Raw genomic sequence first — 104,961 nt, 5'->3', positions numbered from 1 at the left:
GCATCGCTTGCTATGACAATATAGCCAAAGCAATCCTCAGCAGATTTAAAGCAAACTGGACATCTCTGCAAATTAAAGTCTCTTTCCAGGGGTTTAAGTATTGAGAGTGGCCTATATATTGTATAGGCACCAGATCCCCTCTGATATTGAATGTTAAGCAGGGTCAGTCCTGGTTAATACTTGTATGGGAGACTGCCAACAGGTACTAAGTGTTGTAAGCTATATTTTGGAGGAAGGAACTGGCAAAACCACCTCTTGAGCATTCCTTGCTTAAGAAAACCCTCTGAAATTAAAGGAGTTGCCATAAGTTGACAGGTGGCCTGAAGGGCCATACATACAGACAACTGCTGCAGAGAGCAAAATGATGGCATTGCCCCCCAATAAAGACTGCTACTACCCCTGTTAAATTTTCCTTCCATCTGAAAATTTCTTGCATGAGAGAATGAGCCATTGAAAATCGTTCACACCTAGAACTTTTATACAGTTGGCCTTCTGTATCCATGGATTCTGCATCCACAGATTCAACCATCCACAGCATGAAAATAAATAAACAAACTTTTACTACCCCATTGTATCTAATGGGATTTGAGCATCCACCAATTTTGGCATCCACAAGAGGCCCTGGAACAAACCCCAGTTAATAAGAAGCAAGGACCCACTGTATTTTGCCGTGTTCACTTTTCTTTGGTTGCTTTGCCTGCTCCTTTCCTTTAATGCCTAAGCTGCATTTTTAAATACTTGACTGAAGTATCAGTATGCAAAGGGATCTTGTAGCGCCTTTGAGATTAACTGTGTGAAAGAAGTTGTAGCGTCAGCTTTCATGGACTTGGTCCGCTTCTTCAGATGCATCTGCTGAACCAGACCAAGTCTACAAAAGCTGATGCTACAATTTTAGTTAGTCTCAAAAGTGCTATAAAATCTATTTTGCTTACTGACATTCCAGATTAACACAGGTTTGTCTCTGATCTTTATTCAGTTACTCCAATGTTATAAATCTGCGGACTGAAGAAAAATTTAATGGGGGGGGGGGCAGAATCCTTATGGCCTTTGTTTTTGTCCCTCTCCTAATGGTTACAGTCCTGCATCTGTTGCACTACACACGGATTGCTCTAATACCCCTTTAACTGCTACTTCTCTGTGCTATGGATGCCTTGCATTGCACTTTGAGGGGGCATTAGTGGCAGAAAAGTCTCAGTACCTGATGAAAGCGTACATCCCAGGATCCCATGAGATGGAGTTGTGGAAGCTAAAATGGTACCAAAACGTGGGGGAGTTTCTCCTTCCTCTTATCTGCAATGAGCTGTCCATGCGCAGGTGGACATGGTGCAGAATGAAAGAGTCTTACCCTCTCAACATTTCACAGACGGAAGATGGCACATGTATGGCCAAGCAACATCAGAGTGCGGACAAGTTCACAAACATGAAGGAAGAAGGGCACACAAGCTAGGAAGGAACACAACAGTAGGCTCAGGTAGCTTTTACCTGAGCCTACTGGGAAGGGCAAGATTCCTCTCCTCTGAACTGAGTTTACTTTGAACCTAGCTTCAGCAATTGCCATTATCTGAAGACCACAGATGTAAATGGGAGAAGAAGAGAGAAATGAGGACATTTTAAAAGAAGCTGAAAAGGTGGGACATGGGAGGATTAATTGGAACTGTCCCCACTGAATTGGGTTAGTTGGAGGCAATGGGTTGGTGTCACCTGGTAAGTGTTGTGATGTAGCAAAATTCAAAGTATGCCTTCAAATCACACTGTTGTACGCACAACCTAAGTGTATTGACATATAGGTAGAATTCAAAGATACAGCCATGTTAGTCTATAGAATCAGTATGTAGAGAGATCTTGTAGCACCTTTGAGACTAACAGAAAGAGAGAAGTTAGCAGCATGAGCTTTCCTAGACTTCAGTCTACTAATGCATCTAAGCAAGTAGACTGAAGTCTATGAAAGCTCATGCTGCCAATTTCTTTCAGTTAGTCTCAAAGGTGCTACAAGATCTCTCTGCATATTGAAATATACATAGTGAGGATTTGGTTAAAATGTGATGGGTTTTTTAAAAAGAAAATTTAAAAAGAATTTTTTTTAAAAAATCAAATTTGTTTTTAATTTTTTTACATTTTTAAAAAACTCTGGGGCCTCTCCTGCCACTGAATTCCCCCCACTCCCCCCATTCCTTAAAGCATTTCAAGGGGAAGCAGGTGAATGCTACAGCTCCCTTCTGCCCAAAGGAAGAGTGGTGTCAGTGGCCCTTTTCTGGATTAGCTTTTTGCCAAAGAGGGAAAGAACTTGGAACCCATGAAGCTCCTGGGCATTTCATTCTGACAAGGAGGATGCTGCTTCTTGAAAGCCATCCAGTTGCTGAAATTATTTCTGGGTGGCCAAGCTCAGAGAACAACAAGCGTTACTGTTAACAAAGCTGGGCTTCTTTTTTTAAAAATGTAATGTACGGAAACTTACTGGCGCCTTCTGACAATTCACAGAATGCAGCCTTCAGGTCTCTGCAGATTGATGGCATGCAGCAAACAGTAGGTGGCCAGTGGAAGACAGTGTGAAGGAGAGTTCATTCCTGCTCTGTGCCAAAAAGAGGAGGGGAAGACAACTCCCCTTTCTTAAATCCAATGTGTGCGTTTCTAAGCACTTAATGTGCATTTTTGCTGAAAGTAAGAGGATAGTTTCACTGTGGCAGAGTGTATCAAGGAACATTATTTTCCATGTTCTTTTCTAGGCTGATGCCAAATCCCTCTCCAAGCCAAATTCTGTTTAAATTGATTCTGCACTCAGACTATATTATGCAAATTTATCATTTTGTCTCATTTACATTGTTGGTTCCAGCTGCCAGATAGGTTGCTTTCCTGTAAGGTAAGTCGGAAAAGACTTGAAGGCATACAATACACACACACCATTGCTTGGCGTTTATTGCTTGGTGTTTTAAATCAGCTCCAGCCTCCCGGACTGCAGCTGAGACACAGGATGGAGGCAGGGATTATTGCACACTAAATTGCTGCTGAATCGCCAGCCGCCATTACCCTGGGTCCAAGCCAGGTCCAAGCCATACTCCGCCAGTACTCTGCAGAAATCAGAAAGCTTTCTGACTTCTAAAAAGTGTTGGTGGAGCACAGCTGGGACCTGGGCTGATTGTGGCTGGTGATTTGGCAGTGATTTAGTATGCGATAATTCCAGCTGCAGCCCAGGAGGCTGGAGCTGATTTAAAACACCAAGCAATAAGCTCAATACACTTGTCCCTCCACATTTGCTGGTGTTAGGGGCACAGGACCCTCATGAATGTGGAACAACTGCAAATAACAAAAACACTAGGTTTTTACCTGAAAGAAAACCTCTCCAGGAATCTCTAGGTCCTCCAGTGCAACTCTGTGGTCAACAACTGCCAGACATTGACCATAGAATTGCGCTGGAGGAGCTACAAATGCCTAGTGGAGTGTTCTTTCTAGGAGTCTCTAGGGTCTGCAATGCAATGTTTGGTTAAATTTGACCAGAGAATTGCACTGGAGGACCTAGATATTCCTAGAGAGAATATATTAATAAAATCCATGGATAATCAAATGTGCAAATGTCAAGGGATGAGTGTGTGTGTGTGTGTGTATGAGTCTGTCTGTCTGTCTGTCTGTCTGTCTGTCTGTCTGTCTGTCAGTCTGTCTGTCAGTCTGTCTATCTATCTATCTATCTTGCAGGATCTCTGGACAAAACTGCTAGCAGCAATATGCTTTTTTTAAAAAAAAATCTGCCTTGCTAGTTTCAAAGTCATTTGTAGGATACATGTTTCCCAAGGAAGTCAATTTGAGAGTTCTAGGGTTTTTTTTAATAAATAAATAAAATTCTCCCTATCCCCTTAGGTGTGCTCATGGTACTTCAGAGGCAAATAAAAGTGACAAGCCCCCTGTCCCCCCCCCCCCCCCCCGCATGCACAAACTTGAGAGGTTGCTATAAGGCAAGGGCTGGCTTAGTAGGAACAGGCCTGCAGTCTGGCTCAAAGAATTGAGACGCTAAGATTTAATCTACCTCTCCATGCCCATCTCTTGATTTCTCTGTTTTAGATCGGCGTGAGCTGAACATTTCCGCTTCCTTTAGTGACATCACCATGTGTGGGACTGTGAAGAGAGAAGAGAGTATTAGCATGGTGATAGCCATCCCTGAAAACCAATGGCAAAAATATTACCCTTGCTCTGAATTGGCTTTGTGGTATTGTGACATATTCCGCACTGCAGCTAGCAGGCATGCAAGCACACACAAAGAGTGGCATGTGATATGTGGATTCCTGTGAGATTGTGTTCAGGGAATATATTTTGCTTCTAAATACACATGCCCTCCTTCCAAAACGCTTGCTTTTAAACATCAAACACAGTCCCATTACTTCTCTGCAATGGATTACCATTTTTCCTCATGATTGGCACCTGTCTAAACGTGATTCCATTGAATTTTTGTCTATGTCTGTGATGGCCCATTCCCACAATGCAGGGTGCTGCAAAAACCATGTGCTAAAATGTCATAAAAGTGAAGGATCTCTGGAGGTCAAGTCAGGAGCATAAGGTGGTCCTGTCAGTGGTATTAATACTATTTATGTAAGGGTAGCTTGGGGCCTACCAAGTCCTTACTACACATGCCAGCCAGCTGGCTCTAAGAAGCCCAGATGTTGTCTAAAGGCGAGGCAAGCGAATCCTGCTCTTTCCCCTCTGTAACAATTGGGACTCAGTGGCATCTTTGTCTGAAAAAGATAGCCACAAATTTGGGATCATGACTATCTACTACAAAAAAAACCTGCCCTTCATGAATTCATCTGATCCCCTTGTAAAGCCACATTGTTGATGTGTGCCTTCAAGTCATTTCCAACTTGTGATGACCCTAAGGCGAAGCTATCATAGGGTTTTCTTGGCACGTGGTTTGCCATTGCCTTCCCCTGAGGCTGAGAGAGTGTGACTTGCCCAAGATCACACAATGGATTTACATGGTCGAGCTGGGATTTGAACCCTGGTCCCCACAACTACGCCACACTGGCTCAACACCACATAGAATGCCGTAATCGCACAATGGCTGAGATCCTATATGAGATCCTACATTGCTAAACCGGTTCAGTGCTGGTGAATACTTGGATGGAAGACTGCCAGTGAATGCCAGGTGCTGTAGGCTATATTTCAGAGGAAGTAACTGGCAAAACCACATCTGAGCCTTCCTTGCCTAAGAAAACCCTTGAAGGCACACAGACACACAGACACACACAGAGAGACAGACACACACACACACACACCCTAATCCTATTCAGTTTTACACATACAGTGAATCTCATTTAGGGAACATCCAGATGGATTGAAAAGTCCTACCATTTGACCCTGTTCTTTCCAAGTTTAAAATAAACCAATCTGGGGAGCTTAAGTCTCTGACTCTATTGAGAGATGACAGAAAATATTCTGGAGTAAACAAATTATCTATAGATCTCCAAAATAAAATAAAATCGCAAAGAACAGGAACATAATCTGGGACTTTCTGGCCTTTTTAGTCAGTCCGGATGCACCCTTAGCGACTTTTCCTCTCTGGTACAAGGTGACTATAGCACTGATCGTTTCTATTTTTCCGAGATGATGGTGAACTTTCCATCATAAAATACAATATTCCCATGTGCAAGTAACCATGGCAGAAATTCGACAGAATTCAAAGATATAGCTGTGTTAGTCTGCGGAATCAGTATGTAGAGAGATCTTGTAGCCCCTTGGAGACTCACTGAAATAAAGAAGTAGGCAGCATGAGTTTTCATAGACTTGAGTCTACTTCCTCAGATGCATTTAGTCTACAACTGAGGATGCATCTGAGGAAGTAGACTGAAGTCTACAAAAGCTCATGCTACAAATTTCTTTCTTTCAGTTGGAAATTTGACAGGTGTACCCTTCCTTGATAGAGTTGCAGCAACTCGGAGGAAGTTGTCAAATGGTTGAACCTCCGCCTGTCAGACAGCTATTAAGAAGACCCTAGCTGTCCTACACTTACCCTAATCCCTGCAGTGGCCGATCCTACTAAGCTGCAGAATGGTAGGCATTGCATTTTCCAAAGGGGAGGCCTTCTTTCTTGCTTGCATCAGTTTTGAGTTTCTTTGCTTGACGTAACCATAGGAACATGTTATATTTGCTGTAATGTTACCCTGGTAATCTGCTGGACAACTTCCAGCTGATCTGCAGCCGCACCCAACCTTCTGTAGCATGGATTGTTAAACCTTGAAGAGATCCATTAACCAAGAACAGATGTCTGTCTCTCCATCCTCGCCCCTTTTGCTCAAAAAACACAAAAGTAAGGAACAACTTCTGGGGTCCAGTAGCCACTTGAAACTGCAAGGCAGTGGCCCTGATTTGAAATGGTTTAGTGGCATCTAGTGGCTGGAAGCACACCAGGCTCCTAGATACATAACACAGTGGGCTCTCCACATTTGCGGCTTTGATTTTTGCGGACTTGATTATATGTGGTTTGGATTAATATGTTCCCCATGTTTTGCAATTTTGTATTTTGCAAGGTGCTGGCCTGCAAACAGCCCTCTGAACTAAGACCAGAAACGGCAAAATGCAGGCCTATGACTAACAATCTTCAATTTTTTGTTCTTGTTTGGCTTTTAACGCCTTGCCTGATGAAGACGCCAGTGTGGCTTCAAATGCTTGCAACACGTGATTGTGCATCGTTTGGATGTTATTGGGTTCCTCTTCCATATATATATATATATATTGGAGTAAAACGGAAGCCAATGTGGTCATCCCCACCCACACATCCTTCAGTGAAGGGGATTCTATTTATGTTCATATCTGAGTCAGATTTAAAGGTATTATATTCCACTTTCATGAAGTGACATCACCATCTAGTGGACATGAAATAAATTCCATGAAATGACTTACATGGATGTTTAGTTTTAATTGATTTTAAAGCAGTAAAGAAGCCTTCTACACTGGATTGAATCCCATTCACTGAGATGCAGGGTTGGTGCAAATTTGTGAGAACTCCTTGCCACTCTGGGAGTCTATCCCCGTCTGGTTTTAGGCAGCAAACTCCCAAGGTAAAACCAAAAAAAGTAAATCAACATGTTGCGGTGTTCTTTCAAGTCATTCTACTTATCACAAGAGTTTTCTTGGCAAGATTACTTCATAGCAAGTTTGCCATTGCCTTCCTCTGAGGCTGAGAGAGTGTGCCTTGCCCAAGGTCACCCAGTGGGTTTCAATGGCTGAATGGGGATTTGAACCCTGATCTCCAGAGCTCAGACCGTTATACCACACTAGCTCTTTCTCAACAAACTCATCCAATACTTTAAATCGTAGAATCATAGAATCATAGTTGGAAGAGACCACAGGGGCCATCCAGTCCAACCCCCTGCCATGCAGGAAATCCAGATCAAAGCATCCCCGACAGATGGTCATCCAGCCTCCGTTTGAAGACCTCCAAGGAGGGAGACTCCACTACACTCTGAGGAAGGAGTGTGTTCCACTGTCGAACAGCCCTTACTCTCAGGAAGTTCCTCCTAATGTCGAGGTGGAATCTCTTTTCCTGCAGCTTGCATCCACTGCGCCGGGTCCTAGTCTCCGGAGCAGCAGAAAACAAGCTTGCTCCCTCCTCAATATGACATCCCTTCAAATATTTAAACAGGGCTATCATATCACCTCTTAGCCTTCTCTTCTCCAGGCTAAACATCCCCAGCTCCCTAAGGCGTTCCTCATAGGGCATGGTTTCCAGACCCTTCACCATTTTAGTCGCCCTCCTTTGGAAACGCTCATTTCTCAATGTCCTTTTTGAATTGTGGCGCCCAGAACTGGACACAATATTCCAGGTGGGGCCTGACCAGAGCAGAATATAGTGGCACTATTACTTCCCTGGATCTAGACACTATACTTCTATTGATGCAGCCTAAAATTGCATTGGCCTTCTTAGCTGCCGCATCACACTGTTCACTCATGTTCAACTTGTGGTCTACTTGGACTCCTAGATCCCTTTCACACGTAGTTTCATTCAGCCAGGTGTCACCCATCCTATATCTGTGCATTTTATTTTTCCGCCCTAAGTGCAATACCTTACATTTCTCTGTGTTGAATTTCATTTTGTTAGCTTTGGCCCAGCTTTCTAGTCTATTCAGGTCATTTTGAATCTTGATCCTGTCCTCTGGAGTATTAGCTATTCCTCCTAATTTGGTGTCATCTGCAAATTTGATAAGTATTCCCCCAATTTTTTCCTCCAAGTCATTGATAAAGATGTTGAATAGCACTGGGCCCAGGACAGAGCCCTGTGTGGCCCCACAGGTCACTTCTCTCCAGGATGAAAAGGTGCCATTGTTGAGCACCCTTTGGGTTCGTCCGGTCAACCAGTTACAAATCCACTTAACAGTTGCCTTGTCTAGCCCACATTTTACAAGCTTGTTTGCAAGAACAAACATGGTTCGATTTCTAGCTCAGCCATGAAGCCCATTTGGTACCTTGGGCAAGTCACACTCTCTCAGCCTCGGGGGAAGGCAATGGCAAGCCTCTTTTGGACAAATCCTGCCAAGAAAACCATATGATAGATTCACCTTAGGGTCACCGTAAGCTGAAAATGACTTGAAGGGACACAACAACAACAACAACAACAACAACAACAACAGGGAAAGAGGATGACTGCATAACCGCTGAAAATTAAACTTGAAAATTAGTGAATCCCCTAAAGAGGAATGAAACCAAACCCCTTTCTCCTTTAAAGCAAAAACGCTTTAAATTGAACAAACAGCATTATTTTCTTTATTTATTTTAGAGATGCTTTGGTAACATGTATCAACTTTCCTTATCTTATCTTTTTCTACTCTGGTTATTAATCTCTGATAACGCAGCAGAGAGAGCTATAAATTGTAAAAGGGACAATTACATTTAACCTTGTTTTATATATCTTATTTTTTTATTTCATTCATTTATATCACGCCTTTCTGTCCAGAGGGACCCAAGGCGGTTCACAGATAAAACCTTTAAAACTATGATAAAATTCAGACAATTAAAACGTCTGCATATAAAATGACATAAAATATACACAATATAAAAAATATAACACAAAATCACATAAAATATACTCAAGTTAAAAACAGACTAAAAACCCGCCTGCTCCATAAAATCACCCTGCAATGCAATATAGCTATATTATTTATATCATTTTAACGGTTTCACTTTTAAATTGTGCAAACCGTTTTATGACTATAGGTAGGACGTTTAATGTTTGGGATTAGACCATTGAGGTTTCTATATTTTGTTGTTACTTGGATATAGTTTGAGGCAAAGGCCTTTAGCCAAAAGCAGCCAACAAATGTTTGATTTGCATTAATCTCTGATTATTGATCCACTTTAATTGCTAATTTCTGATATCTAAGCTCCCAATAGGATTCTGACATTGACAGAAAGATGGGGTATGAAATATGTTTTCCCTGGACGACAAAATGCCCCCAAGCCCTTGCAAACAAACCTTTCTTCTTATCACAGTGGCCGCAAGCTAACATTCAAGTTTAAAAAAGAAGCACTGGACTGTTACGGATGCTTATGAAAACAGCCCATGATTTCTCCTGAGCTTCTCTAAAAAACTCTGAACCTATAAGATGATGAATCTGGTGTGAACTAAACCGGGCAATGTGCAAAAACAGAATTAGGTTTGCTTTGCTTTGACAAGGAGATGTACATTTTTGTTTTATAATGTTGAATTTGTTGTACCTGACATCAGTGAAGATATGGAACAAAAGGATGGCCAAGTAACGGACAAGAACTGGCCTGTATGCTAACTCTTTTTACAGCAAGGGCAAAAAAGGATGAATATAAAAGCTCCGAAGCTAATTTGGGGCCTGAGGGCCTCTTAGCTGAAAAATTCCTATGGCTCTTGGGAGCTTTAATCCTCTTGGTACACAGACAACAATCTCTGCTTTCTCTCAGTAGCTTTGGGCTTCTAAAGCTACTGTCTGCTTTTAGCAGAACATGCGGGGATTGTGCAGACTGAAACCGAGGTTAAATGGTCACACACGCAAAATAAATCATGACGGAATTTGAAAAGATTTTGTCCCCGTTGGCAATGAACTGGAAGACAACACAGTCAAGTATCAACTCATAACGTCCAGTTCTTCTATACCTTGGTGATTATTCATCCAAAGTTAAGCACTTTTATATCACATTGTGTTGAAGTGAAACACTCGCCGCATGGTGCACTCTCTCTGTTAACTAAAACTGCTGAGAACTAGAAATGTGTCTACCCTGGTTGGATTGCATTCTGTCTTTTTTGTAATACTCTGAAATCTGACAACAGTCACACCATAAATGGTAGCGGTACTCTGTGTGTGTGTTGAATTTATAGATGATGATGGTAATAATAATAATAATAATAATAATAATAATAATAATAATAATAATGTAACCCTAGATAGACAGATCTTTGCAAGCAAATCCAGACCTACTTGAGAATTTCCTCATAATTGTAGTCCTAATGTACAGCAGAGTAAGCAAATTGTGGCTCTTCTCCCCATGTGCTGCTCCTGAGACAACTTTGTTTTCCTCCCTCCTCCCCAGAGTAAATTGCCTTTCTGAGGCTCCATTTACACTATAAAAATAATCCAGGATGAATCTGGGTTATTTCCTTGGTGTTCACACTTGAATGCACTCAGTGCACTTTTGGGGGAGCTATAAAAAACCACTGGGACATTCGATACCGGGTCCCCCCCACCCCCTGAGTTTTCCTGAAAGATATGCATCTTTGGCAGTGTAAATACGCTTATGAGTCAATTCAGATTGCTCTGTGTCATTCAAGGGAATGGAGGCGGCTCTATTTTACCCCGAAATGATGGCATGTGTGAATAACAGAAGGGTTGAAATGACTTGGAGAGATTCGCAAACCCAAAGTGTAATGGGAACAATGATCCAGATATGCATCAGCACAGCGATCTGCATCTCCTGGGGACAAAACACTGAGTGTGAGTGCTCCCCAGAAACCTTCATGAAAGAGGCAATCCACCTTTCAAACAGACAGCTGTGCCTCTCTGCACTATTTAACATTAAAAAAACACAAGCAAAACGCAAAGAAAAAACCAAAAGTAGACTTCTAGGAGCTTCGAGGTTTGTTTGTTTTTTCTTTTTGGCATTTCTGGAAGTCTGTACAGAAAATTGGCCCCATCCTGCATGTACAGGATGTACAGCTGCAGTTGCCCATCCTGGATGAACAGGAAAGATTGGTCAGGCAATTACAAAGCTCTTTGGGGTTTACTGTTTTCCCCAGCCTCCCTCGTCTACTCATTAAGCAGGAACACCTTGTGCTTTCATACATAAAAGCCAATGTCTTAATACCTAGTGCAGATACTTCAGGAAAATGGGGGGTGACAGTACAGTATCTACAAAACCTAAGGCTTGGAGCCAGTGATATCCTGAACCCATGTAGTTGGGGGATGCAATAATATGACCATGTACCTATCAAACACCTGAAGTGTTCTTATACTGAGCTCTAATTTAGTTGTGGGACTTTCAGAACTTGGAAAGGTTATTTTTGACAAGAGAGGTTATGGGCGCTGTAGAATTCCAAGAACTGCAGTTACAGAAAGTAACTTTCCCAATCATTCCTGTTCTAAGGATTCTACATCTAGAATACATCAAGTGGCTCTGCAATGCAATCAATAATTATGCGTTAAGAATGTCCTTCTAACACCCATTTATCTGAGCATTTTTAACTAAGTCAATTTTATTATGGAGTCTCTTATGACTTCTTGACAATAGCCCCTCGGTCCTCCAAGAATGATTAAAACAGAACTTAAGCACCGCCACAGATAAGGCTCTACTTACCACTGACCTACGTCACTGTGGTCCACTGAAGGGATCAGAATAACATGCTGAGGGTGTATATGTGCTAACCAATTTGATGTGCCCTAGGACTGTGGGTGTGATTTTTTTTTTCTTAAATGGCAAAAAGCCATTTGTGTCCTTGCAAACTCATTTCTCACAAGGCTGGCTATTGTTTCAGGGTGCAATATTCATTCTAAGTCCACACACTGGATGCTCCAGATGTGACCACCTGCAGTGAGTAAGAGGGGAGAAAGACCCCTGCCGCTCCTAACTTTGCCCATGCAAAAAGGCTGCTATGTGTGCGATCTTGACTAGGCTCTCTTGTCCTCTCTGACAGACCTTTAAAGGGGAAACCCCCAGCTACAATACATTGCCTTACTGCATTCCCTGTACAAGCCCTTGACCATCTTGTAGGGGGCAACAACTAGGGCTAATTTCTTTCCCACGAACCCACTCAAGCACAGTTCTATAGCTGCTTTTCATGCTCCCAGTTATGGAATTTAAAATGGTTTTAAAACAACTTTATTGAAAATTATGCCCTTATGTTCCAACTCCATCAACAGATTTTTTCAGACGCCAGAGGCACATGATATAGTCTATGGTTTAATTGCTGCTTGGGCCTTTTCCAAAATTTCTTCTCTAATCTTTGGATAATCTGGGCATGTCTTCAGAACCTTTCATAAAGAAGAAGAAATGATTAGCTATTTTTGAAGACATATAGCAAGAAACCACTACCATCTATATCTGTAGCTACCATAATGTAGTTTGGCTGGGATTCTGTAGAAATTTATCAGGATACACTCAAACAGGAGTTCAGCGAAGACCAAGAAGCTCCCTCAAGAGTCCTGATATTCGCCAGCAAAGTCCTGCTTCAGGGCTGTGCCAGATGTCATAACCACAAACGAGAACCGCAAAATGTAGGACAGGCAAGAAAAGTGTAGTAGGATATTACCAAATAAAAGCTAAAAACACTCATATAAATCAAATTTCATTTCATATGGTTTATTCACAGCTATGTTACATATGCTGTATTTTATTATGTACTCAACCATATTTTTCTGATCAACTTATCTTCGTTAAAATTCCTCGTTGGCATGCAATACGCTTACAGAACTCTGAACAAGACAAGTGCTTTAAATTGTACTTTATGAGCAACAAATCCTTGACTGAATCAACATTTAAATTATTCCTTTCATTTGTCTGTTGTATTGAAATTAAGGGAAAAGGCCTTTCAACATTTGCATTGTGTCCTCAAGCAACCCATTGCCTAACATGTTTGCTGTCCTTTCCTCCTCCGAGAAACACGTGGGCCCTGAGCTCTGTGGGCAGATCTTTGTTGCTGCTGCTTCTAGGAAAAAGAACTTTAGAATAGGAAAGGAGGATGTCTGGTCACCCTGGGTATGTTGGGCATATTCTGGGGCATACTAGCAGTTTGCCTGGGTCCATGCAGGCCTAACCTGAGAATTAAAAAGAATCACTTATATCATACAAAAACTCCTTGGTGAACTCACAGGGGTTGTGTAACTGTAAGACCAGTGAGAAATAGGTACCTTAAGAGCAAAAGCACTGACAACTCTGATCTATAGCACAGAACACTGAATTACACTTTAGATGACTTACATCATGGCATACATCTATTGCTTCCATGTATCTTTTATCTTTTAGATAGTTGAAAGCAAGCTTAAATCCTAGAGGAAGAAAAGAAAAGGTCAGTGTTCCGTGTAATATCAAGTGTTCAATAAAAATGAAACTGCAACAACCATTTCGGAGCATAGGCGCTTGCTATTGTTAAACTAGAGTTCTATTGATTTGCCAGGGATTGTGGTCCTTTTAAAAATCTTTTTCAAAAATCTTTTAAAAGAAAGAGCTGAAAATGATCTCTATGTATGAACAAAATGAATACTTAGGTATTGACTATATTAAAGCAGCAATCCTCTACATATTTATCTGGGAGTAAGCTGCACTGGACACAAAGAGTTTTACTTCTCAGAACTTATGTATAAGTTATATAAGAATCTGAGGCCATACAAGTTAAACTTGAAAATAAACTACATCACAAAAGCACATTTAGTGAGCTGGAGAGTTTTAAGGTACATGCAATACCAGTGACTACCATGACAAATAGTATTATTGATATTTTGCAAAATTGATATTTTGTACCTCAGCTTTTATTTTTACAGTACAGGTTTCCACAAGTAGTGCAGAGCACACAATAAAACAGAAGAATTGTGATTTCAGCAGTTTTTCACAGTATATAGGGCAAAACGAACAAAGGGACTAACTTGTTAAATACAGGAGAAGTGACCTCAAGAGGTCAGAAGGAAGCAAAAGGCATAAACACACTGATCCGAGGAAAAACTGGGGGGGGGGGGGGGAGGCTGTATGAACTTGCTAGCTCCCCACTGTTCTCTCTCCCACCCATCATTTTATACAAGTGTATAAGCCTGCATTGCTTCCAACATTCCTCCCATCACAGACAACATTAGAAACCTGCGAGGAGGCAGAAGAAAAAGCAAACTGCCACCAGCATCACCTGTGTTTTTATAGTCTACTGTTTTTATAACATAATTTCATTCTTATTGGCCTATGAGAGCCACCCTGAGAATCTTGTTGGCTGAAGAGTGTGATTAAAATGTTTAAAGAAAGAAAAAAAGAGAGAAGAGTTCGATGCAGTTTAGTTCTCATTACACACATTTAGGATTGCACTGCACAACCCCAAACATGACTCTCTGTTCCTCCCTCCATCCAAGGAAGTGGGGCCACCAAACAGTAATGCCTTTACTTACCAACAGCAGGATTTGCTTGATTACTATATTTCCAAGCTAATTCATAGTTAGTTGCAGCATCTTTGTAAGCATGTTCCTTTTCTGAGATATATCCCAAGCACTCATAAGCTTTAGCACACGACTGAAGAGAAAAATTATAATGTAAATATATATATATATATATATATATATATATATATATATAGTAGTTTACCAGGGCTTTTTAGTTCTTAATGAGGAGCCAGAAGCATTAAGAAGCTACAATGCTCAGCAAATTTCTTTTCAATTAAACGCTGGCGCCTAAAGATAGTCAGGGGGACAGTTCTGTTCTTTGTGACTCCAAAGATTAGTTTGGAGGAAACAAGTGAAATCTGAAAGGGTGTTGTAAAGGGGCTAAGAACCTCAGAAATTAGACCTGAAAATTAGGCCTGAACAAGCATAAAAATAAAGCATGCTAAAAGTAACTGAGGAAAAGTAAAAGATGTTGGCCCATATTCTGAGGTGGGTTACAGACCGCCTATTTGGGGCAGGCTGTACCTGCCCCTTTCCCCGGTGTATCGGGGCCTCAGCGGCCAGAACGGCAGCCGCTGAGTCCCTGATCCGCCGCTTTTCAGGCTGCGAGGAAGTGGCAAAATGCCGCTTCCCTGCAGCCTGAAAAGGGGTGTCCTTGGGGCTTGAAGCCCCAAGGACACCCCGCAGCGGCGGGGAGGGGGAGAAAGGGGCCGCTTGGCCCTTTCTCCCTTGCTTCGCTGGGTGCAGCCGTCTGAAGGCTGCGCCCAGTGAAGCAAAGCGGCGCCTCAAACCCGGAAGGAGCTCCAAAACGGAGCTCCTTCCTGGTTCGCGCAAAGGGCGCCCTAGGCGCCCTGGTGCGGAGCGAGGACGTCACGTCCACGCCACCCTGTGTAGAGGCGGCGCGGCCATGACGTCCTCATTTTTTACACGCAGAGCGCGTATTAGGATTAGGGAGGGGCGGAAGCACTGCACCTCCCTAACCCCAGTACGCGCTCCACGTGTACTTTAATGGCGGTCTATAACCCGCCTACATTACCTATTTAGTTATACAATATTTCCTGGTCCAGCTCCTCCAAACCTACTTTAACAGGCAGTAGTCACACTGACAGATGGATGTCTGTTTACCTGATGACCCAGGTGCAAGTGGATGACATTTCCACCTGTTCCTACAGTCTAGGACTGCAACAAAAAATTGTGATGGGATCTTGCTTCTGATCATCTCAGCTTTGCTTGCCAGTAAGGGAGGGAGCAGAAATATTATCCTCCTGTACCCCAGTCACCAGCTGAACAGACCTTCATTTCTCAGTCCAGCTGCTGCCATGATCCCCAACGGTTTTCCCAAACCCACTTTACCAGGCAGCAGCTGCATTGAGAAATGGAGGTCAGTTCATCTGGTTGTTGTTACTATGCAGTGTTAGTGAATAGGGAGTATTTACAGATATGTAACTCAAGGTTTCCTGTCCCATAACTGCAATACAGAATACTGGCTATTGTATTCAGAAGAAGTGATTCTTCTAAATATGAGCTAAGTATTATATAGTTTGAACACCAGAGAACATTCAAGAGCAAGCCTTTCTGAAAATATTTAAAAAACAAACAAACAATAATCAGGATCTCAATCTAGATTTTGACCATGAATCACTCTAGTGTCTAAATCAAGAGTTGGCTGTTTCTCTTTAAGAGTGGGAACTTCTTGTTCTACAATAAAATCACATCTCCTCACCTTATTGTACCGTAGACACCGTCTCACTTGCTCTATTGCAAGGTCATGCTTCCCAGTAGAACAGTAGATATCTGCTAACAAAATCCAAGCCTTTTCTAACTCATCAGCATCTCTCAAAGACCAGTTCACCTTAGTCAAGCGCTTCAACTGGGTCCTGGCTTTAGGTATATGTTTAAGAATCATGCATGCCTGAGCCATTGCCAAAATGGCTGGAACACTGTCCCTCTGTTTAAAAAACAAACAAACCAAAACCAAAAACAGATTGTTCACAAGATTTTTTTTGAAGCCCTGATTTTAATTATGATTTTCTATTTGGGATAATGTTTTTCATCTCTGTCTCAATGAAAACAGAGTCCAGTAGCAGAATTTCACAAAACATGTCGTTCAACCCTCGGTAGTAGATCTTTTTGTAGTTTCTACAGCCCCTTCCCCTCCTGATTTTATGCCCCTTGGTTAAATGAAAATGTTTAAAATATTTTTGATTAAACAAATATACTCTGAGCTTGTCCATATAAAATTAAAAAGCAGAATTCGCTTTCAGTCAGAATGGGCATAGCTTCCAGATAGATGGAAGCAGCGGCAATTTCTGTTTTTAGTAATTTAGCACAACTTCCATTTATTTGATAGCATTCAGAGAACATTGTCAAAGCTCTAAGAGAACTCATTCTTTGATGTTACCTTACAGTGGTATTCCTGTACTGTTACAAAACGTTTTGCTGCTATTTTGCACCAGTTGTGTTTGACCACCAATTTTCTTACTTTACCTCATTTTGGCCCATTTCTGTGAATACTTTCAGGGCCTTCTCTACATTATGTCTTTCTTTTGTGGCCATTAAACAGTAGCTCTGCAACATCTCCACTTGATTCTGACCCTCCTGGGAGTGAGGGTAAAACTCCTTGAGAAGCTTCTCAGCTGTGCGTATCCCATGCTGTTCAGATTCTTTCTTTTCCTTTAGACTACTGTGAAAAGAAAGTGTGTGAAGTTTCCAAGACTACGATGTGCTGGATAGCATTAAGGAAAACAGCATTGACCTCCACTTTATTTGATAAAGGTAGTATTAGAACATGACTTGGATAACTCCTGATCAATATACAAAGTATAATTTTCAGAGGTATTAATCCTAGGATTGGGAACTGCTATATGTCCTGTGGAAGGTAGTATGCAAACTGCTCTCCTTTTGGGCAGCTACTCAGAACAAGTCACTATAGTCAGCTCTGAATGAAAGAAAATAACAGGTTGCTGATCTGTAACTAATTCTTTCAAGGGTCATATATGCACTTACATATAAGGATTTTATACCTGTGCAGCACTACAACTGGCACATTTAGAGTTGTGCAGAGGTTTGACTGGAACTCCACCCCGATTCTCCATATTGCACTTCTAAATACAGGGTAGTTTCGTCCCATCCTCTTTCTTTCAGTCAGTTAGTTAGTTATATAACTTAGTTATGAAGAGTGAGTAGGATATAAGAGGAGGTTGTTCCATAGCCCGGAGCAAAGGAGCCATAGAAAGGGCCTAGGATGGTTGTTGAGGAAGAGGAATAATGTGAAATTTGAAAAGTGGCTACATGAAGGGGTGGAGCACTGGTGTCACATATACAGTACCAAGGAGAGAGGAGGCACTGAAACATGGGCAGAAGGCAGAGCTGACATATTGTAGCTATCAATCCTGAGCTTGATGTCTTATTAGTTGGTAAATGTAAGAATTTGCATGTACATTTTGAAGTCCCTGCTTGGTGAAACTCCAAAAGATAAAGCAGTTTTGTTATGGTGGCACCCGCCCAGAAAAATAAGGTACTGTGAATGTTTGTGTGAAGGTGCTTATCTGCCCCATGCAGAAGGTGTACAGCTTAAACAGGGCCTTAGAAGACATCACCATTCAGGCTCAAGCTTTCTCAGGGTTAATGAAAATCACAGAAGTAGAAAATTACAGAAGACAGATGAAAATAGCTTAAAAAGAAAGGAAAAAAAGAAGTAATCAATGGCAAAAAGGTACAAAGAAACTACTCAGCATCCAATGCTGTTCATGTGGCAGATAAACGGGGAATGAGGGGAAGAGGCTGGGGGGCACCTAGATGTGTGCTGTGGAGTTTAGGAGCTGGGTTCTCACCACAACTCTACTCAGATCTAGAATGTTCTGATTATTGCTCTGCACAGGTGCAAGTCCCATATAGTACCTGTCTCTCAGAGAAATGACATAAAAGAACTTAGTGTTTCATACATGCTGCATTCATTCACAGATATTAATGCTTGCCTTATCTATAATAGTTTGGATGGAACATAACCCTAGAACAATAATAAAAGTCTGAATGAAAGAGATAGTATTACAGAACTCCTTCCCCCTCTACTTTCACTGATACTTGTTCTCCAAGTATATCTGGAGAAGAAAAGGAAGATCATTTCCAGACTGTTAGTGTTAAATATATTTAGGAATAGGAACATGTTATTCCACTTTAGGACTTTTCCTTTACCTGGCATCCATGGTATTCTGATTCTCAAATGTTTCTCCACCTATTATCTCATTATCAGGATTTAGACATATCTGAATCATATAGCTAAGGGCTTTCTGGCCCCAGTCACTATCCTTGCGAGCTTTGTTGAAGAACTTCAAGGCCTGATTAGGTTGCGTCATATGCCTGTTCATGAGGAGAAAGTATTTAAGACAGAAGTGCCATTTGAGAGTTTTGGATTCATCAATTTTGCTATCAAGAATGTATCCACATGTTCTGTTTCACAAGGGAATGGCCATAAGTCAGTACAGAATCAAGTAGGCTTAATTTCATGCCAGTCATTGAGTTTAGCTGCACTTAATTTTGTATTGAAGCATGGGTGATAAATCTGGAAGAAGCACTCTATTTCCTTCTATGAGTGTAGAAAAGAACACAGAAGTCTATTCAGATTAAAGACACTTACTGAAATATGTGCACTTGCCAAGATTTATAAACTGTAAACATTACAGGATATCCTAGAATTTATTTGGACATGAGTTGGAATAAAAATCTGATTCATTTTGAAACCAAGAGATGACACTGCAATAAGCTTCTTGGGTCTACTTGCCTCCAGTTATTTTTGAGCTGGAATCCGGAAAGTGAGGCCCATGAACTGCATATGTCCCCAAGGACATTTTTTAAAGGACTTATCCCTCCCGGCACTAGAAGAAAATAAAAATTCAGCCAAGAAGCTCCAAAAGTTGAAAGAAAAGAAACCAGAAGTGGATCTCTGGCCTCTTGTTGATTTTTAATTTCTTCCCAAATTTCCATCCCTGATGTGAGGCCTGGGGGGGTAAAAATCTCTTGGACGATTCCCTTCCTGTTGTACAAGGGCCAAATAGACAGTTGCAAGGGAGAAAGGGAATCAGATTAGGATCATGAGATTGGAATTTCTGCCCATGCTGTTGTGCAGTTGCTAATGGCCCTCCCAACACTATTTACCTCATGGGGAACCTTACAGATATATGAACGAAATATATGCATGATATGTGTAAGTTGTATGTATCAAAACAGCAGCTTGGACAAGGAGAGCCTTTCTACTGGGGAAAAATACAGTAGGGAAGGTCTATTCCTGCCTCTTTGCACTTCCATAGTCTAAATCCTCATTTGTGTCTCCCCTGCCACTCCGTCTCACAACAGCTTCTCTTTTTTTAAGCCACAATTAAAATATATATATATTTAGCACCCACACAAAGTGCAATTGACCTTGAAGTCTATAATATATTTAAATATTGTTCTGTACAACTTGCCAGCAATAAAGTCCCATGCAATAGTTATAACCAGGTTCCAAAGGTATTCGAGTTGATTTTTTCTTGGCCAGCTCAAAAAAATGTGTAGCATCTGCAAGTTTACCACTTCTTCTCAGCAAATCAATCAGACTCTCCATGACTGAGAAGTTATCTAAAAGTGTACAGAGAATGTTTTAGTATTTCCAACCAAAACACATTTGAGTATTTCCAGGTCTTTCACAGATAAATTCTTGCTGACATACAAGATTGAAACAAGCAGCACTCCTTAGATGGAATGCAAAGAAAATACCCAGATACACATATGTCCTTTCATCAACAGTTCTGGTTTTTACTGTATGAACCTGATGTTATTGTACTTTAACTTGTTTTATTGTGAGCTGCTCAGGAGGGCCTTTTAAGGACCTAAAGTCAGCATACAAATGTTCTCATTTATTAATTTTAAAAAATACCTGGTGTTTTCTCCAAAACGTTTCGGTACAGGCTTATAGCTTGTTCATACTTCTCTTTTCTAAACATAAGGTTTGCCATCATCTAGCAAAAGAGAAGATATTTATTACTTAGAGCAACTAAATTATAATGCTCTCTTAGCTTTCATAAAACTTTGCACAAGGCAGAGAAATGGTTAAATATTCACCAAGAACAATTCAGTGTTAAGTGTTCTTGAAGCAGTAGATATGTTAAAGATATCCCTGGAATTATATCTGCTATCCCAATCTTGTTTTGATGTTAGCCTTACGGAGTTAGAAGAGTCATGTATGTCTCCTTCAATCTACTGAGAAGTGTGGTGAACAAACCAACAAGCCAGCCAGTCACCAGCCAGAGGCCAGAAGCAGTTGGTTGAGTCAATTGGGTTTTAGAATCCTGAGAGGAAGGAACCTGGGGAGTCTAGTGAATGACTGTTGGAAGAGAGGTTCCAGAGAGATAGTCAGGGATGGTTAGGGGTAGAGTCTTATAAGAAAGGGCTCCCTACCGTTATATACATCCAGGACTCTAGGCAAGAGAGTAGCTGGAGTGCAATATCCTGAAGGATATTTTAAGTGGTGGTTGTGAAACCCAAGTTTAAGTGGAGCAAACTGATAGTGGGACTGTGGGAGTCCTAGGTAAAGACAGACAGTGTTCTTCGTTGAGAAGATTCTAAAATAACTAGTAACTGTAACAAGCTGAAGCTAAGTAAGAAAGTAACAAGTGCATAAACCATCTGAGCAAGTATCATATTTTCAAACCGTTGTTTTAAATAAAGTTTTATTGTTTGATTCAAAAAGGACACATCTGGAACTTAAATCATTACCATGCTGCTAACACTACCAAACCAAGTTTAAAAATACAAGCAGTCTTCACAAAACACTGGTGGGGGTGGGGGGATAAGAGATCCCATGGGCCCACTATCATAGAAAAGGACTGTGGTTGCGCATCACAAGAAGTCTTCTAAAATGAGTACTGAATGCCACCCAAAACCAATTATCTGTCAGACAATGATTTTCTTAAGACATAGTGCCCTGGAGTGTTAACATCCTTTTCCAAAGAAAATAGTGAAACAAGGCAAAAATAACTTCTTCTGATCTATGATGTTATTGTACTGGATGCATATGATGTATGCAAAGGCATTGCAGGCAGACCTTAGTTCATAGATGATCTGTGTCACTGAGCCTTCTGTCAGTCAAGACTGCTATTTAGACCAATATGAACCTCGGCTTCAACCCTTTCCCATATGCATTCTCTACAGCTGTTTCAGAGTTCAGAATGAACAGAGTTCAGGGGCTCTTCAGTTCATAGAATCATAGAATCGTAGAGTTGGAAGAGACCACAAGGGCCATCCAGTCCAATCCCCTGTCATGCAGGAAATCTCAACCAAAGCATCTTCCTCCCATCAGGTGGCCATCAAGTGTGGTTATCCATATAGATAAATCAAGTCAAAAAGAGTGGTTCTCTATAGAGCAAAGGTTAAGTTTAGTAAGAGTTAAAAGATGTACCATTGTTCCAACTTCATTGGTGTCATCATCTTGAAGCAGGAGAGTAGAATAATGCTCACACTGGTCCAGATCCCCTTGCAACAAATACAGGTGAGCTAATTCTAATATAATCTGAAAATAAAATGAAAGCACAATTTAATCAGCACAATAACTTTAGGGATGGTGCTGATTATTTTGTCAGATATCCAGTTATTTCTCCATACAATTGCATTTAGCATCCAGAGTTGTTGTTTTTTAATAGCATCATTTGATACCAGACTGCAGCTGTTAGTAGGGTTCTTAACATAAAGTAACTTCAGTTTTATGCAGTCTATGGCGCATTACAGACGGCCCAGAAAGGGCAGTCTCCCACCGCTGACAGTTGCTCCTCGAGGGAGCCGCAGCAGCCAAACCGCACGGCTCCCTCACGGAGCAAGAAGAAGCGCCAAAATAGCGCTTCTTCCTGGGGCCTGGAAGAGGCGCCGCAAGGCGCGAGGCGTGCACTTGCGGCGCCACTTCTGGTGTGCAATGTCTGGATGCTGAGCATCCGCGATGTCAAAATGGCAGCGCCCATCTGTATAGGGCGCTGCCATTTTGACGCACTCATTACGCGCAAAGGGCAAGGCGGATCAGGAAGTGCTGTCCCTCGCGCATAATGACGGCGCCTCAAGGGGCCCGTCTGTAACGCGCCTATATCTCCCTTCCTTGCTTGTTACCCATCAATGTGTTCAGAATTATCATCATAAGAAAGCTGATAGCAAGAAAATAAACTCACTTGAAAGGTGGTGCTTGAGAAAAGTTCTATGGATAGTGTGCACTGCTAAAAAGACAAAACAATGGCGGGATACAGACTGCCCCTTTTCGGCGGCCTGCACCCGCCCCTTTCCCTGATGGATCGGGGCCTGGGCAGCCACAGCGGCAGTCCCAGAGGCCCCAATCAGCCGTTTCTCCAAGCCTTGGGGAAGTGGCAAAACGCCGCTTCCCTGTGGCCTGGAAAGGGGTGTCCTTGGGGCTTGGCCCTTTTCTCTTCCGTATCACTGGCACAGCCGTGCAAAGGCTGCGCCAGCAATACACGCAGTGAAAAGAGCTCCATTTTGGAGCTCCTTCCAGCACTGCTGGAAGGGCGCCACAAGTGCCCTGCAGCAGCGTGAGCACGTCATACCTGTGTTGTTTAGCTGCGGCGCAGGCATGACGTCGTAATGGCGGCACCCATGTAGACAGGGCACCACCATTTTGATGCCGCAGTTACGTGCAAAGGTTGCGGGGCATCTGTAAAGGACGCCCCGAGACAACCTTAGCACATATCCAGGCCAGTGCAAAGTGGCGGTCTGGATACCACCATTGAATCTTAAAGCAAACCAAGCCTGAACTCTCCCTAGAAGCTAGGATGATTAAATTGAGACTGTCGTACTTTGGACATACCTTGAGAAGGCATTACTTATTAGGAAAGGCAATAACGCTTGGTAAGGTAGAAGGCAGTAGGAGAAAAGGAAGACCACATTACGAAGAGATGGACTGAATCAAGGAAGTCATAGCCCTGAGTCTCCAAGACCTGGACAGAGCTGTTGCTGATAGGGTGACTTGGTGGTCTTTCAATCATAGGGTCAACATAAGTCAAAATCTATTTGACTGCAGTTAACAAAATTTTGTTGAGATCTCTTAAAACTTGAGCTATAGATGATCCAAACAATCTGGAGCATGCACTATTGATTAAAAATGTAGTGTTTCACAGAATCAGACTTATCCATTCAAGCATTCTTTTTCTAAAAAAATTTTTTTAGGAACCAGCATAGTTAATTAGTAAGGACAAATTTTCTGTATCAGCTGTTTCAGTAACAATGCTTAACTCAAGTGTGGTACAGACCGCCAACAAGCAGTGTACCAGTGACGGTATTAGGGTTAGGGAACACACACCATGTACACGCTCCCTAACCCTAATACATGCTGGTGGCGCGATAATGGCGGCGCCCTGTGTACATGGGCACCACCATTATGACGTCACAGATGCGTCGTGTCCAAATGGCATGGCGCGTGTGTGATGTCTTCATGCTGCCCCAGGCTGCTTATGGCGGCCTGGCTGCGGCGCGAGAAGGAGCTCCAAAACAGAGCTCCTTCTGAGCATGCGCCTCGTTCCTGCAGCCACAAAATGGCTGTGGGAATGACGCCAGGTAGAAAGGGGCAAAGTGGCCCCTTTCTCCCATGGCTCTGACTCCCGGGGTGTCCAGGGGCATGAAGCTCCAAGGACACCCCTTTTCCAGGGCACGGAGAAGCGGCGCTTTGCTGCTTCTCTGTGGCCTGGAAAAGTGCCAGATTGGGGCCTGTGGGCTGTCGGTATGGCTGCCCTGGCCCCAATCCTCCACAGAAAGGGGCAGCTGCGGACCACCTCTTTTCCGTGGTCTGTACTGGGCCTTGGGTCCAAAACACACTACAGAAACAATCCAGTTTGGGACCACTTTAACTGTCCTGGCTCAGTTCTATGGAATTCTAGGAACTGTAGTTTTGTGAGTCATTTAGTCTTCTCTGTCAGACAGCTCTGGTACCACAATAAACTACAATTCCCAGGATTCTGTAGCACTGAGCCAGGGCAGTTAACTCAGTCTCAAACTGGATTGTTTCTGGAATGTGTTTTGGACCTAGGAAATCTGTCCTGGCCATGTGCACCTGCAGAATAGGTCTATGTGTGTATATATGGGTATGTGTGTTGTGTCCCTTCCAGTTGTTTCTGACGTATGGCAATCCTAAAATGAACCTATTACAGGGTTTTCTTTGCACGATTTGTTCAGAGGAGGTTTGCCTTCCCCTGAGTCTGAAAGTATGTGAGTTGCCCAGTGGGTTTCATGCCTGAGCTGGGAATCAATCTCTGGTCTCCAGAGTCGTAGTCCAACACTCAAATCACTATACCATGCTGTCTCCTACACAATGGACCTCCTTCCCCCCATGCAGCTGATGACCAGCAAAATAGATTTGCAGTCTGGAGTTATTATGTGGCAATAGTGTCACAACTGTGACTAAGCAATTATGAATATGCTGTACCTGTTTTGTATCCACAATTGCTACTTAGTCATGATTATGACACTATTGTCACAATCATAATTCCCTCTCCAACCTAATTCACTGGACATCAGCTTCATGGGGAGAAGAAGGTCCATTCTGCTGGTGACTGAAGCATAGGTGAATGATGTTTCCATCATTGGAGGGTCAGGCCAGGAGAGGTTAATAACTACACAGTTGATGCAGAACACTGGCTTATATCTTTAAACTGGAGATTAAGATCATGCTTACCTTACTGTTTGTTGGAACACAAGACAGGGCTTCTGTGTAGTACTTAACAGATTTTTCATACTCCTTCTCTGCTCGGTAAAACTCAGCAAACTGTACACAGATCATCAATGCCACTTGTTTCTGAGGAGGTATTAATTCAGGCTGTTCCACACGGACTCGCTTCAGTATCCTTTGTTGGATATCATATGCCTGAAAAATAAACAAATAAAAGGGCATCCTTGTTAGTACCATTTAGACATCAGGCTAAGAGCTTCTGGCAGTCATCTGCTCCTTGATTTGTACTCCTGGCTTTATTGCTCAGGTTTTACTACTAGCTTTTAGTATCATTGTAATGTCCTGGCAGTCCAATATTTTAATATTTTAATTCTATTCTGGCCAATTTATTCTTATAGTAAATGCTATTGGTTGTTTTTGCTTTTATATTGATAAATGGCCCCAAGGCAATGTCAACTGGGCAGTATATGGACATTTTAAATAGACAGATATATACATGCCAAGTCAGGTTAGCACAGAAATCTTCTTCCCCAGTGTTCCTCAGGCAATTACCATATTTTTCTCCATGGGCTAAACTGTTTCTTTATTCCCTGGAAATTTACCAGAAACTGGTAGCCAATGGCCTGTGGACCAATACCAGTCCTTGGACCACTACATTGAGTAGCACTGCTGTAATCTATCCATCCTGACACCTGAAAGTGAAGCAGATCTAACAACCCTGAGCTGGGTTTGTCCTTGACTGACTTCAATCCCAAGAATCTTTAAGGGGATCTTCAAAGCAAGGCGATGTGGTCCACTGAGAAAACCCCTTCCGAAGTTGTGATGTGAGGATCAAAATAAAATACCAGAGAACCTGGGCAGAGCTCATGCAAATTACCCTAAACAATGTGACAAAAATTAACCTGAGGTGGCAGGTGAAAGTCACAGCCAATTAAATATGGTAGATTGGAAAGGGAATGTTTATATGCTGTCTAGACAAAGCTTGATGAAGACTGCAGCAGATCTTGGAAAGAATATGCCCCCCCCCCCATGCCACATGTCTTCTTGGCCTCTGATTGGCCAGACATCCCAGCAAAAAGCTAGATGGGCTTACACATGTGCACACCTTGTGTGATTCCTACTAAGCCTCTGTGAAAAGATAGTAACCATCTACACCTCCCCTGCATACCTCACAGATCTGCAAACAGGGGCCTAGGTAAGTCTGAGATCAGTGCCTGTTGCATTAAAATTAGCAGGGAAAGTTGTTACCTGGTTCAAATTTCAGCAACAGCTAAATAAAATACTAAAGGTATATTTATATGTATGTTGGTCACCACCTTTGAAACATCTTGGAGAGTACATTGGGCTTCTACAAAGTTGGCTTTTTACCTTGTTCAGAGTTTCCAAAACAACTTCTCCCCTTTTAGTTGTCTCGTAAACCTTTGCTAGTAACATCAGGTTCTTAACATCCTTCATCATTGAAGGAAGATCATCAGCTAGAAGATTGAAAAGATACAATCATTATTTGGTATCACCTGCACAAGGGTATAATGACCACCACCACTACTAGATAGTAGCTGCAGAGAAATGGTGTTGAATAGTAGGACTGGTATGTAAAATGAGTTGTGATGGATGACTGTCAGTCTTAATCTCATCGTTTGTCACACAGCCTGAAAAGTCAAAAACAAACTGACCAGAATTACCCAGAGGGCCTTCTCCACCGCTGCTCCGAAGCTATGGAATGACCTGCCAAAGGAGATCTGCGACATTTCTACTCTTAAGGCTCTTAAGACGGATCTCTTCCGGCAGGCCTTCCCTACCTAGTTCCTCTCCCTGTTTACTGTGACTTACGTTGCTCTGTCCACCAATTCTTCTCTTAAATTTAATGGGAAGAATTAAATTAAAATTAATTAAAATTCTTGCCTCAAGAAGAAGAACCCTCTCTCTGCACCTACTGTCATCATCAGATCTAGGAGAGAGTGAAAAAGTCAGGCCCAGTTCTATCAGGTCTAGCTGTGAATTCTGCAACTTATGTCACTCTCTTTTAGCTTATTGTATTGTATTGTATTCTCTGTATTTTTATTGCTGTAACCCATCCGGATTCCTTGTGATTGGGCAGGCTATAAATAAATTATTATTATTATTATTATTATTATTATTATTATTATTATTGTGAAATAAGTTAAACTAACAGCCTGTACAGACTGGCATTATACTCCAGCTTCAGGGCAGATTGGGGATGTGGCATCCAGATGGCACAGTGCCAAAAGGAGTGCCAGAAGGTGTTGCTATGGTGGCAAAGTCGCCCTTTCCATGGTGCAGAAAAGAGCCGCTTTTTGCAGCTCCTTTTTGAGCTGCGGAAATGCCAAATGTAATTGCTGTGGCCCCGATCCAGCGCTGAAAGGGGTGGCCCCTAAGTGATAAGCAGCTGCTCAGGATTACACAGTTGAGATTCATTACTGAGTTGAGGTTTGCATTCACAGGCCCTTTGAACTACACATTTACAGCACGGTGATTCTACTTTAACTGGCATAGACTCCTGGGATTTGTAGTTTGCTGAAGTACTAGAGTCCTTTGGTAGAGAATTCTAAGTACCCTCTCCCGTTGTAAATCCCAAGATTCCACAGGAAGCAGCATAGCAGTTAAAGTGAAATCGTGCCACTATAATTGTGCAGTGTGAAAGGTCCCAGGTCTTTCCAGTCTTAGTTTAATATTTTAATCACTATTACATGCTAACTCAACACAAGCCTAGGTGGTGATCTGCAACACATAGGAAGACTAACATAACCCAGATAACATTGTGAAGAATCCAGTTCTGTAGCCCTGTCTTTGTAGACACCATGGTTCATTTATTAAGGGCATTTGCACTATAACATTCCACTGGTGCCTGGCATTTCCAAAGAGGAGGTGAGTGGTGTCATGCAGGGTGACATGAATGACTACCCCAACCTCTTTTCAACAAATGAACTGTCAATACACTGTTCTGAAAGAAGCAAAATGACTGAATATCAGGTTACAAAATAAAGATTCCTCAATGTAGCAGTGTGTTAGGGCCATGCCTAGTGTGAATTTGCTCCCACATAACTATTTGGTAATAATTATTAAACATAACAGATTTAACCCATAAGACAACACTAACATTCCAGTAAAACACAGTAAATAAAGAGAATTATTACCTGGGTCATGATCAAGTGCCTGATTTAGTACTTTCTCTGCTTTGCCAAACTTTTTGAGCTTTAAGAGGAGATCAGCAAGATCATGACACAAGAAGTCCTGCTCGCTCATCTTGAGAGCAACTTCATAATAATTAATAGCCTAAAATGGATCAATAGATTTCAACAGACTGAGTACAACTGTAGATTACAAGGGAAACATATGTTTTTGAAACATCCACAAGGTTTAAAAGTCATGCAATATTATCAGAGTTAAATTATGTCTCCCAGTAGACTTTATAATAGCACTGCAACAGATACAGATTTTTCCTGCATATAAGACACCTTCCAGGTGAAAAAAAGATGACCTAAAGGAAGTCATAAAACTAGGAAAATAATCAAGCAGGGGTTGCATGTTTCCTTTTCTTCACTTATTTGACACTCATGCTAGCTGTTTAAATAATAACAGCTTTTTACAAAATACGTTGTATTTGTATCTTGAGGCTAAAGACTGCATTTCATCTTTTTGCTAAACCTCAAAGAATTTTGAAAGTTAAACGAACCAAGTAACTATACATAGGATTGCATTCAATTCTTGTGAATTTAACTGCAAGATTTTATTAGCATTTTTGCTTTGTTTTGGAAGGGTATGTTTTATGATGGATTTTTTAACAAGAAAGTTTTGCACAGAAATAAAAGAAAAAAGATGTGTGTGTGTACATCATCATTCTCCTGGGCTAGACAATTATTTGAATCACATGCAAATTTCTTTCTTGGCACTTGTAACTCTGGAGCCAAACAGAATAATCCCAGGTTACACTTCCCAGTACAGCTCTATGTTGGTACTTCATTCCTTGAGCAAATTAAGAAAAAAATAGCAGCATATTTTAGAATCATAGAATTGTAGAGTTGGAAGAGACCACAAAGGCCATCCAGTCCAACACCCTGCCATGCAGGAAATCTCAATCAAAGCATCCCTGACAGATGGCCATCCAGCCTCTGCTTAAAGACCTCCAAAAAAGGAGACTCCACTGCACTCCGAGGGAGTTTGTTCCACTGTCGAATAGCCCTTACTGTCAGGAAGTTCCTCCTAATGTTGAGGTGGAATCTCTTTTCCTGCAGCTTGGATCCATTGTTCCTGGTCCTGTTCTCTGGAGCAGCAGAAAACAAGCTTGTTCCCTCCTCAATGTGACACCCCTTCAAATATTTAAACAGGGCTATCATATCACCTCTTAACCTTCTCTTCTCCAGGCTAAACAACCCCAGTTCCCTAAGTCGTTCCTCATAGGGAAAGACTTAGGGAACTGCACTTATTTATCTGTAGTTATTTTATCTTCTGTGAGGTGCCTTAAAATTCAAGTGCATGGGAGAAAGACAGGATAGAATGAAAATCAGAGTAGCTGGGATAATATGATGTTGCTGTTTCTCTGACTTGGGCCTTAAGCAAAAAAGAACAACCTATTTCTGGACCTTGTTATATTGATGAGTGTAGACATAGGCTTGCCCAATTTTTCTTGCTACTGTTGCATCCAAAGGGTTCTTCTTTTGAGCTGCTTCATAAACTTCCAAAGCTTTCTCAGGCTAAAATAAATGACAAAAAGGCTGTTGTTACTTTAAAAAGGTAAAGGTTTTCCCTTTGACAAGATTGTCAAGTCATATCTGACTATAGGGGGGCAGTGTTCCTCTCCATTACTAAGCCGAAGAACCAGGGTTGTCAAAGATGGCTCCATGGCCATGTGGCCAGCATGACTGCTTGGAATGCTGTTACCTTCCCACTGAAGTGGTACCTTTTTATCTACATGCACTTTTACGTGCTTTCAAACTGCTAGTGCGGCACAAGCTGGGACTAGTGATGGGTGCTCACTCCGTCATGGGCCTCGAACTGCTAATCTTGGAATCATCAGAGTCGGTGTCTTAACCACTGAGCCACTATGTTACTTTACTATACAGTTATTTTGGCATTTCTTTCTTTCTTGTTACCTCGAGTACAGTTGGCCCTCCGCATTTGCAGTTTTGACTATGCAGATCTGATTATTTGTGGTCCTCCAAGCACAACTCTGCTTGATATTGACCATGGAGATGCTGGGGGACCCAGAGATTCCTAGAAAAAACACTTCTCTAGTCATTTGTAGGTCCTCCAGTGCGATTCTATAGTCACCTCCCAGCAGATGTTGAAACAGTTTTGCTAGAGGACCCAGATATTCTTAGAGAGGTGTCCTCTCATGTAAAAAAGTGGCTTTTTTATTTGCAGTTTTTCCACTTTCATGGGGGTCCTGTGCCCCAACCCCAATGAATGTGGAGGGCCCACCATACTTACTATTATTTAGGCTACAACAGCTACCATGCTGTTTACCAATAATAAACCAATGGCAGCAGCAGAATTTACAGAAAGCTTTGGAATATTTAAAAGGCTTCACATAATATTTAGGAAAGACTGACTTTACTGGTAATGTATTCTCTTTCTCATATACATTATGGTATGATGCTGGGAAATGACTATATTAATTACTTGATTAATTATTTAATTAATTACTAATCACTAACCTCCTGAATATTCATATAGGCATCGCCCAAGAGAAGGCTCGTATGAGGACTTGGTAAATTTTCACAGAGCTCACTAAATAAAAAGAGGCATGACATTTACATTGCAATGCAGCACAGGTATACTTAGAAGTAAGTCCCATTGATCTCAATGGGACTCACAGCTACACATGTGTACCAAGGATGGAAATTGTTCAGTCACCTAGATGCTGTTGAACTGCAGTTCCCAGCAGCTCTAGCTAGCATAGCTAACAATATGCAATGCTGGGAGATGCAGAAGAACAGTATCTGTGATATGACTTATAATATGACTGAACAATTCTTATCCCTACAATTCTTGCCCCTGGTGTCTAGGATTATAGCCTTAATAAATGATAAAAAACAAAACAAATACTGGTGTAGGAAATCTAATTTTGTTTGTTCACAATCAAAAGATTTTTAAAAAATGACATAGGAGTTTTTAATTACAATAGCTTCAAAAATAAAATGGGTATAATTATATATTGCAAATTTCAAAATAGGACACACTGGCATGTTACAGACCGCCCAGAAGGGTGGTCTGCCGCCGCCTTCATTTGCAGCGTGGAGGAACCCCAGCGTCCAAACCGCGAGGTTCCTCCGCACTGCAAATAAGAAGTGCCAAAATGGCGCTTCTCTTTGCGGCGCGGATATGATGCCGCGAGGCACCAATGGCACACTCACAGCGTCATAGGTGCCATGCGCCATGTGGACGCAGTGCGTCCGCTATGTAAACATGGCGGCCCCCCGTGTGGAACGGGCGCCACCATTTTGTACAGACTCAGTCCGTATTAGGGTTAGGGGCGTCCGGAAGTAATGCCCCTTTCCAATCTTAATATGGACCCAGTCCGTACTTTATGCCCGTTTGTAACGGGCCACTGTGTCTCAAAAAATGAGGTTATCCATTTAAACTCTGTGTTCCTTCATTGGCCAGAATCAAGCCGGCAAAGACAAGGAACAAAATGATATTGAAAAACTGGCCTTCATATAACCTCACATCCTATTATTTGGTTACAATCGTGTCAAGAGCATAGAATAATACCATGAATAAAATTTAAAAATAAACAACTATGCAAACTGCACTACTTTTAGAGTAGAGGCATAAATCCATAACTCAAAAGTGTATGATGCATTGTAGCTTCTGAAATGTGTGTCTGATAGTCTCCGAAATGACTCTTGATCAATTTTTTTGGATCCCTCTCTGAATCTAAAGGAAAACTGAATTCTTGCAAAGAAGTAAAATTAACTTGAAACAACATTACCAATAGCATCCAATGTACAATCTCTTATCCTTTCGAATCAGAAGGTAAATCTGAGCCATCTTTTCCTTAACTTCAGTGTAATATGGCTGCTTTGGTGTGACATTCCTCAGCATGGCTAAAGCTAAATCCACCTCTCCTTTACTGATAGCCAAATCTACATTAGCAACAGTGACACGTATTTCTTCTGGTGTTCCACTAAATTCATTAATTGCATCTTGCATTATCTTAGTAGCCTCATGCTAGAATGTTAAAACATGCATTAAAATATTTTACAAAAGTAAATACATACTTCTATAGTAAGATAGTAATAATAATGATTAACACTATAGAACTTCTAGAATGTTTTTAAAAACCCATATTTGTTATGCTGGTAATTCTTACAACAGTCTTGCAAAGTGGATCAATATTACTATCTGCATACTGCAGACAGAAGCTGAAAATAGTTTGTTTAAGGTATAACGAGACTTCTTGTGTCAGTGCTCAGATTTACTTATTATGTTCATAATTATATTTCTTACATTCTTTTCCTCTAATACATAGATAGAAGGCTGAATACAAATCCACATGAGTTCCTTGAATGGGAACTCAAACACTCCACAGGAAATAATTTGACATTCTGATTTACAGCTATACATAAAGCAAAACTGTGTGATTTTAAATGGCTTGGTGAATACCAAAGGAATGACTGGAGACATTTTTCAGATTACAGGAATTACGGATTTATTCTGTAACCAATTTGTATTATTTTATCTATTTATAAACACAATTGTTGGATTCTTCATTTTCAATGTACCTAATATACACACCATACAGTGGGCTCTTGGTATCTGCTGCAGTTTGGTTCCAGGACCCCCTGTGGATACCAAAATCTGTGCATGCTCAAGTCCCATTAAATACAATGGCATAGTAAAATGGTATCTCTTATATAAAATGACAAAACCAAAGTTTGCTTTTTGGAATATACATATACATATACATATACATATACATATACATATATATATATATATATATATATTATTTTCAAATTGTGGATGGTTGAATTTGTGGCTAAATAATCAGTGGATATGGAGGGATGACTGTATTTAAAACAAGAAACATAACCATATAAAAAGGGAATTGAAAACAGATAAGCAACCATCCTAAAACAATAGCCCCAAAATATCAGCTAAACAGCAGGGTTCTAGTACAAGAGTTTTTAAGTCTTGGGGCAGGATAGGAACACTTCATATTTGCAATAACTTCTTTTTATGACACCTCAAAGCTACCTGCTGGAGATTCATGCGAAGGATATATACCTAAAATTAATGAATTCTGGGAACCATAACACACAGTATCTGCTCCTGGTCCACAGCCCTCTTGGGAAAATAATACAGTCAGAAAGATGGGAATTTGTTGTTGCTGTTATTAAACAATTGAGAGTCAAAATGCTTGTCAGAAATCACACAGAGATCTACCAGTATTCTCTGTCCACTCTTAGTGCCAATTAAAGCAGCTAGAGAAGCAGATAAGGGTGAAGGTGGTATTCTGTATATGCCCTTCAGACATAAAATTATGCCTAAGGTAGTCCAGAGCTATCAGAAAAAGTGCAATAAAAGCTCTCCTTGCCAGTGGCCCATTCGGGACCATGACATCCGGTTCCACGGTCTCAAGCCAAATGGGGGGTATCCAGGACTGCTCCAAGTTGGCCGTCTACTTCATCCCTGAGTTAATTTTTATAGGGTCTTATTTCTTTTTACCGTGATGAGATTATATATGTATAACCTTTCTTACCAATTCTCCATTGAGTCGAAGAGCTTCAACAAGTTCCAGGTAGATGGAGACTTGTTCACTTGTAGATATAGGGGGTCTTTGGCCTTTCGTAGTTTCTCCTTTCATTTGAGGTAAATTGACAAGCATTTTTAAGGCTTTAATGGCTTCAGGATACTCCCCAGCTTTATTAAGTGTTCTAGCCTTGATGAAGTGATACAGTGGAGAATCACGAAGCTGGTAAAAATATTAAAGGGTGACACTAGTAAGACAAATCAACTACAGAATCATCCTGAAAACATTAGATCTGATATATTCCAGCATATTTCAATTCATGGTATAGACTAGTGCTGTGGCTGGATTCTAAGTAAAGGAAGTCAACACAAACTTGTAGTGCTTGGAGGCCTTAAAAAGTAACATTACTGTTACTTTTCCAATAAAAGGACCAATGTTCCTTTTAAAAAATAACGAAACGAATAACATTAGTGTTGCATTACAATTGTGCTTACCTTTCATTCTACTTAGAGCAGCATGAGATGCTGTCTCTCCTCCAACAATTACACCATCCAAGATGTGTGGGAAGCAGCTGCCCACATTTAATGGTGTGCTTAGACTACTGGTGCCTTGATGTGGTAGAGTGAGCTGCATGGTGTCTATTCTATTTACTACTTTATGAACACCCCACCTTTTGCCTAAAGTTAGAACAACATTTTTTTGCTGTAAAACTGGTGGGGGGGGGGGACCACAACCACACCTTACTTCTGATTGTGATGTCCAGGTTCAGTAGCAGGTTTCCAGTGGAAACAAAACCCCATCTCTTGATTCTATTTTCAGGGGTTTGGACTACCATTTTACTTTTGGGGAGGCACTTGTGGAGTTAGGAGAATTTACAATGTATTTTACCACGGATTTTACAATGGGCCTGAACAGACAGGCCAAAATAAAGCTGCTTCGGATCACTTTGGAGATATGCTGTTTAAATGATGATAAGAGTCTGGAAGCCATGCCAAAGCCCTGCTCCAGTCCTAAGGACTGGAACGTGGCTTTGGTGTGGCTTCTGGACTCTTAGGATGCATGCATCATTTAAACAGCATACTTCCAGAGTGACCCGAAGCAGCTTTATTTTGGCCTGTTTGTATGGGACCGATGTTAGCCAGAGGACTTTTTCTTCAGCTGCCCCTAGACTGTAGAACAAACTGTTGGAAAAGATTTGAACATGCTGTCTAAATTTACAACAGCATTGAAAACCAGTCTCTTCTGGCAGGCCTATCCAGATGATTTTTAAAATGGTAAATTTTAAATGATGAATTTTCAATGTAGATGGTTTTAATATGTATGTGTGTTGTTTGCTCTTTTAAACTGATGTGTGTTTTAACTGATGGTGTGTTTTTAATTGATGGATATTTGTTGGTCTGTTGGTTGTTTCCTACATCCACTCCATATGGAGGTAATGGGGGTATTTTTAATGTGGTGTTTTTTGGTCAGAATTTTTTTTAAAAAAATATTAGGGATACTGGGGTTTGCGTTAACTTGGCAGCACTTTCTCAAGTGTCCAGTAAATGGCGAGTGTTTCAGTGCCAGAAATTTCTGAAGTTACTTTGCACATAGGCCCTGAAGAAGCCATGAGAACAATACAGGCTGAAACACATTGGGCCTTTTGTACCAATAAAACATCCATCAGTTGAGCATTTTATCAAGTGCTCCCTCGCTTATGCAATGTAACAAGTAATATAACAAGTAATATATCAACAATCTAGCAAGCTGCTGCTCAGACACATGCAATGGTAATAAAGTGCCTGGTGAGGCAGGTGACAAGTAATGAAACAAATTACATTTGAAAAGTAACATTCTACACACTTTAAATCAGATATGAAAAAGAAGTTAGGAAAGAAACCACTTGAATATACAAATAAGGAATTCAGCTTTGATCTTTTAATCTCCCGTTCTGTTCTTCCCACAAGTGGTGGTCACAAACAGGAGATTACTTGCAAATGAACTTGCTGCTTATAAGTAGATGCAGTGCCAGAGGAAAAGGGTAGACAGTTCTCATAAGCATTTGAAATATTTTGCTAGGGCTCACCTGAAAATTGTAGCTAACCCCTATTTCCAGTGAATGGGCACATTCTTTGATATTTCCTTGAGACAGGTGAATTTGGGCCATAAGAAGATTAGCATCTGTGGATGTTGGATCCAGCTCTAAACAACGCTGCAGGGTACCCTGGGCAGTTTCTAATTCTCCTGCAAAATAACTCAATATTTTTGTTCTAGACATTCTTTTCTTACAAATACTGTTATGCAACAATTCCCAAAGGCTAGCATGGACCTTCCTCAGTAAGTGCCCCAGTTTGCTAACTCCATCATCTGTTACTCATTGGCTTTGTAATATGAAGACAGAAGTAACCTTTTCAGAGCAGTGGGATGAACTAGAAATGTGTTCATTATAAATGTATCCTTTTCCTTCTTCAGAGTCTTATGTAAAAACTGGTCTTACAAATCTGTAGTATTTTTAGCTTGAACTGATGCAGCAGGTGTATTGGCAACTGCCCATACCAGTAACAACTTTTGAACTTCTGGAGTATTTTTGGCATGATTTTAAAAAATGTTTGTGGTACCTGTTTTAGTAAACCCATACATACTAAGACACAATGACTGTTAATTTAAAAAAACCCAGACAACTTAAGGAAGCAATAAAAGAAGCAAGGTGAACTGGCATCTTTCTTAGTGCTGTATTTTTATATTAGGCTAATTGCAGCTCTATGCATCAGCTGAGAAGAGAGGAATTTAAGAAGCTACCTTCTATTAATAATAATAATAATAATAATAATAATATTAATAGGATTTATTTATATCCCGCCCAATCACTGGGAATCCGGGTGGCTTACAACAGTAGGGAAATACAAAGCAATAGCAATAAACAATAACAATAAATATAAAATAATAAAACAAATGTAACATAGCAATACATAGCAAAAAACATATTAAAATCTATTATTAAAATCTATTATTTGTTCATGTAGCCCAGCTCTGACTACTCTGACTGGCAGCAGCTCTCCATAGTCATAACACAGTTTAGCACTTAACACAGCCTTGTCATTGTCTAGCTCAGCATCACTTAACATTTGTTAGGCTGGCTAGGGCTAATGGCAACTGCAATCCAACATCTAAAGTAACTGATTCCCTACATTGGCTTACCTGATCATTTTAAGTGGAAGTGTCAAGGAAACTACATTTTACTATGCTTTTTACATGAAAAGAATTCAACCTTTCTTTGGAATATAGGCCCTTAACATCTTGAACCCATTACAGTGACTAGCAGGTTCCTACCACTGAAGACAGTTGGTTTGGACAGCCTTGACTCTGAAGGTAGTGGGCCTTGGAAAAGCAGTGCATACATTTAGTAAAATATAAAATAAGCCACACAGCTAGACAACTCCCATCAGGAGGAAGGAGTGCAAATCACTCATTTTTTGGTCTCAGATTCATCATAGGGGCTTAGAAAAGAAAATGAGGAAGTTCAGCGCACCATAGTTTTTTGTGGGTTTTTCGGGCTATGTGGCATCTGTGGCTGGCATCTTCAGAGAATGCTTGCCTGGAAAGGAGTTGGGTATACATATATACTGTTTGCCTTCCCAGATTCACACAGTATATATATATACCCAACTCCTTTCCAGGCAAGCATTCTCTGAAGATGCCAGCCACAGATGCTGGCAAAATGTCAGGAAGAAAATCTTCTAGAACATGGCCACATAGCCCGAAAAGCCCACAAAAAATTATGGATGCCGGCCATGAAAGCCTTCGACTTCAGAACACCAGTTTACCCAGGAACACATGACCTAGCTCAAACCTTATGCAGGAGAAGAGAGGGCAAAAAACCTTGGTGCTCCTTACATGTTCTCATAATCACCACTTTAAAAGGTGACTTGACAAAGATTCCTTCTAAGCCTTTCATTCTCCACTTTAATCATTAAGTTTGTCAAGATTTTTTCTTAAATATTAACTGAATAGTGTTAGTGATCTAAAATCCAGGTGTCTTTTTATTCTTTGAATAGGTAATCAGATATGAGCTTACCTGATAAATATTTAACCTGTGCCATTAAAAAAAGAGGTTCTATCATCCCCGGAGCTGCTTTTACAAGTGGATTCAAAATAATAGTTGCTTGCTTAAGAAGAGAGGATAAAACTTGACCAGGTAACCGTGGCTATTAAAAAAGAAGTAAAATTATGTCTTTTCTAGAAATACATTTCTTTCATATGCAATTCCCAACAATAACCTCATATTGCTGTTTATAAGCCTCAGTCTGGTTAGTCATCACACATATAAGAGCTTATAGAAACATTCATGATAATATGATATATTATTTTATTATGTATATTATAGAAGAGAGGATACAGTTTTATGTCTTCTTGAAAAGAAGTAGGGTGATGGCATCCCATACTATCACATGCTAGTTCAACCACTGACTGTAAGTCTCTGGCAACCTCTCCTCACCAGCAAAATGTCCAGGGAAAAGAGTGCTCAGCTGATCCCCCTTCCCACAAGCTCTGGTGTTCTGGAAAGTGGGGCATAGGAAACAGGATTTCCTACCTGTTTGGGACAGAAGACCAAATATTCTTTCACAATTTCAATCAAAAACATAGGGTTGAGCTTTTCATAATATTCAATGCTCAAAGGAAGACCATGCAGAGCAGAAAAATGAAGTTCTGCAGCTTCGTTCAGAAGGGCACTGGCAGTCTGCTCATTCTTGTTTTTTCTTGAAGCCATCACAGCCTGAAGATAAGCTAGGGCCTGTGAAACACAGAATATGAAACTTTTTTGTCCAGTAGTTTTGTTATCGCCTTACAGCTTCTCTTTGGCTAATATCCTAGAAGATCAACATAGATATGCAAATAAAACAGTGTTCTGACTTGAGTAACTTTAGTGAGGGCTAAATGATCTCCTAGCTGCTAACCCAGCTCAGATTTTCAGAGCCTAATAGAGTTAAGTGGGTGAAGAGACAGCAGTGGCTAACATCTGAAGAAACATCTGAGAATTGTGTGAAATAAAAGCTAAGAGTCTGAGCACCCAGAGATGCAAAGATCATCAGTGCAGTGACACATGCCTCAGCTATATCATGGTTGGATTACTGTCATATGATCCATGTGGGACTGCGTTTGAAGTGTGTTTGGAAACTTCAACTGGTCCAAAAAGCTTCAGCCAAATTGTTAACTGGGACTGGTTACAAGAGACACACATCTTCCTTGTTGCAATGGCTTCACTGGCTGCCAGTCTGTTTCCAGGCACAATTCAAGTGCTAGATTTTACCTATAAAGCCCTATACAGCTCAAATCCAGGTTATCAGAAGGACCATATCTTCTCTTATGAACAATCTGTGTTTTAAGAACCTTGTCTCTGTGTCCCAGTACCTGCACATATATATATTTGGTGGAACATGGGAGAGGGCCTTTTCAGTGGTTCCCCCCAGACTCTGGAACTCCTTTCCCAGAGAGGTTACACTGGTATCTTCTCTGCTTTATTTGTGCAGACAAGTAAAGATTTTTCTGTTGAGAGATTGACTGGATTATTAATGATATGTTTTTCATTTGTTGCAAGCTATTTTGATTCCCAAATTGGGAAAAAGTAGAATAGAAATAAATATTACTATCACCATCACCACCACCACCACCATCACCATGGCCTACAGTAAATGTATGAAGAAGAAATCAAAGAAAATAAGTGTAACCTAACTGAGGTTTTTCCAATGGATTGCTGAACTTCCTTTAGGAATTCCAATTGTTGTTCTGCTTCTTCTAGCTTCCCTCCAAGCACTTGGCACCATATAATCCCTGTAAAGTAATGAAGCCAGTTCAGTAGTAAATAAGATTTTCATAAATAAAATAAACTTTTAATTATAACCACATGCTTTAACTGTGAATCAGAAGCTATATAGAATCATAGGCGGGATACAAACCGCCGCTTTGCGGCGTTTCCCCGCCGGCGCCATTTGCTCCGCGCAGGAGCTGCAGCAGCCAAACCGCATGGCTCCCGCGCGGAGCAAAAAAGAAGCTCCATTTCGGAGCTTCTTTTCGCGGCGCACTGATGATGTCGCGAGGCGCCGCTGGCGCATTCGCGACATCATAGGCGCCGCGACACGTCTGGACGCTATGCGTCCAGTACGTAAAGATGGCGGCGCCCATGTGGAAGGGGCGCCGCCATCTTGTACGTATTGTATACGTACTAGGGTTGGGGTGTGTGGAAGCACCGCCCCTTCCTAACCCTAGTACATATACAATACGTACTATATGGCGGTGTGTATCCCGCCATAGAATCGTAGAGTTGGAAGAGACCACAAGGGCCATCCAGTCCAACCCCCTGTCATGCAGGAAATCACAATCAAAGCATCCCCAACAGATGGCCATCCAGCCTCTGCTTGAAGACCTCCAAGGAAGGAGATTCCACTACACTCCGAGGAAGTGTGTTCCACTGTCGAACAGCCCTTACTGTCGGGAAGTGCCTACTAATGTTGAGGTGGAATCTTTTTCCTGCAGTTTGCATCCATTGCTCCGGGTATTAGTCTCTGGAGCAGCAGAAAACAAGCTTGCTCCCTCCTCAATATGACATCCCTTTAAATATTTGAACAGGGCTATCATATCACCTCTTAACCTTCTTTTCTCCAGGCTAAACATCCCCAGCTCCCTGAGTCGTTCCTCATAGGGCAAGGTTTCCAGACCTTTCACCATTAGTACTGTCAAATTACATTATTTCTATAGTGTAGATGTACCCACAGACTGTATAAATGGGGATCGCTTTCTCAGACACAGGACAGATATTGAATTAGGTGGCTTTTTGTCCAGCTTTTACTCTCTGAAGCCTTCAGAAATCTGCAAAAGCCAGCCTATGAGTGAAGGAATATAATCTAGATGCTTGTCTGTTAAAGGGAGAATTAGGAGCAGGATGAAATAGAGTTACTGGGCAGAGAAGAGTGAAAACCAGTGAGCAAGAGAGGAATGGATATGATCTGAAGAGTGTTTGGGAAGCTGCAAGTGTGGACATTGTTCAGGAAATTCATGTATATCATTTGTTATACCATGTGTTAAATCTTTACTTCTTTTATTTTCTACAACATTAGGAGGAACTTCCTGACAGTAAGAGCTGTTCAAAAGTGGAAGACACTCCCTCAGAGAGTCGTGGAGTCTCCTTCCTTGGAGATCTTTAAACAGAGGCTGGATGGCCATCTGTCAGGGATGCTTTGATTCTGAGTTCCTGCGTGGCAGGGGGTTGGACTGGATGACCCTTGTGGTCTCTTCCAACTCTGTGATTCTATGATTCTATGAATTATATCTGATTGTTTAAATTTAAGAACTGAAAGGGGAAACTAGTCATGATTTACAACACTGAACTCACTGATCAACATTGCCACTTGTCCAGTATAGTGGTCACCTTGAGGCCAGAGTACTAGATCCAGGGAAGGATCCTCAGTGTAAAAGGGAATGTGAGAAATAGAAGCCCAAGGGCCAGCCTGGATAGAGGTTCCACCACACTGAGCATTTGAGGAATATCTATTTTCATACTTCCAAGTTTGTTCTCTAGAACCAGAATGGGAGAGGTTTCTCAGACTGCTGCAGTCCTGACAAGGCTGTCTGTATTTCAGTTTATAAACTTATCTGCTCTATGTATCCTTTGTTTGTTGATGAGGCACTATATAACCTCTTCTCCAGCCAACGTCTGATGTAACATCTTGGCCTATGTTCATAAAAGCCAACCTAGTGTTCCTTTTATCAGACAGAACAGCCCTTGGAACTAGTAAGTTCCAGGTAACACTGTCATATTCTAAAAAAGAATTAGGGGTGAGAGCAATATCCTTGGGGTAGTAGCTAATGTTGTTAATTTTAAGGACATTATGTGTTTCTTTAGCAACTCTTTACTTTAGCAACCCTTTAGCAAAGTTTTTTAAGTAACAGAAAAGGAAGAACTTAAAAAAAAATTTTTGCATCTAAATAGTAACTAATTACAGGCCGAGGAGACAGGAATGAGGCGGGATTTATATTTACTTTGTAATGACTTCCCAAGTTTTGCAGGGAAATTATGAAAACTATACTGTTTGTGTATGGCTCCACTATCCACCTTCATCAGATGTCATCTACTCTATTTGGAGGATATGTATACCTACTCCTTACACCTCCATGAAGTAAAGAGGATTCAAAGTTTAAATAATGGCAAGCCTAGAAATGACTTCAGGACAGTATAAAGCAAAGCTGAAGGCAGACAAATACTTATTTCAACAAACAAATCTTGAAGTGCCTACCTGTCAGTGACTCAACAGTATTTTCATCCAACTCTGTAGCTTTTCTATACCACACAGAAGCTTCCTTCCAGTTCTCCATGAGGATTAGCAAATATCCTAACTCATTTGCAAAACATGCATCGGAAGATAATAGGTTCATGCCTGTTTTTTTAATGAACTCAAACACTTCCTGTAGGATATCTTGATTTTTCCCGGACTAAAAGTTAATTGGCGGCAGAGGGGGAAAGACATGCATATAAGGCGCATAGATCAAAATAATTCTGTGGTATCTTTAAAACTATCAGATTTAGCATGATCTTTCACAGATTACCGTCCAGTTCTTCAGACACATGAAGTACAATATACATCACTCTATATAAGTACAGTGAATATGGTTGTAGGGGGTAAGGTATAGTGAAATGGGAAGCAAAAAATGACAACCGTATTAGTAACGTTAGTCATCAATGTTCAGAGGAGTACTGAGCATAGTTAGCATAAACATCTTGGCAATAAATAAGACAGGTAACAGACAAGTCTGCTAAATTGTTCATTATCCTGAAGTGTTAAAGCAATGAGCTCTGCTTTCAAGAAAGGTTTGCTTTATTGTGCTTTGTTTCACTCTGCAGTCTTTATAAATATGTTTTGGCTATACACAATACCTCAATGAAAACCACTCTACATGCAGTGTGCCAGGAAAGGACTGCCTCTATTTAAACCTTTGGTGACTGACTGAAATCTTTGAATGTATTTTAAGCTTCACTTACAATACTTTTGTAGTAAAATAATCCCTGATATGAGCTTCACAGTTTTCACTGAAAACAGGAACCGTGTATGTGGTGAGACATACATTTCAAACATGACTGTTTGTTGTTGTTTGGAAAAATTAAACACAACTAATTTATAAAAACTTTCATCCCACCTTACCCCCAAAATTTTAGGCAGCTTACAAAAATTAAAACAAATACAGATAAAAGTACACATAAAGTCAGAAATAAAAACCTACAAAAAGTTACTGTTAAAATTATTTTCCTCATATCACATAAGACATTATTAGAAGTAGGGAAGTGTATTTCAAACAGAGAAAACATCAGCAATAACTTTGACAACACATTATTACTAAGGAATTCAAAAAAATATTAACATGACTTTGCCCTTACCAGTCTACTGATCACTAACATTTTTTGAAGATGAAGTTCTGATCTCTGAGGCTCTTTTATCTCCAGAGCACCAATAAATTCTCTTAGTGTTTCTAATGCCTACATTAAAAACATCCATATTATTTTAACATCTGGGACACAGATACTTCTGAATAATACAAAATGACTCAGTGAAGAGGACTTAGGGCCAAAACAGACTGGCAAAAACTGCCGGCTTCAGGGTGGCATGGGGGCGTGGTGTATGCACGCTGCACACCCCAATGCTGCCCCCAACCAGGCATCATGCCACCCCGCTAACCACACAGCGGGCGGCATCATGGTGTTTCTGTGGCGTGGCATTTACACATGCCACACTGTAGAAATGCAGAAAAAACGCTGCCATGGCATTTTTTCTGCCCCAAAAATGACTGACATTTTGCCACTTCTTTTTGGGCCGGAAAAATGCTGGATCAGGGCCACAGTGTGCAGTTCCCATGACTCTGATCCAGTGCTCAAAGGGTGGTGTTAAGCCACCCCTTTATGGCTGTCTGTTTTGGCCCAAAGACTTCTATCTAGTCACACGTTTGAAAGTGCACCTTCATGAGAATTAAAAACGTGATCTGGCAAGCTGTAGCAGCTTATACTCAACAAAGTAATTTTTCCTGGCCTGACCCCTCCAAACTTGCCAGAAACATCATTCAACCATGCTTTGATGTTTCGTATTCATGATCACTACTTAGTCACAATTTTGACACTATTGTCATGATCGTAACTCAGCCATCCTCATCAGCTTTACTGGGCATCAGTTGCATGGGAAGGAGGAGGTCCATTCTGCTGATCATCAGAGTACAGTTGAATTATCGTATATACTCAACTATAGGTCGATCTCATATATAAGTCAAGGGCAGGTTTTGGGTCCAAAATTATGAATTTTGATATGATCCATGTATAAGTCAAGGGTAAAAGTTAGGGGCATGAAACAAAGGATGTAAAAATGAAGGAAAGGAAAATGATGCCAAAGAATTCTGCTATTTTTCTGGCCTTTTCTGCATTCAAAAAGGCCAGAAGCAGCACAAAAGTGGAGAGAATAGAGGGGGTTGGTGCTACATTTAGTTTCTTCTGGGATGGACTAAGCCACTTTACTCAGAGAGGGAGATGATTTCTATTTTGAGTTAAGGTGCAGCACTTGCATTGATTGGCCCATGGATAAGTTGACCCAGTTCTTTGGGGCCAATTTTTTGACTCAAATTTCTAGACTTATATGTGAGTATATACAGTATGTTTCTGATCAGGTCAGTAAAAGTTACTTAATTAAGTACTTAGTTAAGTACTTACATATAAGTTAATGTGGTATTCTGGCCCTGAGTTTTGGGATAAACAGCAACAAGTTCTGTATGTTTCAAACCATGGGTCGTATCAATGTAGATTATTATACAAGTATGTTTCCAAGTGTATATGCTTAAGGTTAAACTGTGCAGAAATACAGCACAGCACATATTACCATTCATAATGATAAGATACTTATCACATTATTGTGGACAATGGAACCATGAAGGTTACAATTATTTTAAAAGTTCACAACACCACTCTTACAATACAAATATCAAGAAATACATTAATACTCACCATGGTTTTATTCCCAGTCATAGTGAGATGGTTTACAACCAGGTGCTGGAGTCCATCTATATCATTGGGTTCCTTGCTTAGGATTCTTAAACAATATTTGTTTGGAAATATTAGAAATCAAAGTGAATTAGAGAATATACCAACTAGTTCTCTGTTACCAAAAGCAAAAGACTGCTACACAGCTGCTTTGTGATAAAAGATGGTAATAAATGGTTTGTAATTAATCTTACAGGTTTTTTAAAAAAACTAATAAGTGGAGATATTTCTACCCATTTGCCTTGGGCAAATTTTTTCTCCCTCTTTTTAAAAAAATTAAGGACCACTTTTGAACTGATATTAAAATGAACCACACATAAAAGTAAAGGGAATTCCCATCTGAGAATTGGAAAGAGAAGGATGTTGTTAAGCAGCTTGTCGGTTATTGTGTAACTAGAATACTGGACTAAATAAGCCTGTGGTCTGACTATCAGGACTTTTCTTATGTTCTTAAAAAGGCTTAAGAGTGATTAAGAAATCAACCAATGTTCATCTGAAGCAAGTAATTCCAGTTGTAACACAGAATGGGACATTTCTTTTTGTCATTGTGCTGATAAAATATTCTCAACAACTTGGAAGGAAGCTATAATAGAATACACCTCTGAGCAAAAACGTGACAAAATTATATGCTTATTTAGAAAAAGTGTGTCCTCCTTCTGATATTATCACAGTGCCCAAGGCAGCTTACAACCAACTTAAAGTATTTACAAAACCTATAAAATGTAACAATATATAAAATAAAGAAACAGAAACATTACATTCAAAACCTAAGAACCAAGGAATCTTAATTTTAGGTTGTACATGCTTTACAGTTATATCATTCAAGATTGTTTTAACCAGTTTGAAATGGTTGATTTTATTGTAAACCACCCTGAGATCTTTGGATAAAGGAAGGGATAGAAATATTTTAATGAATAAATATAAACTTGATCTTTTAGAATCTAGCTGTTTATTACTTCCATCTATTGAATCAAGCAAAGATGAGCTCTTATCTGTCTAGCTGATTTCTTCTCAAATACCATCCATTTCCAATGGATATAAAAATATCTATCAGAGAGATCAGCTGAAGCAGACAACATGGTTGGCCAAACATTCTGTAAAGGGCAGCCTCTGGCCTTTATGTTGCCCACCATTAAGAAATTTGAATACTTTTAAATAACAATATACCATCACACTTCCCAAATGCTTCCATAGTTTAAAAAATCTCCTACCTTTTACTTTCTTCTACACTTTGTTCCCAGTCTTGCAATGCTAAATGTAGCTTCATCTTGGTGACAAGGGCTGGTGTGAAAGAAGGGAAAGTCACCACTAACTGGCTAACTATTTCTAGTGCCCCTGAATAATTCTGTTGCACCATAAAATATTTTGCCTATAGAGAAAGAAAAGAGGTGGAAGGGAAAATGATTACACAGTTAGCAAAAGGCACCCAGGTGACCCTATGCCACTATGCCACTCATAGGCACACATGTGGATCACAAACAACACAACATAGACCCCATATGGATTTTGCCCTCATGGCCACCACATCACTGACTAAAAGAATTCCTTTGATTTCATCATGGTTTTGCCAATCAATTTTACTTCTCAAACAAAAGAGAACATAAACTTTGGAAAAATTTAGTCAGCAACTATATGTAGCAATAAACGACAGCAACAGTATGTATCAGTAAAAAAAATGCCTAAGAATAAACTAAAAAGAAGCACATGTTTAATTTAATTATCTGGGTTACAATATTTGAATGTCTGTGGCTTCTTACTGCTATGGGTTTTGTTTCATGTATAGTAGTATATCTGGTGTTGTCTTTTGAACGTATGACACAATTCTAGTTGATGGAAAAATGAATCAATGTGTCACTGGATCCCGCTCCCCTGTCAAAAAACAATTTCCTGAGAATCTCAGTTTGTGTTTAAAATAAAAAACTTTGTGCTCTTATTACTGTGAAGATGTGCTTGAAAGTGTCTAGGCATCAACAACATCTGCCGAAATGTCAAATGCCAAATATTTCCAAAATATAGAGGACAGAGCTTGGTTCTTCCATCTTTGGATAGTGGAAGGGATAGACATATTTTAATACGTAAATAGAAACTTGATAATACACTCACAAACTTGACCTTTCCCCCCATTACTAGAGTAAACAGAACAATTGCCATTCCCTCAACAAGATGATACACAATATTCTGTTCTGTGCATGGTTTTTTATGTAGGTTGCAGAATCTGGACTGCCTGTGAGAAACTTGTTTTTAAGCATGGATAAACTGAGACCCAGATATTATATTAGCACTGCTATTAAAGAAATGTGCAGTTGGGGTTCAATTTTATTCTTTTAATGATAAAATCATCTTTGATCACCTTTGATGTGTTTGGCATGCATCTACTAACTGTGTGATCCTATGCAGATTTATTCATACATCTCATTGACTTCAGTAAGATTCATTTCCATTTTACACAAGACTGCAGCCTGAATTTGGCTTTATCAATAAGCAGGTTCACCTATGCATATGGATGCACATATATCCTTTGATTTGAATGGGTTCTGGTGGGGTCTTTTCTGCAGAGGACAGGACTATAGAATGTTTGGATTCTGATAGCCTTAAGTAGTAGTTATACCTCCAAAATAAAGAAAATCAAAGTAATAAAAAAATGGAAGTAAATAGTCTACCTTTCCCATCATCCCAAATATATCTGAGTTGTCCTGATTCCCTTCATCTAGATACTTGATAGACTTCTTAACAGCATGTGGTTTGTCAGATGTAACATATATCCATCCTTTCAAAACAAGCCCCTGAAAGTTTAGAAAAATAGTAGGTTGCTTACCTATAACCTGTAACTTTAAATAAAACTTATATGTAGTGTTATCCCTAAAATATGAGGCTGAAATTCTTTTGCTAAACTATGCAATAATAATCTGCTCCTCCCAATATTGCTCATACAAACTGCTATGGAGTCCCTTAAACCCATGGCTCTTGATTAATGTTTACATTTCACTGTTAGCACTAGACCACAAAGCTAAAATAGTGAAACAGGAGGGAGGGGGCAAAGAAGAATGGCATCACCCTAGGTGTGAGTTGTTATTCTCTTGCTGCACCGGCTGATTTGATGGTCTAATCTGACAGCCTCTACAGACAAACAAAATATTTTGCTTAGTGGTGGGTTTCTGTGATGTGCTTACCATTTTCCCCCTGAAGAATCAGATAATATTCTGCTAATTGTTAATGTTCTGATTGTTTTTGTTCATTTTTGAAGCTGATTAAAAAAAACCCAATCGTGTAGCACATGTAATTCAACTATGGAAAAAAGAGAGTGGTAAAAACTTCACATAAGATATGTGGTAGAACACCTCTCCTCCTCTGCTACATCTCTTCTGGCTAGGCAGCTATTTCAGGGATGGAGTTTAAACATTCATTGAATATATGCAGTAGAACTCCCTTTTCCAGTGAGACCTAATCCTCACATATTCAGAGCTATCACCCAGCCACCATGGACACTGGTTCTGCTCAAGAGGATATCTGGGGAGCCAGTAGTCCAAAAGAGGGATTTTCCCAAAGCACTTCTGAGTTTAAGACAGTTCCCCAACTGAACATATGTTAGGTACCATCAGCTCTGCCAGCACTGAACATCTGTTACCATAAGAGTAACACTCTTATGTGACTCTGGCTTTCTTGAAGCAAGTGTCTGGCACTGGCAGAACTGACAGTGTACCATCTGTTCAGTAGCATGTGCACTCACTATAGTCACAGAAGCCACAGCCTTGACTGCTGGATACAGATGTGTGCTCTTTTCTCCCCAACACCTTTTAGTGTGAATGAATTGGTCCTGATCCAAAGTGGTAACACATGTACAGAACTGCTGTATTTGCACAGTCATCACTTTGGTAAGACTGAGGGCACAATACCTTGCCAGTTGATACTTTACAAAGAATTTCAAATGACCAAGAGCACATTTAAAACAGATGCTGAAGTTTAGATGACAGGAACAGCCTCATTTGCTTTACTCTACCTCTCTTGCACCATTAGATACTTTCAGCATTTTGTCGACATACTCTTTTGCTTTTTCGTGTTTATTCATAAGCCACATAAACATTCCACTGTAATACAAGGCACTGCTTCCAGCAGTCTTCTTCATTTCCTTTAATTTGGTTTCTAGATCCAAAACGGCAGAGGAATCTGAAAGTTAATAAGGCATACTATAGTATCTGTTTCCATTATATTCCACTCGTTTTAAACCCAGGTAATACAAGCAGTCCAACAAAAAAACAAAAACAAAAAACCCTTCTGTTTCAAGGTGAATCAAGGTGAAAAGCTCAAAAGCAAAGCATATAGCTATGTCAAGTGACAAGACTACTGCCAAAACTCAAACTCTATGTTTCTGAGGGTCTCAGCAGAAGTGCAGTGTGATCCATAAGTGAGTCCACAAAGAATCTTGATTTTAATCAGAGACAGACTCAAAATTGAAAGGGTTTGATGCTCTAGAATTTTTTTTATTTACCTTCTCAAATAACGTATTTTTCACACAACACAATTACAGCACTTTGAGGCAACTTCAGCTTACAGGATTCTGGTATTCGTAGTCTCTCAATACTGCCTGCTTACATTATAAATCCAAAGATTTTGTGGGATGCAGTCATGGCAGTTAAAGTGGTACCAAACTGTGGGCCTTATCGCACAAGGCTCCTTCCCACCCTGCTATTATTGTTTTCTGCAAAAACAGGAACAAACTGCATTTGCTCTCTTAGCTTTTGCACTTCCAAAACTAATGTCAGGAGTGGTTTACCACTGCCTTCTTCTGTACAGTACTAACAAGTGTTAGTTATGGTGCCACTGTTGTTGTCATTGAGAAATCCTCTGCCAGTGTCTTCCCCTATTACTCCTGCTGCCCAGTTGCTGTGCGGCACAGTCTGGCTCCTCAGAAAAAGCCTGTCTGACTAAAGAAACCCTATCAGCAGCACTGTTACTGTCAGCATAGCCTCTTGCTTCACAGGTGCACATAATCCCACCAGCACAGAAAGGCAGTGCTAGGGTGGGTGATGAATGGTAATATATATATATATATATATATATATATATTGTTATAGAATCATAGAGTTGGAAGAGACCGCAAGGGCTATCCAGTCCAACCCCCTGCCATGCAGGAAATCTAAATCAAAACAAGCTTACCAATATTTTCACATCTTTTGTGTGCATAAATGAGACCAAGGAGGCAGCATAAGGAAACATCTACATGACGTTTCCGGGCATTCTCAAGGAGTGAGATGCCTTCCTGGATTCGGCCTGCAAAAATATAACTCATTCATTAGGTTATAGCAGTCACTACTTTGAAAACTTATCAGAAACATGTCTTTTGGAGGAAAAAGTCAGATCCTAACCTTGTGTAGCACAATCCTTCACATGTCTATTCAAATGTAAGTCTCAATGAATCTAAAGGGACATATTCTGGTTAAGCATGCATAGGATTATAGGTTTAGAGTGGTCAGATTGTTATAGTTCAGTTTAACAGTACACCACTAAGATATCATGGTAGACTTTATCACTTTTTGCTCCAGATATTAGTCTGAATGTAGAGCCTGAGGTCATGTAATCTCCAGCTTTACAATATGATTTACAGCAGGGACAGTTATGTGATGCTTTCCAGACCATGATATGTTCAGATTTTCTTTAAAAAGCTTTCTAGTTTAGTTTTTCTAAAAAAAGTTTCTAGTTTGATTTCCCTTAAAATGTAGATCTGACATCTTTGAAAAGAATAGGTATTTTAGCTCAGTTTGGCTTTCAGGCTAATTTTGTACTTAGGATGAAGTACATTTATTGTTCCTACTGACACTTCATGAATCAGCTTCATAAATTGCTCAAAGGATGCCTATTTGGAGGTGCCAGGCTTTTAATTTCAGACTAATAAAAGTAAGTAGCATCTCTGCATTCTTCAAAACTCCATGCAATCATTCCACACTTATATCCTGTTTCTATTCCAGACCAATCCGTTATGCCTCATTTCAGTTTGAAATAATCCACATTTTGGGTTCAGTCTATGTACCTCTGAATAATTTAAAAATTCTTCTAAACAGTTAGAGATATGGGCAACATTCAGTTTGAGCCACAAACAAGAACAGGAAAAGGCAAGTACTTTCCACCCTTCCTCGGTGTTATGATTTACCGAGAAGCAAGGTTCCCAATCCTTTGAAAAACATCAGCACTGCATCATGAGGATGTTTTGCCAGTTCAACATTTGTCACATGAACGACATGGTTGAAGTATTTTTCTTGAGCATAGTATAGAATTCTAGCCTAGAAAGGGAAAGATAAGACATGGGAATTCATCTTTGTTCAACTCAGTACACAAAGCAAAATGACCACACAAAGGCAAGATTGCCAAATCCACCACCAGACATCTTGTACCTTTCAGAGAACTGCTAGACACAGTTACTTGGGCATAAGCCTCACTGAACTCAGTGGGTCATACTTCCAAGTGTCCGCATATAGCATTATACGGTCAAACTGAAGTTTATTACAAATACATCTATGCCTAGGGCTGCCATAATTGTCCACTTTTACCAGGGACAAAATGTAGGACAAATTCAAGACCAAACTGTAGGGCAACTGCAGGACAAAACTCAGCTCAAAATGTAGGACATTTAAGGTCCACCATTTTTCTTCAATGTCCTACATTTTGGGCTGAGTTTTGTCCTGCAGTTGTCCTACAGTTTGGTCTTGAATTTGTTCCACATTTTGTCCCTGGTAAAAGTGGACAATTATGGCAACCCTATTATGCCACTTGTCTGCGGCACAAACAAACCCCATAGCATTTTGCAATGATACACAGACCAGAGCTGGTCAGCTTTGTTTGACCCATGGCCAGTTCTTTGCTGAGTACTTGTCCCAGTGTGTACTTTCATGCTGGTGTCAAAAAATAGCCAAAATGAGACAAGAGGCTATATGCCTCCCTAGACGTTGGTTTCCCTTTATTTATGCTAAAGCAAGTGTTTTGGTGTGGCCTCCCAAAAGTAAAAAAGGTGTCTGAAAACCCCACAAAGAACTATATAACTATGCATCTGTTGCACAGCATGGATACCCTATTGATATCAATAGCTCTAGCAGCAGTCAATGGCACGAAAGTGGCCAGGGTTGTATCCCCACCATATAATAGCACTTTGGCCCCATTTGAACTACCATGGCTCTATTGTATAGCATTCTAGCATCTGTAGTTTTGCGAAGGGTATTTCGAATTCTCTAGCAGAGCTGCCTAGAAGGGACTGAGTAGTTCCTCACTCCCCAGCTACAAATCGCAGGATCCCACAAGATCTTGGGTGTTAAAGTGGGACCAAACGGATCCACACTTCCAGGTGGTTTTTGAGGTAGTGCTTTCTTCTGCCTAATTCTTTTTCTTTTGTACAGCTGATGCCTCAATGGCTTCAATCCAGAATAAGACTCTTGTCCTCGTTATGAAACCTGCTCTTATGAAATGCCTTCTTTCTCCCTGACTACTGCTTTTGAGACTTGGCTGCTGGTTGGGGGGCTGTTGGAGCTGGATTCGATAAATTTGCATCCACTTTCGCCAACCTATATATTATTATTATTTTGATTATTATATAAGTGATTTTAGTATATTAGCGTGTTGTTATTTTGGCATTTTCGAATCCTCGCTCCGAAGGGCCTGCCTGAGGTTTCAGGTGGCAAGGGAGCCAAAGCCCACTGCAGAAACAATCCAGTTTGAGGCTGCTTTAACTGCCCTGGCTCAGTGCTAGGGAATCCTGGGAACTGTAGTTCTGCAAGACATTTAGCCTTCTCTCTCAGAGCTCTGGTGCCACAAGGAACTACAATTCCCAGGATTCCCTAGCACTGAGCCAGGGCAGTTAAAGCAGCCTCAAACTGGATTATTTCTCCAGTGTGTTTTGGTCCAGTGCTGTTTTATCATCCTTTTTTTAATTATAGCGCTGATGTTTGATGTTCTGCCCTTTGGTGGAAGAAAGGGCACCAAAACATTATTATTATCTCAACCATTATTATTATTATTAAAACAATGGCAAGGCAGGTCTTATATTTGTAATTGTGTTTTGGTAATAATAATAATAATAGCTAAAATAATGGCAAGGCAGGTCTATTATAAAACCCCTCAAATAAAGAAGAAGGCAGGGGCAAGCCTGACTGAATCCTCCTCCTTTGTGTATATATATATATATATATATAAACAATGACCACTTTTGAAAAGGGAGGCGAGGGTACCAGCGCCTCAGGGCCGCCGTTCGCCATTTCTCTGACTGGATTTATAGAAGAAGAGACTGAGACGACCGTTTAAACCACCAACGGTCACACCTCCTCCTCCAAAATCCAAACCAGCGCATGCGCAACGTCGCCAATATTATTTTTTTCTCGACCCGTCAATCAAAAAGCAGCACCACCAATCACCGCCCGGCGTGCCTGGTTACCGTTGGCCACGCCCCTTACCTTGGCCCCGTTGCTAGACGCCTTTTTTGCCTTCGTCACCCTTCTCCTCCACTAGAGACCCCGCCCCTCACGCGGAAGGGGGCGGGGATAGCCTCGACCTATAGGGTGCCAGTTCGTCATCTTTCACTGGCTCCGCCCCGTCTCCGCTTGACGGACGTTCGTTGCTCGCGCATGCGCGGTCGGCGCTGCAGTGTTGGAAGTGGCTGAGGGGAGAGGATGAGGCGGTGATGGAGGCGCCTCCGCGGGGCTCTTAAGGTCTCCGTTTTCTTGGCCATGGGGCTGGGCTCCAGCTCCGAAGGGGCCCCCGACGGCGGCTCCGAGGGCTATCACGTCCATGGGGTAAGCAGGAGGGGGTTGAAAACAGTGGGGTGCGTCTACGCGGTGGAAATAACGCGCTTTGACACCGCTTTGAGTGCTGTAGCTCCTTCTTATGGAACCCTGGGATTTGTAGTTTCGGAAGGCCTCCTTCAGCCTTCGCTGGTGCCTCGCCGAACTACAAATCCCAGGGTTCTGTGAGCTTGAGCCATGACCTGGATGACAGAATTGGGAGCATACTTATCAAATTTGCAGATGACACCAAATTAGGAGGAATAGCTAATACCCCAGAGGACAGGATCAAGATTCAAAATGACCTGAATAGACTAGAAAGCTGGGCCAAAGCTAACAAAATGAAATTCAACACAGAGAAATGTAAGGTATTGCACTTAGGGTGGAAAAATAAAATGCACAGATATAGGATGGGGGACACCTGGCTGAATGAAACTACGTGTGAAAGGGATCTAGGAGTCCAAGTAGACCACAAGTTGAACATGAGTGAACAGTGTGATGCGGCAGCTAAAAAGGCCAATGCTATTTTAGGCTGCATCAATAGAAGTATAGTGTCTAGATCAAGAGAAGTAATAGTGCCACTATATTCTGCTCTGGTCAGGCCCCACCTAGAATATTGTGTCCAGTTCTGGGCGCCACAATTCAAAAAGGACATTGAGAAACTGGAGCGTGTCCAAAGGAGGGCGACAAAAATGGTGAAGGGTCTGGAAACCATGAAGCCCTATGAGGAAAGACTTGGGGAGCTGGGGATGTTTAGCCTGGAGAAGAGAAGGCTAAGAGGTGATATGATAGCCCTGTTTAAATATTTGAAAGGATGTCATATTGAGGAGGGAGCAAGCTTGTTTTCTGCTGCTCCAGAGACTAGGACCCATTGGAGCAATGGATGCAAGCTCCAGGAAAAGAGATTCCACCTCGACATCAGGAGGAACTTCCTGAGAGTAAGGGCTGTTCAAGAGTGGAACACATTCCTTCCTAAGAGTGTAGTGGAGTCTCCCTCCTTGGAGGTCTTTAAGCAGAGGCTGGATGGCCATCTGTCAGGGATGCTTTGATTCAGAGTTCCTGCATGGCAGAATGGGGTTGGTCTGGGTGGCCCTTGTGCTCTCTTCCAACCCTATGATTCCAAGGTCTTTAGCCTTCTCTGCACAGGAGAAGGGCTGGCAAGCTGCAAATCCCAGGATCCTGAAGGCTTGGGGCCATGGCGGTTATTATTGTTGTCACTTCCTGCCGAACTGTTTTAACTGACGTTATTCCAGTTAAATGTTTTTATTGTTATTATTTTGTATTAACGGGAGGGAGGGTAGACAAGTGGGGTTTTTGGGGGATGGTTTCATTATTATTTCCTGTGACTTTTGTATTTGAGGTTTTCCTTGCTGTTACCCACCTCGAGCCTCAAGCGGGAGAGGCGGGATACAAACAAATATTTTACTATTGTTGTTGTTATTATATTTATATTTATTTATATCCCACCCTTCTTACATGATTGGGACTCAGGGCAACTTACAACATTAAAAAGACACCATACAGTTAAAAACATATAGAAACAGTACGTTAAAATAGGGTTAAATGACTACAACAATGAAAACAAATTCAATGATAAAATATCAAAATGCTTTTAAAAAGATAAAAATGCTTAAAATGCATTAAAACAATATAATACCCCCGTCCATAAAGTGGTGCCAAATTGCATTACTTCAAATTGCTTTGAATTACTTCTACATTACTGCTTCTAATTACTTATTATAAAATTATTATTATTGTTATTATTATTATTATTGCTGTTAATGTTAAACTGTGGACTAAAGCCAGGCTTAATTGTGCATCGCGAGATGCAGTGAATTCAGTGCTGGTGAAAATCTTGACTGGAGCAGATAGGAATCTTGCATAGTATCATAGAGTTGGGAGAGGCCACAAGGGCCACCCAGTCCAAAACCTTTCTGCCATGCAGGAATGCACAGTCAAAGCACTCCCTGCGACAGAAGGCCATCCAGCGTCTGTTTAAAAACCTCCAGCGACGGAGACTCCACCACTCTCCAAGGCAGCGTTCTTACCATCAGGAAGTTCCTCCTGATGCTGAGCTGGAATCTCTTTTCCTGTCGTTTGCATCCGTAGCTCTGGGTCCTATTCTCCGGAGCAGCAGAAAACAAGCTTGCTGCATCCTCAGTATGACACCCCTTCAGCTGTCTCAACTTAATGACGTACCCTATTTTGTTATCAAAACAAGGCAGTTAGTCTTGTGATTTGCTCTAAGTTGTTGTGCTAACTAGTCGTGTTTTCGCTTATTTTAGACTTAATGTATTAAGGATGAGCTAATTGATCTGTGGAGTGATTTGAGTGTTGGACTATGAATCTAGAGACCAGGGTTCAATTCCCAGCTTAGCCATGAAGCCCATTGTTCAAGTCACATTCTCTCAGCCTCAGGGGAGGGCAGTGGCAAGCCTACTCTGAAGAAATCTTGCCAGGAAACCCCTATGATAGTTGGAAGTTGGAAATGAAGTTGAAAATGACTTGAAGGTGCACACAACACACAATTAGTCTGTCTACCCAGTCTATCAGCTTACACTAATTATGTCCAAATTTCATTTGGATCCAAGACCTAGCTTCTGTTGGAGTAAAGGCTGTCTCATATCTTTTAAAGCACATCCGCACATGTAACTGCTCAGCTCTTTCGATAGCATTCCCTGATTTTTTGTGCAGTGTGCTAAAAGGGCTGCCCCTTGGGAGAGGAACTCTGTTAGTGTTTGCCTTGAGTGTGTGTCTACCTTCAGGCTACCTGTCCAGCTTCATCAGGACTAGCCTGAAGGAAGGAAGAGCCCTCCCTCCAGTCCATCTGCCTTGGTCCAGGCCTCAGAGGGAGCGAATAACCAGTGGGCCTCATCCCCTTGCCCTCCACCATTCCCTTCTCCTTTTGTGTCATGTCTTTTAGATTGTAAGCCTGAGGGCAGGGAACTGTCTGATTAAAAATAATAATTGTAAGCCGCTCTGAGAGCCATTAGGGCTGAAGGGCAAGGTATAAATACCTAAATAAATAAATAAGAAACCTATGACAATCCCATGAATTTCATAGGGTTTTGCCTAGATATAGCCCTGTTATTTTTTCATTGACTGAAGAAATATCTTCTTTCCTCACTTGCATCTGTGGTCAGTTGTAATATTACCAAAGGGAGAAGACCTACTAATCTTTTTCTTCACAGTCATGTGCAGTTAGATTTAATTTCAGTGCCATCTTCTTGTTCCTGCTTCAGAGCCATCTGGTAAACTGCGGGCCTGATCCAGCAATACCGTTTTTACTATAAAATCAGACATACAGTCTTTGAATAATCAAACACATGCTTTTCTCAGCTCTGTATAAACAGGACTCCTAAATACTTGATGCCTCTGTATCTGTATAGAATATAAGATGGAGGAGAGGGAAATGTTTCTCACTAGCCATTTATCATCCTTAAAACGCTGGATTACTTCAACTGACGCAGCTGTCACCACTTGGCTATGTGGTTTAAATGTATCAGATCCAACCTGTTTATGTGTTGTCTTTGGCCAAACATATGTTTGTAAAAAGAGAGATCCTCACACACACATATATATTTATTCCCATTTGTAGACAATGACCACAGTTTATTTTGATGAAGATCATACAGATCTTTCTCTCTCTCTCCCTTCCTCCTTTTCTACCCAGTCATCCTGCCCTGGGGATATTCTGGAAAACTATTGTGAGTGCAGTGTCTCTGTAATGTGTCTACGTCTAAGACAGGGGTAGGCAATCTTTTTGAGCCAGGGGCCGGGTTGCTGTCCCTCAGACAACTGGGGGGCCGAAGCCAAAAAATAAATAATTAAATAATTTTTAAAACATTAAATATATAAATAAACCAGGACAAATGTAGGACAAAATTTTCAAATGGAAGACACTTTTTTTAAAAAAATGGAGGACACACGAAAAAATTTGCTGATTTTTTTAAAAAATGTTAATATAAATACATGTTTCTGAGGCTTCAATAGACAATTGCCCCCCAAAGGCCCCGGTGGCAATCGGCGGCAGGACCGGGCTGGGGCCGGTCCCAAGGCCTCGCCGGGCCACATCCGGCCCACGGGCCGCAGGTTGCCTACCCCTGGTCTAAGAGAAGAGTTTGCGATTTGATCTTAGAATGGTCTGTCCTGTACTTCTTTTTCTCCTCTTTTGTGCAGAGACTGTGAACCATGACAGTGGAAATGTTATGATACTTTCTTCAAGAACTTGAGTCCTTTAAAAGGTCCCTCATAAGTCTTTGTATGCTGCTTCTCTGCTTATTTAAAAAAAATTTGAACCCGCCTCTCGGAACATGGTATCCTCATTCAAAGATACATCGCCACGTTAACCTGGAAAATCAGCACGCAAAGAGATCTTGTAGCACCTTTGACACTAACTGAAAGAAAGAAGCTGGTACCATGAGCTTTCATAGACTTGAGCCTCTTTCCTCAGATGCATTTGGTGGAGAGGAAAGCCCAGGGGTTTGGCAAAAAAGGAGTGAAGTTATAGCTGTAAACTGGGGTGGGCAAACGTGTCCCTCCAGATGTTTTGTGCATACAGTTTCCCTCAGACCTAGCCAGCACAGAGCAATTATGGGACTTGCAGTTCAATGTCATCTGAAAGGCCACAGTTGCCGAGCTCTGCTCTAATTTGTTAAGATCACCCAATTTGATTGTAGGCCTCTTGTTTAACTGTGTCCTATGAAACAACTTTAGGAAATGTTTAACCCAATATGTCATTGCTTTCAAAATAAATAACAATGATTTTGTAGTCTCCAGCAGGGTTTCATGTAATTCCAAGAGGAGCAGGACTGCTTTGCACACTAAATTCCCATTGAGGTTGCCTTGTGACTTCAGTTTGGGTATAGAGGAGAATTTTTTTAGCCTGTTTGTTGCAGTGGTTGACTGTGATACTTCTGTTCTTGGCCAGAAGCAATTCTTCCAGTTGTTGTGACAAGCTTCTGATTGCTTAGCTTGGAAGTATGCTTGGTATGGACCGTTTCAGCCAACTTAATTTAGAACACGCATGCTTAACAGTGACATTCCTTTTCATCCAGTTCATACATGTGTAAACTGTGCTATTTTTGCAGGTCCAACAAAATTCGCCGGCTCAGCAGGCTGGATTGGAGCCATTCTTTGATTTCATTTTGACAATAGGACACACTAGACTGGTAAGTGACTGGCACACAAGTCTCTCTGAGTCTGTTGTTCTTGCAGATCAGGGACAGCACTTGGAAAAGATTACTTGTTTCAAATTACAAGTCCTAGAATTCAGCCAGGTAGCCAGCATGGCCAATGACCAGCAGACAGGGACTGTTCCTTATTGATCATATTTGAACCTTTTTTGCTGCGCAGCACAACATCACTGGATATGCTGGCTGGGGGATTCTGGAAGTTGTAGTCCAAAATAGTACAGTACCTTTTGCAAGTTATAGCCAACTGCCAGTTCATCAGACATGTGGATTGTAGCCACAGTTGATAAATATTTAAAATATCTAAATTTGTTTTTAAAAATCTGTTAGTCTTTCAGAAGCCTCAAAGCTCTCTTCCCTTCACATTACTTATAAGTTACTTATAAATTGCATTTTTGTCTTGTTCAGTTAGCCCACGAGGGTTACACAAAATCACTAAAAGACCAGTTTCCTGCAGGTTTGCAATCTGAACAGATGCAACACAAAAGGAGAAAGTATGGAAAGGAAATAGTTGAGGAAACAAGGAGTGTTTTCATAGGGTCACCTCTTACCTCACTGTCTTCATCTGCAACCCACTGGGATTTGTAATGTCATTTCTGGCAGACTGCTTTAGGAGGTGGCGGGATTGAGGTGCTGCCTTCTAATCTTTTTTCTTGAAAGCTCCTTCTCCAGCCCATGGTGGTTGACCACAGCTCAGTATTGTTTCAGGTTCTTTAGCATTTCAGCAGGTCTGAACAGAGAATGGTTGGTCAATATCTGGCACCAGCTTAGGAAGGGGTAAAGTTGTAATTTGGGGCCTATGGCAGCACAAAAGAGCCCTGTGACCTTTTCTGTGGGCCCCAGTGGCCTATGAACAATATCAAATAAAATAAAAAATAAATCACATTTGCAGATTTTGTCTGCCTTTCCCTTCTGAACTTTGGAAGGATTTGGGAGTGAATTTTGTGACCTGACTTTTCCAGATTACTGGAATTCTCATATTTCCTGTAAAATAAGTGAAAAGGATCCAGGGATCTTAGTGGATCACAAGTCAGCAGCATGATGCAGTAGCCAGAGAAGCCAAGTCATTCCTAGGCTGCATCAGTAGGAGCATAGTGTTCCGACTGAGAGAATCTATAATATCACTCTGTTCTGCTTGGATCAGATGTTCCGAGAAATACATCAGATGCAATCCTGTTGATGAGGCTGAATTCCTTCCCCTTTGGCATGTACAGCTGGGCAGAATTACTTTCAGTCATCTGGATTTTTTTTGTGTTGCAAACAAAGCCTAGTTTATGAGAAACCTGTGGCATACTGTGAAGGGAAGGTGTGGAGGGTGTTGACACTGGTTCCTGTGTCATAAAACCTGTTTTGGGTGCTTGTTCAAATATGACCCTGTCAGTAATTAACTTGTTCAGAGGGGCTTGGCTCACATACATTCTGGCAGACAGACAGAGTCTGTTTTCACTTGAGAAAGGCAAAAAGAATCGGGTGTATTGCTCCCTCTCCACTTTTTGCCTAATCTGAGCCTTGCTTATCTAGAATTAATTTCCCCCTTTTTAAGTCAGCTATAGTACAGCCAAGCCTATAATTGTTATAGTACTGTTCATATAACATACAAGATAAGCCACATAATATTATAATGAGAGACAGTGTTAGCTACTCGCATAGGGAAGAAACTCTGTCCTTTATGTCACTAGTGTGAGATGTGGTGTGTCTTTCTCATGATATACATTTAATGCACGCTTTGGCCACATGTGATCACTGGTTTTTTTGCGGCCCACATTACTCTGCCTCTGATGCTGCTATTGAAATTTCGTGCCCCTCTAAAGACCCCTGACCTTTTCAGAATCTTCTTAGCTTTCCCTGCTGGAAGGGAAGGCAATACTCTGCCTTGCCGCTTTATGGGGTTCTACAATGCAGCAGGCCACACTGGCATTTTTCCGGGAGTGCAGAAAGTGTGAATTCTTGCCACTAAATTTTGATGGTCCTTTGGTGACAGTAGAAACTACTGCAGCAGGAGCCTTGGGAGCAGTCCCTGACAACAGCTGTATGTGGCTCTTTATGGGTTGGTGTGTATGTGCAGCTTAGTCCCTTGACACTGGGAAGTGCTCCATCTGTAGTTTAATGAGTAAATTTAAACTAGTAACCATCACCACATCTTGTGATTGTATTGCTCAAGAGTGGTTAGTCTATGTGCTCCTCCAGATATTGTTGAACTACAATTCCCAGTAGCCAGTGGTGAGGAGTACTGAAAATTGCAGTCCACCGACATCTTGAAAGCTAGATACTTTGCATCCTTGGTATTGCTCATTATTTCTTAGAAAGGAACAGAATTGCAACTGTTTCACTGTCGGGGGTCATGTCAGTGCTCTGACTTCAGTTTATTCCATTAAAAAGCACCCTTCTGTCAGTTATTTGAACATTATTTTCTGAACTTGAGAGTCTGTTGACTGATGTATTTGAAAGCAAAGTTCTGGTATCCTCCTTTCCTGTGTTTAGAATAAAGAAGGTGACACGCTGAAAGATCTGCTGAAAGCCAATGTGGAGAAGGCTGTGAAGCTGGAGGTCTATAACATCAAAATGATGAAAGTGCGTGAGGTGGAGGTGATTCCTAGCAACATGTGGGGAGGGCAAGGCCTTCTGGGAGCCAGCGTGAGGTTCTGCAGTTTCCAGGGTGCCAATGAGCATGTTTGGCATGTGCTGGTAAGCAAGAAACTTAATGTATTTGACTGCCATGAAGCCTCTGAACATTTCAAAGCATTCTATTTTTATTGTTGTATATCACACCTTTTCATCAGCCCTAGAGCAAAACCCAGCTTATCAAAGCGAATCAAAGCTAAAGTAGATACACTACAGATCATACAAAAGTACAGATCATACAAAAGTTAAAATATAGTTAAGCTATCATCATAATTGAACAAACTGTTAAAAGTGTTCGTTGTTGATTTGCCATCAAGTCATTTGCAACCTATGGTGAGATGTTTCTTGGCAGCATTGGTTCAGACGGGGTTTGCCATTGTCTTTCCTCTGAGGATGAGACTTGCCCAAGGTCACACAATGGTTTTCCAGGGCCAAGCCCAGGTCTCTCTGAGTCTGAGTACTCAATCCATTATACTGTATTGGCTTTCCAGTTAAAAGCATGCCCATTTTTAAAAAAGGGAGGGAGCACAAAAACAAAATAGACAATCTAGAATATCCTTACAGACTTCTTTCCCCTGAGCAGTCAGCCCTTAAGGGCTTGCTGAAACCAAAACGTCTTCACCTGCTTATGGGAGGAGAGCAAGAGGACACTAGTCTAATATCACTAAGAAGGGAGTTCCCTCTCCCTTTCCCCCACCAAATCTACCCGTGATGGTAATAGGACAGAATTCATTCATTCATTCATTCATTCATTCATTCATTCATTCATAACCATGGGAAGGATCATATGTGTTCTCATCTGTTAGAGGACACCACTTGGGCCTGACTGGTTCCTCATATGAAACACCTAGTGTCCTAGCACATGTCCAGCTCTACCATGCAGCATCGCTTCTGGCTGGGATTAACAAGAGCAGAACCTTCTCTATGAAATGGTCCACTACTAAGGATTTTATAGTAAGCATACGCTTACCAGCACTCTTGGGAGGAAGAGTTTGCAAAACAACGAATAAAGACTATTTTTGGCTGTTTGATATATTGACTTATCAGTATAGGTGTTACCATGGCTGATGATTGTCTTTCATTAGGATGTGGAGCCAAGTTCGCCAGCAGCATTAGCTGGCCTGAGGCCATACACAGACTACATTGTTGGATCGGATCAGATACTGCAGGAGGTAAGTGGGTTGTGGATTGTAGACAGCACTGAGAGATAGTCACAGCAATGGGCACAACTAGGAAGGTTTTTTTTTGTTGAAAATATTTACTACAGTAGTTATATCCTGCTTTGTATCTGTGGATCTCAGACTAGCATACCATAAAATCAGTTTAGAACAGTTCAAAGCAATAGGAATAATTTTAGAACATTAATAGCATATAAACCATATCTCCCAGCCTTAGAATATGCTGCATATGCACATTCTTTTCTTCTGATCAGTCTCTTTGCTGTGATAATAGTTCAACATTTCTGTGTAAAACTTTGTGTAAAGATCCATCTTCCATAGTTTGCAAGGTTTCAGAAGGATTCATGTTAAATGGTAGAGGAAAATACAAAAGGCTGGATCCAATCTCCTTAGAAGTTTGGCCAAAACAATTCCTGCAGAAGAATGAAGATATAAGGCCCACAGTCCCATGCCTGTTTGCTTCCATAACAAGGATGCTCTTCTTTCTCTTCTCCCTCACACATGTGCTGGGCCACTTGTTCTCTTTTACTTCCTTACTGCCCCACTGTTTGTCCCCTTTTTGCCCCAGCATTAGTGCACAGAGAATTAACAGATGAAAGCATTGACCCATGTCCAACTGTTATGATTTGTATTTTGACAGTTTCATGGAGTGTTGTGTGTAAGCATGTATGTGTTGTGCGGAGAGGGGAAATAGAGAACATATTGCCTAGGCAAGTCCTCGTATAACTCGTTACCCCTTATGCTGTTGGACTAACATCTCCCATTATCTCCTGCTGGAGAACAATGGGAATTACGGTCCAGCACATCAAGAGAAGCCTGGATTGAGGGGTGGGCTGGCCTGCTAAGACTTCTCCCTCCCCCCCCCCCCAAAAAAAAAAAATCTGGAAAATGAAAATCATATAGTGAGGAAACCTGGTTTATAGTTATCATGTTAATAACAAAAGTATGTTTGATACAGTCAGAAGATTTCTTCTCCCTGATTGAGTCCCATGAGGGCAAGCCCTTGAAGCTGATGGTCTACAACACGGAAACAGATTCCTGTCGAGAGATTTTTGTCACCCCAAATGGAGCCTGGGGTGGAGAAGGAAGGTAGGATATGTGATTAATGGGATCCATCATGGTAGATAAGGTCAGGATTACTCTCAGCTTGCCATACATTGGCTCTTGTTATTAAATCATAACTTGTTGCTAGATGTTTGAAATAATTTTTGAACTTTACAGTGCCCTGTGAGTTACAGTTTGCTTTCATGTCAGTCTGTCAAGACACTTGGCCCCATGAAATCTACAGAGTGGGTGAGATCTTCACACTGGAGAGCAAACCATTCCTGGTGTTCATATTGCTGCCAGGTACACTTGGTCAGGCAACAACAAAGTGCTGGGGATGCAGAGAACATTGAAGCACCACAATTTTTGCCCAGAGGGCTTACATTCCTTATATTTGGAAGAGAAAGGTAGGGGTTGAAAGCACAGGGAGGGTTTGATGGACTAACAGACACCCTAAAAAGCATGAAAGTTTAACTGGTCCATAGAAAGCTGTGTGAGAAGAGTGATGTGGTAAGAAATTGGATGGTGGGTCCTGGAATATGGAGCAATGCAGAAGATGAGTGTAACCTGAGGCCCATACACATCTCTGCTACTCACAGCAATTGTGTCCTTTCTCCTGTTGTGTTTCTACATGGCTCCTGTATTGAAAATGCAATTTGAGTGTTAAAAATGTGGTTTGGAGGCGAGAAGGGGATTGAGTCTATGATTCCATTATTTGATTTTCAGTATGGAGCACAACTTGGGAATGTTAATGTGAGTGCTAATGTAGTATGTTGCTCATGTCTCACTTTAGTCTCCACCTAGTATGGTCAGATGGAGATGTTGACATATCTAGTCAGTGTGTAGGAGATACACACTTGTTTAGTCCTTTGAGATGACGGACGAGGAAGAAGTGGATAAGGAGCCATTCTTATGATTTGACTAACATGGGCGACTGTTTGCTCTGGTCTCATTTTATAATCCTTCCAGTACAACAAGTGAAGCTACAAGTCTGTGACTATCAAGGCATTTTTCTTTACCTTCTTGTAAAGTTTAGGGTGTGGCATTGGATATGGCTATTTGCACAGAATCCCAACACAGCCTGTTGTGCCAAAGAAAAAAACAGAAGCTGGTGCCCCTTCCCCTTTGCCCGCAGAGGACATGCCTGCAGAACCCCCGTCCAATGGCTATACAGAGGTAAGCCTTTCAGAATGAAGGATGATTCTAGCTGCTCTAACATGCAACATATTTCTGCTACCTAATACTCCTCACATTGCTGTGAGCAAGTCATTATCCTTTCTGCTCCCCTGCATTCTTAATATTTATAAACTGCTTAGATCTAAAAGTTTCAGAGGAGTGTACAGCAGTCCTGAAGTACAGAATATAAAATAAATGCATGAAATGAATACGTTGTTGAAATTGTCTGCAGTTTTTTTCAGGTAAAACTGATGCTTTATTAATGAACTGCATCTTCTCCCCGTTTGATGAACCTCACTGGTCTCTAACTTTGACAGGCATGAGCTTATACTGTTTGCATAGGTAGAAATAATATTATTCCATTTCCCAGTAAAAAATGGGTTTCCTAACTGTTGGAAAGCCCCACCAGGAAGGACATTATTATTATTGTGTATTTATATAGCATCATCTATGTACATGTCTCTTTACAAACAGGATAAAATGTTTATAATCATTTCAATATAAAATACTAAAATACACAACTACAATAGAATGCAAAAAAGGGTCACACACAACAGATAGAAAATGCATAGGGAGCAGAAAGGTTTTTGTGCAGTTTTCTTCTAGTATTTAAATCTCAAAGTATTCCAGATGATTTTCTGCAGAGAGGAGCACCTGACTTTTTTGTGTAAAAGGAAATTCTGTTTTCTGTCAGAAATAGTGTTTTCTGCACAGGAAATGTTTTTGCCCAAAAATCCATGTTTTTTGTGCACAGAAAAATTCTCTGGGGTGCTCAAATACAGGGAGAATACAATGCAAAAATACTTGTTTTCTCCCACACTTGTGAAAACTACAGTAATTACCTATTTTTGCATGAAAGGGCAAAATAATTGAAGATTTACATCCCTATTTCCATGCTTCAGAAAGGAGATGGTGAATTAGGTATTTGGGGAAATGTCATCTACCTTCCCTATAGGAGTTCTGAATAGCTGTGTGTCAAATGTTCCTAATTCTGAAATATTTAATCTCTCTCCTTCTTTAATAAAAGTGTTTTTCTTTTTATTCCCAGGCCCCGCTGTTGGCGGCTAACTCCCAAAGTGAAGAATCCACAAACCTAGATCACAGTACCACTCAAAGTGTGAATGTGCATCCAGTAGAAAATTCTCTTCATCCACCTCCTCCTGTCCAGAGAGTCATGGATCCAGGTATTTTAAAACATACAAGCCTATTTGTGCAAAAGTGTGTCAAAAGAAACTGAATTTTTTTTTAAAAAAAATTGTGTTGACAAGGCAGCTTTTGACATGTATTTTGCTTGTACAAGGAGCGAGGAACAGGGCAAGTCAATGAAAGGAATAGGGACTTGAAAACTATCTTCAAGGCACTTAAGCACTAAGATTTTTAAGAGCCACTCCCCTCCCCTTTTCTGTCATGTCTCAAAAGTTGAATTGGGAAGAACTGAGATTGATTGGATCAGGGATATGTCAAAAGAAATGTAGGAGAAATTTTTCCCCATGGGGCTGTGTGTAGCTGACCAAATAGTTAGAACCTCAGAGGGAGAGAAGAGGACCCAGGCACAGTTCCATTGTGTCTTGACTCCGGTAGTTGATGAAAGGCCCTTTATTCCAACTGCCATGGCTCTGGCCTCCAATAAATAGGTAGGCACACTCTGTTGTGCCCTCATTGCAGTGGCTGGTGAGAAGGCCTTTTCTCCATTCCAGTCACCACCGTTGTGGCTTCTGAGGGAGAGAAGAGAAGGCAGCATCTACTAGACTTAACCCCCCATCTCCTTTTCCTCGTGTGTTCTGTATTTTTAGATGGTAAGCCTGAGGGCAGGGAACTGTCAAATCAATGATTTGTAAGCTGCTGTGGGAGGTTTTTTGAGTGAGGTGCAGGGGTATAAAGGCTGTAAATAAATAAATACAATAACCTGGGCTCTCTTTAATTACAAGTCATGTTAGTGGTATTTAGGGAAAGGAGGAAGTTTCATTTTTAAATCAGTAGCTTTCAGTACCCTAATAAATTACTCACTGTGCTTCCTTATTTTTCTCCCTTTTCAGGTTTTATAGATATGTCTGATGCTTCTTTTCCTGAATTAATTGACTTAGTGAAAACAATCAATGTGCCTTCTTCTTCTGCTCCTTTGAACTTAACAAACATTCTGACAACAAGTGACAGCTTAATAACCCACAGTGGAGCACATCCATATTTTGGTAAGCACATTTTAAAACCATTTTCTTTAAAAATGTGATTGAACTGGAGACAGCAATTGCAGGCAATTTTTATTAACGTGATTTTTAGTAAACATTGGCAGTTCATCTCTGATCCACTGCATTGATGCAAATGGTTTAAAGAACCATAACAAAAGGGATACATTAAAAAAATCATACAGTGTCACACTACTATATTGACATTGCAAGCAGACTGAGCAAGTCCTTGCCAAAATCCATAGTATAGAAATATTTTGCAGACAACTAATTACAAAGAGTCTTGTGGCACTGTTATTTTGTTGCAGGACAATTTTATGGGCAGTTTGGCTTGCAAAGTCTGTTGGTTGGTGAAAAATTCTTATCTAGTAGTGAGATGAACACTATCACTATACAGCAAAGAGCAGAGGCCTGACAAAATGGCCTGAGAGCCAGTACCATTGTTCTTTCTGCCCCGACATAGCTGGTCTTGGAATACAGTTGCTGCCAACTCACCAAAACTGAGTCAGGAGTTACTTGTTCAATCCGTCCAATATTCTGCTGGGGAAGGTTACTGAAACATAAAGAACTCAGCAAGTTATGTGAAAATAGACACCATTTCTTGTTTAACAGGGCTGGTATCCAGGATCACTTACTGCTTTCAGGTAGTAGTGAAATCTTGTAGCACCTTTGAGACTAAACAAAAGAAAGAAATTGGCAGCATGAGCTTTTGTAGACATTGGTCTACTTTCTCAGATGTTATCTTTGAATGTTTTCAGATGGGTCTGTGCCATTTTCCCCAATCACAGTTAGGGACGTTATGCATATGAACCACTGTGGGATTTCTATTGGTGGAAGAAAAAGAATCCATCCAAAATAGAAAGGGGATTCTTTCCTTTCTTTTTGGGGTTTCCTACAAAGGAAGCCCCTGTGCACCCCAAAAATCTGCCCCAGAAGACTGGGAAAGACACTGGAGTTTGTGTTTGGGTAGCTTTTAGAGCTTGGAAAAGGAGGTGAAAAAACACCATGCTGGCCCTGCACAAACAGCACTATGTTGTATTTAGTTCAGTGCTTTGGGAAGTACCAGCACTACTATTTACTGTAATCACGCTAAATAAAATTTTAACTTGTGTGTTTCCAGTTTCAGAAGATTCAGCATCTTATCCAGAGGGTGTGTGTCCTCCGTCGGAGTTACAGGAAGGAATGCCTTTGGATTCTTCTGTATCATCTCTTCCTAAGAATGTCTCCATAAATGCCCCATCTAAACTTGATGACAGTGCTCAAGAAACTGATTTGCTCCCAGATGGGACTGAAAGTTCCCCGTTGTCCAAAACATTACAATATGACAATGATGATGGAAGGGTTGAGGGACTGACAGAAGAAACTTCATAGCCCTCAAAGTGAGGCCCTGCCTCATGCTTTAAGCATACCAGAACCTACAAAGCTGATCCTGGGATGCCCAAAGAATTCATCACAGCAAAATCCAAGGTGCCTCCACTAGCATTGCCCTAACAGGTCACCACTGGTTGTTGGGACATAGGCAATAATACTGACAGTTTGAGAAAGAAGTTTTTAGATAAAGTGGTGTTTTATAGGAATTTTGTCTTGATCCTATAAACAACTACCTAGATGGCTAGCAGTAGGAAGCACACCAAGCTCTTAATTTCAGTTGAGCTCTTCATCTCGTTGTTTTAATTCTGACCATTCCTGCATCCCTGAGTTAAACAGAAATGGTTTTATTTTTTAATCATTTTATTTAATTCCGCAAAAGTAATTCTTATAACTTGACCTAGTGTTCTGGACACTGAGGTAGAACCTGATTCATAATGGAAAAGACATATTGAACTGTTCTTTTGGATGCTTAGGACATGGTCCAGGCCTGTACACCCACACTGTTAATATTTAACAGACAGGTGGGTGTGTTTCATGCAATTATGTGGATTAAGATCATGTGACATCTGCCTCACCCTTGCAGACCTCACTTTCACATCTGAATGTGCTACAGACACAAGCAGTTCTGGCAGGGAATAGCTGTGCACAAGATAGACTGGATCATGCCCTTAGACTGAACTGTACTTTCAAACACCAAACAGCTATTTACTCTCCTGTACAACTGCTTGCTTCTTGAAGCAGAAATATACTTTATAGACAACAGGAAAACTTCCTTAGGAAGAGTAGTTTAAAGGTGCAAATACTTTAGCAATTTAGTTTTTATATTTACCTTTTAATTGGGAATGTGCGTTACTCAAACGGTTCTCCTGAGCCTTTGTCCACCACTTAAGGCTGAGATTATAAGGACATAGCTGATGAAATAAGTTAACATTTCATTGACCACCTTGAAAAATCAGATGTCTGTGCTCATTTGAGGTGTATGCTGATGAGAAAATAAGCCACTGCATTTCTCAAAGGAGGTGGCTGGTCTCTCTTTGACCTTTGGCACTACTGAAAGTGAACATGTTTTCTTTCAACATGAATTCGTTTAGCACAGCTAATGCATATTCTGAAATGGGTTTTATAAAATCACTAGTTTCACAGGTTCTGTTTCCTGGAAGATTGGAAATAAATACTTTTAAGGGTTTAAAGCCAAGTTCTTTTTTTCCAAATCTCTAACTCTGGAAGCACTCTTCAGCATGGCTGGTTCTCCTTCCTAATGGATGTATTATAATTGTCTATTTACCAAGCTCTTACAAACATCAGTGGTTGTTTTAGCAACCTATTGTCTAATTTCAACAAACTGCTGCTTTCCTAGCTGAGCTGGACATTTGCATCCAGCCTTTTGCCTGGAGATGAGCTAAGGCACGGTGTGAGGTCTGGTAACCCGATTCATAAAGAAGTCCCTACCACCAGAGGCTTAGCGGTGCCCTCTTTATGAGCAGGAGTACAAATCATGCCTGGGATTATGGGATTGATATTGCAGTGCACAATGGAGTGGTAGGTTTAGGAATGATGGGACAATCATTCTATAATCTCTGGCCTTGTTTGAAAATACATGTGTGCCTTCAAGTAGTTTCCAACTCATAGTGGCCCTATCACACTGTTTTCCTTTGTGGCTGAGAGTAGTTTACTCAAGGTTCATCCAAAGGGTTTACAACTCTGGGATTCACACTGCTCCAGGGCCCTAGTCCAACACATACACCATGTTGGAGCTCAGTTACAGGCATTCTTGCCCTATCATAATGGTGAAATTCTGCTATTTTACATGACTTCTGCATCAATCCATCCTATTTTGTAGAGGGGAAATAGTATGCTACAGTAGTCAGTCCAAGTCTACTTTTGGCACCCATTGCCTTGTATATGAAATAAATTCGTATGCAGAAACAGGGGATGAGTTCTGTACATGGAACTCCTCAAAGGTATCCTTCCTTTACTGGTCTTAGTGAAAACCCATTTAGAAAGTTGGCTGTGCCATGTTTATTTTGGGACTGTTGCTCTATAACTTGGGGAAGGAAGAGTGGGTGAGTATTCACCCTTTTCCTACCCTACATTAGTGTTCACTGCTAGGGGTGCTTGCCTTATGATCCCACTTTAACTGTCATGGCTACATCCTATGGAATCCAGGGGTTTATAGTTTGGAGAGGTACTAGAGCTGTCTGCATGGGAATCCTAGATGCCACTCCCATAACCACCAATTCCAGGTTTTTATATAACTATGGCAGTGGAAGTGGAATCAGCACTATAACTGGTGCTCAGTTCAAGCAAATCAATGTGTTTCATTTTAAAAATTAAGTATGTGATACAATGGTCCTCAGCTACAGCCCTGGACATTCACTCTGTTTTGTAGATCCATTTGACTGAAAAAAATCTCATCAACAGAGAAGTGAGGTGGTAATGAAATCTAGGGTCTTGGGAGACAGTTTTCTTTAGGCAATATTATGTCTTACCCACTCTCAAAGAGAAAACAGTCATATGCATGCCTTCTGTACTGAGTATGATATGGTGAGATGAACTGCTCTCTATATCCAATATAGCAGAGTGTCCATAGTTCAGATTGTTACCGCTAAAGAAGGGGAGGATTTCCCCTTTTTGCTTCCAAACAGCTGTCTGACTACCTGCATATGCATTAGGGAAAAAAACGAGATGTCAATTTCAGTGGAAATTCCTTGGGAAAAAAAACAGGCTCCAATAAGGGTGCAAGTTGTAAGCTGATTTGAAGAGCCGCTCTCATCTTAAAGAAGAAGGCATCACATTTAACACCGTGCTCATGTTTGTAAGACCTGGAATGTGAGATACAACAGTACACATTCAAGAACTAATGAGAAAGAGTAAACTGCCTTAAAGCAGAAGGCATCTTCACATTTGACACCATGCCCATTTTCATAAAAGCACTGGGATTTAAGATACAGCAATACACATCCCAGACTTGAGGAAAAAGTAAATAGAAACAGCCTTAAAGGAAAGTAATAGAGCCACTTTATTCTGCTTTGGTCAGGTCCACCTGGAATATTGTGTCCAGTTCTGGGCACCACAATTTAAAAAGGATGTGGAGAAACTGGAGCAAGTCCAAAGGAGGGTGACCAAAATGGTGAAGGGTCTGGAAACCATGCCCTATGAGGAAAGAGTTAGGGAGCTGGGGCTGTTTAGCCTGGGGAAGAGAAGGTTAAGAGGTGATATGATAGCCCTGTTTAAATATTTGAAGGGATGCCATATTGAGGAGGGAGCAAGCTTGTTTTCTGCTCCTCCAGAGACTAGGACCCGGAGCAATGGATACAAGCTATAGGAAAAGAGATTCCACCTCAACATTAGGAAGAACTTCCTGACAGGGCTGTCCGATAGTGGAACACACTCCTTCTTCGGAGTGTAGTGGAATCTCCCTCCTTGGAGGTCTTTAAGCAGAGGCTGGATGGCCATCTGTCGGGGATGCTTTGATTTGGATTTCCTGCATGGCAGAATTGGGTTGGACTGGATGGCCCTTGTGGTCTCTTCCAACTCTATTATTCTATGAACTTTATTTGTAATGGGTTCTTATTTGGACACAACTTTCCAAAAATTTCCATTTTAGTCTATCTTATGGCTCAATATTTTAGTTCCTTAGTGAAAAATAGTTTTTACAGTTCATAGTTGTAAGGTTTTGAGAAATAGGCTAAGAGTGTGAGAGGTATATAGACTGTGCATGCAGCAGAGTATATTCAGGATCAACCTCCTACTGAAGATTTTTTGTGTGCATCTATATACTGCATAATCGTAAAGGTTTGTTGTGTGCCTTGAAGTCATTCCCAACATATGGTGACCCTAAGGCAAACCTATAATGGGGTTTTCTTGGCAAGATTTCATCAGGGGAGGCTTGCCATTGCCTTCCTGAGTCTCAGAGTGACTTGCCCAAGGTCACCAGTGGATTTCATGGCAGAACTGGGAATCAAATCCTAGTCTTCAGGGTTGTAGTCCAACACTCAAACCACTATGCCACGCTGGCTCTCTATCATAAAAGTTGATGAATACAATATACAGAGATGTGCCCATCTGTAGCAATACCACCTACCTGCTTCAGAAGGCAGGCAAGCCAGCAAGATTCCCTTCACTGGATTATCTGGGCTTGGCTTTTCTGTTTCTTCCAGGAAGCTGCTTTAAACTGTGCTAGACCACTGATCTGTCTCACTTGTTTGTCTACATTGACTGGCAAAAGCTCTCCAGAACTTCAAAAAAGAATTGAAGCAAGGACCTTCTGTATGCAGGATGTGTGCTCTCCCTAAAAATTACCATTGAAAGAAAGCAGCAGAGCCAAGTTCTGTAGCCTGCCTTGAAGACTGTTTGGGGCGGCAGGTGAGAGCAGCAATCATGACTGGGTAACTTACAGATTTTTCCATGCTGGACTGTAACTCCCAACATGAATCACCATTGCCTCTGATAATTGGGGCTGATTAGAATTAGTGTTTATCATCCCTGGACTAAGTAAAGTCACACACAATAGAAAAACTTTATATGCAAAGCAAACCCTGCAGCATGGCCTATACACACATACATAAGGTATAAATGTAGTCAAGTTTTGCCATAGTCATGTATTAGAATTGCCAACTTTTCTTGCCAAACCATATTTAAGATGCTTTGCAGTACATTGCTGTAACTGTTGGTGTTCGACTTCTTAAATTTTCTGACCAAATCTTAAGACTATTTCTTTTCTTTAAAAAGAAAAAGACCAGATCTACTTAGAAATGTTACCTAAAGTTTTTTTTTATTTCTATACAACTGTGAAATACATGTTTGTCCTTTTGGCATTGCAGGCCCTCTGTCAATCTTTCCTGAAATGACATTACTTGGACTGTAGGGAAAAAAGAGTTGGAATCTTGGCTGATTTGAAAAGAAAACAAAAAGAAAAGGAAGGTAACAGGGAGAATTAAATGAGTTTTCAGTGAAGATATGAAGGAGAGCACAAAAACCAGAATTAGGGGGAAGGTCTATTAAGAAATACATTTCAGAACAATTTACACTTCAGTTTAACCAATGAATTTACCCACATCACTAAATGCGCTGTGTAGCACAGATTGTGGCAAACTATATGTCTGTACACACAAACAGGATTTACAAAATTGGTAATACTGAAGGAAAAGGTATATGCAATCTTCAGTCTGAACCAGTAAGCAGTGACATGTCATCTAGAGCACAGATGGGTAAAAGATTTAGGGTCAAATCCAAATATTACATTTGCAACATGGTAGTCACTTTGACAACTGGGAATATGTATAACAAAGTTCTATACAGTTCCTCATTACATGAAGCCAGCCCCCCCCAAAGAAACTTATCCAAAAGGTGTTGCTGTCCTGCTTACTATATTCCTCTACCACACTCAGTGGGGAAAAAATCCCCTTTAAAAACCATAAGTTGAAATACCCAGAAGGCTATTATGAATGAGAATAAATTAGGCTTTTACAACACTTTCGGATATTTTTCTCTGGTGTGGTTGGCACTATTCTTGTTTCTGGACACACTGGCACTGCCAACTGCTAGGTCAGTTGCCCAGATCAGCTGCCTGCCCCTATGGTACTTGATTAGACAAGTTACTGAAGCAACTCCCATGTTGCAAAGCCAGCATTTTGAGTTAATACTTCATCTGTCCTCCTTATGTCATGTTGGCCATATTTTTGCGTCTGACAGTCACTATAAAGGAAGGGGAGAATGTTCAATTTTTGAGAGAGAGGAAGCACACTCTAGTTTTACTTTACTGCCTCATGAAAAGGCACTTGTGCTTCTGTTTCAAATAATAACCATTTTACCATCAGGATGTTGTTCCAGTTAAAACTTTAAATCAAAGACAGCTTTTCTTGCCCAGACACTGAAGTGTTGCCTCCCTCCCTGCTATAATAAGTTAGATGCTACAGTAAGACAGTAATGAAAATATGTAAAAGCTGTAAAATGTTTTTAGAAACAGTGAAAAAAAAAAAGCCAAGCTGTACACAATGTACTAAAACAAAAATATCCAAAAAATGCATATAAAAAACCACTGGAGGAAAACCTGCAAATCCTTTATGTTATCATGACTACAGTATTCACTGCAAAGTTTCTAGTTTGTGAAACTGTCAAACAGAGATCACAGTTACTTGGAATTATGACCAGTGTGTCATCTTAAGAGAAAGAATAGACAACAGAAGTTACACTTTAAAAATTCTAGTTAGTTGAAATATTTCATCATGATGCACTGCACCATTGTACTGACCCTGTAATCATACAATCTACTGATTTTTTTTACTCCAAGTACCAAAGTACTTACAAGATCACAGCTGAAAGACAATCATAAACAAGCCTAAGGAAGTTAACCCCTTCAGCTTACATTAGGGGCTCTGTTCTACTCAATTATACAACAGTTCTTTCCTCTTTTAAAGTAGATTTGTCTTGAGAAGTGGCCAAAATTTACTACGTGGAATGTATTAACAAAGTACAGCACATGCAGTTTTTTACACTGTGAACAAGTTATCAGCAGGGCTGAGAAAGTGTTTCCATACCAAGCTTCAGCAGATGAATGTATGACAAATCTTGGAAATAAAAAACTGAAATAGGAACCTCACAGACATCTGCACTGGATCATCTGGTCTCTGTACACCTCACACCAGGAATCACTCAAGGGCTTCTCACATCACTCTCACTTGTACCTTGATAAGGACAGACTTTAGTTTAGGTCATAACAGATTTGTCTATATTACAGATTTATTAGTCACTTCAATTCAAGTAGACTCTGTCCGCACTGAGGCATTAGAAGTGTCAGATCTATCTTAGGGTTTCAGTGGGCTTCTAGAGCACTACAGCTGGAACCAGTACAGGAAGCTCAAGTAAGTTAATAACCAGCTGGGTCCAATACTTGGCTCACGTTGATTTCTGACGGTAGTGGAGAGTCAAGTCACCACCACTCTTCCATATGAAGTGCTTGACAGTTCGAAGGTCCATATTTGGATCCAAAACCTGCCACAAAACAAAGTTTTTGTCAAGGTCACATCTAAGTTCTGATTTCTTGTCAAATGCAACAACAATTTACAAATGCAATCCTAATGTATCCCAGTATATGTAAGATGCCCCCTTCTTGCTCTGCAAAAAAGAAAACATCCACCTGCCCCTATCTCAAGGAACACATCCTTTACTCCTAAGACTTTGTTCAAGGAAGACTAAGGTCTTTCAATATGCAGGACAATTTCAATATGCTGGTCAAATTATGGCCAGACCAAACCTATTACACTAGAAGATTAAAAAAAGATTGCTAGCATCAGACTGTTGGACTTTGCAAAGGAAATTATAGCATGTCCCTTATGATAAGGTAAGTGTCATTTTCATCCTGAAGCAATAAATAATCTCAACTGCTGAGAAACAAAGCAGTTACTGACGGGGGAAAATGTTATTTTTGTTTGGATACATTTTCAAATTCTCAAAATGTAGGAGACAAAATATATACTCTATTCCACCCAAATTTGAGTTCTGCTGGGACACTTTTCCGCATGGCTTCAAGATTTCTGGAAATTTTGTCTGATGAAGAAGGCCTTTCTCCACATTATCCACAAATCTTGTTCTCCTTTTGAGGAACTCAGAATGGCATATGTAGGTATCCTGTGGGCCCTCCCAACTAATGGCAAGGTAGACGAGAATACCTGGTCCTGACATAAGAGTTCAATTTTCTCTTCTGCTAGAACTGCAATATCCTCTTCTTTTTCTTGTTCCCCAGCTTTTTCATTATTGGAAGAGCTAGTTGTCTGTGATTCATTGTCCAGGTTTATTATCTTTTCATAGACATGCTCCATCACCTTCCTGACTTGCAACATGTCACTGGCTGATAATCGGTCCCTATGTTGGGGAAAAAGAGCAAATTTAAGAGAAGAAGGCTTAGCTGACTCAGATTTGTGTTTCTATGTTCCTGTAAACCAAAGGTGCTATTGCTCTCTGTTTACACTTACTTCTTTAATGTTTTTGCTCCCGAAGATGAATGAGGTTGGAGGTAGAAGGGAATCTTGTTGAATTTTGGCATATTTTTCTATAAAAGAAACAAACAGAATTAAGAAAAACCATTATATTTCACCTATCATCTTGTAACAAATACATTTCGATCTATACATACACCTAAACTGTATGCATTTCTCCAACATTTTTCAAGACACTTTCCAGTTTGATTTTAGCTAGCAAATGAATTCATGCTGCGGTAATCAGACAGAATAATCCTCCTCCCATTTCCCCCAAGTTTGGGACTCAAGGTGTCTCACAAGAGATTAAAAAAGCACAAGTTAAAAACAAGATACAAAACTATTTTTAAAAACAGTTAAAAACATAAACCATAATATACCCAAGCTGTAAAACAAACACACTCACACGCCACAGGCAGAAGTAAGAAAAAAAGAACTACAAGTATGCTGTATTGGTATGGTATCCAATAAGGCCCAAATGAACACATCAGGACATTTCAAGTTTCCTAATATAGCTCCTTGCACTAAATTCACAGCAGCAACTAAAAATCTCCCAAGCTTTTCTAGCCACTTGATTGGGAGCATGGGGGCTCTAGTATTAGGAAGCTATTTGGGAGGTCAAACAGATGATGTATGCATGCAATTGTTCTCATGTTATTCTTTCTTTTACAAAAAATAAACTACCAGGTAATTCACAAAACAATGAGAATATTTCAGTAACACTCATGCAACATTATATATAAGTGCAACAACTGGAATCCAAATTAGATTTTAATTTTTTTCAGACTGTGGCAAATAATAACAAAAGCTGTTCATATTAAATTAAGAAAATGTAGGACATTTAAAATTTAAAAAATAAATTAAATTAAAACAAGAAAACTGCTCTAAACTCTCTTGTGTTCTCAGCAGAGGAAGACACTTACATCCACAGTGATGTCAATTACCCATTGTGGCACAGTTTCATTAAGGAGCATGGATTCAGTTTCCCCACCAGAATCCCGACATAGCAACCTAAGCAGAAAAGAGTTTTGAGATGTGAAGTGTCATAGATTAAGAAAATAATCATTGAGTACTTTTCAAGTCTTTCAATACTTCCAGGGGTAGTTGTGTTGGTGGCCATGTAACAAATCTAATAAAAAATCCACCAAACAGTGTTACCTTTATTGGCCAACCAAAATGCACAATATACATGTTGCAAGCTTTTGAAACTTCACTGGCTTTTTCATCAGGCAAGGGGCCTGTGACTTTATGAAGGATGGAGACATACTGGATTGCAAAGGATGTGTCTTTGTTGTGTCGCAAATGGATGTTAAATTTCCTGGACTTTGAGAATCTCCCAGTTGCCACATGGCCAGAAGGAGGAGCGGCAGCCTGAATGATATGTCCCTCCATACCATCTTAACTAAGAAGAGAAACAGCAAAATGCAGGCCTATGACTAACATCCTCAATTTTTTTCTCCCGTTTCGTTTGTAACACCTTGCCTGATAAAGAAGCCAGTGAAGCTTCAAAAGCTTGCAACATGTATATTGTGCATTTTGGTAGGGCAACAAAGGTATCACCTCAACTTCACGCTGAAATCAACTGTTTTATTTTATAACAACTTAAGGCAGTGGTCCCCAAACTGTGCTCTTTAAGGGATTTTGGACTTCAGCTCCTAGAATATTGGCCAACATGACTATGACTTCTGGGAGCTGAAGTCCAAAACCTCTTAAAAGGCACAGTTTGGGGACCTGTGGCTTAAGGGGACCTCCTAGTTTTACAAACAGGAAAATGCTTGTAATCTTTTTTTGTGGTGTCAGAAATATATCCTGTGCCATGTCAGAAAGTAATATTTAATGATGAACTGGGAGGGGAACTTGGGTCCCAACCCTAATATTTAGCCAAAGTTTTGTACACTTTAACGCAGCATATAAAACAGAACAAAGGAACACAACTGTAGCATTACATCAATTAAAAAACAAATCAGGTGTTAAAGTACACATTTAAAATGTATTTGCCTGGTGTTGGAAATGTACTGTAGCAGCCACCAGATTGACCTCTCTAGGAAATTAGCAGGGCACCCATGGGGAAAACGCTTCAGACATTAGGTGGCTTCATGTGGCCTCTTGGGCTACAAATTGTGCACCACAGCTCTAGATCTACTGAAGAAACGGGAGATTTACTATAGAAGGCTTTGCTAAGGGCTTCTTCCTCCTGTTGCAGGAGAGCAGCATTTTAGTAAATCCATCAAAATCCTTCTGAGAGCCAGTATACACTTCAGGAAAATGTTATGCTTTTCTCCTTGATAATATATAGAGCGCCATGGATATTTTACAACAGACTGCACACCTTGCTAGTGTTTAAAGGTAATATTACTTAACATGAATTTTTTATTTTATGTTTTATCTTATTTTATTGTATTCTCTATGTATTTTTATTGCTGTAACCTGGCCGGATTCCTTGTGATTGGGCGGGCTATAAATAAATAAATAAATAAATAAATAAATAAATAAATAAATAAATAAATTATTATTATTATTATTAAGTGTTCAGAGTGCCCCATTTATATATTACCAATAATCCTTACAACAGTTTGTGGCCTCATATTGGAAGGAATAGTAGGGGGCTGAACCTGTTTAATATGTTCATGGCAGAGGTGAGATCTGAACCACAGGTCTCCCAGCCCACAGATCAGTTTCTTAGCTGCTTTGCTACTCTACCAATACAAACCAAGTATCTGCCAGTGATTTTAAGCTCTGCAATTCAGTGGCTATCCTTAAAATCACTCAATCTACACCAAAAACATGAACAAGCTAGCCAGTTCCCCCACCCTGGTCCTTAACAGTGTTCTTTTTCAGAATGTACCTAAATAATGTGCGTCCTCCAGCTTCACCAAAAATAACTGGCGTGTGTGGTGGCACTTGGAAGTACCCATTTCCTTTCTGAACCCTGTTTTCATGCTCGCCATTCACTGTTACAAGGAGGGAAGGCAAACACAACCCAGTGTTAAAGAGCACAGAACAATCCAATTCAAGACAAAAGGTGTTCCATTTTAATCACAACAAGTGAATAGACAATCTAACATAATTTCAACAGCAGCATCAGGGCCTCACTATGTATGACATTAAATCAGCGGTGGGCAAAGATAGCTATAAGCTCCATGGGGCCATTTTGTGGTCTCCAATGCTCTCAAGGGATAAAGCATATGCCCCAAGATGTCCTCTAGGTGACACGGAAGCATTTTTAACATTTATCATTTTTATCAGCTGTTTCCCCAGATCATTTCACTCGGGCACCTTGTTATTAAAAAATAAAAAGTTCATAAAATGCCCTAGGGATCTCTGACAGCATGGTGAAAATGCCCCTTAGAAGACACCTTGGGGCACAAGCTTGATTTTTTTCTGCAGTGGGGGGGGGGGGGGGAATGTAGCTCCATAACCTATGACAGCTGCCACCCTTGCAGTAAAGGCATCACTTGCAGCAACATCAAGGGTTTGTCATTCATTAAAACCAATCATGGGATTCTCACTTTGGTTAGGGACCACAACACAAGAAAGGCAATTTAACCCCACTACTACCGTGATTTTTTCCCCTCACACTTACAAATTGCAACATAAAACCTCAACACCCACAAAAGCCTTTCCCCCTATTTCTACTTACAGCACAATGAGAAGCTTTTTATCATGGTAATAATGAAGGACAGAAGGAGTAACTTCTCCTCATGCACACTATGGCCCTGGTCCTGACCACCTCCCTGATGCTTAACTCTTCCTCTTCAACTGCTGTTGAAAATGATATGATATTAAGCCCCCAATGAAAACACAAACTACCACCCATCCAAATTATCAGATGTCTGTAAGGATCAGGAAAGGATTCCTCACATCCATATACCAAAAGGTTATTACATATGCAACAAAATATTGTCAAAATGATCAACCAATGCAAAACACATAGAAGAATAAATCTAACGTCCTCATACTGCTGTGATAAATACTTACCATGGTTCATTTCATTTTCTTCTTCATCCATGGGATTGATGTGTGTTCTAGGCCAATACTCTAAGAGAGCCTGCAGTAAAAGCCCTCCGAGGTTTACTGCACATTTTAATACAACAATAGAAAAAAAATTGGTGATGCTCACATACATTTTAAGATTGGAAAGAATTCTATTCAAGGTGTTATTAGTATTAGCCATAAACATTTAGGCTGGGAACCAAAAGAGCAAACTGCTAGCATGGCACAGCCAAGCAGCCTGTATGTTTTTTGAAAAGCATTTTCAACTGCATGACATCAACTACTTTTGAAACTGAGAGGACTTTCAAAAACAGATTTACGATGAGGCATTGGAATCTGCTGTTCAAATAGTTAAAATCACTAGAAATACCCAGATCCTTGTATGCATCGAAAGTAGCTCTTTGGATTGAACAAGCTTAATCAAAAGATAACTTTGCTGAAGAGCACTTGTTCAAAACAGAAGTTGAGCTACTACAAACTGGACTGCTTACAAGGTCAGTATATCAGTTCCAATCTATGCAAAGAAAAGACCTTGCTACAATTTTACAGATTGTGGCCCTATACAGACAGGTCAAAATAAAGCTGCTGTGGGTCACTTTGGAGGTAGGCTGTTTAAATGATACATGCGTCCTAAGAGTCTGGCAGCCACGCCAAAGCCATGATCCAGTCCTAAGGACTGGAGTGCAGCTTTGGCGCAGCTTCCGGACTCTTAGGATGCATGCATCATTTAAACAGCATACCTCCAAAGTGACCCGAAGCAGCTTTATTTTGGCAGTCTGTATGGGGCCTGTATCTCAAAGAATAGTGTGGAATGGTGGATCAAAACAAGCTGAGGAATTTGAATCTAGGAAGGGTCCAGCTTCTAACCCACACCCACCCCACAAGCCATCACACAATAAAAGCCATGTCAATTAAATCTGAATATAGAAAATTCTGCCACAAGTACTTGACAGAAAAATCAGTTACATAAGTTTAGTATTTCCACTTCCTGGGATAACATAATGTAAGGTCTACCTTTTTATCAAGTAACAACACACTCACATTTTGGATCAGATCCATCTGGACTACTAAACCCAGCATCTTTTGCTGAGACCCAAGCTGCAAAGCAGTCGCTCTCATCTAAAGTAATTGTCAACATCTGTCAAAAGAAGATCATTGGGAGGGATGTAATATAAATATTGCATTAAGAGCAAAACCTGTTTCTTTGCATTCAAATGCATGCAAAGCTTTGACAAGACACCTTTAATTTACAAAGGGATTACATGCAAAAGATAATATCTGTTACCTCATCATTACACGAACATTTGTGTATTAGTTTCAGTAGGCCATACAATAAGATACGCATACAGTTGTGGCTGCCAGAACAGTTGCTAAGTGTATTACCAGCGTACAAAACACTACCCAATGAGAACAATAATGTGTTTTGAAAAAAACATATTCCAGGTTCAAATTTTTACATTACAGAAAGTTAGAAACTTTGTACATATAGTAAAAATTGATAACCGGCTGTCAAATACAGGGACAGACAGCCCACATGTCCCAAGCCTTATTTACCACCACCATCCATTTTCTATTGCAGCAATTAAGAAAGCAGCATTTTCCTCATTTTTTCCACCAGAAAGACAGCATATGGTTACACAATCTTAATTATAAAGAGGTGATGACTTTTGCTGCAATCATGGTTGGGTCATATAAATACCTCAAACTATGAACATTCCTTGGACAACTATTAAATCCATTTTTTCAAAGTGGAAAATGTGTTACTCAATTATGACTTAGGCTGCATCCACACGGCAGAAACAACCTAGTTTGACAGTGCTTTACCTTCCATAGATCAATGCTATGGAATTTTGGAAACTAGTTTGTTGTGGCACCAGAGCTCTCTGACAGAGAAGGATAAATGTCTCACAAAACTACATTTCCCAGAATTCCATAGCACTGGGCCATGACAGTTAAAGTAGTGTCAAGCTGGATTGCTTCTGCACGCAGATGCAGCCTTAGAGAGGCCTAAAGAACACTATCCAACCAGAGAAGGATATCCACCAAAGCTCAAAAACACACATAATGTAATGTCAAAATGCAACTCTTACCCCAGTTTTTAAGTCTACTGAAAACCAATTTGGCACATAGACCATTTTAAACCTTTTTTTAATTTCTTCTTCGAAGTCCACCTTCCCAAGGTCTTCTACTTTACATGCCTGTATATTAAGAAATCAAAGCAAACAATGGTTACTCGGTACAGAAATACCAAGTAAAATGCTATTATTCACATTCACTCCTGAAGAATTTTGGACACTTTCATGCTTGCTTTATCTTCAATTAAAGCACTAGTGGACTTCTAAACAAAAAAGTGTTCTCATGTTGATGTACAATATATTTTTTAAAATACAGAATTTAAACTGCCCAAAATAAAACCAAGTAGCAGTGTGCTAAGACAGAAAAGCACTGAAAACATCTCTTAAAATATTTGGGAGAATAAAAAAGTCTTCACCTGGTGGTAAAACAAATATACTGTAAGTGAACAGGAGTGTTTGAAGGGGATAGGCACCTTAACGTTTAAAGCCTTCTCTCTTTTAGTCAACCACCTCACCTTATCTGGCAGGGGAACTCTGAAGATGGTTTTAGAATACAGTATGATGTGTGATCCAACGTGATATAGTGGTTTAAGCCCTGGACTACAACTCTGGAGACCAGGGTTCAAATCCCAGCTCAGCCATGGCAACCCACTAGGTGACCTTGGACATGTCACATGCTCTCAGGCTCAAGAGAAGGCAATGGCAAACTTCTGAACAAATCGTGTCAAGAAAACCCTGTGATATGTTTGCCTTGATGTTGGTGTGTGCCTTCAAGTCATTTCCAATTTACGGCAACCCTATCATAGGGTTTTCTTGCAAAGTTTCTTCAGAGGGGGTTAGGACAACTTGAAAGCATACAACAACAAGGAATGCTTATCATGACCAAGAAATGTGAGCACAAGGTACAGTTAGACACTGAGCTAAAATTGCCAAACTGCTTATTTGCTTCCACAAAGAAAAAGATCCATTTCACATTAGGCAAATGGGTGATCCTCAGACACACATGGAGATAAAATTTCTATCTATCCCTCTGACAGCACAGACAAAACAGCCATTACCCTCAGCAAGCTGCCTCTCTAACCCTGGGATAAAACATACCACCCTCTCTAGCCTATCAGGATGCTCCCCAAACTCTAGGCCGGGGTAGGCAACCTGCGGCCCGTGGGCCGGATGCGGCCTGGCAAGGCCTTGGGACCGGCCCCAGCCCGGTCCTGCTGCCGATTGCTGCCGGGGCCTTTGGGGGGCAATTGTCTATAGAAGCCTCAGAAACATGCATTTATATTAAGATTTTTTTAAAAATCAGCATTTTTTTTTGCGTGTCCTCCATTTTTTTTAAAAAAGTGTCTTCCATTTGAAAATTTTGTCCTACATTTGTCCTAGTTTATTTATATATTTATATATTTATTTATTTATTTATTTAATTATTTATTTTTTGGCTTCGGCCTCCCCAGTTGTCTGAGGGACAGCAACCCGGCCCCCGGCTCAAATAGGTTGCCTACCCCTGCTCTAGGCTTTTAGCCCTTCTCCTGAACAGCTTACCTTTCTTACTTCTGAATGCCTCCAAAAGAAGCACAGAAACATTGCATTATTTTTATTTTCTAAGAATGCTTCTGGGACCCATATAGAACCACAGGGAAAAGGAACAGGGTTAAAGTCCAGTGAGTTATTTTGTAGCATAGCATCCTCTCATTTTTAAAGTTCTAAAAAATCAGAAGATTTTAACACCTGGAAGTTGTTAAAGAAGTGTGCAAGGAATATTGATGCCCACAGGCATCTCACTGGAGACCCCTAAACTACTTTGTGTGGTGAACGAGTTAACATAAAAGAACATAATCATACATATTAACCAACCACTTCCACCTACCTTTAACACATCCCAGTATGCCACATTGTTGTTTGTGTCTTTGGTTAGTATGTGTCTTTTGTCATTGAGAATGTGGCACTGAATAATACTAGCACCCCCTAGTAAGAAGAAGGAGAAAGCATAACATATGATTTAGTCGATCCATGCAAATCTAACATAGGAACAATGTATAACAGACCAAAGTATGGGGAAAACACTCTTAGATATAACAGGAGAAATTAATATTTTGCACCTCTCAGTATAGTACGTATAAATTTTATACAGTTCGGATTCTCCAGTCAGTTTCTTTAAAAAAAAAAAAGGGGGGGGAGGGGAATAAAACAAGGATTTTCTCAGTTATGGGTTGGAAAAAAAATCAGCTAACAACTTGCTGGTGGGTTTCACCAAAAAGCAGCCAAAGCTTTGAGAAGGGGACTATACCTCTGTATTCAATCGTGACTGGTTTTAGACAAAAGAGCCTCTGACTCTTTATGACAGCTGAGCAGAGGGCAGATAAGAACCAGATAAGATACGTTCTCTTGGTGATTTAGTATAGATCCATAACTATTTCTGATTCTCAACAGTTTAAAAGTTATCAGCAATAAGATGACTCCCCTTTGGATACTTACACTGCTGAAGTACGAAAGCCCATGGAAAACCATGGAAAGCAGCTTTAGAAAGACTGTGGGATACATTCAGTTCTGGCACTGTAAACAAATTCCTGGACTCACTGTTCTTCTATTTCTATGTACTTTGTACTAGGCTCTAGACATGATAGATCTTTGGTTTCTAGCACAAAGCTTGAATTCTGTCAAACCCCTCTTTTTATGGAACAGATGAACAATTTAACCAAAGATGATGCAAAGATTAAACATGGTCCACATTATCTGTTTCTGTATTACCTGCCATCCCTGTCAACCCTAGATAAATATTCTCAAGTAATTTCTCCAATACTGATCTTACCTTTGATGACTTGGTCAGGCTGTGTGCATAAGGGTGTTATAGGATTGGTACAGTCATTGTCATAGTCACCTGATGCTCTGAAGTTGTGAACTCCCTTCAAAGTCTAGAAATGAAATTGGGGGAGGAGAAGGGTGGATAATTTGAGCCTATTGTAAGACACAAAGATCTTTCTCATTTGTCTGCTCCCCTTCTACAAAATAACATAGATTTCCTGTCAAACACAGTCCCCATAGTGGATTTATGAAAAAATACCATTAGTTCAAAATGAATAGAAGATCAGGAATGACTCTGAATGCCATTTACTCCACCTCTGTAGAGACAGAACTTTCCCTTACAGTCTTTACAACTCAGCCAATATAAGTGCCAATATCTATTTAGAGTACACAGCACCAGAAGAAGAGATGATGAATTACAGTGTAAAATAGACTCAGGAAGCTGGAACAAAACTCAGGTCATGCCACCTCCTACTGGACATGGTGCATGAAGCAGGAGTGTTGGTATATATGCTGTTTATTTTGGTAGCATGGACAACCACTTCTTCAACTCTGTGACTGTTCTTAAAATAAGATAAAATAAATACATGCACAGTTCTACAATAAAAACGCACATAAATGTGCAAATTTTACTTACCCATTTATTTACAGATGACTTAGTTGTTGCAACCCACAGTGCCGGAGGAGGATCAGCTGATCGATCTAGCTCCATCTGAGTGACCAAGAAATCAAATATTAGGACAATCTGCTGATCCACGCTTGGAATAGTAGTAATAAAATCTGGCACAGAATTAGGTTTTAGGTCAGAAATCAATGCTACCAGTGGAGATAACTGCACCAGGTTTTCATGCGCAGAATGTTTTAACACTGGAGAAATTTAAATAAGATTTGTACATATGTTTATCACAGTTCATAGCACTTGTTGTAATATTTGTTATTCATCACAAAAATGAGTGTATATATCAAAATGTACAAAAAATATTTACACCAAAGAAGTTCATTCTAGACAATATGCAAACATAAGTATTATTTCTCATGAAAATAATAAATTTTGGCCATAAAAATGACATTTTAAGCATTTCAAGTTTGTTAAACTGACAAAAATATCACATCAGAAAGGAAATTACTGCAAGTATTTATACTTCATCTTCTTACTGATGTAATCCAGCAAATTATGAAGTTAATCACCAGCTACACTTTTCTCACAAACATTCCTTAGATTATATTATGCTTTTTTTACAATAGCCATCCTTGATGGGCAGAAGCAAAAGATGATAAAAGAGCTTCTGATACAAAGTTTCATCAAACAGCATAAACAAAGGATACCTTAAGTACAGGTGCCTTTTCTTCACAAATCAGCACCCGGATATCAGGATTCCGTAAATCTGTACAATATATCTTTCTGTCTCTTCCACCTGAATAAACGTGAGTGAAGGCTTCGTTGACCTGCAGTGCCCATACGCCTTCATCATGGACTCTGTATGTAGCTATACATCTTTGCTGACCAAGTGACCAGAGTCTGATAGTTCCATCAGAGCTGCCAGAAAGACACTGCAACAAGAATGACAAACTGAAAGTCATTTTATATCCAGTTGCAGCTCTTTGAAACCACTGTGCAAGCCTACCTTTTCCAAAATTATGCTCTACTATCACTCTGTTTAGCAATTCAATTTCATTAGAAACAGGAACTTTCAAAAGAGTTCTTCAATGTGTGCTCTGTACAGCCTATGATGTGGCTTAAGAATTGAAAAGAGGAGAAAATATTACTCCATGGGAGAAATATTTATTGTACAGTACAATGAATACCTGTGTGCCATCTCTGTTCAACAGCAAAGCTTTAACATTGTCTGTGTGTCCCTTCAATTTCATAAGCTTCGCACAAGTTCTTGGATCCCATACCCTCAAAACCTGTTGAGGAAAAAAAATTCCCTTGACATCAATAGAACTTTTAAATGAGGGTGCCCTAATTTCTAACATTCTTCTTATCCTTAAGATGTTAATTATTTAAAATGCTTCAACTATGTCAGTTCTATTCAGGCCTCTTGAATTGGCACTACCTATCCAAACGGTAGAAAATGATCAATTTTTAATTTTTGTAATCCATTGTTGAATTATTATGCTAAATTGTCATAAAGTCTTTTTCTATGTACCTTTCATCCTCCCGTTGTCTTGATTCACCCAGTCCCCATACATACAGATTGTGAAACACTTGGGTGGCAAAGCTGAGATGAACAGGGAAAGGCAAGTATGTATACTGGTGGACCAAACCATCCCACTATGTGTAATTCCCTCTTGCCAAATACATAGAAATGTGTGGAATACTAGTCCTAATTTAGTACTATTGACACTGACTGGCTACAACCCTCTCCAGGTTTTTGGACAGAAGACTTTTTGGGGCCCCTCTGAAGAAACCTGGAACCATAAGCATGGAAAGCATGCCCTCTGCCACTAAGCTTCACCCTTCCCTATAGCTCCTCACACTGGAGGAAGGGGGACTAATGCAGGCAGAATGGCCTTGGTAGATGTGGTAACCATTCCCAGCAATTCAGCAGGATATGTCTTCATTACAAAGTCTCTAAATCACCAACCTGCTTATTGATCAGACAAAATGTCTACCAAGTTAAGTCAAACCAAATTTGCAGACTGGGAAACACTTCATATCACTGGCGGACCAGATTTGCAGACTGGGAAACGCTTCATATGTGTGATAGGGATTGTTTAAAGAACTATTCATGTCCAAAGAATGGGACACTCAAGCTTAGCAGGAAGGGTGGGGAATCCTCTTCACAATCCCCAAGGGGTGCCATGGCTGCTTACCAGCAGCAGAGAGAGGGTTATCCCATTTCTTCTCCACTCCCCACCTTTTTGCACATCCTCATTCCGTTCATGCCTCACTCCTGGGCATAACTATTTGCTCCTCTCATAAATTCAACAGATACCTATTGCTAAGGATGTCGGTATGGAGAAGACACAAATGTCCCCTCCCCAATCATTCCTTCACATGTGCTGTTCAGCCATATAGAAGGAAGCAGCAGTGTAAGAAAGCCAATGGTACTGCTATTCAGTCAAGTTTTCTCTTTCTAGCTGTTAAGCTGCTTCGCATGGAACAACTAACTAGTGTGCAGACGGAGAGGCTACAAAGGGGCAGGGGGTTAAAATCCCTGTAGTGCTCAGTTGATTAGGGGGAAACAGCTGACTTGTGTGAAAGACAGGAAGAGGCCTGGTGGTAGAGACCAATGGGTAGATGGGCAACATGTGACCACTATTTCCCCATCCTTGCTTTATAATAAAAGCTTCTGAATTTCTTCAGAAATTCTACAAACTTCTACCAACTATGTCAGCAGATGGGAGGATGTGAGGCGGGAAATCTTGTTTACCTTTTCAGTGGACCCTGATACAATTACTGTTCCCATCTGATTCATGGCAAGACTGTAGATGGAATCTTTGTTCCCACTAAGGGAAGAAGCTATTGAAAACAAATACAACATAATTTTGGATATAGCACTTCAATGAACTCAGAAACAGCACACACTTGAAATATACAATTTAACAGCGATATATAAGCTGCAACCCACAAAAAATACAGGGTCTAAGTCTTTTAAAAGTTTACATATTGCTGTAATCATTCCATAATTTTTGTAGTATCTTGGAATACTCCAATGGGTTGTTACTTGCAATACTTTGGAATATTTCACTGGGCAATTGCTAGACCAGAACAATGCCCTCTAGAACGCAATTTCACCATCATTGATCAAAACAAAGTGCACACAGGGATAGGAATCATGTAGCTCTCCAGACACTGGATTGTAATGCCCCACATTCCTCGGCATTGGCTATGCTGACTTGGGTTGCTGGGCCTTATAGTTAACAATTTCTGGAGGGCTACATGATTTCCACCCCTGCTTAAGTGTGGGTCAAATGCCATTTCATCATGTCAGCACGTGGATAAAGAACAAATTATTTTATAGGCATTAGAAAGAGCTGCCTTATACTGGGGATACACTTAGATTCCATAGCAATGAGGCAGGGCATATAGTATGCATCCTTCTCCTATATGAAAAGGCACCTGCCAGTTACCACAATAGGCCTGGATATTACACCTGACATTGCTGAACTGATAGCAAACCCTTCCCTCTCCTCTGCAAACCAAGTGGCTTGGGATCCACTCAAGGTAACCACATAGGACAATGGATTTTTTCGGGAAAACATATTGTATCCAGCTCTGTCTACATTTTAGAAATACATACACTTTTTCAGTTTCACATCTTAATGGCAGATCTTTCAGTAGTCTTCAAAAGACTAAATTACATTTTATACTTGCTTTTATTTTGCTAGTTTAAAAACTGCAAGTATGTCCTTCAAATGATTATTAAAGCCATTTCTAATTGTCTGAGAATATTTATGATATTATGAAACACCCATCCTTTTTAATGAATGATAAATTTCTCTAAAATAGCTATAGTATTATCTGTCAACTTTCTAGTATAATATTCAACATGAGAAAAAGTGTAATCAGTGAAAACTAATTGTAGGCTAGTAAAATTCTCTCCATGTAAGACAAAAATGTCTTGCACTGATCCCACTATTCTTTACTGCACTTGGATACTTACTTGTGACAGTGTTATTTGAGGCAGTCAGTGCTGTTAGTGTATTTACATCCCAGAGGAATATCTGTCTGTCCAACCCAGCAGATGCTACTAATTCTTTATCTTTTGCATATGCTAAGGCTTTCACATAATCCTACAATAAAATATATAAAGAAATGTAACAAAATGGAAGAAGCATGATACATGCAAATTTAAGACACTTCAATTCAACAACAAGAACTGTTATTCATTGTATTTTAGACATTACCTTATGGGTCCTTAATGTTGACATGCAAAATCCTTTATGTGCATTCCATACTTTAACAGTAGTATCAGATGAAGCAGAGATCACTGTAATGAAAAAGTCACCAGAGTGTATATCTCAGCAATAACAGAGTGGATTTGTGTATTATCTTTTTACTGCCAAGCAACTTCCATGTCTAAATCTAACTACTCTAAAATGCACACAAAACTATAGAAGACCTGGTGAAACAACAGCACCAGAACACTAATTGTTTCACCTCACAGCTTTGTAAAGTACTCTCCCATCAACATAGCTACCAATTAAAGTTAATTTTCTGCCTAATATTGGTGATGTTGTTACCCAGCATGGTAGGTTTATAGGCTTTATCTCACACATTTCATTTAATTCTATTTTTAATATCCCTTGTAAAGGACTTTCCATACTTTTGTGAAGCAGTAGGTCTATTAATCTTCAGATAAACACAGCTAACCTATTTACATGGCTTAGACTATTGAGGCTGTATGTGAACTGTTGTGAGAATATAAATAAATATTGAACATTAGGATAAGCAAATGATTTAAGAAACAAGTCACATACTGTTCAAAAAGTTACTTACAGGTTTTGCCATTACAACAGAGTACAATATCATTCACCCAGTCTGTATGATGTTCCATAGAGGCTATATAGGGGTCTTGCTGCAATTTAAAAGAAGAAAAGAAAAGAAAAAAGATTTATCCTAAGTTCCTCCTCCTATTTCACAGGAAATCTCTTGAGCCCAATCATGAACTCAGCTGATCTCCTGAGGCTATTTGTGACCTCTATATTTCAGAGCAATTACTTTCAACAGCAGGTTGAGAAGGAACATTACTTAGTAGATTCAGGAATGAAGCCAAACATGACTTTCCATTATATTACTGTCAGTATTTTAAAAAGCTATATACCAACTCTAGGAAAGCAGATGACTCTGCTTATCTGAAGGACTTCTTCTGGGAACTGGTATATTTCCTATTGGCCAACCCCACAAACCACTATAGCTTCTCCTAGATCCTAATGGTCATCTTTAAAAGAGAACCCACAATCCCAGAAGAAGCCAGGTGATAAAAGTATTCAGATACCACAGCAAGTTTATAAAGTGCTTGGAAATATAATACTAATGCTGAGGCCTGTATAAAAATTTACTGGCTATTTTGACTACACCCAACATTCTAAGAGGAATGCTTTAAACTAACATCCAGACTCAGTTTACCTTGTGTTGGTTGACACTCCATATCCTGATGATGGAGTCTCGTCCTGCTGTAAAAAGTCTATTTAATGCTGGGTCCAGCTGCAGTGCATTTACTCCATTCCGATTGTACTTCTCCACCTCATCTCTAATTACATAGGAGACCTAAAATGTGTTGACAGACATCCAATTAAAGCATTAAGAAGCTACAGAGAAGCATTTCACCCTACCCATTTGTTCTTGACACTTTCCATTTGTTTTAACAGTATAAAAAGCATCAATATCCTATGTATCATACACAGATAACCAAGTAACAGGGATACTTAAAATGGTCACAATCCAGCAAAAATACCAATGTTAAAGTGAGGAAGGTTACTCCCTTCCATTTGGGTATACATCACCAAAATGAGATATTATAAATTTCCTATACTTTATGCTAGTCATACATATTTCATTTATTGTATGCATTCTTTTATCGGGTGTCTAATGGCTTTTAGTCAAATACAATAAATGAAATATGTACATCAAGCATACAGTAAAAACAAAAACATTTCCTCCCCCGAATTTATGAAAATGATAGAGCAAGAATGCATCTGCTGAACTGAACACTTTGCATTAAACAAGAACCAACAGATGTCATGACCACACAAATTTGCTCTTTAAAAGGGGAGTGTGATGGAAACGCTTCTCCATGACTAAGTAACATGTTGCCAATATGCAATCTTACTGCATGTTTCTATGGCCACTGGTACTGCATTCACCACAGTGGCAGCAAAAAACAGTCATTTCACATTAAGGGGGAGGTTCTCCTCCTATTACAGCAAAACAATGGGCATCACCATTTTACTTTCCCATAGCTGTTACTAAAGTATGCTGTTTGGTGATGCTCACTATATGCATGCACCTTCAAATTGCCAGCCAATTTACTGCAACGCCATGAATTTCACAGGTTTTTCTTAGGCAAGGAATAATCAGTTCTCTCCTCTGAAATATAGCACCTAGTATTCACTGGCAATCTCCCATTCAAGTACTAACCAGGGCTGCCCTGCTTAGCTTCCAAGATCAGATGGGATTTGGTGCCTTCAGGGTACTCAGGAAGCTCATTGCCTACAGCCCTCTAAACCCAGCGCATCCATTTTCCTTCTGATACTAAGGCACAGCTTCTCCTCTATTCCACTATTAACTTCCATGTCTCATCCATCAAATGTTTTAAGGAAGTCATTTCTTACCTGAACTTTCCTCACACTCTTCTTTCCATCTGCATGAGACATATGACTATGAAACATATTTGCATTTTCTTCAGAACCTCCTTCCCCCCCCCCCCCCCAATAGCCATTTCCTAAGTACTTGTTCTCATACTACTCTTCCTTCAGGTTATCTAAGGTCCAAAACACACTGTAGAAATAATCTAGTTTGAGACTGCTTTAACTGCCCTAGCTTAGTGCTAAGGAACCCTGGGAATTGTAGTTTATTGTGGCACCAGAGCCAGGGCAGTTAAAAGTGGTCTCAAACTGGATTATTTCTGCAATGTGTTTTGAACCCAAGTGAAGTACACCCCACTCTTCATATGGGCTCACTGAACTTGAGCCCCTGTCTTTTAATTTTCTTAGTTTCTATCCCAGAGAAGCTGGCAACTGTGTCCTACTCACAGAAGCAACACTACAGACAGTCCAGCTGCTAGTTTCCACGCTCTAAGTACTGTAATACAGTATTTACATATTTCAGTACCAATCAATTCCCACAAAGGCAAGAATGACAGGAAGAGGACATTTCACAGGATTCACATAAATCCTCTTTATGCAAAGATAATATTGCCAAGAAAGCCCTATGGGGTTACCATAAATAAAAAATGACTTGGAGGCACACAATAAAATGTCTTTAGGCATTAAGGAGCTCCTCCACCACCGAAAAATCACAAACTTCATTTCATTTGTGCAGTAAAAGCAGTTTACTGTATATAGTCAGAAGTCAGACCATGCAAAGATGCGAACAGCATTTTGAAAACAGATGGTACATATGTAATCCATTCAATTTTCACTCAAAATTACTAGCGAGCATTTGGAATTCATGTATCTTAATTTTCCATATCAGAATAACAAATCCATGTGTGTCTTCCAGGACTAAGTGGGATATCTGAAGCAAATTCTCTTCTTCAAGCATATACTGTACAGGCCAAATGGCTAAAAGGAAGGAATGGCTACATGGATATTCCTTTGTACCCTCTTAACTGATAACAATAACAACACCTTGACAAAATGTAGGCCTGTGAGTCTAACATCATAACCGCCCCCCCCCCCCATTTCTCCTGTATGATTTTTAACACCTTTGCCTGATGAAGAAGCCAGTGGTGCTTTGAAAGTTTGCATAATATATTTTGTGCATTTTGGTTGGCCCAATAAAAGTACTGCTGTTTTCTGGATTTTGTATGTTATTCTACTGTTAATGGTCTGGAATGTACACTGCTGTAACCATTTAGTTTCCTTTTAATCATTAATAAATGCTACCTTTTCCAAACAAGACCAATTTCAGCAACTCAGTATAAAATCCATGCCCACTTCTAAACATGCAACTATTTAAATGTATAATTCCTTTGAAAGTACACTCCACTTAGCAGCTCTGCAATGGCTCTTTAAGTGACATACTGTATGATTCAAATACAATTTAAAGCAATTTGAAATAGTATTTCAGCAACAGGCAATTATGGTTTGGAGTAAGACTGGGCACACTGGCCCTCTGAACTCTATTTACAACTCCCAATAGATGATTCTCTCAAGATAATCTAAAGTATAAACAGTTTGGGAGAGATACAATGAAGCTAAACATTAATTTCAAACCTGACAATAATAATTGTATGGCTAAATCAAATTTCTCAAAGAACATTATCTGCTTTGATAATCAATTCATCCATGCTGTACAGATGTAAGTAAAGCTAATTTGTAACTGGCTCCAAATTTCATTATTAATTAATAATTAATTCATTATTTTCTTATACTCACAAATTCTTCTTGCTCTTTTCCTTTAGGCCAGTTTGCTAATGCCTGCAGCCATCATTTTCTGTCACTATGCCACTAGTTTTTAATTAAGTAGTATAAAATGATGTTAATTCTAGTCCAACCTTTGCATTCATGCCAAAATCACTGCAATTAGAAAAAGCACTTTACCACTTACAGGTAGAAAGGAGTATTGCCAATTCAAGGACAGAATTAGTTTGGGAATGGAGGTGGGAGCAAAAAAGAATAAAAGGCTATGTGGCAGAAGCTACACTGTGCAAAATTCTAATACTTTCTTATTCAAAATGTAAGTTATGAAGTCTAGGCTATGGACCAAATATTTGTGTGTCCCTTCTACACGAAAAAGAAGGCAGTGTATACCTATTCCAAAGCAGCTTATGGTTTCAGACAGGTGCTGACAAGCATTGTGTTGCGGTTTAAATGTTGGATTACAACTCTGAAGACTAGGGTTCAAATCCAGAACACAACTTATGGGGTTTTCTGGAGAGAAATACTTTTGACTTGGAAGATATGCAGCCAGATGATTCCTCACTCTACAAGTGTGATCTGCCACAAGCTGTTGCAGTATGGAATACTATTGTTTTTTGTGGGTTTTTCAGGCTATGTGGCCATGTTCTAGAAGAGTTTCTTCCTGACGTTTTGCCAGCATCTGTGGCTGGCATCTGAAGATGCCAGCCACAGATGCTGGCGAAACGTCAGGAAGAAACTCTTCTAGAACATGGCCACATAGCCCGAAAACCCACAAAAAACTATGGATGCCTGCCATGAAAGCCTTGGAATACTATTGTTTAGGAGTGCAGATATTCCATCTCCCTCCTTTCATGTCAGTCCACATTCTGTCCACTAACCATGCTCAACCCTCAATGGGCTTTTTGGAGAGAGCATTTCTCCTCAGGGTTTTTTCTGCGGAAATGTTTTGTTCTCACCAAAGTGTGTTAGTGCCACATTTCTTCTCTTTGATGCTGTATTACACATAAAACACTCAAAGAACTCAGCTGACCATTAGTATATACCATGGATGGAAACAATAGATGATCTGCAGCTTAAAATGTCACACAATTTCTAAAGCCCTAGATGTGCTGATGCATTAGGCTAATAAGCTTTATAGATACAATTGCTCCCACAATAGTGTAGTACATAATATGGAGAGAGGCCATTAGTCCATTTATTCCAGCACAAATTTCTAAGCAATGCACCTAACAGCTGCTAATGAGAATAAGCATCAGCAATGCGCAATTTGCTAACTATTGGCATGAAATTCCAAGCAGTCACATGCTTATGAGTAGGATGTTTCATATGCATCCCTGCATTATGTAAAGATTTGATCAGTGATCCAATTTTACCTGTACAGCAAGAAGGGGCTAGAGATGAACCCAAGTCCTCAAATACCAAATGGACGTTTTACATCCCTTTGCCAGTGGTCTACAAATACATTATTTGTCTCAATATCAATATCCCTCTCGAAGTCTTCCAAAGTTCTAGTCTTCTAGGGGAGAGTACAGGAGATTTCTCTTACATTCTGTTATCGAGAAAAGTTGTTGTTCTGTGCCTTCAAGTTGTTTCCTAATTATGGCAACCCTAAGGTGAACCTACCATGAGGTTTTCTTGGCAACCTCTAGAGGAGCCCTGGAGGCACAGTGGTTAAATGCCTGTACTGCAGCCATTCACTCAAAACCACAAGGTTGCGAGTTCAAGACCAGCAAAAGGGCCCAAGCTCGACTCAGGCTTGCATCCTTCCGAGGAGGGAGCTAAAATGAGTACCCAGACTGTTGGGGGCAAATTAGCTTACTTGCTGTTCACCGCTATGATCTTTGGAATAGCGGTATATAAATAAAACAAATTATTAAATTAATTAAGTTTCTTCAGAGGGGGTTGCCATTGCCATCCTCTGAAGCTGAGAGCATGTGACTTGCCCAAATTCATCCAATGGGTTTACATGGCCAAGCTGTGATTCAAGCTCTAGTCTCCTGAGTAATAGTCCAGCACTCAAACCACTACACCACACTTGCTCTCTATTGAGAAGACTAGGACCAGCAACAATCTATCCTATAACATAGGCTGGTTATACCTCATATAGAAGACCCAGACTTTCTTCTAAGGCCTCTGTGTTGCTTGGAAGGGCAAAGGGGAAAGCAGAATTGTCTCTGCTATGCAGTGAGGTCTGGAGATAGGGAAAAGTGGACATGTGAACAAAAAATCTGTCATTTCCTCAAGTTTTCTGAGAAGTATAGCTCAGTGGTGGTCTGTGGACAAGTGCCAGGCTGAGAGCTGTTGGCTGCCTGTCTATGGCAAGCTTCCTGGAAAGAAACAGCCAGTCAGCAGTAGCAAATATGATGCTGATTCCTGGCACACTAGGAAAGAAATACTGCTAGTCCTCCATATCATATGCATTCAGAAGCATTGGTATAGGCGACTGTGTATGTGCCTTGAAATTGCCTGTTGGCTTATGGGCACCCAACGATTTTCATAGGTTTTTCTTAGGCAAGGAATACTCAAGGGGTGGTTCTGCCAGTTGCTTCCTCTGAAATGTAGCTTACAGTACCTGGTATTTGTTGGAGAGCCAAGAATTAACCAGGGCTGATCATGGTTACCTTCCAAGATGAGACAGGATCTGGTGCTTTTAGGGTGACTTTGAAGACAAACAATTCTCTTGTCATTTGTAAATGGGCTTTAGAGAAGGGAAGAAACTCTCACTATCGCTTTCCTTCTCTAAACTGGAATGCAAGGAGTCCTTCAGAAGCAGGTGGGAGTCCTCCCTGCTGTGACTAAAGGAAATGTGAATGCCTGTCTAATGTTACGTTTTGTACGTTTGCATCCAACTGTATTCTTGATGTACAAAAGGGAGCTAACAAAAAAAGATAGAGAACTAAAAAGATAATTGTATAATTACACTTTGACAAAATATGTAGAACAGTCAGCAATAAATAAACCTATCTGCAGTCACACACTCACGCCCCTGAATAAAGAATACCACCTCTCCAAGGGCTGCAGACAGGATTTGGCAGACTCCAGGGCAGTACAGACTGGCACTTTGTGCCGGCCTGACTGAGGAGTAGGGCTGAACTAGGGTTGAGTGTCCACATGCCCCCAGCTCTAGTTCCGCCGCTCAGCCAGCGTCATGACACGCACTGTGTCCAAATGGCGTGCACCATGATGGCGCCCTTGGCATGCAGTGCCCAATGGGTGCTGGATGGAATAGGCATCATCATGGCATGTGATCGCACCAATGATGCCCTTTCCAGGAAGCTGCCTAGAGCGTGTGGATGCTGCAGCACCGATCCGGGGCAAACAGGGGCGACGTTTAGCTGCCCATCTGTATAGCCCCTCCATCAGCAACTACATCAAGAAGTCACATGATAATGAATTAGTAAAATTAAAACTCAAAAAAAAAAGTGGGTTCCCCTATGAAAGATATTCCATAGTGTTGGTGTTAACTGCCCTCAAAGTGACCTCAACTCATGGCGATCCTGTAGATGAGACATCTCCAAGACATTCTTATCTTCTACCTCTCTGCTCAGGTCCTGCAGACTCAGGCCTATGGCCTCTCTGAGTCCAACCTTCTGGCGTGTGATTTTCCTCTTTTTCTACTGTTCTCTAGCATTTCCTAGCATTATTGTATTTTCTAATGATTCATGCCTTCTCATGATGGAGCCAAAGTACAACAGCCACAGTTTAGGCATCCGGCCTTCTAGCAGTAGTTTGGATGTGATTTGTTCTAGAACCCATTTGTTTGACTTGGTTGTCCACAGTATCCTCACCACTCTTCTCCAACACCACAACTCAAATCAGTTTTCTTCTTATCCATTTTCTTCACTGCCCAGTTCTCACATCCGTACACAGCGATGGGGAATACAGTGGTACCCCGGGATACGAATGCGCCGCCTTACGAAATTTCCGGGTTACGAAAAAAATCCTATTAAAAAAACTGTTCCGCGTTACGAAAGTTTTTTCGGGTTACGAAAAAACTTTTGGTGCTTTTCGGCGCTATTTCGCACCAAATCGCGGCTTTTCCCCATTAGCGCCTATGGCAATTCGGCTTGCGAAAGCCTTTCGGGTTACGAAAGCGGCAGCGGAACGAATTAATTTCGTAACCCGGGGGACCACTGTACAGTGATTTGGCTGGTTCTAACTTTAATCCTCAGTTGTATATCTTTATACTTTAGGATATACTTTCATAACTGCCCCTCCTAGTTCTAGTATTCTGATTTCTTGGATGCAATCTCCATTCTGATCAATGTTTGCTCCGGGATGAATCCTTGTAGATCTTCCACGGTCATTATTTTTGTTTCTTTGATATCCAACATTAATCCAACCATGGCACTTTCCTCTTTGACCTTCTCCAGTAACTGCTCCAGGTCTTTCTTTCTACTAGCAGTATTGTCTCATCTGCATATCTTAGGTTGCTAATGTTTCTTCTTCCTACCTTCACTCCTCCTGCCTCTGAGTCTAAGCCTACTCTGCGTACAATGTTTTCTGCATACAGGGTGAATAACCAGGATGACAGTATGCAGCATTGCCTGACCTCTTTAGGAACTATTCTGTTTCTCTATACTCATTTCTGACAGCAGCCTCTTGAACTGAGTATAGGTTATGCATCAGGACAATCAAATGTAGCGGTACTCCCATTTTTAGACCATTTCACAGCTTTTTGTGACCCATGCAGTCAAAGGCTTTGCTACTCTAAAAAAAGGGAGGGGGCTCTTTTTGTGCTCACTTGCTACATCTCACCTGGAGTAAGAATCCAAAACAGAATCTCTGAGATAGCTCAGAATGCACTCTTGGGAAGGTGTGGGAAACAATTATCTTTAAGACATGTAGGCCAAGGACCATTTAGGACACGTAAGCATATTGAACTCAGAAACTAATGGCTGGTACAGACAACCCTAAAGGGGTGGCTTGATGCTGCCACTTTGATCTCCCGATTGGGGACGCAGTAACCACATGCCGCAGCCCTGATCTGCTGCTTCTTTTTGGGCCAGAAAAAAGCTGCCCTTTCTGCCATGGCGGTGCCTTTTCAGTGCTTCTGCGGCATATAAACGCTGCACAACTGTCTGCCACCTGAGTGTGCGGGCAGCATGACGCTGGCTTTGGGGCAGCATCAGGTGTGTGGCATCTTAACACCACACCCCCATGTCACTGTGTTATGCCAGTCTGTTTTGCCCCCATGAAAACTAATGAAAACAGATACAAGTATATCTTCAGCCTCAATTGGGATGTTTTAAATTGTTTTAGAAATGCATCTTGTACTGCTGCAAATCTAAAATACCCACAAACAAGCTCCTTTCCGCTTCTCTGTTTTTACTCAATTTGTGTTAACATTCATCTTCTGAGTTTATTGTTACATTCAAGAGTTAAAAAAAATAATCAAAGAATCTAGTATATGGGAGTCATGGTTCAGGAAATCTGAATTCAGATTAGTTTATTCAATTTATATTCAATTTTTATCTAAATGTTTGTAATGAAATTGGCATGCAAACATCTTAACCATATTAGAACACAAGTTCCAATATGGTTTGTGGTAAAAAAAAAAAGGTTCTTACCCCTCACAAGCAGAAAAGCAGTTGAGCGTATGTGTGGTTTTTGACTGAACAAGAAGCAAAGGATTAAATCACCTCTCTGTTTCATAAAGTTACAACATTTAAAAGCGAGGAAGGAACATATATCTCCATGCAAAGTTCATCACTGTTAATAAAAAGATGCTGAAACAGCTTAAAATAAGGATAAAAGGCAGCCTAATCCTATAAGAAGCTTGGAATGTGGGACTATATCACCAAGTACTAAGGACTGGAAGAAATATCCCGAGTTGCTTCACACATCTATGTAAATTCTGATTGAGAGCCACTTTTGAGAACCATCTCTTGCCTTACATATAAGTCAGAAATACATACTACACAAAATGAAGTGGATGAAGAAATAAATCCTAGATTACTCCACTTCAGACCTAAATCCAGCATGACTACTTAACATAAACCTTCAGCACTCTACATTGGGCAAACAGGCCACTCTCTGTGCCAGAGGAAAAAGGGACATAAACTTGACAATTCAAATGGGAATATACAAATATCAGTTGTTGAACACTCCAATATTTCTGGACTTTGCATCTTGGAGAGCAGAAGAGCAAAAAACCTCAAAAGGAGATTGGAAAGAGAAACAGAAGAATTGGGATATATCCAGATTCCAGTCCATTGACAGTGGGTTGAACAGAGAATGGATTATAAGACCAGCTAATATCCCAGCCTCCTGAAGGCTCTGTTTTATCACATCTCCTTTCTGGTTCCCAGACAGTATCACACAACATGCCAAGAACTCTTTCCACTATTCATAAAGTCCTAAATGGCTTGGGCCCAGGGTACTTGGAGGACCGCCTCTCCCCATATAATCCGCCCCGCACTCTCAGGTCGGGTGAGAGACATCTTTTAAGAGTTCCAGATGCTCGTTATGTAGCATCTCGGAGGGCTTTTTCTGTTTCAGCCCCACAGCTCTGGAACTCTCTCCCCAATGAGCTCCGTACTACCACCTCCCTTGATGCTTTTAAGAGGAATTTGAAGACCCACTTATTCCGCCAGGCTTTTCCCCCATGAGCCTTGTTGTCACTTTTTTCCCCCTTCGCGATGTTTGATGTACTCTAATCTCCTCAGCCATTTGTATGGGGTGTTGTTGTTGTTATTTTTTATTATGTTTTTTGAATTGTAATGTTGTGGGGGGGTGTTGGGGGTTTATGATGTTTTTAACTGTTTTATCAACTGCTGTACACCGCTATGATCTATGGAATAGCGGTATATAAATAAATTTTATTATTATTATTATTATTATTATTATTATATGGTTATCCACTCATCTTAGATTAGGCAATATCTTTTCTCTCACGTTCCCCTACGAGACCATCTTTAAAACTGAACTAGTCATCAGCATACCCACCTTTTGCATTTCTATTATTCACTCACCCTGCCCGTTCACAGCCATGATACTTTTCATGCATCTGATGAAGTAAACCCAGTCTATGGAAGCTATGCCACAAACATCTCTCACACAGTTAGTCTCAAAGGTGCTATAAGATATCTTGCAGTGAATGGGACTTCCATCAGAACTGAGGTTCCATTGATAGTGGCCTGGGACAGATGGTCCTGAAGCGACGTGCCGCTGGCAATAGGGTTAGGGACCCTAACCCTAGCACAGCATGGCGGCAGCATCATGGTGACGTCCTGTCCACATGGGTGCCACCATCTTGACATAAGGGACGTGCAGCATATACACGTTGCTTACGTCACCGGCGTGCCAATGGCGCACTTGTGATGTGCGCCGTAAAAAACCCATTTTGGGGGGATACTTTTTACTCCAGAGGGACGCTGCGCCGTTTGGCTGCTGTGGCGTCCCTCCAGCGGAGGGAGACAGGCCGCGGGTCTTTTTCAGAGGTATGTACCCGGCCTTAGTCACTCCGTTCTAAATGGAGCTAACATTAAATGTAAGCCCAAGACTGCAGGTAATCCATTTTCCGTGTTCTCTTCACAAAAATACTGCCTTGGTAGCATTTCTATTTATCCCATTTATATACCACCAAGGAGCTCAAGACAGTATACAGCTGGCCAGCCATTTGCATGGGGGATCCATTCCAGATCCCCCCCCAACAAAAACAGAAAAAAACACCATAAGAATTAACGGAAGTCGCCCCTCCACACATAATCGAGGCCGCAGACCTCAGATCTGCAGGTTAGCAGGGAGTGACTGTACAAGAATCTCGTCCTCCTTTCATGCTCACATCAACCTTGTGAGTCCAGTTAGGCTTAGAGACAGAAAATGGCCAAAGGTCATATAGTGCCCATAGTAAAACTGAATTTAGTTTTCTGGAGTCTGGCATTCCAGTTTCATATACCATAGGAAGAGTTGGGGAGGTGTGTGTGGAGTGAGAAGCAGCAGCACTTAGAAATGGACACATTTCCTTCTTCCTAACACAACCTGAAGCGTTAAAAATACAAAATGTCACTTTCCAACCCTCCAAGCATGAAGAATGAAAAGGACCCAAATGGATAGGATCTGGAAGTCATGCTCTATGAGGAGTGGCTTAGGGACCCAGGAATGTTTAACCTGGGCCTGGAACAGATGCCAAATGAAGCAGCTTCCAGCCGCTTTGGAGACACATGTCTCCAAAACATTGAAATGCCATGCTGACACCATAGAGGAGCTGGGATAATTCAGCTCCTGGTGGAGCAGGTTGGGTCCTGCAGCCGCAGCCCACTTTGGAAGAGTCAGCACCATCCCGATCCACTTCTGGCCAGAGCGGACTTGGGCCAAACCTTCCTGCCTTTCTGCTCCAGCCCCCAGAGAAGAGAAAGTTAAGCGGAGACATGATAGCCCTGTATAAGTATTTGAAGGTGTGTCACACTGAGGATGGAGCAAGCTTGCTTTCTGCTGCGCCAGAGAATAGGACACAATGGATGCAAAGTACAGGAAGAGAGATTCCACCTCAACAATAAGAGCTGTTTGACAGTGGGAGACACTTCCTCAATGGAGAGTGAAGCCTCCTTCTTTGGAGGCTTCAAAGAGAGCCTGAATGGCCATCTGTCGGGGGTGCTTTGATTGCGAGCTTCTGTATAACTGAATGGGGTTGGACTGGATGGTCCTTGTGGTCTCTTCGAAATTTAGGACGCTATAACACACATTGGACCCCTGAACAGACAGTGTGGTGCAGTATTTGAGAGCTGAACTAGGATTCTGGGAGATGAGCATCTGAATCCCTGGAGGACTGGAGGACCCTCTGTCAGCAGTGTTTTGATTGTGTCTTCCTGCCTGGCAGAAGGGGCTGAACTGGAGGGCCCTTTGGGTCTCTTCCAACTCTAGGCTTCTACGATCCTAAAGAGCAAAGATATACAACTGAACACTAGAGTTAGAATCGTCCAAACCACTGTATTCTCCACTGCCATGTTTGGATGCGAGAGCGGACAGTGAAGAAACCGGATAAGAGGAAAATCAGCTCATTTGAGATGTTTTGCTGGAGAAGAGCGCTGAGGAAATCTTAGATGGCCAAAGAGACAAAGAAACAGGTAACTGAAGAGATCAAGTTGGACTGGATGCTCTTGGGGTCTCTTCCAACAGTAAGAGTCTACGGCTGGAGTCAGGAATATACTTACCAACATCATAGATTCATGGAGTTGGAAGAGACCCCGAGGGCCATCCAGTGCATCCCCATTCTGCCATGCAGGAAATCCCAATCAAAGCATCCCCATTGACAGATGGCCATCCAGCCTCTGCTTAAAGACCTCCGAGGAAGGAGTGTGTTCCACTGTCGGACAGCCCTTACTCTCAGGAAGGTCCTCCTAATGTTGGGCTGTATCTCTTTTCCTGTACTTTGAATCCATTGCTCCAGGTCTTATTCTCTGGAGCAGCAGAAGACAAGCTCGCTTCCTCCTCCTCAGCATGGCATCCCTTCTAGTATCTAAACAGAGTGGGAATAACGGGAGGCTCGCTGTCCCTCCCGACGCTCTCCTTCAAGGAAGGCCTCCCCGGCCTCAGCCCCTCGCTCTTCCCGCCAACCCGCCTCCTTCCTGGCCGCCTCCCGCCCCTCAGAACCTCTCCCCGGCCTTTACGGAGCCCTCGGGGCCCGGCCTCTGGCCCTCGGGGGCCCCTCCTCGCCCCGTCCTCCCAGCCGCCTTCCGCCTCCCTCGCCTCCGCTTCCCGCACCTGCACTTTCCGCCGCCCCGCCGTGTTCTGTCGGTGATGAGCCGCCATCTTGCATGTTGACACTCTATCGTCATGTCCGGGAGGGAGGGACTTGAACCGGCCCGGAAGTCCCACCCTCAGGCGCCGCTATCCACCGCCTAGCCCTCCTCGCTGCCCAAACGATACAGGCGGAAGAGGGAAGAGAGAGGGGCGTGGCCTGCGCGGTTGCCACGGCAGCCGTTGTGACGAGAGGTTTTTTCTCGCGAGACTTGGCGCGCGCGCTGCCCGTCGCTTGCCCCTCACTCACAGGAGCTCTGTGGTGCGTGTGGAGCCGGTCGCAACCTCCCGCGAGACTTGCTGCCGTCTTACTCGCGAGACTTGGTCCGCGCGCGCTGACCGTTGCTTTTCAACCTTTTGGTCCTCTACAGTTTTTTTCTTTTGAGAGACTTCAACTCCCAGAATTCCTGAACAATTAGCATACCGACTGGGACTTCTGGGAATTGAAGTCCAAAATAGCCTGTTTGAGGGCCTTTCTTATTTTGAGCTCTTTTGTTGCTCCCCCTTTCATGGGCTTATTATTATTAAATTTTGTATCCCGCCTTTCTCCCACGTTGGGACCCAAGGAGGCTCACAACATATTGTGAGCCGCCTTGGGTCCCAACTTGGGAGAAAGGCGGGATACACAAAACACATCAAAACAACACTTTAAAAATAATTAAAATAACCCAATTAAAACAGTAAAAAGATTTTTTAAAAATACTATATATATATATATATATATATATCCACACATTAAAACAGCACTTTAAAAAATTAAAATAATCCAATTATTAGATTAGAGAGGCCCCTTCCCCGC

General features: G+C 40.8%; 3 protein-coding genes across 12 annotated transcripts; 1 reads left to right on the top strand and 2 right to left on the bottom strand.

Moving 5' to 3' along the window:
- Positions 1 to 12,308: 12,308 nt before the first annotated feature.
- Positions 12,309 to 53,318, bottom strand: LOC149310082 (tetratricopeptide repeat protein 21A-like). Of its 8 annotated transcripts, none has more exons than XM_089533653.1 (29): positions 53,231 to 53,318; positions 51,166 to 51,295; positions 50,175 to 50,288; positions 49,018 to 49,184; positions 47,681 to 47,803; positions 46,232 to 46,389; positions 44,985 to 45,069; positions 43,380 to 43,478; positions 42,244 to 42,439; positions 39,687 to 39,784; positions 38,547 to 38,747; positions 38,031 to 38,160; positions 36,042 to 36,199; positions 33,986 to 34,198; positions 32,213 to 32,451; positions 30,936 to 31,008; positions 29,862 to 29,972; positions 28,416 to 28,554; positions 26,629 to 26,735; positions 25,267 to 25,455; positions 22,006 to 22,116; positions 20,485 to 20,566; positions 20,036 to 20,186; positions 18,768 to 18,932; positions 17,061 to 17,256; positions 16,297 to 16,521; positions 14,583 to 14,703; positions 13,417 to 13,484; positions 12,309 to 12,470 (listed from the first exon to the last, which is right to left on the bottom strand). In XM_089533653.1, exons 1-29 carry the CDS (start codon positions 53,255 to 53,257, stop codon positions 12,393 to 12,395), a joined length of 3,954 nt encoding a protein of 1,317 aa, XP_089389779.1. In that variant the 5' UTR covers positions 53,258 to 53,318; the 3' UTR covers positions 12,309 to 12,392. The 8 variants fall into 8 exon arrangements, with proteins under 8 accessions (XP_089389779.1, XP_089389786.1, XP_089389784.1 ...); XM_089533652.1 differs by lacking the exon at positions 12,309 to 12,470 and adding an exon at positions 12,846 to 13,144; XM_089533654.1 differs by lacking the exon at positions 12,309 to 12,470 and adding an exon at positions 12,846 to 13,144 and having other exon boundaries at positions 49,018 to 49,160.
- Positions 53,319 to 53,634: 316 nt separating this feature from the next.
- On the top strand, positions 53,635 to 69,735 carry LOC149310081 (Golgi reassembly-stacking protein 1-like). The gene is made up of 9 exons (XM_089533651.1): positions 53,635 to 53,791; positions 58,870 to 58,950; positions 61,453 to 61,656; positions 62,679 to 62,765; positions 63,730 to 63,860; positions 64,847 to 64,991; positions 66,040 to 66,175; positions 67,028 to 67,180; positions 68,295 to 69,735. Exons 1-9 carry the CDS (start codon positions 53,726 to 53,728, stop codon positions 68,543 to 68,545), a joined length of 1,254 nt encoding a protein of 417 aa, XP_089389777.1. The 5' UTR covers positions 53,635 to 53,725; the 3' UTR covers positions 68,546 to 69,735.
- A 3,565-nt stretch (positions 69,736 to 73,300) lies between these two features.
- LOC149310080 (WD repeat-containing protein 48) lies at positions 73,301 to 104,310 on the bottom strand. 3 transcript variants are annotated; one of them, XM_089533649.1, is made up of 19 exons: positions 104,127 to 104,309; positions 91,465 to 91,605; positions 90,835 to 90,913; positions 90,243 to 90,325; positions 89,999 to 90,128; positions 88,766 to 88,854; positions 87,195 to 87,296; positions 86,715 to 86,939; positions 86,026 to 86,100; positions 85,465 to 85,498; positions 84,454 to 84,551; positions 82,605 to 82,712; positions 81,556 to 81,652; positions 80,500 to 80,595; positions 79,367 to 79,472; positions 77,445 to 77,532; positions 76,519 to 76,595; positions 76,216 to 76,408; positions 73,301 to 75,538 (listed from the first exon to the last, which is right to left on the bottom strand). In XM_089533649.1, the coding sequence occupies exons 1-19, from the start codon at positions 104,172 to 104,174 to the stop codon at positions 75,443 to 75,445; spliced, it is 1,965 nt and encodes a 654-aa protein (XP_089389775.1). In that variant the 5' UTR covers positions 104,175 to 104,309; the 3' UTR covers positions 73,301 to 75,442. The 3 variants fall into 3 exon arrangements, with proteins under 3 accessions (XP_089389775.1, XP_089389774.1, XP_089389776.1); XM_089533648.1 differs by having other exon boundaries at positions 85,396 to 85,498; positions 104,127 to 104,307; XM_089533650.1 differs by lacking the exons at positions 73,301 to 75,538; positions 77,445 to 77,532 and having other exon boundaries at positions 76,320 to 76,408; positions 85,396 to 85,498; positions 104,127 to 104,310.
- Between the last annotated feature and the right edge of the window lie 651 nt (positions 104,311 to 104,961).

The sequence above is a fragment of the Sceloporus occidentalis genome, unplaced genomic scaffold, assembly GCF_023333645.1.
Source record: "Sceloporus occidentalis isolate IW3139 unplaced genomic scaffold, rSceOcc1.0.p SCAF_7, whole genome shotgun sequence".
NCBI classification, from domain to species: Eukaryota; Metazoa; Chordata; class Lepidosauria; order Squamata; family Phrynosomatidae; genus Sceloporus; species Sceloporus occidentalis.
This window is presented reverse-complemented; position numbering and strand designations above follow the sequence as displayed.

What these genes read in the sequence shown, in the direction of transcription:
- LOC149310080 (XM_089533648.1), bottom strand. Translation starts at nt 104,174, where the DNA reads ATGGCGGCTCATCACCGACAGAACACGGCGGGGCGGCGGAAAGTGCAG. An exon ending in CGGGGCGGCGGAAAGTGCAG is followed by an intron (nt 91,606 to 104,126) that starts GTGCGGGAAGCG and finishes AACACATTTTAG; the next exon opens with GTCTCCTATGTAATTAGAGA. An exon ending in CATACTGGGATGTGTTAAAG is followed by an intron (nt 82,713 to 84,453) that starts GTAGGTGGAAGT and finishes CTTAATATACAG; the next exon opens with GCATGTAAAGTAGAAGACCT.
- LOC149310082 (XM_089533652.1), bottom strand. Translation starts at nt 53,257, where the DNA reads ATGGCGAACGGCGGCCCTGAGGCGCTG. An exon ending in ACGGCGGCCCTGAGGCGCTG is followed by an intron (nt 51,296 to 53,230) that starts GTACCCTCGCCT and finishes TTCCCTTTCTAG; the next exon opens with GCTAGAATTCTATACTATGC. An exon ending in ACACTCATCAATATAACAAG is followed by an intron (nt 28,555 to 29,861) that starts GTCCAGAAATAG and finishes GATCCATTTTAG; the next exon opens with GCTATTAATTATTATGAAGT.
- LOC149310081 (XM_089533651.1), top strand. Translation starts at nt 53,726, where the DNA reads ATGGGGCTGGGCTCCAGCTCCGAAGGGGCCCCCGACGGCGGCTCCGAG. An exon ending in AGGGCTATCACGTCCATGGG is followed by an intron (nt 53,792 to 58,869) that starts GTAAGCAGGAGG and finishes CTATTTTTGCAG; the next exon opens with GTCCAACAAAATTCGCCGGC. An exon ending in CGGATCAGATACTGCAGGAG is followed by an intron (nt 62,766 to 63,729) that starts GTAAGTGGGTTG and finishes TGTTTGATACAG; the next exon opens with TCAGAAGATTTCTTCTCCCT.